Consider the following 103,338-nt stretch of genomic DNA (forward strand, 5'->3'; position numbering starts at 1 on the left):
ATTCTTCATCACTGGCAGTTTTAAAATCAAGATTTAATGTTTTTCTAAAAGGTCTGCTCTGGGAATTATTTTGGGGTTGTTTTCTGGCCTGTGTGATATAGGAGAACTGCCTAAATGGTCCCTTCTGGCCTTAGAATCTATTAATCATCTAATTTTTTATCAGTTGAATCCCATCTCAGCTTTTTCATTATTTTACCTGGGATTGACGTTAGGCTAACTGGCCTGTAGTTACCCAGGTCATCCAACTTGCCTTGTTTTAAATATCGGCACAACACGAGCACTCTTCCAGTCTTCTGGAATTTCCCTGCACTTATTCCCCACTGTAGTTATTTGCAGGGGTATCAAATGCGGGTATCCATTTAAGCACCTGATTATGCCCAGCTAAAGCCAAGGTGAAATTATGGCTGAGAGAATGTCAGTTTTTCTTTTAGATGTGTCTTACATATTTCTAGTTTTTCCACACATATTCTAAGTGTGTCGATTGAGAGAGTGAAAAATGCATTAACTGACAATTAGACTCTTTCACCATTCAGTTCCCTAGAAGATAAGGAACTGCACAGTAAAATGTAGCCCTCTTCCCCTGTTCTATGGATGAATCACAAAAGAAATCTGTTGCCCGGAAAGAAAGAAGTGTGCATTTCTCAACTTCATCTAGGGAAGAAGCAGTAAATATTTCCTCTTGGCCCAGCCTGTCCCTAGAGGTGTTTCCTCTTGACAAAACCCAAAGCAAACTCTGTGAGTGCCAGCCCTGAGATCAGTGCAGCTGCTATAAAAGACCAAGTCACTGAGCGACCCTCACCAGCTGAGCAGAGATGGCAGGTGAGCTGCTGTTACTTTTTACTCTCTTTTTTATGGCTTTGACATTTGTAATAAGATAGGCAGTGTGTTTCTCAGGGAGGGCATGAAAAGCCATGTGTGGTAAGGAAGAGTCAGAAATGGGCAGGAGTGGGGCTGTAGGAGCCCTGGCCCTCCTTCGTTCCCTTTGGGTGAGGGAAATTCATAAAGAAATGGGAAGAAAAGGAGTTCCTTCTCCCACCCCTTCCCCTGTTCCAACCCCATCCCTTTCAGGAGGAAACATTGGGATACTTTACAGTAAAGGACTGTCAGGAATAGAAAACACAGTTGTTGAGAGAAAAGTGCAAGAAACTTTCCATTATAGAAATGGGGGCTAACCTGCCTCTCCCAACCCCCAGCATTATGGATCCTCATCATTTCTCTTACTTAGAGATTGACTTAAACCTTGAAACAGGACGTTCAATAACTCTTCTAAAATATATGTTAGCACTAACTGCTCTAACAGTGGATGTTCTTTTATCCACACAAATCTTCAGTCCTTTTTTCAATCTCACTAAATTATTGCCCTCAGTGACATTCTGTAGCAGTGAGTTCCCCAGTCTAATTACACGCTATGTGAAAAAGCATTTCTTTTTATGACAGTTTGGAATTTTCCACTGAAATTTCCTCGAATGGCCCCTTTTTTCTTGTAGTGTGAGAAAGGCAGAATAGAAGCTCCTGATCTCCCTTCTCTAGGCAGCTCTTTATTATATATGGAACTAGTAGTGCCAACAACATTTAAGTTTGCCCCAAAAGTCCCATTTTAAGACCCAGTTTTAGTGACTTACAACCTTGCCAAACTTTAACTTTTTGGCTGAAATTTTCCTTGATGAGTATTTGTCAGTTTCAGAAAAATGGTTTAGCCATTTCTCAGAATGAGATTAGGGAAAAATAAGTTTAGCCCCATTAAAAAAATTTCTTACAATAGTTTAATTGAGAAGTTCTAGCACCTCCATGCTTTAATGCTATGTTCTCTGAAAAAACGGGTCCTACGTATCACAAAATTGGGCACCTAAAATTAGTGGATTCTTTTGATTTAACTTCTCCGTGCTTGACTTCTCCATCTGTAAAACGGGGATAATAACGCCCTCAGATCCCAGGGTGTTGTGAAAGTAGATCAGTTAATTGTGAAGTGCTGAGAAACTATAGCAATAAGCAGCATACAACATCTCAGGAGGAAATTAATAATTGTGTTTTCAGATCAGGTTTTGAATAGTGTGCAGTAAATAAGGCCTGGGGCCACACACTGGACAGCGAGAGTAAGAGAAAATATTGAGTAAGTGTTCTTTCAGTGAACATGGTCTGTCCTGTGCAAGGAATAAGGCAGGGGTCCTGTAGACAATAACTTTATCTCAATGCATATGCAGAAGAGGACGCAAGGATGTACGGATTAACTCTGGTATTTCCTAACTTTTGAACAGTTGACTTCACTGAACAGTGATCTTTTAATGTAGCTTGTGTCTGGAATTGTAAATATTTTTATCATCTCTCCTATTATTTATTTCATCCTTGTCTTCCCCCTTCCAGTCAGGCTTGTCCCTTCCTATAATCTTTACGGTCTCTTAAACACCTTCATGTATGTCCTCCCCCAATTTACCTCCACTCATGCCAACTTGTCCTCCACCCAGCTCAGCATCCTTAGCCAACTCTCCTTGACCCTTTCCAACCCAGTGCCTTCTGCTGAAAATCCCCTCCAAGCTCAACTCCCCAATTGAGAACTTCTCCTACCTAACCTCCCCAAGTCCAGAACCCTCCCTCCTGTCCTGACCTGACTCCAGGCTGACAAACCCCCTTCCCCCTTGACCCCCAGACACACACTCCCCATAAGCACCTCAGGCTCAGAACCAGTCCCCTGCTCAGAACTCCTCCCACCTGGCCCCCAGCTCTAAAAACTCCCTTTCTACCAAACGTCCCATCCCCAGAGCACTAAACTCTGGGGTGTTAGTACCGTTGTACAAGGCACTGGTGAGACCTCATCTGGAATACTGTGTGCAGTTCTGGTCTCCCATGTTTAAGAAGGATGAATTCAAACTGGAACAGGTACAGAGAAAGGCTACTGGGATGATCCGAGGAATGGAAAACCTGTCTTATGAAAGGAGACTCAAGGAGCTTGGCTTGTTTAGCCTAACCAAAACAAGGTTGAGGGGAGGTATGATTGCTCTCTATAAATATATCAGAGGGATAAATACCGGAGAGGGAGAGGATTTATTTAAGCTCAGTACCAATGAGGACACAAGAACAAATGGATATAGACTGGCCATCGGGAAGTTTAGACTTGAAATTAGATGAAGGTTTCTAACCATCAGAGGAGTGAAGTTCTGGAATAGCCTTCCAAGGGAAGCAGTGGGGGCAAAAGACCTATCTAGCTTCAAGATTAAACTTGATAAGTTTATGGAGGAGATGGTCTGATGGGATAACATGATTTTGGCAATTAATTGATCTTTCATTATTCATGGTAAATAGGCCCAATGGCCTGTGATGGGATGTTAGAGGGGGTGGTATCTGAGTTACTACAGAGAATTCTTTCCTGGGTATCTGGTTGGTGAATCTTGCCCACATGCTCAGGGTTCAGCTGATCGCCATATTTGGGGTCGGGAAGGAATTTTCCTCCACGCCCCATTGGCAGAGGCCCTGGGTTTTTTGCCTTCCTGTGTAGCATGGGGCACGGGCCACTTGCTGGAGGATTCTCTGCACCTTGAAGTCTTTAAACCATGATTTGAGGACTTCTATAGCTCAGACATAAGCAAGAGGTTTATTGCAGGAGTGGGTGAGATTCTGTGGCCTGTGCTGTGCAGGAGGTCAGATTAGATGATCATAATGGTCCCTTCTGACCTTAATATCTATGAAACTCTTGCCTTCCATTTGACCTCCAAGCTCCCAAGTCAGAAATCCTCCTCCCATGTCAGAAGCTTGACAACCTCAAGCAGTCAAAAATCATGAGTCAGGCTCCAAAACCCCCCCTTGAGATCAGGATAAAAATAGTGAGGGTTTTTGTTAAAAAAAATTGTAGGTTTTATTTGTTTTCTGAACATTTATGGTGAACTCCCCATTTTCAAGCTTTTCTCTGAGTCATAGAAGGGACCACTCAATCAAGTCTGACCTCCTGAACCTCACAGGCCAGTAATCCCCACCCAATTACCCCTGTATTGAGGCCAGGAAATTGGCTTGGACTAAAGTATTGCAACCCTCAGGAGGCTAAACTATTGTGAGCCCCAGGCAGAGGACAGGAGGGACAAGGTGCACCAGTGCGTGAGGCTCCTGCAGTGGCAGGGAACTGGTTTAGTGAAATATGCCCAGATGATCTTAGCAAGTCTCCATCCTGGAGAAGAAGGGGAAAAAAACAAAACCAAAAGTTATTGCCAATCTCATCTGGGGGAAAATCCTTTACCCCACCAATCTTAGTCTCACCTGCAAACTTTATCAGCAGCAAATCCATGTTTCTTTTCAGAACACTGATACAAATATTCAGTAAACAGAGCTGTGGAAGTTGATCTCTTTCAGTGTGTGGATGACATCCGTGGGCCCTTTACCTCCTGTAATTATTGCTAGTAACCCAGGTGTATTTGTGTTTCTCTCCAGGGATCACCCTCTTCGGATTCTTGGTGACCCTGAGCCTGAGCCAGGCATCTGGATCTTCCATAAATGGTACTGTCCCCTTTCTTCTGCTGCTGGTGTTCTGCATTAGGGGTGTAATGCTTTGTGGTGGGATCCAAAGGGAAACTCATTGTGGGCCCCCACCCAGACTATAGGGGTTTGCAGTGTTCCCTCTCCCACCCAAAACAAAACCTATGCCTGGGAAGTATGCATTCACCATGAATATCCAAGGACTTCAGAGGACCTGATTGTTATCCCCTTTCTAGAGATGGGGAAACTGAGGCACACAGAGAGGGTAGATGCCTCCCTCCAGGGCAGAAAGAGTCACATACAGGAGAGCCAAGAACAGAACCCAGGTCTTCTAATGCAAAGTCTGCTAGTTTCCGAGTCCAGGACCGTGCTGACTCACTAGTGTCCTTTTTAGTAAAGCAAAATGGATTGGCAGTATAATCAAGAGAGGCCCCGCTTCCTAAATGGGTTGCTTTTGCACCCACACCCCTCCCTCAGGTTTTTCTTTTGGCATTTGTTTGGGAAAGTTTTGGCAAAAACAAGGCAGCTCATTTTTGACAATAAATAAAATCTCTGATTCCAGACTTATTCTCTTGCAAAAATTCAGTTCTCAGCTCATGGAGGCACTAGAGCTCTTCAAGGAAATGGCTGGAAAAAACACTGGTTTTGTCATAGAAACAGCTAAACTGTTTTGCTTCAACTTGCCAAAAATATTCTGCCTGAGGCAGAAAGGACTCCTGGAAAGTTCCAGCCCCTGAAAGATTAAAGATTGGCCAAGTGATAACAACAGAAAACAGGGTGTTATAAATGGGAAGTCCTGGGCAACTTCAATAATAAGGGTCACCACCAATGTCCTCTATAATTAGACCTCAGCTGTAAAGATTTATGTGCACATAGTAAGAGAACCAAAAAAGAACCACTGTGGCTAATCAACAAAGTTGAAGCAGTGAGAGGCAAAAAGACATCCTTTAAAAAATGGAAGTTAAATCCTAGTGACGAAAATAGAAAGGAGCATAAGGTCTGGCAAGTGAAGTGTAAACATATAATTAGGAAGTCCAAAAAAGAATTTGAAGAACACCTAGCCAAAGACTCAAAAAGTAATAGCAATTTTTTTTTAAAAGTACATCAGAAGCAGGAAGTCTGCTAAACCACCCGTGGGGCCACTGGATGATCGAGGTACAAAAGGAGCACTAAAGGATGACAAAAGATGTGGAGAAACTCAATGAATTCTTTGCATTGGTCTTCACAGTTGAGGATGTGTGGGAGATTCCCAAACCTGAGCCATTCCTTTTAGGTGACAAATCTGAGGAACTGTCCCAGATTGAGGTGTCATTAGGTGGTTTTGGTACAAATTGATAAACTAAACAGTAATAAGTCACCAGGACCAGATGGTATTCACCCAAGAGTTCTGAAGGAACTCAAATGTGAAATTGCAGGACTAGTAACTGTGTTATGTAACCTATCATTTAAATCAGCTTCTGTACCAAATAATTGGAGGATAGCTAATGTGATGCCAATTTTTATAAAGGGCTCCATAGGTGACCCCGGAAATTACAGGCCAATAAACCTGATTTCGGTACCAGGCAAACTGGTTGAAACTATAGTAAAGAACAAAATTGTCAGACACATAAACATAATTTGTTGGGGAAAAGTCAACATGGTTTTCATAAATGGAAACCACGCCTCACCAATATACTGGGATTCTCTGAGGGGATCAACAAGCATGTGGACAAGGGGGATCCCGTGGATATAATGTATTTAGATTTTCAGAAAGCTTTTGACAAGATCCCTCACCAAAGGCTCGTAAGCAAAGTAAGCTGTCACGGGAAAAGAGGAAAGGTCCTCTCATGGATTGGTAACGGGTTAAAAGATAGCAAACAAACAAAGGGTATGAATAAATGGTCAGTTCTCAGAATGGACAGAGGTAAATAGTGGTGCTCCTCAGGGGTCGGTACTGGGACCAGTCCTATTCAACATATTCATAAATGATCTGGAAAAAGGGGTAAACAGTAAGGTGGCAAAATTTGCGGATGATACCAAACTACTCAAGATAGTTAAGTCCCAGGCAGACTGCAAAGAGCTACAAAAAGATTTCTCAAGACTGGGTGACTGGGCAACAAAATGGCAGATGAAATTCAATGTTGATGAATGCAAAGTAATGCATACTGGAAAACAATCCCAACTATACATATAAAATAATGGGGTCTAAATTAGCTGTTATGACTCAAGAGAGATCTTGGAGTCAGTGTGGATAGTTCTCTAAAAACATCCACTCAATGTGCAGTGGCAGTCAAAAAAGCAAACAGAATGTTGGGAATCATTAAGAAAGGGATAGATAAAAAGACAGAAAATATCATATTGCCTCTTCCAATCCATAAATCCATGGTATGTCCACATCTTGAATACTGCAGGAAGAGGTAGTCATCCCATCTCAAAAACGCTATATTGGAATCAGAAAAGGTTCAGAAAAGGGCAACAAAATGATTTGGGGTATGGAATGGCTGCTGTATGAGGAGAGATTAATAAGACTGGGACTTTTCAGCTTGCAAAAGAGACGACTAAGGGGGGATATGATTGAGGTCTATAAAATCATGACTGGTGTGGAGAAAGTAAATAAGGAAGTGTTATTTACTCCTTCTGATAACACAAGAACTAGGGGTCACCAAATGAAATAAATAGGCATCAGGTTTAAAACAAACAGAAGGAAGTATTTTTTTCCCAACACAAAGCACAGTCAACCTGTGGAACTTCTTGCCAGAGGATGTTGTGAAGGCCAAGACCATAACAGGGTTAAACAGGTCCATCAATGGCTTTTAGCTAGGATGGGCAAGGATGGCGTCCGTAGTCTGTTTGCCAGAGGCTGGGAATGGGCGATAAGGAATGAATCACTTGATGATTACCTGTCCTGTTCATTCCCTCTGGGGCACCTTGTATTGGCCAGTGTCAGAAGACTGAATACTGGGTTAGATGGACCTTTGGTCTGACCCAGCATTGCCATTCTTATGTTCATAACTGTTTATGCACTGAAAAAAATTCATGGACTCCTGCTAGGATTAAAAGCTCTATAGAAATGACTGAGTGACCAAATATTGCTCAGTAGACTTCTGGGGGATGTACAGACTCTGCATACAGTTTTGATTCAAATTATTTCAGCATATAAAATATAATGAATCAAAAGGCCCCCAATGTATGTCTTCTTCCAATAAGCCGGCAACTAATAATGACCACAACATAATTTAATGGTTTAATAGTCAAAGGTAAATAAGGTACAAAAAACTATCAGTGACACTAAATGTAGAAAAGGGGATTTCAATACAATAAGGAAGCTCTTTGGAAAAGCCCTAATGCCAAGAGCAAAGAAAGTAACACCCTTAGATTTAGCTACCTAAGAAAACAGTAGTTGTCTTATGCAATCTGCTGAGCAAAAAGGGAACCAGGAAGAGAAAAGTAAATGGCAAAGTTCAAGTCTTCAAGAGGTTATCTGAGCCAGAGAGAAAGTCTTTGGGATTTGGAAATCCAGCCCCAGCCAAGCCAACTAACAAGAACATACTCTACAGCAATCAATATGTAAGAGGGAAATGAGGAGGGCTAGGATGGATTTTGTAAAGTAAATAGATGAAGGTATAAACACAAACAAGAAATTCTCTAGAAGAAGCAGGAAGTCCACTAAAGAATCAGTGGGTCCGCGGACTTACCAGGGGGTTAAATAGAGCAGTTAAAATTGAGAAGGACATTGTTGAAAAACTAAATTATTTCTTTAATCAGCCTTGTATATTCATAGATTCCAAGGCCAGAAGCAACCAGTGTGATCATCTAGTATGACCTCCCATGTTCCACAGGCCACAGAACTTCCCCAAAATAATTCCTAGGGCATATTTTTAGAGAATCATCAGCTCTTGCTTTAAAAATTGTCAGTGATGGTGTGGTGTTTAGATGCTGCTTGTAATTATTAGAACTGGGAGCACTGGCTGTTGGGAGTCTGAAAGGACGGGAAACAGGAAGGAGTGGGGAGGAAGTTGAGGAGGGAAGTGTGCAGCAGCAGCTTGGTAAAGAGGTTTCCACTTTAAAAATAAAGTTCTGTTGAAGTTTGTTAGTACCTTGCCTGGTTGTTACAACATTTTGGCAGTGAGGATGGATCTTCTGCCTCTGAACCCACCCGCACGCTTTCTGCAAAGCCCAGGTGAGCCTCCAGTTGCTTTTACTGCCTGGATCCATATGTTTGAGACTTATCTGCTTGCAATCACTGCTACAGATATTTATGAAGTAAGAAAGCATGCTCTGCTAATCCACTGCCTTGGAGCAGAAGGTCAGCTTATATTTTTACACTTTCCCCCTTGCAGATGATAAATATGAGACTGCACTCACTGCATTAAAGAATTTTCTGTGCAAAAAGTGAATGTAGTAGCTAATCGCTACAGATTTTGCCAGCGTGAGCAGAAAACAGGGGAGACTATAATGCAGTATATTGCTTCCCTGAGGAGTCTGATTGTAACTTGTGACTTTGGGAATATGGCAGATGAGATGATTAGAGACCAGCTCATTGAGAAAACAACCATGCTTCATGTTAGAGAATGCTTACTTCTAGAACCACAATTTACACTAGAAAAAGCAATAACCATTGCTACTCAGATTGAATCATCTACAGCTAAATCCAAAATAATGAGCATGGATACAGGAGACACAGTCCAAGCTGTGACTCCTTTGCAGAAAAGTTCACTATCGCTGCAGACAAATGATTACAAGAGGAAAACTAATGGAAAAACCACCGAATCAGCAAATTCAAAATACAGTAAAAGCATGCTTTCGCTGTGGATCCCCACAACACCTTGCAAGCTACACAGGATATCTGGCAAAAGTAGCTCAGTGCAATCATTGCAAAAAGATTGAACTGGCTGCTGCAACATACTTTAGGAAAATGCCCAATCAACAGGTGCATCCAGTTACAATACCAGATGTTACTGTGCTGAGTGTGGACAAAATCACTACTGCACATATTTCAGAACAAATAAAGTGCACTGTAAACTTTTCCGCCATACCCCCAGGCAAATCACACTCTATTCAGAGAATGTTGGACACTGGCTCAGCAGTATCTACACTACCTGATTCCATCTATTTGCATTACTTTAAAGATGTGCCTCTTACTGAACCCAAACTTCACTTGGTGTGCTCTTTGAAAAACCATATTCCAGTACATGGCTGCCTGCCAGCAATAGTTGCTTTTGGTGATTGCTGTGTAACTGCAGAGTTCTACATTGTCCACAAAGGCACTCCTATCCTTGGCAGAGATTTATTGGCATGCATCAGATGATATGAGCTGTAGGTCACCAAAGCTTATGCTGAAATAAATTTGTTAGTCTCTAAGGTGCCACAAGTACTCCTTTTCTTTTTTTTAAATCTCACGGTAGTTAATGGACTAATTGATCTCTCTCAGCAAAGCACCTTTGTGGTACACACACCAGTTTCAGCTGAGATTCAATGCCAGGTTGAGGAGAAACTTGGCTGAGCTTATGGATTTCTGCATAAAGTTAAAATGCGGAACAATGTGATGCCTGTACGGACAGAAGTTATGGTGCTTACCATTTTCAGTCAGGGAAGCTGTTTCAGAGGAATTTAGCAAACTTGTTCAGAGGGACATTATTGAAGAGATTGACTCCTTTGGAATGGGTTTCACTTATAGTAGTGATGCAGAAGAAGTGTGGAGGCATTCGCCTTTTTGTGGACTTAAGGGAGCCAAATAAAGCTATTGTGATTGACAGCCACACTCTTCGTCACATAGAAGAAGTATTTGCAGAACTCCGTGGAGCAAAGATGTTTTCTACTCTTGATTTGCAGAGCGCATACCACCAGGTTATGTTGCATGAAGATAGCAGAGGCCTCACAGCATTTATTACACGAGGGACTATTTCGTTTTAAACGTGTTCTATACGGTCTCGCATCTGCCCCAAGTGCCTTTCAAAAAATGATGTCATTGATTCTGAAGAATAAACATGGAGTTCAGTGCTATCTGGATGATATTATTATGTTTGGAAATATTTCTGAGGAGCATGACAATAACCCGCAGACTGTACTAAACAGCATCAGCAAAGCAGACATCAAGCTCAATAGGTCCAAATGCAAATTTAGACAAACTGAACTCTCCTTTCTGGGGCATACAATTTCACAGGCTGGACTAAAACCTGATCCAGATCATATCCTGGCAATTTCAAATGCTCCTCCAACAGATTTGCAAACCTTACGTTCCTTCTTGGGTCTTACCTGCTGGTATGCAAAATTCATTCCCAATTATGCTTCTGTCATTGAACCGTTATAAGAATTACTATGGAGAAGTTCAACTTTAGTGTGGACAACAGATGCAGAAGCTAGTTTTGAAATGGTGAAAGACTTGATTGTACATAGTCCAGTAGTTGCACTATTCAGTCCTGCATTGCCCACAGTTGTAACTACTGATGCTTCTGATTATGGACTTGTGGCTGTCCTAACACAGAGGGGACTGTTGCATTTGCTTCAAGGACACTAAGTAATGCTGAGAGGAAATATTCTACAGTCAAAAAAGAAGCCCTTGCTTGTGTCTGGGCTACTGAAAAATGGAGAACTTACCTGTGGCACCACACATTCAAGTTGCGCACAGACCACAGCCCTTTGACGACGTTGCTCACCACGAAAGGACTGGGAAGAGCGGGATATCGTATTGCTAGATGGTGTGCAAGACTACTCTTTCATTTATGAACTGGAATATAAACCTGGAAACCAAAATGTGGTCGCTGATTGTCTCTCGCCTGCCTTTGCCTTCACCAGATGGTCCACTGGAGGATGAGGATGTAGTAGTTGCGCTTATTACAAGCATTCTAACTGCAGTTACAAAAGAACAATTTCAAGCTGCTTGTTCAGCATGTCCAATTCCACAAAAACTATGGGGATTTCTCAAAAAGAGGTGGCACAGTCACCCTAAAAACCTTGACCCAGTTTTGTTGCCTTATTTTAGAGTTCGGGATGAACTTTCTTTGCTTGATGGCTGTGTGCTATGAGGTACACACCGGCTACTTGTGCCTGAAGAATTACAGTCAAAACTCATACACCTGGCACGAAACTCAAGGAATTGTCAGAACCAAACAATGACTACGGGATCTGTATTGGTGGCCAGGGATAGACTCTCAAACTGAAGGGCTCATAAAATCCTGTGTCACTTGCCAAATGCATGATAAGACAGCCTGTTCCTCTTCCTGAATCTGCATGGGGAAAAAGTGGCGATTGACATTGTAGGACCTTTTGATACTGCTCCAAGTGACTGCCGTTATGCCATCACTTTAATAGACTATTTCAGTAAGTGGCCTGAGGTAACATTTACATCGGAAATCACTTCTGCTACAGTAATTAAGTTCCTCTCTTCAGTTTTTAGCAGGGAAGGTAACCCCAAGGAACTGCAAAAAGAAAAGGAGGACTTGTGGCACCTTAGAGACTAACAAATTTATTTGAGCATAAGCTTTTGTGAGCTACAGCTCACTTCATCGGATGCATGCAGTGGAAAATACAGTGGGGACATTTATATACACAGAGAACATGAAACAATGGGTATACCATACACACTGTAACAAGAGTGATCAGGTAAGGGGAGCTATTACCAGCAGAAGAGCTGGGGGTGGGGGGGGGGGGGGAGAAAGACGGGGACCTTTTGTAGTGATAATCAAGGTGGACCATTTCCAGCAGTTGACAAGAACGTGTGAGGAACAGTCGGGGTGGAAATAAACATGGGGAAATAGGCTTGAATAAAGACTGGGAGTGGGTGGGTCATTACACAAAGTAAAACTAAGTTAATTGTATCCAGTTTGCAAATTAATTCCAATTCAGCTGTCTCTCGTTGGAGTCTGCTTTTGAAGAATTGCCACTTTTAGGTCTGTAATCGAGTGACCAAAGAGATTGAAGTGTTCTCTGACTGGTTTTTGAATGTTATAATTCTTGACGTCTGATTTGTGTCCATTTATTCTTTTTACGTAGAGACTGTCCAGTTTGGCCAATGTACATGGCAGAGGGGCATTGCTGGCACATGATGGCATATATCACATTGGTAGATGTGCAGGTGAATGAGCCTCTGATAGCGTGGCTGATGTGATTAGGCCCTATGAAGGTCTCCCCTGAATAGATACGCGGACATAGTTGACCATGGGCTTTGTTGCAAGGTTAGGTTCCTGGGTTAGTGGTTTTGTTGTGTGGATGCTGGTGAGTATTTGCTTCAGGTTGGGGGGCCATCTGTAACCAAGGACTGGCCTGTCTCCCAAGATCTGTGAGAGTGATGGGTCATCCTTCAGGATAGGTTATAGATCCTTGATGATGCGTTGGAGAGGTTTTAGTTGGGTGCTGAAGGTGATGGCTAGTGGCGTTCTGTTATTTTCTTTGTTGGCCTGTCCTGTAGTAGGTGACTTCTGGGTACTCTTCTGGCTCTGTTGATCTGTTTCTTCATTTCAGCAGGTGGGTATTGTAGTTGTAAGAATGCTTGATAGAGATCTTGTAGGTGTTTGTCTGAGGGGTTGGAGCAAATGCGGTTGTATCGTAGAGCTTGGTTGTACACAGTGGATTGCGTGGTGTGGTCTGGATGAAAGCTGGAGGTATGTAGGTAGGCATAGTGGTCAGTAGGTTTCTGGTATAGGGTGGTGTTTATGTGACCATTGCTTATGAGCACTGTAGTGTCCAGGAAGTGGATCTCTTGTGTGGACTGGTCCAGGCTGAGGTTGATGGTGGGATGGAAACAAAACCCATTGCCAACTGTATCTGCTTTTTTTTTTTTAACCACAGCGGTATATTGGGCAAAGGGTTTCATTCAGCTGTTTATAATGAAGCTTAGGTCACTTTCTTGAGTTGATTCCATTAATTTAGAACCTTGTATGGTGTATGAGTATTATTCATTGTTTAACACTGAATTTCATCTGCCATTCTGTTGCCCATTCACTTAGCTTGGATAGATTTGTCTGAAGTATCTCAATCTTCCAGTGCTTGACTAACCTGAATAACTTTGTGTCATCTGCATATAAATTTGTCAACTATGTCTGATTGCTGCTGCAATATTGTGTCCAGTCCTGGGGTCCACAATTCAAGAAGAATGTTGATAAATTGAAGAGGTCAAAGAAGAGTCATGAGAATGACAAAGGGATGAGAAAATCTGTCTTATGAGGAGAGGCTCAAGAAGTTCAATCTATTTAATTTAACAAATAGAAGGTTAAGAGGTGACTTGATTACATCTGAAATTATCTACATGGGGAACAAATAATAAATAATGGGCTCTTCAATCTAGCAGAGAAAGGTGTAACATGATCCAATTCCTGGAAGCTGAAGCTAGACAAATTCAGACTGGATATAAGGCATAAGTTCTTTACAGTTAGAGTAATTAACAACTTAGCAAGGGTCACTGTGGATTCTTCATCTGTTGTAACAACCAGGCAAGGTACTAACAAACTTCAACAGAACTTTATTTTTAAAGTGGAAACCTCTTTACCAAGCTGCTGCTGCATCCTTGGTAGCTCTCACTCCCCTCTTCAACTTCTCCCTCCTAGTGGAACCCATCAACAGCTCCACTGGGTGCAGAGGAGCTGCAGGGAGGGGTAAGGATTTAGGCAGAGGAGCTGCAGGGTAATGGTGGGAAAGATGGTCTGTTCTTTGTCTGGTCTGGCAGGGAGCTGCAGCACAGGGGGAGGGCTGAGGTTTGTGCCACCTCTACTGGTGTGGGGGTGTTTGCTCCATGTGCTCCTGCCCGCTCTGGGCTGTGATGGCAACTCCCACTTGGCCAAGGGATCCCTGGGTAGCAGGGCTGGACATGGGGCAGAGAGGGAGGGAAGCAAGGCTTGATAGGTTCTAGTGCGCCCATTGAATTGGGAGACTAGATCTCTTAATTTCTAGCTTCAAACTTGTAAATTTTCCTTTATTCAAAATGGCCACAACCTCCTGTTCCTAGCAATGGGCCTCAGACAAGAGGGCAGCTGTTCACACTGGCTTTGCCTGTGGAACAGAGACTGACCCTAGTAACAATGAGCATCAATTCTCAGTTTTCAGTGGGACTGCAGCTAGGCTGTCTGCAGGGAAGGTCACTACCTCTCTATAGCAGAGGGCTGGACAGCAACCTATGAGGAGATGGGAACATGGCACACAGGAGGGAGGCTGCAACAGAGCAGGGAAAGAAAGGGAGAGAGAGGGATACATAAGCAGTAAGAAAATATGGGAGCAGGTAGATTTGGGTTGTGCATTTGGGAAAGGAACCCGGGGGAGCATGAAAAGGAGACTAAGTGGGGAGGGAGGGAGTGAGTGAGAGTAGCTGGTGACTGGAGAGGAACTGAATAATGGTCTGTACAGGTAGTGCTTCTACCCATAAGTAGTGCTGCATCTCTAGCTCAGTGCTGAAATGTGGTCTGTTTTGATGTTATGCTACTGTATCTGATTGGGGGGCAAGGGGGTGGGAGAGGTGGCGAGGAGGAAGTGAAGTCCTGCCAGTGTGTGCTGGGGTTGGTACTTGCAGTGTTCCAATAAATCCTTTGATTCATATAAGAGTATCACAACTAGGTGGCAGCAGCTTTAAGAAGTCAAAAGCACTTTTGCTTCAGAACAAAGGTACTGGTCACAAAAAGAGGAGACAGGAACCTGTGAGCATCTGAGAAACTTTGAGCTGTTGCACTCTGAATGAATGGCCTGCTGAGCCAGCAGCACAGACCTGGCACTGTTTCTGGATTGCGACACCAAAGCATTTTACTAGCAGCTTCCAGTGTGGATCATGGATCTTACAGACTGTTATGCAAACACTGAAATGCCTGGCAAGCCAGGAGGTGGAGGGGGAACCCCCACACAGTTATTGGTGTGTATTGAGGAGACTGGTTGGTTGGTAGGGCTTTCCCTGTGTCGGTGTCTGTGGGAAATGGCTCGAATGAGGCAGAACCAGCTGTACTGCCTGCAGAGTTGGCAATGCAGAGAAGGTCTTACGCTCAGTGGTGAGCCATGAGAATACTCCATGACAAGTCAGTTTATAAATGGTTTAAGAAGGGAACTTCCTAACCTGCTGGGGGAGAAGGATAACATACTGGATAAATCCGTGGATCAGACTAGATGCAGAATTATAAATGTGAAAGCAGAAGCCTGGGTTTTTTTAAGCTCTGAACTGTCAATTCATAGAATATCAGGGTTGGAAGGGACGTCAGGAGGTCATCTAGTCCAACCCCCTGCTCAAAGCAGGGCCAACCCCACCTAAATCATCCCAGCCAGGGCTTTGTCAAGCCGGGCCTTAAAAAACCTTTAAAGAAGGAGATTCCACCACCTCCCTAGGTAGCCTATTCCAATGCTTCACCACCCTCCTTGTGAAAACGTTCCCAGCCCTCAGATGACTTGTGTATACCAGATGCAGCTCTTCAAATAGATTGCTAGGGAAGTGGCTACAAAATTGGAGAAGGCCCCAGTGCAAGCTATTCACAGGTGTCCTGTAGGTCAGATGAGAGTTTCCTAAGGGACTCCCAGGCCAGAAGACATTTGCAGGTGATGTGGAGGCAAAGGACTTTGTAAATAGAATTGCTCAAGCAGAGGAAAGCCAGATCAGGCAAACTAAAAGCTGCTGATGCAGTAGTGCCACCGTCAGGAAATATTAGAACTGCTGAGGTGAAGAGCTACCTGGATACCTATTACAAGTCTACCTGGTGTCAGACTGCACCAGAGGAGTATGAATTCTAGTGCACATTAGTGTTTTGCACACTAAATGGCTTCTGTGGATGCTGCTGGTGCGCACTAGTAGTTCCCTAGTGGGTTAATGTAATCCCATTTCAAACAGGACTCCATTGCCAGCTTGGCTTAACAGAACAATCTTCCATGAGTTTAAACACAAGAAGGAAGCTTACAAGAAGTGGAAGCTTGGACAGATGATTAGGTAGGAGTATAAAAATATTGCTTGAGCGCACAGGGGTGTTATCAAGAAGGCCAAAGTACAATTGAAGTTGCAGCTAGCAAGGGATGTGAAGGGCAACAAGAAGGGTTTCTACAGATATGTTAGCAACAAGATGATCAGGGAAAGTGTGGGACCCTTACTGAATGGGGGAGGCAGTCTAGTGACAGATGATGCGAAAAAAAGCTGAAGTTCTCAATGCTTTTTTCCCTCAGTCTTCACAGACAAGGGAAGCTCCCAGACTGCTGCACTTGGGATCACAGTATGGGGAGGAGGTTAGCAGCCCTCAATGGTGAAAGAACAGGTTAAGAACTATTTAGAAAAGCTGGACATGCACAAGTCCATGGGTCTGGATCTCATGCATCTGAGGGTGCTGAGTGAGTTGGCTGATGTGATTGCAGAGCCATTGGTGGTTATCTCTGAAAACTCGTGGCAATTGGGGGAGGTCCTGGATGATTGGAAAAGGCAAATAAAGTGCCCATCTTTAAAAAAGGGAAGAAGGAGAATCTGGGGAACTACAGACTGGTCAGCCTCATCTCAGTCCCAGGAAAGATCATGGAGCAGGTCCTCTAGGAATCCATTTTGAAGCACTTGGAAGAGAGGAAGGTGGTCAGGCCACAGGTCTTGTTGTGGGAACAGAGAGGCTTGAGAAACCAAATGCAGACGCAGTCAGCTTCAGTTGAGAGCTGAAGAATGGCTGGCTATCCAAAAGTTGCTACCTATTAAGTTTCTTCCTGGAATACATCCTGGTCCTCTTGAGGACCAAGAGCTCTATGCTTCATAAAGTGTAAGGCCAGAAGGGACTATTAGATCATTTAGTGTGACCTCACCTATATGAGCAGGCCATTCAATTTCACCCAGGTACCCCTCAGTTTAACTTTGCTTCATGTCTCCCTTTCTTCAGCTCTTAGATCCATAGCATGGAAAAGGTTCAATTATAGAGGAACAACTTTCTCAAAGCCAAGACTGGGGTTTTGATTAAGTGCCTAAAGGTTAATCCAGCAAGTTTACTGCATGAAGGAGAAGAAATGTGCTCCTTTCACTTTGGGTCTGTGCAGTGAGCTGGTGGGAAGGAGTTGTCCTCATGTCCTGCTCTTTCCTCTCTTTGGACTAGATATCTTGGAGACACTGCCAGATCCATTCTTTCTGAGCAGCACTGATGAAGCCAAGGAGCTGGTGGATGCTGCATACAAGTACGAACGGGACAGGTCAGTTCACCTTATGTTATCCATACTAGGGGTACAATTTTACCAAAAACATGGGAACATGATACCATTATTTGGGGAGTTTCTTTTGTACAAATATGTATTTATTATGGCAACATAATAGTTCAGGGTTCTGAATTTTTTTCCTAGCATGGATCACACCACATGCACTAATCTCTTCCCTCCACAATGGCATGGAACACCTCCTCTCCCATTTGTGATCACACAGTACTGCTATGGCAACTTCAATTGCTTATGATGCAAAGTGATATTTGGACAGTACACATATTTTAAGCTTTTTAATGTAGCTCAGCCAGTGGAAATAAGGAGAGCCAGCACCACATGACTAGACCGCTCTGTGAGGACGACCAGCAGCCAGGGATCATCGCTCATCACAGTCACTACAGTGATTCTATAGGGAAGGGTTTACCTGTTTATAGTCTCAATATCAACTCTGTTCAATCATTCTGGAAAAATATGAGGGCCTCTCTCTATGGGAAATATGGCATGTTTGGTCTGTAGCAGGGGAGAATTTTGGAGGAAAGCTTGAGATTATTGGAGAAAGCACTTCTCAGAAATAGTTAATGGTTAAAAGGGAGGCTTCCGCCTTCTGCTCCCCACCCAGCCATTTTGTGAGGGTTGTCCTGCTTTGCTTTTGTTAAAATGCCTTAAAAATCAAGATGAAAAATTTCAAGTCAGGTCAAAACAAGACATTGTTTCAACATTTCTGAAACAGTTATATTTTTATCAACACTGTTATGGGAGAGGGATAGCTCAATGGTTTGAGCATTGGCCTGCTAAACCCAGGGTTGTGAGTTCAGTCCCTGAGGGGGCCACTTAGGGATCTGGGGCAAAAATAAGGGATGGTACTTAGTCCTGCTGTGAAGGCAGGGGACTGGACTTGACCTTTCAAGGTCCCTTCCAGTTCTATGAGAGGAGTTTATCAAATAATGTTCTAATATGGAGATATACCTAACAAATAGATTTTAGTTAAATGAAGCCTTTTTTTGGTGAATGAATTAAACATTTTTTGCCTGGCTCTAGTATTGACTGTCCTATTCATCACAAGCTGGTATTAACTCTGATATTCAAATTGTCATTATTAGGCATTAATCTGGTTATTCCAATATTATTAATTTTTGCAGAAATATCCAGCTGATATATTTATCTGCTCTGGCTGGACATTCCATTTGTTTGGAAGGATGGAATAAGGTGGATAGTGCTGCATATTTATACAGGTGTTGGTTTAGTGATGTCCAAACAGAAAGATAATGTGCAGAATAGAGTTCCTCCTGGATCTTCCTTGCTCCTGGTCACACAGACTGCATTACTTGCTACTGTTGCTTTAGTCCGCCTCTGGCTGGCAATGAGACTCTTCATTCCTTCCCACTGTGATACTTGCTACTACCATCACCAGATTAGACTATTGTAGCTTCCTCTACCTGGACTTGAAGGTGAAAGTGTCATAGAAACTCCAACTTCTACAACACTTAGTACGAAAGGCAGGTAACTATTTCATGTATGTCCAGTCCCAGCCTGCAGTAGGATGTTAACCCAGGGCATTTTGAAACAAAAAAAATGTAGACTTCTTAAAAAGTGAAGAAGACTTTGACAGCCCCAGATGATCTCTATGAAATGTTTCAGTGGTAGCTGTGTTAGTCTGTATCAGCTAAAAAACTGAGGTGTCCTTGTGGCACCTTAGCAACTAACAAATTTATTTGGGCATGAGCTTTCGTGGGCTAAAACCTACTTCATCAGATGCATGAAGTAAAAGATACAGGAGCAGGTATAAATACGTGAAAGGATGTGGGTTGCTTTACCAAGTGTTAGGTCAGTCTAACAAGATAAATCAATTAACAGCAGAATATCAAAGGAGGAGAAATAACTTTTGAAGTGGTAAGAGAGTGGCCTATTACAGACAGTTGACACCAACTAAAACCTCTCCAGCGCATCAAGGATCTACAACCAATCCTGAAGGACGATCCCTTACTCACAGACCTTGGGAGACAGGCCAGTCCTTACTTACAGATAGCCCCCCCAACCTGAAGCAAATACTCACCAGCAACTACACAACAAATACACCAACCCAGGGACCAAACACTGCTGCAAACCCTGGTGCCAACTCTGTCCACATATCTATTCAAGCGACACCATTATAGGACCTAACCACATCAGCCACATCATCTGGGGCTTGTTCACCTGCACATCTACCAATGGTGATATATGCCATCATGTGCCAGCAATGCCCCTCTGCCATGTACATTGGCCAAACGCAAAATAAATGGACATAAATCTGACATCAGGAATCATAACAGTCAAAAACCAGTTGGAGAACACTCCAGTGTCTCTGGGCACTCAATAACAGACCTCAAAGTGGCAATTCAACAACAACAACAACAAAACTTCAAAAACAGACTCCAATGTGAAGCTGCAGAACTGGAATTAATTTGCAGACTAGATACCATCAGATTAGGCCTGAATAAAGACTGGGAGTGGTTGGGTCATTACAAAATGTAAATACTAATTTCTCCCTACAGTTACTCACACCTTCTTGTCAACTGTAAAGTCTAGGAATAGGTCTATGCTGGAATAAAAAAAAACACCACACAAAAAAAAAAACACACAAAAAACCCACAAACCTATGGCACCAAGACTCGGAGCCTGGGTCAGCTCACGGGGCACAGGCAGCGGGGCCAAAAATAGTGTAAATGTTGGGGCTCAGGCTGGAGCCCCACCTCTGAGACCCTCCCCGCCTCCTCCCCCCCCCCATAGGATCTCAGAGCCGAGACTTAATAGTCTACACTGATATTTTTAGCCCCACAGACTGAGCGCTGTGAGACTGAGTCAGCTGACCTGGGCCAGGTGCAGCCATGCCATGGGTCTTCGATTGCACAAGTATAACACCTATACATAGCTTGGGGCATCCCCCTATTCTTTGGGCTATTGGGCCCTACCTCACAACCTTCTCTCCCCATTTCCACAAGTACCTTTGTGGCCTCAAGCCACTCTTCGGTGTTCTTCCTCCCCAGTATAGTCCTACGTGACCACTCGGAGGTCCAGGCCTTCAGGACTGGGACTGGTCTCTTGGTCCAACATATCTCTTTCTAGGCAGTCCAAGAAAGTTCTCTGGCCATCAACTACCTCTCTATGAGTGCGATCATATCATCATAAGAGGAGGGGTCATTTTGGCCAACCCATGGCCTCACAGGTCTGATGGAAGTCCTCTCACGAACCTGTCCAACACTAAAAATTCTATAATCCTCTCTGTGCTGTGGGTCTTGGGATGCAGCCACTTCTGCGTTACATGGATCAGGTCAAAGAATTGTGACCTTGGTGCTTTGCTTTCCAAGTACCGCCACTCGTGGAACCTCTGAGCCCTTATAGCTGTCGTCACCTTGGATCTTGCCAGGATGTCAGCTTTCAACTGCTGGTAGTCTGAAGCAGCTTTTGCTGCCATGTCATAGTAGGCCTTCTGGGCCTCCCCACACAGGAAAGAGGGGAGGATAGTGGCCCACTGGTCTCAGGGCCAGGCCTCACATAGGGCTGATCTTTCGTATGCAAGAAGGTATGCCTTCACGACATCCTCCACCATCATCTTTTGTAGGTAAATCCTGGCTCTTAGGGATTATGTCCTGTTGTGGCCACATGTCAGAGAAGCCAGGGCCTTCAGCAGGTTCACCACCTCATGGTGGCTTGGTCCTGGGCTGCCTGGCTCATCAGTTGTTGATTTGTCTTCTGCTGTAGCCGTACCGACTCCTGTTGGGCAGCCATCTGGACACTGGTAGCCTCTTGTTGCACTGCTGTGACGTGCACCACTACCTTCATTATGTTGTCCATTTTGAATGTGATTTACTTTGTCCCCAGAATAGTTTGCTGTGCCAAGTTCCCACTTTAACACCATGTGTAGCAGAGCACCTTCTATATCTCAGCAGGCTCAGTGGTTCCCCCTCTGGTGGTGGGGGCCTGGAATAAGTCAGCCGCACTCTGGATGGGGTTTACTCTCCCACCTGGGGGCTTATTCCCCAATAATTTTCCAGGCAGGCCTTGGGGCAGGTCCAGGGAGCATCCCTCCGCAAACAAAGAAAATAAAAGACACCAATTTCCACACTAAACAAAGGGGAATAACTCCCTACCCTCACTCTGAGGGTGGTTGGTCTAATAATTGGCCCTGGGGTGCCAGTCCTTGCCCTAAGCAGGCAAACTGTTACATAGCTTCCCCATAGGGAAGAGAACAGTGCTCTACCCTAGAGCAGCTTTTCTTCTGCTGCCACTAGCCCTGCAGCAGCTCAGCTCCATCCCCTCTCTCACCGGCGGAGGGGTTTTTAAACATCTCAGGCAGTGGTGGATTAGCTACTGGGGAAAAGGGACCCATGCCCAGGGGCTCCGGCCAATTGGGGGGCCCCTGGGAAAATGGGCACCCTGTGCCCGACCCTGCTCCCCTAGCACTCCTGCTGGGGAGCAGAGTTGGGGGCTTGCACTGCTTCGCCTACCTGGTGCTCCTGTCAGGGTGCAGGGGCTTGCCCCCCTTGGCACTCCTGATGGGAAGCAGGGGAAGCCTCTGAATCCCAACTCTGCTCCCTGGCAGGGCTGCAGGTGGAAGAGGCAGGGAGGGGCCCCCACTTGCTCTGGCCCAGGGCCCCAAAACACCCTAATCCACCTCTTATCTCAGGCAGCCCTTTGTTGGACTCAGGGGTTAGTTGGACTAACCCCTTCTCAGTTAAAAGGAAAAGGGCCTTTACCATTCTAGGGCTAATCTACTGGCCTTCTACCACTTCTTGCGGGTGTGGAGCTGCTGGGTCAGACACCCCCGCCCCCATCCCCCCACTACCTTGCCAGCTGGTGGGCTCCCAGGTTGCTGCTGCTGCTCCTCCTCGGGGGCAGGGTGGCACCTGCTGGCCTGCTTCCCAGAGCAGGAGTGAGGGACCCTACCCCTGCTTCTGCTGCCACCACCTGAGGGGTCCCTCATGGCTGGTTGCCAGACTGACTGTTGCTGGTGCTGCTGCCTCGGAGCCTGCTGGTGCCTTGAGGAGGTGGAAGGAGACCTCTGTTGCTAGGAGAACACGCAGGAGCCCTGCAGGACACCATGGAAGGGGCCTCCAGAAGGCCTGAGTAACATTTCAACTTTGCTCTTGTGGTGGGGAAAAACTATTGCTGTAGGGAGACAGGAAGGGAGGTGTGGAGCCTACCCCCTGGTCCATCTGTCCCCGCTACTCCCCCCCCCGCTCCTTACTCTGGGACTCAGCTGCCGATCTTGCCCCTTTTTCCACTACCTGGGCCTGCAGCAGCAGCCTGTTCGAACTGAGTTACAAGTGCACGTGAGCGCAAGTGCCACCCCCCTCCCTTGCACTGCTTCCTCTCCCCTGCAGCCTTTGGCTGGTGAACTCCCACCTTCTGCCTTGCTCACCAGCTTTCCTGCTGCAGCCTGCCCCTTTTCCCATTGCTACCTGCCCCGCCCACCCCTTGCTACCCTTTGTGCCCTGGACCCTTAGTAGCTGCAGTTTGTTTTCCTGCCCCACCCTTGGAGTTTTGCTTGTTTGCCTGCCCCGCCCCAGTCCCTTGGTGATTGTTAGCTTGCCTGCCCTGCCCACAGCCTGTTTCCAGCCTGTTTGTTTTTCCCCCTCTCCCTGCGTGGTACCCTGGTCAGTCCCCTTGCTCCATGCATCCATGTCCCGACCCCCGCCCCCCATGCTTGTGCCCCTCTCCCTTTTCAGTTGAGCCCTAGTATCCATCACACTCCCACTGACATTATAGTCTTTCCAGGGCATGGACCCCCTGGCCACACCTGCGCCTAGGAGCTGGGCATGCTGGCCACTTTTAGGAGCTGCCCAGGGAGCCTGCCTTAGCCCCGCTGTGCTGTGGGCCACACTTCTGGCCTATTAAAATCTCCCAGATTGCTTTTAATAATCACTGGTTGGGAATTCTACCCGAGAGAAGGGTGCAGAAACACCCAGGGTTCTCAGGTGACTGCATAAACACATACCTAGGAGATGATACAGACTCCCTCCTCAGACAAGGGGGGAATGACAGGATAAAGGAAGAGGATGTTTTGTTTGAACTAGCAGGTACAGGATAATAATTAAAAGCATGTGGAATGTAATACAACTTGTTGGTGTTGGGACAAAAGTCAGGCTGGAAAACTGTAAGAGCTGCCTCCTCCTTCCCTCTCCCCCCTTCCTCTGACCGCTGTCCCCGCTCTTACTTTCGGAGTGCCTTTGGGTTCGTCTGCCTGCCTGGCCGCAGAAGGCACCTTGTTTGTGGCTTCCGGGTCCATTGAGGCAACAGCCGGTGTTGAGCCGCTGGGTGCGCCCCATCCTGATGTATGGCAGCTGCTTTCCCTACCGGTTGGGGGCCCAACTGCAAACATCTCCTTCCCTGATACCATGGCTGCAGGTGCTGTGTCTGCTATGGCACCTGAGCCTGGCATCACCAAGGGCCCCCTCCCATTCTTGTTCCCTCAACCTCTGTGCCCAGTCAAGAGGTGCCACACCCCAGCAGCTTGGCTGCCAGGGTCCCTGATCCCAGCTCTGCCCCCATCCCCAATTCTGCCTCTGATCCTGTCACCTTTTGTGAGTGCCTGTCTCAGAGCATGTGCCTGCACTCTCTCTCTGTTTGTGATGGATCTTTGGTGACTCAGCCCTCCGACCAAGTCACACAGTCTGTATGGGAGATAAAAATTAAACAGGGGGCCTATCCACAGTGCCCTCTGTAAGGTCCCTCAATTTGCAGCCCCATCCTTGGGCTCCCTCCTCAATCAGTGCAACAGGGCCTATCACAGTGCATGGGTTTGAACTGTCTCTAAAGTTGTCCCTGGTGTGGGGCCATATCCCCCTGAAGACTCTTTGCCTCTCTGGGCCTTTCTGATAGAGTTCATTTCCCCTTCTGGGGTGTATCAATGTCCAGGCCACTTTCCCAGGGGCTGCTGGGGGACCCAGGCCCACCCTCTACTCCAGGTCCCAGCCTGGGGGCCCTATAGATAGCAGCCATCTGCCACATCCCCTTAAATAAACAGCATTGCTTCTACAGTTTCCTGAGCCACTTCCCTGAAGCCCCAGTTCATCCTTCGCCCTTACCTCAGGTCTTTGTCCTGACTGAGTCCCCGTAGCCAGCCACAAATTCCTCCACATCCCCCTGGCCTCTGTCCAGGGTCCTGTAACTGCCTCCACCAGCCAGGCACCATCCACACTCCCCCAGCTCCAGCAAGGAGCTGACCTCACACTGGCCCTGCAGCTCTTCTTATACCAGCCTGCTGAGCCCTGAATGGCTGCTTCCCACACAGCTGCTCTAGGCAGCTTGGAGGACCTCTCTACTGTCTTTTTCTGGGGCGGGGTGTGGCAGGGCCACAAGGCCTCTGGATCTAGTCACATACCCCGTCACATACCTCCCCCCTCAGACAAGACTGAGGTGGTGCTCTTGAGGGTAATGTCTCTGCTTACCCAGTCCTTTGCCTCAGTTCAGCAGGGTCTTCTCCCAGCCAGACTTTTCTGTTTGAAGAGTTCCTTTGCCTGTGCCCCCCTAGTCAGGGCTCTCCCTCCTTGGCCTCTCTTACCCAGGAAGCTTTAGTAGCCCTTGCTCTGGTTTCTCAGTCCTGCTTCTAGGCCTCTCTGCCTGGAGAGATTTGGGAGTCTTTCACCCTAGTGGATCAGAATCTTCTCCCTCAGGCCTATCTACCCGGAGAGCTATTTATGGTAATAAGAAAAGGAGTACTTGTGGCACCTTAGAGACTAACCAATTTATTTGAGCATAAGCTTTCATGAGCTACAGCTCACTTCATCGGATGCATCCGATGCTTATGCTCAAATAAATTGATTAGTCTCTAAGGTGCCACAAGTACTCCTTTTCTTTTTGCGAATACAGACTAACACGGTTGTTACTCTGAAACCTGTCATTTATGGTAATGTGACAGGTTTCCTTCAGGGTGCCACCTGGACCTGGGGTACCACTGAGCCTGACTGACCCACCAGCCTGAGCTCCCTTTACACTGTACTGCTGTGACAGGCCCTTAAGCCTTGCTGGTTTTTTTCTAGATCCAGCTTCTGTTGCTGGTTTTTCTTCGGTGTTCTGCTCAAGGAGAGGGTTTCTTTCTCCTGCTCCTGTACCTCCATTTCCGTACTTTCCAATTGGTCTCTATAGTAGGCAGAACATTACCTCTCCAGAACATGCAGATGCCCAACACCTTGTCTGTCTGTCTTTTAGGCTGGAGACTTCTTCCTCCAGGTCTCGGTTCAGCTCACCTCCTTCACAGGGCTCCTGCCCATCATCCCCTGTGTACCCAGTGTTTCATCCCCTAGGCAGACACATTTTGCTTTCCTTGGCCAACTCTACATTCAGCCACCAGTGTCAGCTTCACCTTCTCAAGGTTGGCCATCTCCTGCTTGGTCTGTCCCAGCTGTTTGGCCAGCTCTTTCACCACTTGAAAACATGTCCATTTCATTCCCTCCATCTGGGTCTCACTAGACTTCATCCTGATATTTAGTTTATGCCAGACAGCATTTATCTTGTTCTGCAGGTTTTAGGGGTGCCTGGTGTCCAACCAAGAGTCCTGGCTATCAGTCATTTTCTGAGCTCCCAGGCCTTGTGAAATAGATTTCCTTCTGTCTCCAACACCTCCCGTCAGGGAACCCTGCTATCCCTCAGGGCCTCTCACTGGGCTTTTCTCCACCAGAATTATTTCAGGCCCTGGTCCTGTGACACATTAGATAGATTCCCCATGTTCTCTTTCCTCAGGATGGAGACTGAGTCTTGCCCTCAGCAGAAGAGTTGTTCAAGCCCCCCAGACTGCTTTCCCATTTCTACTATGTGGGCCCAGTCCTGCTTCCTTGTCTAGCCCAGTTTTGCCAGTTACCGGGAGGCCTAGGTCTATGATAATACTAGTACTGCTTTCCAGAGTTCAAGTTTTTCTCAGGGCAATAACTTCTTATGTGGCCCATTTTCCCACAACAGAAACAAATTGCCCCTGGGGCAGCCTCCCAAGCACTAAACTAAGTTATGATGGTCCTCTGTTCTACCTTCACTATAGCCTGGGCCTCCCCCATTCCTGGCCAGGTGTCTTGGTCAGCCTGGCCTTCACTGGTCTCGGTGGCCCTCAAGGCAACTTGGCTGGCCTTACAACCATGGCCTGGATCAGGGTGAAACCATTTTGCCTGACCCACTTGCCCATAATACCTGCAGCACCATGGTGGAGCATTATGGCTTTTTCCTTTGTGGCATCTGTGACGGCTGGTCCTGAGTGGACACTGTCATGGCTGACAGGCTCCCTGCCAAGCTTGAGATTGGTGATCCTGGAGTTGCTGCTGCTGGGTAGCTTGCTGGAGCTTTGTAGCTCCTGCTGCTGCTGGCCTAGAACTCTTATTAGAAGAGCTCCTTGCTCCCCTTGCTTGCAGAGGCTAGTTCAAATATCCCATTTCTGGTACCATATGTAATGGGATGCTTCCAATTCTCATGAATGCCCCGTCTCTGCATGTGCCTGCTCTCTCTTTCTCTGTTTGTGGTGGATCTTTGGTGACTCAGCCCTCCGGCTGAGTCACACAGTCTGTATGTGAGATAAAAATCAACCCCCTTCTGGGTTAGGCCCCCTGTTGGATGTATATCTCAGCGCCCTCTGTAAGGACCTTTGGGCTCGCTCCTCAGTCAATCCAGAAGGCCTATCACAGTACCCTGCTTCTAACTGTCTCAGTCCCTTCTGGGGTCTCTGAAATTGTCCCTGCTCTTCTAGCAGTCTTGACCCTGGCGTGGGTCCATGTGCCCCAGGGCTTCCTCCCTGGAGGCTCTTTGCCTCTCTGGGCCTTTCTGGCCCCAGATCTTCAGCTAGGCCACTAATAGAGTTCAGTACCCCTTCTGGGGTGTATCAAAGTCCATGCCAGTTTCCCAGGGGCTGGTGGGAGCGACCTGGCCCTCCTCTACTATGGGTCTCAGCCCAGCGACCCTATCGATAGCATATATATATATATATATATATATATGACCCTATCGATAGCATCCGTCCACCGTGCTAAACTGTGTTGCTGCTACAGTTCCCCGGGCCACTTCCCTGCAGCCCCAATTCATCCTTCCCCCAATTCATCTCTGTCCCACCTTTCCATATCTCATTGGTACCTACACATACCACGACCACTAGCTCCTCCCCAGCACTACCTATAAGGCTATCTAGACGTCTCATGAGATCCACTGCCTTCACTACACTAGCAGGCAATTCACAGACCCAGCCACTTCATATAAATTAGCATGATTCTGTATAAGAAGAAGCATAACACAAAGTTGAATTGTTTACAGAAATTAGCAAATGTTTGCCAAGCAGGGGTTACAGACTGGAATGGTGTGTCCCTTACAGCGATGACCTGGGAACCCTGAGGCTGCTGGTCAGAGTGCAGGAAAGGTCAGTGTGGAGCTGGCTGCTGCAGCTCTGCTCCTCAGTTGTTTTGGGCCTGGACTTAATTCCCACATAGCAGTGCAGGTCTCATTTCAGAGGGCTGGGCTGTGGACAGCAGTGACTGGTGCACCACTTCGGGGGTCCTTTTTTTCCAGAGCAAAAGAGACCATAGGGGAAATGGATGTCAGGCCCTCAGATTTCCTGAAACATTTAAAGGAGCCAGTGGCAGGAACCAGGTCTGCAATCCGAGCTGCTGATTACATGGAAACCACCCTGAGCCTCCTGAAGAAGAAGCTGCTTCGGATCGTGAAAGGAAAGTTTAATATCACAGGTACTGTGCACATAAGACTGTAAATGGCTAATTAGCAGGAAACCTGTCAATGTGTAACATGCATGACTTTTGGAAGACACTTTTGAACAAGCTAGAAGTAGTAACAAGGAAGTCCTATAAGAACTAGCTTCTAAGCTAGTACCTGTAAACAAGCTTAGAGCTTGGCACAGCAGAAAAAAAGCATAACAAACTTAGACTGCTGTGTGGAAGGGGAAACTGAGGCACCCCACCTTGTGGCATTGGTGGCTAAATGCCAAGACACCTACACTCGAAAAGATATTAATATCTACATTGTGTTAACAATGCTGTACACTAAAAGGCTTTCAGGCAACTTGGAAAAAGAAACCCAGGACTTTGTAAAAGCATCTGTGAATAACAAAAAATTCTGGTAACTCTGGGAAGTTAGACAACCAAGACCTAAAGAGGATTTTAGGCACACTGTCTTTGCATTAGTCAGTGACCAACCCTCAAGGGGAGGGGGGAAGGTGTGACCCTATGCCCCATATTCTTCATAGAGATATTGTTATGATATGAATATGACATAACTAAAATGTGTTCTATGCAAGATGGGACATGTGAGGTATCATTGGAAAGGTTATAATTTACTGAATATGATTATCCTATTTGTATACATGTATCATTTCTATATCTGAAGTTAGGAATATGGACTATGTATCAAATACAAAAGTGTTTTCGCCTGGGGACTGCCCACCAAACAAAATGCAATCAGTCTGGCTGGTTAGCCAATGGGCCATTAGGGAGAACAATAGGACTTTGAAGATGCTAATCTCCCACCTTCCTGGGAAGTCTTCTGGAGGATTTATGGCTGCTTTGACACGGCAGGGTCATGTTATCATGTCACCTGGTACTGGACTCCATCTTGGACTGCTAGTATTTTTCCACAAAGAGGGTGGGGATCAAACTGGGAAACGAAGGATTTCTGCCATATGTAAATCCTATTTAAGGCAGGGAAATGAGTTAATCAGGGTCGGTTCTTCACTGAATCCCTGTCCAAGATGACTGCTGAAAACATCTACAATTGAATTGGGAAAGAAAGGACTGGACCCAGGCTAGAAGGTCTCTGGTCTGTGAAAGTAATATCTGGCATTCTAAGATGCCAAGCAAGAGCAGTTTGTCTTCAAGAATCTCTGAAACCTGCTTAAAAAAACATTTAGGGTGAGAAATTACTACTTGTAGCCAGTTTCTTTAGTGTATTAAGTTTAGTTTTGTGTATTGGCTTTATTTGCTCAGTAATCTATAAGGGATAGCAAACAGATCAAAGCAATCACTTAAAATCTGTCTTTTGTAGTTAATAAACTTGTTTTGTTTTCTTTAAACCAGTTTGTGCAATCCATAACTGGGAGGCAAAAAGCTGTGCATATCTGCCTTCACGCTGAGGGAGGGGGCAATTTTCATGAGCTTACTCTGTACAGATTTCTGTGCAGTGCAAGACAATACAATGTTGGGTTTACACTCCAGAGGGGGTGTGCACTTGAGTGCTGGGCAATTACTGAGCTGAGTCGTCCCACGCAGAGCTGATCTCAGTGTCTGTGTCTTTCTGCAGCTGGATGTGGCTCTACCTGCATGTTGCTGGAGAAAGCTTGAAAGCCTGGCTCAGCAGGGCAGTGTAAGGGAACCCAGGCTGGTGGAACTGGCAGGCTCAGTGATACCACAATACATCAGGTGGCACTCCGGACGGGGGATAACCCATCACACCGGCCTCGCCTTCTCCTCCTGCCCCATCCTTTAATTCTCCCATTGCTTTGTCCCTACCTAGTCCCCTTGACCTAGCCTCAAATTATGTCACCATAGTAATTGAAAACACCATACATTTTAAACCCCCCAAAAGGAACTTTATATCATCAGTATTTGAATCAGGCAGGTATACTAAATGTAGGGATTTTGTCATTAGCACTTTTGAATCAGTCCTGATACCTGTCCTCCACTTCAGATGCTCTAAAACTGCTGAGAGATGAAGGTTGCAAACAATATGATTCCTAGAACATGAAGCACTGAGTGTGTTCCTGAATATGAAGCTGGCCTTTATTCTGCAGGAAAACTGGTGTATTCTGTTGGTATAAACTAGAAAGAGTTTTAAAAGGAGATGCTATTTGTTTGTAGAGCTTTCCTGCTGAGGGAGCCATGAAATGGATCTATTGGAGGCTGCTCCAGAAATTATGACAGAAATGACATCACTCTGATTGGCTTCTCTTGCAGATGTACTAAGTAGGAAGCAGAAGGAAATTATTTCCAAGGCAACTGGTTGCGACTATCAGATCCGTTCCATTAGGTGCCCGAGGAGTAGCATTTACCGGACCATTACTGGAGAATGCAACAACAGGTAAAGCATTGATTTTTTCATGTGTAATAGAGGGTCTTCAGCGTATATAGTGTCCAGTATAGACACATGAATGTTATCGGTATAACATCATTCCAGCAAGCAGAAACAATTGTATTAGTAGTTATTTGTATTGTGTTAACACTGAGGGGTCCAAGAGAGGTGCTGTACAAACACATAACAAAGAGACTTTAATCTGGAGGAGTGTAGCAGGCTTCGCTCAGGGACCTATTGGTCAAACTGTGGACAGTCTCTCCAAGACTTGAGGCTGGTCTTCCAGGCAGCCCTGGCGCCCAGCAGCCAAGCCACCATTCATCACCCCCTCCCTGGCCCTGGAATCCTCCGATATCTCTCAGGAGGCCAGGGGAAGAGGGAAGGATAGGGGGATCCGGGCCCTTCCTCGCCACCGAATCCCAGTGAAGGGCCCAACGGAGAGAGGCGAGGGATGGTTCTGACTGCCATTCTGGATCAGCCTTCCCTGTATCACTTCCTACCTTCTTGTTTCCCTTCAGTTTGGGGCATGGCCCAGCCTTCTGCTTCCACAGTGTTGGTAGTTCCGGGCTTCAGCTGTGGGTGGACAGGGATGCTTCCTAGCTCACCCTTGGAATCCAGTTGTCCCCTCTTAGTCAGGGGAAAGGGGATCCCAGCCAATCCCTGTCCTTCCCCTGTAGATTGCTCTGCCTCAGTAGCTGCAGCCTGTCTGACTTCTTGTAGTCAGTGTCTCCTGCACACACCCCTCTGGAGGGAGGGATAGCTCAATGGTTTGAGCATTGGCCTGCTAAACCCAGGGTTGTAAGTTCAATCCTCAAGGGGGCCATTTAGGGATCTGGGCAAAAATTGGCGATTGGCCCTGCTTTGAGCAGGGGGTTGTAGTAGATGATCTGCTGAGGTCCCTTCCATACTGCAGTTTCCACAGTATGCATCCGATGAAGTGAGCTGTAGCTCACGAAAGCTCATGCTCAAATAAATTGGTTAGTCTCTAAGGTGCCACAAGTACTCCTTTTCTTTTTGCGAACACAGACTAACACGGCTGTTACTCTGAAACCTTCCAACACTGATGTTCTATGATTCTCTGCCAGAACTCCCTTTTAAGCAGGTCTTCCATAGCAAGCATGCCCGGTAGCTGCTGAGGAGCAGGGCTTTCTTGGCCCAATACTGTTCCACCATTCCTTTTACCATGGTGTGAGGTCTGTAAACCCCATCACAAGGAGGTTTGGAATTTCTTTAAGTCAAAGGTGCAAAAATTATCTGGATTTTGCATTCCAAGCAAAGGGCAAAGCTTGTAGGGAAGAGCTCCACACGTAACTCGATGAATAACCACCTCAAAGTGATACTAAAACTAAGATGACAGTATACAAGAAATCATAGAAATGTAGACCTGGAAGGGAGCTCAAAAGATCATCGAGTACATCCCGTCTGTGCTGGGGCAAGGCCAAATAAACCTTGACCATCCCTGACAGGGGTTTGTCCAACTTGTTCTTAAACCCCCGCCATTGATGGTGTGACAGAGTCCCCAGGGTGCAACCAGGACTGTGGGACCACTGAGCCCTCTGTCCCACCAACCTGGGGCATCCCTTTCACACTGTGATGCTGATGTCAAGCAAGAAACCTCTGACAGGCACCGCACTTAACAGACATCCACAGGCAGGGACACATCCAGCTGTATTACATGAATGATCTCCCAGCCACTCATGAACCATCTGTAGGGAGGCTCCAGCCAATTTCTCCCAGCTCCCCAGTCTTACACCCCAGAACTCTTCCATCTTGCAATAGTCAGAAGCCTGACCAGTGTAAGTTCATTATCCAGTTTGGCCCTCCCTCAATGTGGAATGGATACACACTAGCCTTTGTAAACTGAGCACACATGGGGGAAAAATGGTGGGTGCTGAGCACCCACTGGCAGCGCCCCTATCAGCTCCCCCGCCAGCGTCTCCCACCTGCTGGCAGCCCAGTGGATCAGCGCCTCTCCCTCCCTCCCAACTCCTCCTGTCCACCGCAATCAGCTGTTTCACAGCATGCAGGAAGCTGGGAAGGAGGGGGAGGAGTGAGGACACGGTGCGCTTGGGGGAGGGGGCGGAACTGGGTGGGAAGAGGCAGGGTGGGGGTGGAGCAGGGGTGGGGCCTTGGGGGAGGAGGTGGAATGGGGGCGGGGCCTGGGGCAGAGGCGGGGCTTGGGCACCCCCTGGCCCTTTGAAAAGTTGGCACCTGTGGCTGAGATTTCCCAAGCACTTCAACCAAAACACATTGTTTTAGGTAAAATATAAACACATTTATTAAGTACAAAAAATAGATTTTAAGTGATTATAAGTAGCAGGCATAGAGATCAGAGTTGGTTACTTGAGAAAGAAAAATAAATTTGCAGTCTAATTTCTAAAAACTAAGCAGGATTTGAATCAGTGTCTCACCCTGACAGATGATACAAGCAGGTTACAGATCCTCCATACACAAACTGGTAATATATTTTATTGGACCCACATGGCTACAACACTGCAAACAAAGGCAGATCATGTCAGACTAATCTGAAATCTCTCTTTCATAAAATGGATGATTTCCTACATAAGTGAAATGCAGTAGATCTAATTTATCTGGACTTCAGTAAAATATTAGACACAGTACCACATGGGAAACTATTAACATAGATTTCAGAGTAGCAGCCGTGTTAGTCTGTATCCACAAAAAGAAGAGGAGGACTTGTGGCACCTTAGAGACTAACAAATTTATTTGAGCATAAGCTTTCATGAGCTACAGCTCACTTCATCGGATGCATTCAGTGGAAAATACAGTGGGGAGATTTATATACATAGAAAACATGAAACAATGGGTGTTACCATACACACTGTAACGAGAGTGATCACTTAAGGTGAGCTATTACCAGCAGGAGAGCGGGGGCGGGGGGGGGGACCTTTTGTAGTGATAATCAAGGTTGGCCATTTCCAGCAGTTGACAAGAACGTCTGAGGAACAGTGGGGTGTGGGGGGAATAAAAAAGGGGAAATAGTTTTACTTTGTGTAATGACCCATCCACTCCAAGTCTCTATTCAAGCCTAAGTTAATTGTATCCAGATTGCAAATTAATTCCAATTCTGCAGTCTCTCATTGGAGTCTGTTTTTGATATAGAGAAGATGGGGATTGGTACAGGAATTGAGAGGTGGGTAAGGAACTGGCTGAAAGGGAGATGACAATGGGTTGTGCTGAAAGGGAAACTATCAGTCTGGAGGGCGGTTGCCAGTGGAGTTCCTCAAGGATCAGCCTTGGGAACGAGCTTATTCAATATTTTCATTAATGACCTTGACACAAAAAAGTAGAAGTGCCTGAATGACATTTGCGGATGACACAAAGTTTGGTGGCATCTTCTATACAGAGGAGGATTGGAATATTACACAGGAAGCACTGGATGATCTGGAGGACTGAAGTAATAGCAGTGGGATGAAATGTAATGTAATGGTACAAAGGGCAAGGTCATGCACTCAGGGACTAACAACAAGAATTTCTGCTGTAAGTTGTGGGTTGGTCAGTTGGAAATGACAGAGGAGGAGAAAGACCTGGATGTTTTACTCAGTCACAAGAAATCTGAGCCACCAATGTGATGCAGTTGTAGAAAAAGAGAAAGGAGATCCTAGGCTGCATTGGATACGTCTTCCAGGGGTGTGACTACACTGCAAGAACTACAGCGACACAACTGCAGCGCTGCAGCAGTGCCACCTTAGCACTATAGTGCAGACACTTACTACAGCAGTGGAGGGTGTTTTTCCATCAGTGTAGTAAATACTCCATTCAAGAGGCAGTAGCTAAGTCGATGGAATTTTCCAAAGCACCTAAACTAGTTACTCACCTGACTCCTATTGAAAGTTAGGTGTCTAAACACCTTTGGAAGTCTAACCCTTAAGTTCTGAAATACCTTTGTCACTTTTGAAAATGGAATTTAAGGCCCGATTTTCAAAGGTCTTGAAGCATCTAAAGGTGCAGATAGGTGCCTAGTGGGATTTCCCAAACCACCTCAGTGCCTAGTGCCCATTGAGAAAAATCCCACTAGGTGCCTGTCTGCCTCTTTAGGCACCCAACTACCATTAGGAATCTGGCCCCTAGTGACGGATGTAGCCATCAGGACTAGCACCCGGCTCTAACTACTCTCTGTCATGGACAAATATTATCTCACACAGGAGTTTTTTCTCATTAAAATGTCCTGAGCATTCTGCAGTTTTGTGTATTGTAAAAATACACCAATCTATGGTCCTTTCAGGTACATGGTTAATGGTGACATGTTCATTTTAGGTGTATTACATGATTTCAGTGGGAGTTAGGGTCCAGATTTTCAAAGGATTTAGGTGCCTAATTATGCAGATAGGTGTCCAGTGGGGCACCTAAATCCTGTTGGGAGCTCTAAACCTCTGGCTCCTAGAGCTGTGGGGGAGGTGAGCAGGAAGAGCATAGGGCAGTGGTGGGCAACCTGTGGCCCATGGGCCACATGTGGCCTGTCATAAATATAAAGGGAAGGGTAAACCCCTTTAAAATCCCTCCTGGCCAGAGGAAAAATCCTCTCACCTGTAAAGGGTTAAGAAGCTAAAGGTAACCTCGCTGGCACCTGACCAAAATGACCAATGAGGAGACAAGATACTTTCAAAAGCTGGGAGGAGGGAGAGAAACAAAGGGTCTGTGTCTGTCTGTATGCTGCTTTTGCCGGAGATAGACCAGGAATGGAGTCTTAGAACTTTAGTAAGTAATCTAGCTAGGTATGTGTTAGATTATGATTTGTTTAAATGGCTGAGAAAAGAACTGTGCTGAATAGAATGACTATTCCTGTCTGTCTGTCCTTTTTGTAACTTAAGGTTTTGCCTAGAGGGATTCTCTATGTTTTGAATCTAATTACCCTGTAAGGCATCTACCATCCTGATTTTACAGAGGTGATTTCTTTACTTCTATTAAAAGTCTTCTTGTAAGAAAACTGAATGCTTTTTCATTGTTCTCAGATCCAAGGGTTTGGGTCTGTGGTCACCCATGAAAATTGGTGAGGATTTTTACCAAACCTTCCCCAGGAAGTGGGGTGCAAGGGTTGGGAGGATTTTGGGGGAAAGACGTGTCCAAACTACGTTTCCCAGTAAACCCAGTTAGAGTTTGGTGGTGGCAGTGGAGATCCAGGGACAAAGAATAAAATTAATTTGTACCTTGGGGAAGTTTTAACCTAAGCTGGTGAAAGTAAGCTTAGGAGGTTTTCATGCAGGTCCCCACATCTGTACCCTAGAGTTCAGAGTGGGGGAGGAACCTTGACATGGCCCATCAAGGTAATCCACTGGCAGGCCACCAGACAGTTTGTTTACATTTGCATGGCCGCCTGCAGCTCCCAGTGGCTGTGGTTTGCTGTTCCCGGCCAATTGGAGCTGCAGGAACGTGCTGGCTGCTGCTTCCCGCAGCTCCTATTGGCCAGGAATGGCAAACCGTGGCCACTGGGAGCTGCGAGCAGCCATGCAAATGTAAACAAACTGTCTGGCGGCCTGCCAGCGGATTACTCTGATGGCCTGCATGTGGCCTGCGGGCCGCAGGTTGCCCACCACTGGCATAGGGGCTCTTTGCCTCACCTGCAGCAAGGCTGGAAGGCTCTTGTCAATTTCACAGGCAGCCAGGAAGCCAAAAAATTGCCTTTCAGCTCTCCCAAAAGAGAAAGTTTCTTTAAATCCCTTCCCTTGAAAAAAATAATGTTTTTGATATTTTGTCTTGACTTGGGATGAAAACGTTTCTAAAAACACACATTTTTCCATGGGAATGGATTCCCATTTTTGGATCAGCTCTCGTTGTGAGCACAGGTATATTGAGGGTTGTGAGGCACTCATACTGCCATGATGGAGACCATATAAGTAGCTTAGGTTTAAATTCTGAATTACAAATGTGAGTATAACAACAATGTGAGGATTCGTCCTTTTACCTCAGTATTAACCACAGCCTGCGCTAAGAGACTTTGAGTCTTTGCCTCGGAGCGTTGTCTGTCCACAATATAGCTGTTGCCTCTGAACCCGAAAATGATTCCTTTCTATCGTTCGAGCAATTCAACTTAGGTTCCCGGGAGAAAAAGAAATTCTGCTTCTCTGCAGGGCGTGTCCTTTCTGAAATAGTTTACTTGTTTGTTTTTCTTCCCAATGTTCCAGGAAGCATTCTTATTTTGGAGCTTCCAATCACGGATATGCCCGATGGCTCCCGGCGGAGTATGAGGATGGAGTGTCTCTTCCCAGAGGATTAATTGAAGGAAAACTTTACAATGGATTTCCGCTCCCACTGGTACGAGTCTGTGAGGTCGTTTGATTCCTGGTTTAATCAATGACTCCCATATTTCAGACCTGTCCATGGCTGGGGGAAGTGCTCCCTGGGTAGAGGCCCAGGCCAGGCTACTGCCCCATTTAAGTCTATGCTGAGGGCACAAGTGAGGCTTAAGCAGTACATATGTCTTGTGCTGGGCTGTGTTGCTTCGAGCGCTCCACACACCTTCGTACCTTGGCAGGTGCTGCATGTGCAGGGAATTCATGCACTCCGAATAGCATTCCTGTTACCCTCCTGTGGAGAAGAAAGCACTCATTGGATCAACATTTTCCGGGGGTTGCTCAACCCCAGCTCTGCCCCAGGCCCCATCCCAAGTCCACCCCTTCCCCCAAGGCCCCATCCTGTCTCTTCCCGCCCCTTCCGCCCCTCCCTTGAGCTCCCCACCCTGACTCTGCTCCCTCCCCCCAGCACCTCCTGCATGCCGTTGAAGAGCTGGTTGTGGGGGATGGGAGGTGCTGGGGGGTGGGGGAGGAGCAGCCACGAATGAGTGCTGAGCACCCACTGCTTTTTTCCGGAGGGTGCTCCAGCCCTGGAGCATCCACAGAGTCAGCACCTGGGCTTGCACTCTGCATGGGGTGAATTTCACCCCAAATGGATATGCCAGTTCTGTGCCCTGGGCATTGGTGTCTGTAAGGTGGGGTTACTCCTGCATCTCCACCTTCCTAAGGTGCTTTGAGACCCATTGAGGCCTGAGAATGGTGTCAATGCATTGCATCACTAGCAAGCATTCTCATTCTCTCCTTCAAACAGTTTATGTTCTTGCTTTCATACTCAGAGATCCTGGGTTCAAACCCTTCAGACTCCCTGACATTCTACTTCTGTCAAGCAAATAACCCGCTGGCAACATGTGTGTCATGCCCAGTCCAGAAGTCCATCCACATAGAGGACCTGAGGAAGGAATCTGTGTAGCTTGAAAGCTTGTCTCACTCACCAACTGACGGTCTAATAAAAGATATTCCCTCACCCACCTTGTCTCTCTCATAGACTGGGGCTGACATGGCTACAACAACACTGCATACACACAGAGGACAATAGCCTACTACCGCTCTAAGCTAAAGGAGCAACTCCTTCAGCTGAAGAATAAGAGATCTATGTTCAAACCCTGCTGCTAACCCAAGCTCCTGGGTTACTGCAGCTGCACATGATGGAATTGTGTTTCTTCAGGGTCTTTAAATTCTAGGAAACTCTATACCAGAAAATATTGTTAAAAGAAGGTTGCAAAGTTGAGCCCTCAAAAGTGAGGGAATGCCAGAATCACAGTCGCCAGCTTCTTTCACGCCCCAGTGGTGCTCAAACCACCACTCTGCTCCACCCGAGGCCCTGCCCCCACCCCACCTCTTCCTGCCCCCACTCCACTCCTGTCCCACCTCTTCCTGCCCAGTTCCACCCCGTCCCCCGAGTGTGCCCTGTCCCCGCTCCCCCCCACCCGAGTGTCTCCTGTAAGCCATGAAATAGCTGATGGTGGATGGGAGGCGCTGAGGGGAAGTGGGGGGAGCTGATTGGAGCACCCATGGAGTCGGTGCCTATAGCCAGAATGAACCCAGCACTCCCACTCCTTCTGGGTCATCCAGCTTGCACTCTCTCCCACTGCTCTGACCCTCAGCTCTGTGGAGAAGTCGAGGGGAGAGCATCCACAGTACCACAATGGCAGAAGCGCTTCCCTTCCTCACAGAGGGGAGAGATCTGCTCACAAAGGGCGTCTTTCATGTGCAGATGGGGGGTGATGATCTCAGTCTGGCGTCAACACACGTGACTGAATACACGCAGGGAGCAGATTGGTTGAGTAGGGAAGTTCCATTTTAAGAGTCACTGTTCAGAGTAAAACCAGACTGTAACGCTTTCCTCCTCTTCCTCCTCACCATCACGGTGTACTGTGGTTGTGCCTAGGACCCCAGTCATCAGTCAGAACCCCATTGTGCTAGGCACTGTGCAAACAGAACAAACATCTTCCAATCTAAATATAAGACGAGGCAAAAGGTGGACACAGACAGACAGATGGGGAGCACAATGCAACATCACAGGGCAGCATGATGGATAGGGTCTCGGCTCACCAGCTGCCTAAACACTACCTAGTTTTTTGTAGGAATGATGGCAAAGGAGAGTTTGAAGAGGGCTTTTGACGGAGGATAGTGAAGTGGCTTTGCAGGTGTTTTACAGGGAGCTTCTCCCAGTCGCTGAATGGCAGCAAGGGAGAAAGCACAAAGCTGCTTCTTTAAAGATTCCAGTGGGCGACGAAGGCTGCATCATTGGCAGTTCATTGAACTTCATCACTGATGTTCAGAAATTGACTTTCAGCATAACAAAGTGTTGTGTCTGATACTTTCCTGAGGTCTACCCCTAAAGTTACAGCACTTCCCCTATGGAGCTAAACACGTTCACTGTGTCTCAATCATAAATGTTTTTGTTTTGATTCTGTGCAGGTTCGAAAAGTGTCAAATGAAATAATTCACACAGCCAATGAGAATGTCACTGAAGACCAGGAGCGCTCTCTCATCTTCATGCAGTGGGGTCAGTGGGTTGATCACGATTTGGACTTAGCCCCTTTCACAACTACAAAAATCGACCATAAAGAAGTTCATTGTGAGACCAGTTGCACCTTTGAGCCACCTTGCTTCCCAATTAAGGTACAACTACAACCTTGAGTCTTTTCCTCCCTTGCAGGAGCAGCCCCTGGTCTCTAAGACTAGAATAGTCTTTAAAAAAAAGTCAGAAAAACTTTATGGTGAAAAAATAGGGAGATCAAAGATGTGAATTCTTCAAAGAGCCTAAAGCACCTAGCACACTGTATATTACAAGGGGAGCTGGTAGTAAGCAGGGGTTCTGGAACATTTTATATAGTGGGGGTGCTGAAAGCCATTGAACCAAACTGTAAAGCCTGTATATAACGGAATCCATTTCAAGCCAGTTCATGAAGCAGCACCTATAGTTCCAACACCTATGGTAGTAACCTCTATATTTAGGTTGCCTAGCACATTCTTGTCCATGGGGATTGGTGTCCAAACCTGGCAGTACAGCCTAGTGGGAAGATTCTGCAGTCACAACAGGCCAGCAGTGAGAGTCTGCGGGGTGTGAAGTAGGGGAACCTGGGCCCTCCCTGCTCCATCGGAGGCCCTGTGACTGGCAGGTCAGATACACAGCCTGGGGCAGACCCCCCTAAGCCTGCTCCCTGGGTCATTTCCTACCCCAGCCTCTGCCCCTCCAAAGTCACAGCAGAGTCTGCTTATGGACTCACTGAATAGGGTTTCTCCCTGGCAGTGATCCGAAGATTCTTCTCCATCAATCGCAGCCCACTGCTCCCGGTCTCCCCAGGGCCCTCCAGCAGCTCAGCAGATGGGTCTGGTCCAAGTGGTGGGAGCTCCTGTAGCCTCTCTGTAGGAGCTAACTACGTAGAACTGCTCCCTTGCTTTATCTACCCTGACACAACTGGGCTGCTCCCTTTTGAGCTCTGCCTCCATTGTGAGCAGGCCCCGCAGGTGCAGCTGGCCTGGGCCTTCTGGGCTACTCATTAACCCTTGGTTCCCCAGTATGGGGCATGTACACCCCATCACAATTCCATCATAAAATACTCTTGCAAGCTTTTGTGAGAAGCTCTACTAGCTCCATTGTTTGCAGTTGGCTTTTGAAATTTGGCACAGCGAAAGCTCTGGAGCCAGAGAAGTGCCTGTTCATTGCCCTGTGTAATTCTGTTCACGTTTTGCTGAGATACAATAAATAGTTGAAAAAATGGCCATTTCCCCTCTGTCACTTTCATTCTTCAGAAAAATGTTGGTAGCCTGCTGAAAAATTAACTGAACAGCACATTCGAAGGCGGGGCCCACACTGCTGCCAAAGAAACAGTAGCCACCGTACTGCGAATGTCTATCAGCTGAAAAAGGGTATTGTGGGGAGAGACAGACTGGGATGCTGCACCCACCACCTTCCCCAAGGCAAAGAAGACAGGGAATTACTTGCACAAAAACTACATTAAAGGAACACTATTTAGACTGCAAAGTCAAGCAATCCAAAGTTTAAAAATACCAGAATTCAGGTTGTCCATGCAGCCTTTACTCTGTCCCCTGGCACATAGTGATCATGCTACAGTCTTTTATTATGTGATAAAATACTATTTTTTCTAGGATTCGTTTAGTGCACAGAATGGACACACAAAAGGCAGAGTTAAGAGGAGCCATAAAATTTGTCATTTCCTAACTTTTGAGTGCTTGACTTTGTGATCTAAATAATATTCTTTAAACATAGTTGGGTTTTTTGTTTAATTGGGTTGTTTGAGAGTAGGGTTGTATGTAATATTTTTATAAATCAGGAAAAGAACTCGGGCATCACTGTGGACATTTCAATGAAAACCTCTGCTCCATATGCAGCTGTGGTCAAAAAAGGAAACATGATGTTACGATGCATAAAGAATGGGATGGAGAAAATGACAGAAAAAATATAAGGGCCGTATATAAATCAATAGACTTTGGAACTTACTGATACTAGATGATGAATGTAGCAAGATACAAAGAGGGATATGCATAACAAGAGCACCCAGAGTTAGAATAGTTAATGCTAATACAATTTTTGACAAGGTTCTAAAAATCCTACTTCAGATTTTAAACTGATCTTTTACTGTTAGGGATTAGAATGAGACCTTCATGGGGGCAGATTATCTCATGACTGCCTACTGCAGGGTTCATGGCACCTTGCTCTGAATCATCTGCTATTGAACACTGTCAGAGACAGGTCATTAGATTAGATGTACCATGAGTCTGGTCCAATCTGTGAATTCCCCTGTTGCTATTTTCATACATAATAAGAATAGATAATGCCTTTGGAACATTTGTAGATTCATCGATTCTAAGGCCAGGGGATTGTGATCATCTAGTCTGACCTCCTATATAACATAGGCCATAGATCTTCCCTAGAATAATTCTGTTTGAACTAGGGAATATCTTTTTAAAAAATCCAATCTTTATCAACACATCGACACTTTAAATTGGGAGTAATTCTCTTTTGTTTTCTACAGATTCCCCCTCATGATCCACGAATTAAGAACCCAAATACTTGTATGCCATTCGTCCGTACAGCTCCAGTGTGCAATGCCAGAACATTTGTGCGAGAGCAGATCAATGCAATCACCTCATTCTTGGATGCCAGCATGGTGTATGGCAGTGAAGTACCTCTAGCTAAGAGTCTTAGGAATCAGACAAACCAGCTTGGTTTGATGGCGCTGAACCAGAACTTTACGGATGCAGGGTTGGGATTACTGCCCTTTGAGAACAAATCCCAAAGCCTCTGTTTATTCACAAACAAGATCATGAATATCCCCTGTTTTAAAGCAGGTTAGTCATGTGCCTGGAGCACAATTAATTTTCTGAAGTGAGCTGCAGAGAAACTTTGCAGTCCCTGAGACAAACATAATGAGACATCAGAAACTATTGTGTAAAAGTATTGTGTAAGAAAAATGGGGGGAACCATGAAAATGACAAAACTGAAAATGGAAACGGAAATGTTTTAAGCCAAAAACATTATTTTCATTTTAAAATGTCATTACAAAACTAAATGAAAAGTTCTAGTCAAAAGAAAAATCCCCACAGAAAACCCATCATTTTTTGGTGAAAAAATTTCAAACGGTCATTTTCCCATGAAAATTTTTGAGTTTTTCAATCAGTTTTTGTAATTTCCTAGTTTGTTTTTTTCAACAGACAAACAAAACAACTGTAACACCTCTTCTTGCACATCATCAACAGCAGGGTTTGTTCCAGGGTCTGGAACCTTTTGTACTTCAGCATAGACTAGTACCAGTGACATGGAAGAGCGACTGCACTATGTGGAAGCAATAGTAAGCCATTTTTCTCTAAAACAATGGACTAGATATGCAGAAACAGTCTATTTTACTCACGCTGATAGGTTTGGCAAATTCTTTCTAAGAAGTAATGTGGCTAAGAGGATGAGACTCGAGTGGATGAGAAACCTGGGTTCTGTTCCCTGCTCTGTGAGGATGATGTTATGAAACCTCTGTTCTTTTTTCTGTGAAAGGGGAGGTCTGACACCTGAGTCTTTGTTTAGTAGTAAGAATTATGAAGTGCATAAAATTATTAATGCCGGTTAATAGGAGAAGTGAGGTTAGACTCTATGGCGGTAGGCAAAGGTACCTATCCCTCAGCTGAAGGATTAGAGGGAAGAAGAGATCACCTTGGAGATTCAAGGCTGCATATCTGCTTTAAGAATGGCCATACTGGGTCAAACCAAAGGTCCATCTAGCCCAGTATCATGTCTTCCAACAGTGGCCAATGCCAGGTGTCCAGAGGGAATGAACAGAACAGATAATCATCAAGTGATCTATCCCCTGTTGCCATTTCCACCTTCTGGCAAACAGAGGCTAGGGACACCATCCCTGCACATCCTGGCTAATAGCCATTGAAGGACTTATCCTCCATGAATTTATCTAGCTCTTTTTTAAATCCTTTTATAGTCTTGGACTTCACAACATCCTCTGGCAAGGAGTTCCACAGGTTGACTGTGCATTGTGTGAAAAAATACTTCCTTTCATTTATTTTAAATCTGCTGCCTATTAATTTCATTTGGTGACCCCTAGTTATTCTGTTATCAGAAGGAGTAAATAACACTTCCTTAATTACTTTTTCTACACCGTCATGATTTTATAGACCTCAATCATATCCCCCTTTATTCGTCTTTTTTCCAAGCTGAAAAGTCCCAGTCTTATTAATCTCTCCTGATATGGCAGCCGTTTCATACCCCTAATCATTTTTGTTGCTCTTTTCTGAACCTTTCTAATTCCAATATATCTTTATTGAGAAGGGGCAGCCACATATGCATGCAGTATTCAAGATGTGGGCGTACCAGGGATTTATATAGAGGCAATATATTTTCTGTCTTATTAGTGTGACAAATTGCCGGCACTGCTGTGATGGGTCTCGCACTTTCTCTTCTTGGGGGACGTTCAGGGCACCGCTTCTTGCCCCTGAACTGGGGTATTAAATGCCCCACTAGTGTCCTAGAGGAGGGGAGTGGAGAGAGGCCTGCCCTCTACTCTGGGTCCCAGCCCAGGGACCCTAGGGATAGCGGTAAACTGCTTGAACTAGCGGTTCCTTCCCCTGGGCTACTTCCCTCTCCTGCCCTTCAGCTTCTGGGGCTTCCTGCCCTCCCTCTGCACAAACCAGGTGTCCCTTTCATAGAATCATAGAATCATAGAATATCAGGGTTGGAAGGGACCTCAGGAGGTCATCTAGTCCAACCCCCTGCTCAAAGCAGGACCAATCCCCAACTAAATCATCCCAGCCAGGGCTTTATCAAGCCTGACCTTAAAAACTTCTAAGGAAGGAGATTCCACCATCTCCCTAGGTAACGCATTCCAGTGTTTCACCACCCTCCTAGTGAAAACGTTTTTCCTAATATCCAAACTAAACCTCCCCAACTGCAACTTGACACCATTACTCCTTGTTCAGTCATCTGCTACCACTGAGAACAGTCTAGAGCCATCCTCTTTGGAAGCCCCTTTCACGTAGTTGAAAGCAGCTATCAAATCCCCCCTCATTCTTCTCTTCCGCAGACTAAACAATCCCAGTTCCCTCAGCCTCTTCTCATAAGTCATGTGTTCCAGTCCCCTAATCATTTTTGTTGCCCTCCGCTGGACGTTTTCCAATTTTTCCACATCCTTCTTGTAGTGTGGGGCCCAAAACTGGACACAGTACTCCAGATGAGGCCTCACCAATGTCGAATAGAGAGGAACGATCACGTCCCTCAATCTGCTGGCAATGCCCCTACTTATACATCCCAAAATGCCATTGGCCTTCTTGGCAACAAGGGCACACTGTTGACTCATATCCAGCTTCTCGTCCACTGTAACCCCTAGGTCCTTTTCTGCAGAACTGCTGCCGAGCCACTCGGTCCCTAGTCTATAGCGGTGCATTGGATTCTTCCCTCCTAAGTACAGGACTCTGCACTTGTCCTTGTTGAACCTCATCAGATTTCTTTTGGCCCAATCCTCCAATTTGTCTAGGTCCCTCTGGATCCTATCCCTACCCTCCAGGGTATCTACCTCTCCTCCCAGTTTAGTGTCATCTGCAAACTTGCTGAGGGTGCAATCCACACCATCCTCCAGATCATTTATGAAGATATTGAACAAAACCGGCCCCAGGACCGACCCTTGGGGCACTCCACTTGATACTGCCTGCCAACTAGACATGGAGCCATTGATCACTACCCATTGAGCCCAACAATCTAGCCAACTTTCTACCCACCTTATAGTCCATTCATCTAGCCCATACTTCTTTAACTTGCTGGCAAGAATACTGTGGGAGACCGTGCCAAAAGCTTTGCTAAAGTCAAGGAACAATATGTCCACTGCTTTCCTCTCATCCACAGAGCCAGTTATCTCGTCATAGAAGGCAATTAGATTAGTCAGGCATGACTTGCCCTTGATGAATCCATGCTGACTGTTCCTGATCACTTTCCTCTCCTCTAAGTGTTTCAGAATTGATTCCTTGAGGACCTGCTCCATGATTTTTCCAGGGACTGAGGTGAAGCTGACTGGCCTGTAGCTCCCAGGATCCTCCTTCTTCCCTTTTTTAAAGATGGGCACTACATGAGCCTTTTTCCAGTCGTCCGGGACTTACCCCGATCACCATGAGTTTTCAAAGATAATGGCCAATGGCTCTGCAATCACATCCGCCAACTCCTTTAGCACTCTTGGATGCAGTGCATCCGGCCCATGGACTTGTGCTCGTCCAGCTTTTCTAAATCGTCCCGAACCACTTCTTTCTCCACAGAGGGCAGGTCACCTCCTCCCCATACTGTGCTGCCCAGTGCAGTAGTCTGGGAGCTGACCTTGTTCGTGAAGACAGAGGCAAAAAAAGCATTGAGTACATTAGCTTTTTCCACATTCTCTGTCACCAGGTTGCCTCCCTCATTCAGTAAGGGGCCCACACTTTCCTTGACTTTCTTCTTGTTGCTAACATACCTGAAGAAACCCTTCTTGTTTCTCTTAACATCTCTTGCTAGCTGCAACTCCAGGTGTGATTTGGCCTTCCTGATTTCACTCCTGAATGCCTGAGCAATATTTTTATACTCTTCCCTGGTCATTTGTCCAATCTTCCACTTTTTGTAATCTTCCTTTTTTGTGTTTAAGATCAGCAAGGATTTCACTGTTAAGCCAAGCTGGTCGCCGGCCATATTTACTATTCTTTCTACACATTGGGATGGTTTGTCCCTGTAACCTCAATAAGGATTCTTTAAAATACAGCCAGCTCTCCTGGACTCCTTTCCCCCTCATGTTATTCTCCCAGGGGATCCTGCCCATCAGTTCCCTGAGGGAGTCAAAGTCTGCTTATCTGAAGTCCAGGGTCTGTATTCTGCTCCTCTCCTTTCTTCCCTGTGTCAGGATCCTGAACTCGACCATCTCATGGTCCCTGCCTCCCAGGTTCCCATTCACTTTTGCTTCCCCTACTAATTCTTCCCAGTTTGTGAGCAGCAGGTCAGGAAGAGCTCTGCTCCTAGTTGGTTCCTCCAGCACTTGCACCAGGAAATTGTCCCCTACACTTGCCAAAAACTTCCTGGATTGTCTGTGCACCGCTGTATTGCTCTCCCAGTAGATATCAGGGTGATTGAAGTCTCCCATGAGAACCAGGGCCTGCGATCTAGTAACTTCTGTGAGTTGCCGGAAGAAAGCTTCGTCCACCTCATCCCCCTGGTCCGGTGGTCTCTAGCAGACTCCCACCACGACATCACCCTTGTTGCTCACACTTCTAAACTTAATCCAGAGACACTCAGGTTTTTCTGCAGTTTCATACCGGAGCTCTGAGCAGTCATACTGCTCCCTTACATACAATGCAACTGCCCCACTTTTTCTGCCCTGCCTGTCCTTCCTCAACAGTTTATGACATTACTCCAGTCATGTTACAGTACTCCAGTCATGTGAGTTATCCCACCAAGTCTCTGTTATTCCAATCACATCATAATTCCTTGACTGTGCCAGGACTTCCAGTTCTCCCTGCTTGTTTCCCAGGCTTCTTGCATTTGTGTATAGGCACTTGAGATAACTCGCTGATCGTCCCTCTTTCTCAGTATGAGGCAGGAGCCCTCCCCCTCACACGCTCCTGCTCATGCTTCCTCCCGGTATCCCACTTCCCCACTTACCTCAGGGCTTTGGTCTCCTTCCCCCGGTGAACCTAGTTTTAAAGCCCTCCTCACTAGGTTAGCCAGCCTGCTTGCGAAGATGCTCTTCCCTCTCTTCGTTAGGTGGAGCCCGTCTCTGCCTAGCACTCCTCCTTCTTGGAACACCATCCCATGATCAAAGAATCCAAAGCCTTCTCTCCGACACCACCTGCATAGCCATTCATTGACTTCCACGATTCGACGGTCTCTACCCAGGCCTTTTCCTTCCACGGGGAGGATGGACGAGTAGACCACTTGCACCTCAATCTCCTTTATCCTTCTTCCCAGAGCCACGTAGTCTGCAGTGATCCACTCAAGGTCATTCTTGGCAGTATCATTGGTGCCCATGTGGAGAAGCAGGAAGGGGTAGCGATCTGAGGACTTGATGACTCTTGTTAGTCTCTCCGTCACATCCTGAATCCTAGCTCCTGGCAAGCAGCAGACTTCCTGGTTTTCCCGGTCGGGGCGGCAGATAGATGACTCAGTCCCCCCTCGGGTCTTGGTCTTCTTACCCCACCTCAGCACTTCTCCAAACTCTCCTCTGCTTCCCTTCAAACTGCTCTCTGCTCCAGCACCAAACCACTCTGCTTCAACTCCTCCTTCTGTCTGATTGAAGCAGCGGTTTTTATCAGGTGACTGGCTTCAGGTGCTCTAATTGGCTTCTGGAGTTTTAATTGGCTTCAGATGCTTTAATTAATCTATAGCAAACTTTCTTTCCTCTACGGGGAATGAGACTCCCTTCTAACACTCTCCTGCTGCCCTCTGGCCATGCTGTATCACATACCTCCCCCTCCCCCGCTCAACACCATGGGGTTGGGCTACTTGACTAGAGGCAGTGCTGTCGTGATAGGCCACCAGCGTTGCCGTGTTGGCTTCCGGCCCTGTGCTGTACCCGGAAATGGAAGGGCTGCAGGGATAGGAACCACCTAGTCACTCTTGCATTCTTCTCCTTGTTTCTGTGCATCCACTGGAGTGGGGCGTGGTCTGTCACAAGGGTAAACCGCCGCCCCAGTAGGTAGTAGCGGAGAGTCTCCATAGCCTATTTTACCGCCAGCCATTCCTTTTCAACGACAGCATACTTTTGTTCCCTGGGGAGGAGTTTCCAGCTGAGGTACAAGATCGGGTGTTCCTCCTCCTCTACCATCTGCGAGAGGATGGCTCCTAGCCCTGCCTCCGTGGCATCTGTTTGTAGGATGAATTCCTTCTCGAAGTCTGGGGCTATGAGTACTGGATAGCAGCAAAGGGCTGTCCTTAAATTTGCAAATGCTACTTCTGCCGCATCAGTCCACTTTACTATCTCGAGGCCCCAAGCCTTTATCAAATCCGTCAATGGCCCTGCTCTTGTGACGAAATGAGGGATGAATCTCCGATAGTATCCTACTATCCCTAGAAATGCTCTGACCTGCTTTTTGCGGACTGGTCGAGGCCAACCTTGTATTGCCTCCACTTTGTTCCATTGGGGTTTCACCAGATCTCTCCCTACTACATACCCGAGGTATCTGGCCTCAGCTAGTCCTATCATGCACTTGAGAGGGTTGGCAGTGAGGCTGGCCTTCCGCAGGGCATCTAGCACTGCTTCTACTTTTTCTAGGTGTGTTTACCAGTCAGGGCTATGGATGACTATGTCGTCTACATAGGTGGCGGCATACTTGGCATGGGGTCACAGCAATTTGTCCATAAGTCATTGGAATGTTGCAGGGGCCTCATGGAGTCCAAAAGGGAGGACAGTGTATTGGAACAGGCCTTCGGGTGTAGAGAAGGCAGTCTTTTCCTTGGCATTCTCAGCCAGGGGAATTTTCCAATATCCTTTGGTCAGGTCCAGAGTGGTTAGGTATCAGGCCTTGCCTAACTGATCAACTAGCTTGTCAATGTGTGGTATTGGATTGGCATCAAATTGGGATACTTCATTCAACTTCTGGAAGTCATTGCAAAACCTCAGGGTGCCGTCAGGCTTGGGGACTAGGACAATGAGGCTGGACCACTGGCTGTGGGATTCTTCAATAACCCCGAGTTCCAGCATCTTCTTCACTTCTGTCCTAATTTCTTCCCTTTTAGCTTCTGGTATTCGGTGCGGTCTTATCGTCACCCTTACTCCGGGACTGGAGACAATATGATGTTGGACCAGTGTCGTACGGCCCGGCTGTGTACAGAACACATCCTGGTTCCATTGGATCATATCAATGACCTCTGTTCATTGTTCTGGAGTTAACTCAGGAGATATCTTCACCTGCTCCTGTGGGTCATCTGTCTGGGGTGGAGCTCCCCAAATGACCGGGCACGTCTCTCGGTCACGCCAGGGTTTCAGTAAGTTGATGTGGTAGATTTGCTCTGGCCTTTGGCGGTCTGGTTGTCTGACCTTATAGTTCACCTCCCCAATGGCTTCCACTATCTCATATGATCCATGCCAGCCGGCTAGGAGTTTGCTTTCTGCTGTCGGCACTAGCACCATCACCCGTTCCCCCTGCTGAAATCTCTGTACTTTCGCCCCACGGTTGTAATATGTCCGCTGGGCCTCTTGTGCTTTTTCCAAATGTTCTCGTACTATAGGGGTTACTCCAGTTATTCGCTCTCTCATCTGTGTCACGTGCTCAATGACATTCTTTCCTGGGTTGCGTTGTTCATCCCAATCTTCCTTGGCAATATCTAACATTCCGCCTGGGTGACGTCCGTATAGTAGTTCAAAGGGAGAGAAACCAGTGGATGCCTGGGGGACTTCCCATATAGCAAACATTAGATATGGTAGAAGGATATCCCAATCTTTTCCGTCCTGTGCTACCACCTTCCGGATCATACTTTTAAGGGTACGGTTAAACCACTCGACCAGTCCATCTGTTTGTGGATGGTAGACTGAAGTCCATATGGCCTGGATGCGAAGTAGGGTACATAAGTATTTTAATTAATTTTGACATGAAAGGGGTTCCTTGGTCTGTCAGGATCTCCTTAGGGTTGCCCACTCTGGAGTAGTTCTTTTGCTATTGCCTTGGATGTGGGGTTTCTTAAAGGAATGGCTTCTGGATACCACGTGGCATAGTCAAGGATGACTAGTACATTTTGGTGGCCCCATGCCAATCTTTCCAGTGGGCCCACTATGTCCATGGCTATCCTCTCGAAAGGGACTTCAATAATAGGCAAAGGTACTAATGGGGCTCGCAAGTGAGGTTGGGGGCTATGCAACTGGCATTCAGGGCAGGAGGCACAATAGTGCTGGACCTCTGCATGTAGTCCTGGCCAATAAAACCTTCTTAGGACTCTATCCAGTATCTTGTCTACTCCTAGATGTCCCTGTACTTTTGGCCTGGGTTAGTTGGTCTTGCCCCGCCAAATTCCCTGAGACCAGCGTGACAGCACTCCTGGAATCTACGAATGCTATGGTCTCAGTACCATTCATTTTTGCTAATCTTGTATACCCATGCGAGGTCATTGCGACCCCTAGCAGGCCGATTAGGCCACATTGCTCCCCATGATCCCCTAGATTACATTGCATAGGCTCTTCCCTGTTGGGGCATTGGGCTGCTATATGCCCCAATTCCCCACACTCATAACACCGCTCCCTTATTCCAGTTGCCGCCCTCTGCCTGGGGCTATTTGGCTGGCCCCTCAGCCCTCTCTTCCCAACCCCCCAGGTCCCTTCTTGGACTCGGGCCATTCCTCAGTGTCTTTCCTCCCAGTTATGGTTCTCCTGGAGTTCTCAACAGTCTGGGGCCTTGGGTTTGGGACTGGCTTCCTGTTTTGCTGTGTCTGGAACAGTTCGCGGGCTGCCAGCTGTCTTTCCACGAGGGAGAACAACTCATCATAAGTGAAGGGGTCATTCTGGCCAACCCAAGCCCGGAGGCCTGGTGGTAGCCCCCTCCTATACCGGTCCAGTACCAGGAGCTCCATCATCTTCTCAGAGCTGAGGGCCTCAGGGCGCAGCCATTTCCAGGTCAGGTGGATCAGGTCAAACAATTGCGATTAGGGTGTCTTGTCCTCCGTATACTGCCACTCATGGAACCTCTGGGCTCGCAATGCTGTCGTTACTCCAGATCTGGCCAGGATCTCTGCCTTCAGCTGGGAGTAATCTGCTGCAGTCTCCGCGGCCATATCATAGTAGACCTTCTGGGCCTCCCCACAGAGGAACGGGACAAGGATACCAGACTCATAGACTCATAGATAGACTCATAGATATTAAGGTCAGAAGGGACCATTATGATCATCTAGTCCAACCTTCTGCATAATGCAGGCCACAGAATCTCACCCACCCACTCCTGCAATAAACCTCTCGCTTATGTCTGAGCTATGGAAGTCCTCAAATCATGGTTTAAAGACTTCAAGGTGCAGAGAATCCTCCAGCAAGTGACCCGTGCCCCATGCTACAGAGGAAGGCGAAAAACCCCCAGGGCCTCTGCTGATCTGCCCTGGAGGAAAATTCCTTCTTGACCCTAAATATGACGATCAGCTGAAACCCTGAGCATGTGGGCAAGATTCACCAGCCAGATACCCAGGAAAGAATTCTCTGTAGTAACTCAGATCCCACCCCATCTAACATCCCATCACAGGCCATTGGGCCCATTTACCATGAATAGTTAAAGATCAATTAATTGCCAAAATCATGTTATCCCATCATACCATCTCCTCCATAAACTTATCGCGTTTAATCTTGAAGCAAGATAGGTCTTTTGCCCCCACTGCTTCCCTTGGAAGGCTATTCCAGAACTTCACTCCTCTGATGGTTAGAAACCTTCTTCTAATTTCAAGTCTAAACTTCCTGATGGCCAGTTTATATCCATTTGTTCTTGTGTCCACATTGGTACTGAGCTTAAATAATTCCTCTCCCTCTCCGGTATTTATCCCTCTGATATATTTATAGAGAACAATCATATCTCCCCTCAACCTTGTTTTTGTTAGGCTAAACAAGACAAGCTCCTTGAGTCTCCTTTCATAAGACAGGTTTTCCATTCCTCGGATCATCCTAGTAGCCCTTCTCTGTACCTGTTCCAGTTTGAATTCATCCTTCTTAAACATGGGAGACCAGAACTGCACACAGTATTCCAGATGAGGATTCACCAGTGCCTTGTATAATGGTACTAACACCTCCTTATCTCTACTGGAAATACCTCGCCTGATGCATCCCAAGACCGCATTAGCTTTTTTCATGGCCATATCACATTGGCGGCTTATAGTCACCCTGTGATCAACCAATACTCCAAGGTCCTTCTCCTCCTCCGTTACTTCTAATTGATGCGTCCCCAGCTTATAACTAAAATTCTCATGATTAATCCCTAAATGCATGACCTTACACTTCTCATTATTAAATTTCATCCTATTACTATTACTCCAGTTTACAAAGTCATCCAGATCCTCCTGTATGATATCCCGGTCTCTCTCTAAATTGGCAATACCTCCCAGCTTTGTATCATCCGCAGACTTTATTAGCACACTCCCACTTTTTGTGCTGAGGTCGGTAATAAAAAGATTGGTCCCAAAACCAATCCTTGAGGAACTCCACTGGTAACCTCCCTCCAGTCTGACAGTTCACCTTTTAGTATGACCCGCTGTAGTCTCCCTTTTAACCAATTCCTTACCCACCTTTCAATTTTCATATTGATCCCCATCTTTTCCAATTTAACTAATAATTCCCCATGTGGCACCGTATCAAATGCCTTACTAAAATCTAGGTAAATTAGATCCACTGCATTTCCTTTGTCTAAAAAATCTGTTACTTTCTCAAAGAAGGAGATCAGGCTGGGTTGGCAGGATCTACCTTTTGTAAAACCATCTTGTATTTTGTCCCATTTACCATTGACCTCAATGTCCTTAACTACTTTCTCCTTCAAAATTTTTTCCAAGACCTTGCATACTACAGACGTCAAACTAACAGGCCTGTAGTTACCCAGATCACTTTTTTTCCCTTTCTTAAAATAGAAACTATGTTAGCAATTCTCCAGTCATATGGTACAACCCCTGAGTTTACAGATTCATTAAAAATTCTTGCTAATGGGCTTGCAATTTCATGTGCCAATTCCTTTAATATTCTTGGATGAAGATTATCTGGGGCCCCCGATTTAGTCCCATTAAGCTGTTCGAGTTTCGCTTCTACTTCAGATATGGTAATATCTACCTCCATATCCTCATTCACATTTGTCATGCTACCATTATCCCTAAGATCCTCATTAGCTTTATTAGCTGAGGCAAAGTATTTGCTTAGATATTGGGCCACTGATCTTGGGGCCAGGCCTCCCGCAGGGCTGGTCTTTGAAAAGCCAGGAGGTATGCCTCCACATCATCCTCCCGTGTCGTTTTCTGTAGGCAGTGGCTGGCCCGTATGGTCCAGGTCTCATCGCAGTTGCAGTTCAGCTCCATAAGGGCCTTCATCTGGTTCACCAGCTGTTGCAGCAGGGCTGCGGTGGCTTGTATTAGGGCCTTGACCACATTGTCCATCTTAGGGATGGGAGGGTTTTGGCTAACCCTGGTTTACGTCCCCAGCACGTAGATCCCACTGCTAACACCACGTGTGGCAAATTGCCGGCACTACTATGATGGGTCTCGCGCTTTCTCTTCTTGTGTGTGGGGGTTTCAGGGCACCATTTCTTGCCCCTGAACTGGGGTATTAACTGCCCCTCTAGTGTCCTAAAGGAGGGGAGTGGAGAGGGAGGCACCCAGGCCTGCCCTATACTCTGGGTCCCAGCCCAGGGGCCCTAGGGATAGCGGTAAACCACTTGAACTAGCGGTTCCTTCCCCTGGGCTACTTCCCTCTCCTGCCCTTCAGCTTGTGGGGCTTCCTGCCCTCCCTCTGCACAAACCAGGTGTCCCTTTACCTAGAGTCTTGGTCTTCTTAGCCCACCTCAGCACTTCTCCAAACTCTCCTCTGCTTCCCTCCAAACTGCTTTCTGCTCCAGTACCAAACCACTCTGCTTCAACTCCTCCTCCTGTCTGATTGAAGCAGGGGGTTTTTATTAGGTGACTGGCTTCCGGTGCTTTAATTGGCTTCCGGTGCTTTAATTGGTTTCAGGTGCGTTAATTAATCTATAGCAACCTCTCTTACCTCTACAGGGAATAAGTCTCCCTTCTAACACTCTCCTGCTGCCCTCTGGCCATGCTGTATCACATAATCTATCCCTTTCTTAATGGTGCCCAACATTCTGTTGGCTTTTTTGCCTGCCGCTGCACATTGAGTGGATATTTTCAGAGAATCCTTTTGTAGCTTTTTACAGTCTGCCTGGGACTTAACTATCTTGAGTAGTTTGGTATCATCTGCAAATTTTGCCACCTCACTGTTTACCCCTTTTTTCAGATCATTTATGAATATGTTGAATAGGACTGGTCCCAGTACATACCCCTGGGGTACACCACTATTTACGTCTCTTCATTCTGAAAACTGATCATTTATCCATACCCTTTGCTTCCTATCTTTTAACCAGTTACCAGTCCATGAGAGGACCTTCCCTCTTATCCCATGACTGCTTACTTTGCTTAATAGCCTTTGGTGAGGGACCTTGTCAAAGGCTTTCTGAAAATCTAAATACACTATATCCACTGGATCCCCCTTGTCCACATGCTTGTTGACCCCCTGAAAGAATTCTAGTAGATTGGTGAGTCATGATTTCCCTTTACAAAAACCATGTTGACTCTTCCCCAACAAATTATGTTCATCTATGTGTCTGACAATTTTGTTCTTTTTAAAAATTGGCGTCACATTAGCTATCCTCCAGTCATTTGATATAGAAGCTGATTTTAATGACAGGTTACAGACTACAGTTAGTAGGCCTGCAATTTCACATTTGAGTTCCTTCAGAACTCTTGGGTGAATACCATCTGGTCCTGGTGACTTATTACTGTTTAGTTAACCAATTTGTTCCTCCTCTAATGACACCTCAATCTGGGACAGTTCCTCAGATTTGTCACCTAAAAGGAACGGCTCAGGTTTGGGAATCTCCCTCACCTCCTGAACCATGAAGACTGATGCAAAGAATTCATTGAGTTTCTCCGCAATGACCTTATCATCCTTGAGTGCTCCTTAGCATGTTGATCGTCCAGTGGCCCCACTGGTTGTTTAGCAGGCTTCCTGCTTCTGATGTACTTGCTGTTACTTTTTGAGTCTTTGGCTAGCTGTTCTTCACATTCTTTTTTGTCCTTCCCAATTATATTTTTAAACAACACTTGCCAGAGTTTATGCTCCTTTCTATTTTCCTCACTAGGATTTAACTTCCACTTTTTAAGAGGATGCCTTTTTGCCTCTCACTGCTTCTTTTACTTTGTTGATTAGCCACGGTGGCTCTTTTTTGCTTCTCTTACTATGTTTTTTAATGTGGGGTATACATGTAAGTTGAGCCTCTATTATGGTGTCTTTAAAAAGTTTCCATACAGGTTGCAGGGATTTCACTTGTGGCACTGTACCTTTTAATTTCTATTTAACTAACCTCCTCATTTTTGTGTAGTTCCCGTTTCTGAAATTAAATGCTACGGTGTTGGGCCACTGTGGTGTTTTCCCCACCACAGGGATGTTAAATTTAATTATATTATGGTCACTATTACCAAGCAGTCCAGCTATATGCACGTCTTGGACCTGATCCTGTGCTCCACTTAGGACTAAATCAAGAATTGACTCTTCTCTTGTGGGTTCCAGGTCTAGCTGCTCCAAGAAACAGTCATTTAAGATGTCAAGAAACTTTATCTCTGCATCCCGTCATGAGGTGATATGTACCCAGTCAATATGGGGATAGTTGAAATCCCCCATTATTATTGAGTTTTTTATTTTAATAGCCTCTCTAATCTCCCTGAGCATTTCACAATCATCATCACTATCCTGGTCAGGTGGTCGGTAGTATATCCCTACTGCTATACTCTTATTATTCAAGCATGGAATTACTATGCATAGAGATTCCATGGTACAGTTTTGTTCATTTTAGATTTTTACTTCATTTAGAACAATTGAAACACTGTCATCATCTAGAGTCTGACCTCCTGCATAACACAGAACTTCCCTGAAATTATTCAGTTTGAATAGAGCATATTGTGATGTGTTCCCCCCGGGGTGTCACCTGGAACTGGGGTATCACTGAGCCATCTGACTCATCACCCAGGGTTCCCTCTCAGCACTGTGCTGCTGTGACAAGCTGTAGACCCGCTCCTGGTCCTAGACTGCCAGCAGCATTTACACAGGCAGGGACACACCCAGCTGCAGTTACTAGCTGTGACCAGTCACTGCTGGAACCAACAATGGAGAGGCTACAGCCAAGATACCCCCAGCTTCCCAGCCTAGGACCCCAGAGCTGTACTGTCCCGCTTTGGTCAAAACCTCAATCAGTATGAATTTATTACTTAGTTCGCCCCTCCCTTAATGTGGAGAGGAATATGCAACAAGCCTGTGTTAACCGAACTGAGATTTTTTCCCCAGACCCTGCACTCAAAGGCACACTGATTTAGATAAAGCAAAAAACCAAGTTTATTAAAAGAAGATAGATTTTAAGTGATAGCAAACAGATCAAACAGATTACCTAGCAAATAAAAAACCCCACAAACTAAGCCTAAAATACTAGAGAGATTGGATATGAATTAGCAATTTTTCACCCTGGCTGCTGATACAAGCAGTCCACCAGGTTTCCATACACAGGCTAGAAATCCTTCTCTCCGTTCAGTCTTTGTTTCTCAGATGTTTCCAGGAGTTCTCTTATGTGGGGCATGAGGCCACTAGATATCACACCCCACCTTAGATAGTTTTAACATATGATGGGAACCCTTTGTTCCAAAAATAGTTCCCAGCCCAGTTTGTGGAAAAATACAGGTACCCAAAATGGAGTCCAGTATCATGTGGTCTGGTCACATGCCCTTGCTGAGTCATAGCAGCCATTACTTACAGGCCTGCTGAAGCGATACAGAATCTTTGTAGAATTTTTCTGCCTGCCTCTAACAAATCTTCGCATGTGCGAACTGAGATCTGGGTGGTTTTTATGGGGATGGCAAAATTACATCCCTCACACTAGGGCCCTGTTTCTCAAATGCGGCCACTGTTGCCGCATGCGGATACCGGGGGTTTCCCTGCGGCTCAGGCAGGTTCCTGGGCAGTGGGGGCAGGAAGCATCTGCTCCCTTCCCTTCCTTCCTGTTGCTCCTGCATGTGCCGCCTCTCTGGAGACACAGGTGGGACACACAAGGCTTAAGGAGCAAGGTGAGCAGTTGGGGTGGGGGGAGGAGGCGAGTGGTGAGGCAAGTGGCTGGCAGGGTGGCCTGGCGGGGGAGTAAGCAGGCAAGCAGCGAGCCAGCAGCAGAGTGAGGAGGCAGGTGGGGGGTGGGTCTGGCTGCGAGTGGGGGAGTGAGGAGGCGAGCAATGAGCCACCAGCGAGTGGGGGTTCTCGTGGCAGGCACGGGGGTGTCTGTGGCAGGGGAGCGAGGAGGCAAGCGGTGGGTGGGGGAGGATAAGAGGAGGCGAGCGGCGGGTGGGGAACTGAGGAGGGACGCAGGAGGCAAGTGGCAGGCGGGGGAGTGAGGAGGTAAGCGGCGGGCATATGGGCAGCAGGTGGATTCCCCCCTTTGGGGAGGCTCGTCCCTGACTCCACCGCTTCCGCCTGCCCCCTCCCCCCAGCAGCCAGAGCCCCAAGACCGCTGCCCTTCTGTGGCTGGAGCCACAAGACCCCAACCTGGAGAAGCCCCGAGTGTGTCCCCCTCAACTGGAGGAGCCCCAAGAACCTACACACACACACACACACCTGCCCGGAGAAGCCCTGGGCCAGCCACAGGCATGCCTCACCTCCCCAACCCTCCCCAGACCCAAGCTGCCCAGAGATGTTTTTCATTATTATTTGGACTTCTATTATGTCAAAGCATTTTTAAATTTACTTCAGAATTGTTGTACAGACAACCACTTTTATCCAAAAAGCAAAAGAAACAATAATAAAAAGACAAGAACGTGCAAAATACCTTATTTGAGTTTCTATTTTGTTAGGCCCAGTAAAGAATAGAGATAATTGTGTATTATTTTTATTATTGAGTTTGCAAAAAAAACCCCAAAACCTTATGTCAGGGTTCCCTCCCCACTCTGAACGCTAGCGTACAGATGTGGGGACCCACATGAAAGACCCCCTAAGCTTATTCTTACCAGCTTAGGTTAAACACTTTCCCAAGGCACAAATTTCGCCTTGTCTTTGAACAGTATGCTGCCACCACCAAGTGATTTAGACAAAGCACAGGGAAAGGACCACTTGGAGTTCCTATTTCCCCAAAATATCCCCCCAAGCCCTAACACCCCCTTTCCTGGGGATGCTTGAGAATAAACAAGATGAGCACAAACCAGCCTTGGATTTTTAAGACCCAAAAAACCCAATCAGATTCTTAAAAAACAGAACTTTATAAGAAGAACAAAAAAAGATAAGAGATCAACTCTGTAAGATCAGAGTGGAAGATAATCTTACAGGCAGTCAGATTCAAAACATAGAGAATCCCTCTAGGCAAAACCTTAAGTTACAAAAGACACAAAAACAGGAATGCACATTTCCTCCAGCATAGCGAATTTCAAAAGCCAAAACAAAGAAAACCTAACGTATTTTCTAGCTAGATTACTTACTAACTAGATTACTTACTAACTTTACAGGAGTTGGAGGGCTTGCATCCTTGATCTATGCCCGGCAAAGGTATCACACACACACAGACAAAGCCTCCCCGGCCGCCCCCCCCCAGATTTGAAAGTATCTTATCCCCCCATTGGTCATTTCTAGGTCAGGTGCCAGCCAGGTTACCCAAGCTTCTTAACTCTTTACAGGGAAGAGGATTTTATAGTACTGTATCAGAGCTTCTTAACCCTTTCCCTTTATATTTATGACACCTTACATTAATAAATTACAATGATTTGGATGTATATATGTGTATATTACTTTATTATCTTTAGGAAAAGTAAATAATTTTAGGAAAAAAGTGTTCGTGCAGCCACCAGAAAGAGTTGGTGGCCGTACTCTGAGGCCACCGAAAAATTTGTTGCAAGAACCTGTGCACAAGGGCCAAATTTCCAGTCCCTGCTCCACAGCATGGAGGTGCTAGAGATCCTCAACAAAACAGTTGTAAGAACATTTTAACATGGTCAAAATAATATTAATTCCCTAGCTCCATTCTTGGAATTGAAAGCAGCTCAACTTACAATGCAGGAGTCTAATATGGCAAATTAAAAACAGTTCCTCAGCTGAATAAAATATAAAATTATACTGTATTTTTATAATTTAGGTGATGCACGAGCAACTGAAAATCTGGGACTAACAGCTATACACACACTCTTTGTGCGGGAGCACAATCGCTTGGCTATCGAGTTGAAGAAATTAAATCCATGCTGGGATGGAGAGAAGCTCTACCAGGAGGCTCGAAAAATCATAGGTGCCATGACCCAGGTACTAGCTGCAATATTGGTGTTGCTTCCATTCACTTGTGGATTAAAACATTTTTTGCTCAGATTTAGACATGATTTTTCCCCTCCAGAATTGCCTGTGCAGGTTCCTACACACCAAGCTCGCTTAATCCTGTAGCCACTGGGGCTATGTGTGTAGCAGCCTGCAGATCTAAATGTTTTAGGCACCCTGTGTGCTGCAAGCCCCTCTGCCTTATCAGTCATTCACAGCTCAGTTTTAGTGGCTTAGTGTTGTACAAATGGAAATAATTTCTGTGACAGATATTTAACCGCATGCGGTATCTTTGGGGACCAATGTAATCAATCTAGGAATAGTTTCAGTATGATTGTGTTCTACTCCATTGGGGTAGTTACTACAGCTCCTCCAGGAATTAAAAACAGTGTGGGGATGATTAATGTGAGTTGCTAAGACAACTCCGTGGGGTGGATTGCATTTCTTGGCTCAGACTGGGTTTTCCAGAGACAGGGAAAGAACTTGGGCTATAGAATGGTTGAGTTTAAACACACTCGAGGTCCTCATTTTGATTCAGGAATCAGACAGGACCTTTGGTCCTAAGGGGACCCCACTGCCATCTGAAGGGTTGGAAGAGACGTTAGCCTACCAGACTCCCCATGTGGAAGTTGGGTGATTTCTGGCGTGTTTAGTTTGTGTGTAACAAGTTTTATTGTTTTTATATATTGTCTCTGTGATGCTTTTATCCTAAGAATAAATGTACTCTGCTGAGAAAGAGCTGTGTGGTAGTTGGTAACTACTGGCTCGTGCCAGTTATTGCCCTTAGAGAGAAAGCACAGCCCAGGCTGACTGGCTTGGAGAGGATATCACGGTGGGTGGCAGGAGGCTGTGCAGCCTTAAAACCCCAGAGATGCGGGTCTCTGTCCAAGGCAGCAGTTCTGCGGAAAAGGACCTAGGGGTGACAGTGGACGAGAAGCTGGATATGAGTCAGCAGTGTGCCCTTGTTGCCAAGAAGGCCAATGGCATTTTGGGATGTATAAGTAGGGGCATAGCGAGCAGATCGAGGGACGTGATCGTTCCCCTCTATTCGACACTGGTGAGGCCTCATCTGGAGTACTGTGTCCAGTTTTGGGCCCCACACTACAAGAAGGATGTGGATAAATTGGAGAGAGTCCAGCGAAGGGCAACAAAAATGATTAGGGGTCTAGAGCACATGACTTATGAGGAGAGGCTGAGGGAGCTGGGATTGTTTAGTCTGCAGAAGAGAAGAATGAGGGGGGATTTGATAGCTGCTTTCAACTACCTGAAAGGGGGTTCCAAAGAGGATGGCTCTAGACTGTTCTCAATGGTAGCAGATGACAGAACGAGGAGTAATGGTCTCAAGTTGCAATGGGGGAGGTTTAGATTGGATATTAGGAAAAACTTTTTCACTAAGAGGGTGGTGAAACACTGGAATGCGTTACCTAGGGAGGTGGTAGAATCTCCTTCCTTAGAGGTTTTTAAGGTCAGGCTTGACAAAGCCCTGGCTGGGATGATTTAACTGGGACTTGGTCCTGCTTCGAGCAGGGGGTTGGACTAGATGACCTTCTGGGGTCCCTTCCAACCCTGATATTCTATGATTCTATGATTCTAATATGACAACTGGGAGCCTAAAACTTTACGTAGGAGGGGAGAATACATGTGCAGTTACCCTGAAACTGTGACAATAACAAAAGGAGACCTAAAGAGTTAATTTTTGTCCCTGACATGGCCATATTAGGCTGCATTAGTAGGAGCATTGCCAGCAGATCGAGGGAAGTGATTATTCCCCTCTATTCGGCACTGGTGAGGCTACGTCTGGAGTATTGTGTCCAGTTTTGGGCCCCCCACTACAGAAGGGATGTTGACAAATTGGAGAGAGTCCAGCAGAGGGCATCAAAAATGATTAGGGAGCTGGGGTACATGACTTATAAGAAGAAGTTAAGGGAACTGGGCTTATTTAGTCTGCAGAAGAGAAGAGTGAGGGGGATTTGATAGCAGCCTTCAATTACCTGAAGGGGGGGTTCCAAAGAGGATGGCGCTTAGCTGTTCTCAGTGGTGGCAGATGATGGAACAAAGAACAATTGTCTCCCTCAATGGGGGAGGTCTAGGTTGGATATTAGGAAAAACTATTTCACTAGGAGGGTGGTGAAGCACTGGAATGGGTTCCCTAGGGAGGTGGTGGAATCTCCATCCTTAGAGGTTTTTAAGGCCCGGCTTGACAGACCCCTGGCTGGGATGATTTAGTTGGGGTTGGTCCCGCTTTCAGCAGGGAGTTGGACTAGATGACCTCTTCTGTGATCTCCCTTCTGTGATTTCCCTACCACATGTGGTCTGAAAGCAGCTTTTCCTCCAAGGGCTTTCCTGGCTGCAAGGTGCAGGGTTACTCTGCCAGGCAATTTATGGTGCCTTTGAACCTGGGAGCACATGGCCTGTGCGGATTCAAACATCACCTAACCCTGAATCTTCTCATGCCTACCCTTCTAAAAAGGAAGGCGATGAAAGAGCAAAAACACCATATTCTCCTTCTCCTAAACTGTCCAAGAAAACAGTGGAAAAACCTCTGCCTGCCAAAAGTATCAACAATCTGCCTCCCTCAGGAACAGTACTGAACTGAGAAGAAGGAGAGGAACAGGTTTTGGGGTAACTGCACCTGTAGTCCCCCTCTGTCATCCTTCAAAGCCATCTACTTAAGGTTGACTCCAAGATCTCATTCCTGAGTGGTAACAGCTAATTTAGACCACATCATTTTGGTCTAATGGGATTATGTTTTCTAATGGACATTTCTTTGCACTTATCAAAACTGAATTTCGTCTGCAGTTTTGTTGCCCAGTCACCCAATTTTGTGAGAGCCCTTTGTAACTCCTCACATTCTGCTTTGGACTTAACTATCTTGAGTAATTTTGTATCATCTACAAACTTTGCCACCTCACTTTTTACCTCTTTTTCCAGGTCATTTATGAATATGTTGAACAGCACTGGTCCCAGTAGAGAGCTGTTTCCCTCTCTCCATTCGGAAAACTGACCATTTATTCCTACCCTTTGTTTCCTGTGTTTTAACCACTTACTGATCCATGAGAGGACCTTCAGTCTTATCCCATGACAGCTTACTTTGCTTAAGAACCTTTGGAGAAGGACCTTGTCAAAGGCTTTCTGAAAGTCCAAATATATTATATCCACTGAAACACCCTTCTCCACATGTTTTTTGACCCCCTAAAAGAATGCTACCATGGAGATCCTTGACTTTAATCTCTTACCAAGGCTCTTGGGGAGCTTTACAGGATAAGGAGATCCAGCTGGGGAGGAAAGTTCATATCTCAGCCATGCTGTCTGTGAGTGAAGTTCAGCCCTGTGCAGAGGCCAACACAAGGCACAGGCACTATCCAAGCCCTTCAGGTAGCTGGGCCTTTCTAGTCACCCTTCCGAATATCAGCGCACTGGCTTTTCTCTGGTCCTCTGGACCATCAACATCAGTGGCTCAGAGAGCTCCCCGGCCAATTCTTTTAATTCTGTTGGGGGAAAGTTTTCCAGTCCTGCAGATTTAAAACATTTAACTTCAGCAGTTGCTGTTTAGCATGCTCCCTACTTATTATTGGAATAGAAAGCATTTAATGATCACTGCAAGTTATGAATACGTCCTCCTGCTCCTTTCAAAACACAGAACAGAAATATTTATTGAAGACTTCTGCCTCTTCTGCATCATTACACACAATTTTGCCATCCATACCTAGTAACAGAACAAAGCCATTGCTTGAATTGCTTTTGTGTCTCATATATTTAAAATTTCCTTCTTTTATCTTCCTGGCTGTTTCATTGATGTCTTGCATTTTGACACAGAATTTTTGACCAATCCTATTGATAATGTTAGAAAGTGATTGTTTTTTTCCTTTAGAAAGAGTGTATATGAGCTTCTAACTCAGTCTGTACTCCCTTCCAGGTAGTAACATACAGAGACTACTTGCCACTTCTGCTTGGAGATGAGACTGAGAAGGAAATACCATGCTATGGGGGCTATGATGAGTCTGTGGATCCCACCGTGGCAAATGTATTTTCCTTGGCTTTTCGGTTTGGTCATAGTTCAATACAGCCTTTTGTGACCCGTTTAGATGATCATTTCCAACCTTTGGGTCCACATTTCCGGGTCCCTCTTCACCTCACATTCAGTGCTTCCTGGAGGGTTGTAATGGAAGGTAAGCATGCTTTGCCAGGCCCTGCCTGCAGTCCTGCTTTGCCAGCAAGGCAGAGATTCAACAATGTACTTAAGCAGATGAGTTCACTGGGACTTAAGCACATGCTTCAAGTTAACCACATGCTTAAGTAAATTCCTGAATCAGAACCTAAAGCTCGTTACATCTGATCATTTGTTTCTATTCATCAGGACATGTTTTCAGTTTATAAATCATTTCCTCAATTCCAGCAAATAAGCAATTTTCATCAAAGTGTAATTATCTGGGCAAATGGATGGAATCATAGAACAGGAAGGATCTTGAGACATCATCTAGTCCAGACCCCTCATGGGAGGACGAAGTATTATCTATTATTTGTATAGATTATTATTAGGGCTGTCAATTAATCATAGAATCTCAGGGTTGGAAGGGACCTCAGGAGGTCATCTAGTCCAACCCCCTGCTTAAAGCAGGACTGATCCCCAATTAAATCATCCAATTTTTTGTTCTTCTTGACCCAGATCCCTAAATGGCCCCCTCAAGGATTGAACTCACAAGCCTGGGTTTAGCAGGCCAATGCTGAAACCACCGAGCTATCCCACTCACATGTTGCTGAGGAAGGTGAAACACTCCCTCCCCCAAGGTTGCTGTCAATCTGACTGGGGGAAATTCCTTCCCAACCACATGTATGGTGATCAGTTAAACGCTGAGCTCGTCAGCAAGAATCCGCCAGCCAAACTCCTCAAAGGGAAAGCCTTAGAGAGAGAACCTCTATGGCCACGGAGCCTGGATGAGATGCCAGACTTTGTGCTATGGATGTTCCAGGGCCAAGATTTAGATCTAATGCAGAAAACCAAATGCTGCAGTCCTTATGAAATCAAGGGTATTACTCCAGACATGTTTAAGTGTAAAAAAATTTGGCCCCTTATGGCTTTCATTGACTCATTTGGGAGCATTACGCACAGTTGCATGTCTAACCAATTACAAATACGAAAGTAAGTTGAGGGAGTGGGAATAGTTAGGGTTAGAATGACTGGGAACAGCCCACACCATATTTGCTAGCTCCACCCCCTGGTGTGGCCATTACTGTCTTCTTCTGTGCATGTAAAAATCTGTCTGAGACCTTCTGTGCACTAAACGCTCCTTCCCATTAATAAAGCAACAGAAAAATTGTTCCCACCAATGCCAAGAAGTCTGGAACAATTTGGCTGCCTTGTATATTTTAGAAGAAAATGCAATTTCTAATAGCTGACAGAAAGGCTGTTACCATTTCTGATGTTTGAAAAGCCAATATTTCGATATCGTCCACTTTGGATATTTGAATACCCTAGCACAGCCAGGCAAACACTCTTCACATTCTCAAATGCCAACGTATGAAGGGGGAATGGAAAACAAAAGCCAACTATTCCACTGTCAAAAGATAGAACACTTGGTGAAAAGGGGCTTTAAATAGTACCATTAATGGATTGAAGGAGGAATCTTCATCAACGACCGATCACAATAAATAAAATAAATGGGCCATAGACACTACCAAATTCTTGCAATAAGTATAATAATAATTATTATCACTTACGTAGTGCTGTCACATCCAATCGCTTTATGGCCAGGATTTTCAAAAATTGACAATTGGTTTTGCCCAAATTGAGAAAGCTTAAAGAGGCCTGATTTTCAGAGTGTGAGTGCTCACGTTCTTGAAAATCTGTGCTTAACCCACTAAGGCAAACAATGTACCTTAGTGGCGCACCACTGAGCTGGGCCTCAGGAGAACTGGGTTCTAGTGCCACCTGGGTCACAGTCATGGTGGGTGACCTTTGCTCCATCAAAGCACCTCTCTGTGCTAGAGTTTCTCCATCTGTAAAATGGGGATCATGACACTGACCTTCTTTGTAAAGCACTCTGTGATCTATACAGGAGGTAGGTATTATTGTAAGGTAGTTTGTCTCCTGAATACCTATGTGAGGGAGGGAGGTATTATTATGGGAACAGAGGCAGAAAGATCCAGTGACTTGTCCAAAGTCACAGAGAAGTTAGTAGCAAAACTGGGGTTAGAACACAGGAGTATGTGGCTTTGAGTCCTCTGTTTGTACTAATTAATTGCAGTTGACTCAATCAATTGTTTTAACGCAAAACAAATTAAAAAATAATCGCAATTAATTGCAGTTTTAATCACACTGCTATACAATAATAGAATACCAATTTAAAGTTGCTATAAATATTTTTGAGGTTTTTCTATATTTTCAGACATATTGATTTCAATTACCACACAGAATATAAAGTGTACAGTGCTCACTTTATATTATTATTTTTATTACAAATATTTGGACTGTAAAAAAGATAAAAGAAATAGTGTTTGTCAATTCATCTCATACAATGTAGTGCAATCTCTTTATTGTGAAAGTGCAACATACAAATGTAGAATTATTATTTTTTTAGGGCTGTCAATTAATCGCAGTTAATGTAAGCGATTAATGTAAAATAAATTAACACATTATTTTTAATGAGTGTTAATCACATACTTCTCTTTTGACCCTTTTCACTTACTGTACTTCATCACTTGGCCGACATTGGCACAGTTCTCATGATCTGGAGTGATTCAATATCAGAAAAAATTAATGGTGCAAAGCACCAAAAGTTCAGGTCTTTTGAATGGGTCTTTATTTTTAAAAAACTTCTGGGTGGTTCTCTGGATAAAAAGGTGGTCATCTGTAGTTATTGCAAGGCTGAGTTCCAATACCATGGAAGTACTTCAAGTCTTCAGTGCCAGGTACACGCTAAACATGCTTTCACCTCAAGTTCTTGTGCTCCAGATAACCTACTGACAGCAAATGAATCCCTCCAGCCACGACAGAATATGCTTAAAGAGTTTCAGGATCGCTAGAAGCCCCTGGATCAAACAAAATACAACAGCTTAATCAATGCTATTGCAAAGTGGATAGCTATGGACTGCAGACTGTTCAACATTGTAAATGACAGAAGGTTAAAAGATGTTATTCAAATTGCATCTTCCAATCAGTCATACACCTTGCCCTCCTGAGGAACTATTGTATCACAATTACATGACCTATATCACGAGAAAACTATAAAGTTGGAGCTTCTGAAAAATGCGCTAACTGTTGCTTTGACTGGTGATCACTGGACATCCCTGTGCAATCACAGCTATCCTGGAGTCACAATCACCTGATTGATGCTCCATGGACATTGCAGTCCTTTGCTTTAACAGTAACGCAGAGAGACATTATGCTGAAGCATGTGCAGAGCACTTCTTGGATGTTGCCAAAAAATGAAATATTCAAGAAAAGGTTACAACAATTTTGTACTGACAATGCATGTAATATGATAGCAGCAGACAGTCATTTGCCTTTTGAACATATGACATGCATCGCTCATGGTCTGCAGCAATCAATTACAGTAGCACTCAGTGATGGTGGTTTTGAAAACATGCTGTCAAAATGTAGAAAACTTGTGGGCCATTTCATCTGATCAGGTTCAATAAGGATAAGTGCAGGGTCCTGCACTTAGGATGGAAGAATCCAATGCATCGCTACAGACTAGGGACCGAATGGCTAGGCAGCAGTTCTGCGGAAAAGGACCTAGGGGTGACAGTGGACGAGAAGCTGGATATGAGTCAGCAGTGTGCCCTTGTTGCCAAGAAGGCCAATGGCATTTTGGGATGTATAAGTAGGGGCATAGCGAGCAGATCGAGGGACGTGATCGTTCCTCTCTATTCGACACTGGTGAGGCCTCATCTGGAGTACTGTGTCCAGTTTTGGGCCCCACACTACAAGAAGGATGTGGATAAATTGGAGAGAGTCCAGCGAAGGGCAACAAAAATGATTAGGGGTCTAGAGCACATGACTTATGAGGAGAGGCTGAGGGAGCTGGGATTGTTTAGTCTGCAGAAGAGAAGAATGAGGGGGGATTTGATAGCTGCTTTCAACTACCTGAAAGGGGGTTCCAAAGAGGATGGCTCTAGACTGTTCTCAATGGTAGCAGATGACAGAACGAGGAGTAATGGTCTCAAGTTGCAATGGGGGAGGTTTAGATTGGATATTAGGAAAAACTTTTTCACTAAGAGGGTGGTGAAACACTGGAATGCGTTACCTAGGGAGGTGGTAGAATCTCCTTCCTTAGAGGTTTTTAAGGTCAGGCTTGACAAAGCCCTGGCTGGGATGATTTAACTGGGAATTGGTCCTGCTTCGAGCAGGGGGTTGGACTAGATGACCTTCTGGGGTCCCTTCCAACCCTGATATTCTATGATTCTATGATTCTATGAAACACAGTACAGAGCTAGAAATAAAACAAGCGGCAAATGGACAGAAACAAGAACCTCTTGTACAAGACATTTCAACCAGATGGAACTCCACATTGGGTATGGTTCAGTGTCTGTGTAACCCAGACACCTTCTGCGTGTGGTGTTCTGTCCCATCTAGTGGCACTGAGACCACTTAGAGAGAGAGATAAAATGTGTCTGCTATACAGCCTTGGCTAATAGCCAGGTGGCTTTTAGCTCATGTGGTAGAGGCTCATGTACTAAGCTCCAGAGGTCCCTGGTTTGATCCTGCCCACTGACGACTGGGGTCTGTCGGCATTACATGAGCTTTGAAATAAAGTCACTATCACAGCCACATTAGATCTTCAAAAGCACAGCCTATCAGTGCCAACAGGAAAGGATTTAAAAAACTGCAAAAGCTAGAAACACTACTTGAGCCCTGCTGGTTTGTGAGTGAATTCCTTGGGGGAGAATTGTATGTCTCCTGCTCTGTGGTTTTACTCACATTCTGCTATATATTTTGTGTTATGGCACTCTCAGATGACGACCCAGCATATGTTGTTTGGTTTAAGAACACTTTCACTGCAGATTTGACAAAGCACAAAGAAGGTACCAATATGAGATTTCTAAAGATAGTTACAGCACTCGACCCAAGGTTTAAGAATCTGAAGTGCCTTCCAAAATCTGAGAGGGACGAAGTATGGAACATGCTGTCAGAAGTCTTAAAAGAGCAACACTTCAGTGTGGAAACTACAGAACCTGAACCTCCAAAAAAGAAAAACAACCTTCTAACATGCATCGGTCCACGCTGCTTTGGATCATTATCAAGCAGAACCCGTCATCAGCACATCCTCTGGAATGGTGGTCAAAGCATGAAGGGGCATGCGAATGTTTAGCATATCTGGCATGTAAATATCTTGCAACGCCAGTTACAACAGTGCCATGCGAATGCCTGTTCTCACTTTCAGGTGACATTCTAAGTAAGAGTTATCTTCCGTAAATGTTAACAAACTTGTTTGTCTTAGCGATTGGCTGAACAAGAAGTAGTACTGAGTGGATTTGTAGGCTCTAAAGTTTGACATTGTTTTATTTCTGAGTGCAGTTATGTAAAAAATAATAATTCTACATTTGTAAGCTGCATTTTCACGATAAAGAGATTGTACTACAATACTTATATGAGGTGAACTGAAAAATACTATTTATTTTGTTTATAATTTTTACAGTGCAAATATTTGTAATAAAAATAATTATATTTTGTTGTAATGGAAATCAAAATATTTGAAAACGTAGAAAACATCAAAATATTTAAATAAATAGTATTCTGTTATTGTTTAACAGTGCAATTAAAACTGCAATTAATCACCTTTTTTAATCTCATGATTAATCACAATTAATTTTTTAATCACTTGACAGTCCTAATTATTAGAGATTATTATTACTATAGAGGGCTATATTTATTATAGCCATCTTATAGACTTGGGGCTGCGAGACCTTCTTCTTTGATAGAGGTTTTCCAGGATGACATTTACAATTGTCCTCCCCACAGCTAGAGCGTCTCATAACCAGGGAAGGGAGATGAGCCAAAGACTCTGTGAAGTCCAATAGGGACTTCACAATGCTAATCTAATTCACCTGGAAGGTACTAAGTTAGTATGGTGATGGATAATGGCAGAGAACTGTAAAATGGACAAACAATGGACAGCAGATGAGCCATGAGCTTCAATCTAAACATGGCACCACAAATAGCCAGTGCAAGTTTGAGCTGCATGTGCAGATGGAACAGCTCATGGAAAACAAGGGTAACAGTCCCTGTTCGATTGTGACTACACTTGGAATGCTGCATTCAGCTCTGGGCACCAGAAGAAAAAACAAATTGAAGGACATTAAAAAAAGCAACAAAAATGACTCTAGGACTCTAGTATGCAGCGTTGTTACAGCGATTTTGGTCCCAGGATATTAGCGAGACAAAGTGGGTGAGGTAATATCTTTTATTGGACCAACTTCTGTTGGTGAGAGAGACAAGGTTTTGTGCTACTCTACCTGAGGAAGAGCTCTGTGTAGCTCGAAAGCTGGTCTCTCTCACCAACAGATGTTCGTCCAATGAAAGATATTACCTCACCCACCTAGTCTCTCTGGGATTCTAGGAAAGATTTTAAAAGCTGTCAGTAACTTTCACTGTGTTGAGTAAATGAAACCTTGCAATACCACTTAAACTATGAAACTAGCAGTGGGCATCTGCAAAAGAACTTTCTGATAATTGTATCCTTAAAGACCTGGAACGTGAGCTGAGGCTAAATTGTGTCTTACTCCTGCTGCAGGGCTAGTTTAATCTTCTGCTTTGAATGTTCTGCCTCTCATCAGTGTAGATATAATTCCCAGTTACAATGCAACATAACTTTTAATAGCTGTTCTATTAATTCTAATCAGCCACCATTTTAAAATGGTGCTTTTGGTGATAGCCCGCTTAGTTTATAAAATTTATACAATGTACTGTTTTCATATTAAATATGCCTTAAATCAAGGACCCAAAATCACTTTCCAAACATGAAGTAAGTCTCATGACCTTCAGAAATGGGAATTATCTCTATTTTACAGCTCCAGAGACTGAGATGCAGAGGCCTAGAGCCAGATTTTCAAAGGTCTTTAGGTATCTAAAGATGCACCTAAGTGCCCATTGAGAAAATCCCATTGGACTCCTATCTGTGTCCTTAGCTGGCACCTAGCTACTTTTAGGAATCTGGCCTCTAGTGATGGTAAAAATTTTGGTGACAATCAGTAAAAAGCAAAAATTGTAAAATCCAGGAAATTTTCAATAAAAAATCAGTACAAACTGAAAACAAATGGCCTTATCTAGATTACGAACAAATATCTCAAACAGGAGATTTTTCCCCCCAAAGAAGATTGCCTGAGTTTATCAATAGCATTCTGCTATACTTTAAAAATACACAATTCTATAGCTCATTTCACTCACATTTAGTGGTGACACTTTCATTTTATTTGTAGACCATCAGAGGGGTAGCCGTGTTAGTCTGGATGTGTAAAAGCGGCAAAGAGTCCTGTGGCACCTGATAGGTTAACAGACGTATTGGAGCATAAACTTTCGTGGGTGAATGAATACCCACTTCGTCGGATGCATGTAGTGGAAATTTCCAGAGGCAGGTATAAATATGCAAGCAAGAATCAGGCTAGGGATAACTAGGTTAGTTCATGTTTTATATGTATTTCAAGCTAATTGGATATATATACAATGGGACAGAGTGCAGCCACTTTAGAACTGACCGCCCTACCTTTCAACTTACTATGACTCATTCAGCAGAATCTTAAACCAAATTAGCCAAAGTATGACATGGGTGAACTCACTACTTGTGAATAAGTAAATAGTCATTGGAGCCAGGGCTTGACCATGGCTCTTTCACATGGTAGACACAGGCCCTAGCCACCAGGCTATCGAGTCAACATCTCTCGCTCTCTGTCTCTGGCCCAATGAATTGCTTAATACCAAATGGAACAGCTTCGACAGGAGTGACTGGGACACCCCCACCCTCAGATTAACCAATAGCCTGGCAGCTAGGGCTCTTACCTGGGATGTAGGAGAGCCGAGTTCAAGGCTTTGTGCCAAATCAAGCAGAGGGGGATTTGGAAACCGCTCTTCCCTTGCTAACTGGGGAGCATGAACTTCAGCCAGTCTAATTCCCACTCTCCTTATTGCTGACTGTCTTCTGCACAGGACCCAAATGGGACCAAGCCTGGTAGGGGAACACCTAGCTTATAAATCCTGCTGGGATTTAGGTGTGCGCTAGGGTGCTGAGCAGCTCAGTGGCATCAGGATTTTGGAGGCTTTGTGCATGCCCAGTGGTGGACATGTAGGCAGCTATGGAATTTAGGTGTCTACAGAGTTAGGCAGCAGTGGAGCAGGGGTTTTAAGGATCTTATGGCGTGGAAATTGGGGGCCTAAGTCCCTTAGTGGGTCTAGCCTGAGGCACCGCTATAAACTCAGCGTTATAAGAACTGTATAGCTTTTCAGAAATTAAACAACAGCTAATGACCAACAGCCCTGTGCTCAAAATATCCTGAATATCAAAATCGCATTACTAGCAGCCCACATCACCCACAAGCAAATGGAGAGGCTGAGAGAGCTTTAGACAGACAGCCAAGAAAATCCATTCCTTGTCCTTCTGAGTTACACATCAACACCAGTCATGGTTACTGGATATAGTCCAGCCCAAATCCTGATGGGAAGACAGCTCAGAACTACTGTTCCAGCTTTGGAAAAGAACCTATTTCCAAAGTGGCCAGATATGAAGAGAATAGACAAATCAGATAAAACGGCTAAAAGAGCTTTTGAACACTTTTAGGATAGACATCACTCAGAGAGCTGCTAGGTCTAGAACCTGAGGAACATGTTCATATCAAATTGGGAACTCGATAATACAGCTTAGCACTGCATTACAACACTGACAGAAGGATTGTTCAGTGTGTTTCAGGAGGTGTAATTAAGAGTAATGTCGTAAAGCTGAGAAAAGGAAAATTTAAGCTGAATATCAGGAAAAAGTTCCTGAGAGTAAGGAATTCTACACTGGCCAACTCTTCCAAGGGAGCCAGCGGATTACAACAAAACCATTGGGGAGGACATTTTAAAACTATACAGAACAAAAGGAACTGTAAAACAAAGCCCTTCTCTATGAGGAGGGCCTGGCAAGGATAAAGTAGAGCTTGGTGAAATTTTTCATTTGAAACATTTTTTTTCAATGAATGGGGGCCTTTTTTGTCAAAATGGAACTTTTCACAGCAACTCCCCACTTTCAACAACATTTTGAATTCTTGTTGAAAACTTGAACACCAAAACATTTCAGCTGACAACCATATATTTTTCACTTTTTGCCACTGTTGGCCTCAAAATTTTGATTTTCATGTTTTTGATGAAAACCTAAAAACTTTTGAAGACAAATTTCAATGAAATTTTTCCCAGGAACAAAACACACATTGCCCAGCCAGCTCTACCTGCGAGGCCTTTTCCAGCTCCTGTTTTATTGCTGTGAGGTAGAAACACAAAGATCCATTTTTCCTGAAGGAGAAGCCTTCCCGGTTCTTCCTATGCAGTTTGTTTACTAAAACTGCTTGGCTTCCTTTGAGCAGCTCATGTTGTTATCAGCCAACAGGCCTCTGCATCTGCAGACATTCTTAAAAACTACTCTGGTTCCTTAGGGGGAACATGGTGCTAGGAAGAACCTTCCCAACCATCAGAGCAGGAAGGATCTCAGGTGACCCCTGAGGAGCAAAGTGAGCACTGGGGCTAACCTTCTGTTGCACAAAATGTAGCCTACAAGGTGGAATGTATTACAGACTGTTCTGTTTCTTTCCGGACTTGACCTTCATTGCAGGTGGCATTGACCCGCTTCTCCGTGGTCTGCTGGTTGACCATGCAAAACTAATGAAACAGAACCAAATGATGATTGAGGAGCTCCAGGAGCGGCTTTTTGAACAGGTAGAAATAATTGGACTGGATCTAGCAGCCTTAAACCTGCAACGGGGAAGAGATCATGGTCTTCCAGGTAATTAAGCATAAGACTGCATCCCACAGGTAGTAATAGTGTTCTTTCTGCGTTGTTTGCAGTTGCTTCCACAATGTGCTAGGCTCTTCCAGACAACCAAGGAAGGACAGAGGAGAAGGCGGAGTAGAGGAGAAGGGGGGTAATACAACATTGAAAAAGAAAGATAACCAGGGAGGGGCAGAACTGTGCAGAGACTTAGAGAAGGTGGACAGAGGCTTAGATCTAATGTCAGAACTGATGAGAGCCCGGGGAGGGATGTGATCATGGATGGAGAAGGAAGGTGGCTCTATTGCTGGATTCTGGATGGGCCAGAGGGAAAGGGAGTGTCCGGGTGGCCAGAGGGAGGCTGGTGCAGCAGTCAGGACCTGGACAAGAGATTTGGTGTGGAATGGAAAGAAAAGAAGGGATCTTGGAGATGCTGAGGAGGAAGCAGCAGAGTTTGGAAATGACCTGGATGGGCAGCAAGGGAGAGGGCAGAGTCAGAAATAGCCCCTGCGGTGCAGGCCCGAGTGATGGGGCTGCGGGCTATCGATGGTGGTGCAGAAGAGGGAAGGTTTGGGAGGGAAGGGAAGGTGTTTGGGTTTGGCTGTGTCCCGGGTAAGATGATGCAGGACACCTGAAGAGAGATGTCAGAGAGCCAGGCTGAGAGGCGGGATTGGACGGCAGGAGACAGGCGAGGCATGGAGAGAGCTGTGTGAGCCATCAGTGTGCAGATGAGAGCTGAGTCCTGTGAGGCTGTCCAGGGAGCGAAGGGAGATGAACCAAAGGCAGAGCCCTGGGAACACCCCGAGAGGGACAGGGGGCAGCCCCACCAAGAGGGCTCGTGGTAAAAGGGGTAGGAGAGGACAGAGTCTCAGCACCCAACATGGAGAAGATGTCCAGGAGAGTTTCTGCTGTAACTGCCTCAAACTCTGACAAAGATTTGTGGGTCATGGTGGACAATCAGCTGAACGTGAGATCCCTGTGCAATGCCATGGCCAAAAGAGTTAATGAGATCCTAGGAGAAATAAACAGGGGAATCTTGAGTAGCAACAGAGAGGTTATTTTACCTCTGAATCTGGCACTGGTGCGACTACTGCTGGAATACTGTGTGCAGTGCTGGTGCCCACAATTCAAGAAGGATGTTGATAACCTGGAGAAAGTTCAGAAAAGAGCCATAAGAATGATTGAAGGATTGGAAAACATGCCTTATAGTGAGAGAGGCAAGGAGCTCAATCTGTTTAGTTTGACGCTGAGAAGGTTAATGGTTGATTTGATTAGTCTGTAAGTACCACATGGGGAACATAAATTTGATAATTGGCTCTTTAAATGGGCAGAGAGAGGTACAACAAGACCCAGTGTCTGGAAGCTGAAGCTAGACAAATTTGGATTTGAAATAAGGCATAAATTTTTCAGTGATGGTAATCAATCACTGGTGCAATTTGACCAAGGGTTGTGGTGGATTCTCCATCATTGGCAACTTTTAAATCCAGGTTGGATGGATTTTTTAAACGATACACTCGTTCAAAAGAAATTCTTTTGGGGAAGTTTCTGGCCTGTGCTCTACAAGAGGTCAGACTAGATGATCAGGGGTCCCTTCTGACCTTGGAGTCCATGAAAACAATTTTTCCTAGCAGGAATAGTATCTGGACTTCACTTTTTGGTAGAAATTGCTCAAACTTTCAAAACCAAAACAATGTCCTTTGGCAGATTCTGAACCTTGGATTATTATTGTTATTTGTTTTACCATAGAACCTAGGAGCTCAAGTACTGGAGCAGCACCTCACTGTGCTAGGCCCTGTACAAACACAGAACAAAAAGACAGAGGAAGAATCTAAGTATAAGATGAGACAATAGATGGCTACAGACATACCTCCAGGGAAGCACAAGGAAACAGCTAGACAGTATTGATCAGCCCGCCAGGCAGTGGGTCTCAAAACAGCAGCAGCCTAACTGTTGGCAAGCTTGTGTAGGCATCACACACAGGAGAGTTTGAAGGAGGATAATGAGGTCGCTTTGAGAATGTTGACAGGGAGCTCCTCCCATGTGCAAGGGACAGCATGAGAGAAAGCTCAAAGGTGCTTGCTTGAAAATTTAACAAGTGGGCAATGGAGGCTGCCATTGGCCAGTCAGGTAGGCACTGACACTTAGAATCATAGAATCATAGAATCATAGAATATCAGGGTTGGAAGGGACCCCAGAAGGTCATCTAGTCCAACCCCCTGCTCAAAGCAGGACCAAGTCCCAGTTAAATCATCCCAGCCAGGGCTTTGTCAAGCCTGACCTTAAAAACCTCTAAGGAAGGAGATTCTACCACCTCCCTAGGTAACGCATTCCAGTGTTTCACCACCCTCTTAGTGAAAAAGTTTTTCCTAATATCCAATCTAAACCTCCCCCATTGCAACTTGAGACCATTACTCCTCGTTCTGTCATCTGCTACCATTGAGAACAGTCTAGAGCCATCCTCTTTGGAACCCCCTTTCAGGTAGTTGAAAGCAGCTATCAAATCCCCCCTCATTCTTCTCTTCTGCAGACTAAACAATCCCAGCTCCCTCAGCCTCTCCTCATAAGTCATGTGCTCTAGACCCCTAATCATTTTTGTTGCCCTTCGCTGGACTCTTTCCAATTTATCCACATCCTTCTTGTAGTGTGGGGCCCAAAACTGGACACAGTACTCCAGATGAGGCCTCACCAGTGTCGAATAGAGGGGAACGATCACGTCCCTCGATCTGCTCGCTATGCCCCTACTTATACATCCCAAAATGCCATTGGCCTTCTTGGCAACAAGGGCACACTGCTGACTCATATCCAGCTTCTCGTCTACTGTCACCCCTAGGTCCTTTTCCGCAGAACTGCTGCCTAGCCATTCGGTCCCTAGTCTGTAGCGGTGCATTGGATTCTTCCATCCTAAGTGCAGGACCCTGCACTTATCCTTATTGAACCTCATCAGATTTCTTTTGGCCCAATCCTCCAATTTGTCTAGGTCCTTCTGTATCCTGTCCCTCCCCTCCAGCGTATCTACCACTCCTCCCAGTTTAGTATCATCCGCAAATTTGCTGAGAGTGCAATCCACACCATCCTCCAGATCATTTATGAAGATATTGAACAAAACGGGCCCCAGGACCGACCCCTGGGGCATTCCACTTGACACCGGCTGCCAACTAGACATGGAGCCATTGATCACTACCCATTGAGCCCGACAATCTAGCCAGCTTTCTACCCACCTTATAGTGCATTCATCCAGCCCATACTTCCTTAACTTGCTGACAAGAATGCTGTGGGAGACCGTGTCAAAAGCTTTGCTAAAGTCAAGAAACAATACATCCACTGCTTTCCCTTCATCCACAGAACCAGTAATCTCATCATAAAAGGCGATTAGATTAGTCAGGCATGACCTTCCCTTGGTGAATCCATGCTGACTGTTCCTGATCACTTTCCTCTCCTCTAAGTGCTTCAGGATTGATTCTTTGAGGACCTGCTCCATGATTTTTCCAGGGACTGAGGTGAGGCTGACTGGCCTGTAGTTCCCAGGATCCTCCTTCTTCCCTTTTTTAAAGATGGGCACTACATTAGCCTTTTTCCAGTCATCCGGGACTTCCCCCGTTCGCCACGAGTTTTCAAAGATAATGGCCAAGGGCTCTGCAATCACAGCCGCCAATTCCTTCAGCACTCTCGGATGCAATTCGTCCAGCCCCATGGACTTGTGCACGTCCAGCTTTTCTAAATAGTCCCTAACCACCTCTATCTCTACAGAGGGCTGGCCATCTCTTCCCCATTTTGTGATGCCCAGCACAGCAGTCTGGGAGCTGACCTTGTTAGTGAAAACAGAGGCAAAAAAAGCATTGAGTACATTAGCTTTTTCCACATCCTCTGTCACTAGGTTGCCTCCCTCATTCAGTAAGGGGCCCACACTTTCCTTGGCTTTCTTCTTGTTGCCAACATACCTGAAGAAACCCTTCTTGTTACTCTTGACATCTCTTGCTAGCTGCAGCTCCAGGTGCGATTTGGCCCTCCTGATATCTTTCCTACATGCCCGAGCAATATTTTTAGATGGTGCCTGAGAGATGATAGGCAGGGTGAGGCCTTGATGATAGGCGTAAATGGCCTTGAAAGTGAATACAAGCAGCTTGTGTTTGATGCATTAGAGAAGTGGGAGACAGTGGAGGGATCTAAAGAGAGGAATGACGTGGTTAAAGCAATTGGCTAGGAAAATTATCCTTGCAGAAGTATTCTGGATCGTTATGAGTGGAGCAAGATTGCATTTGTCAAGGCCAGAGAAGAGACTGCTGCAGTAGTTGAGATGCAAGATGAGTAGGACACTGAACTTTCTAAGTCAGCTTTAACTCCCACTCCCATTTGTGAAGACAGTACTGTGTTAATTCAGTGTCTGATTCTAGATGACACATCAACATCAGCTGAAATACGTTTTAAAATCCTGGACAAGGCAAATGTTACTAGTGGGCAATGGCAAAGCGGGCTGCCCGTGGGGAATGGACTACAAATGGGGCGATGCTAGCACAGATGGCAGTACTGACTGCTCTGCTCTGGTTCTGCAGGGTATAACGCCTGGAGGCAATTCTGTGGGCTTTCACAGCCTCGCAACTTAGCTGAACTCTCTGAAGTGCTGAGAAATCGTAAGCTAGCCAAGAAGTTCATGGACCTGTACGGGACACCAGACAATATTGACATCTGGATTGGGGCTATGGCAGAGCCGTTTGTTCCCAATGGCAGAGTGGGACCTCTCCTGGCTTGCATCATTGGATCTCAGTTCAGGAAATTGCGAGATGGGGACAGGTAGGCTGACTGGAAAGTGAATCTCCACTTCCATTTTATTTACAAAAGAACAAACGGCAGTCGGTGTCATGTGCTGTTCCATTCCCTCGCCGATGAGCTTGCTTGGTGTTCCAAGCTCCACAGCTCAATACCGGAGTTTCATTCACAGTTATTAAAGGGGCGCCCTTGTGGGAAGGGCAGTTGATTAACCCCTACGTGGCCAGGCAGCTCCAATCACTGGTGCATGGATGGTCTTTAGAGGGCTCTGAAGAAAGGTGAAACACCCCCTTAAATCTCCTTTAAAGGTGATCATTTCTGGGGTCGTTATCCTGTGTTTATGAATCCAGCCTGCTTCAAACCAACATGAAAAATGCAAACACTATGTCAATTTTGATTTCTGTTTTGTGTATTGCCACTTTAAAAACATTTCTTACAAATGAAGGTTTAATTTGACTGTTATTGTTGCAGCAGAGTTTTCCTTTTAACAACAGTGTCACCACCATTCTCCCATAACTGATGACATTCAGAAACACTACGTTAAAAGCAAGTTTTGTAGTTTGCAAAGTTGAGCACTCAGAAGCACTCAGAAATGAGGCTGCCTGCAATCTTAATTCGGCACCCTTGTGCGTATGCATTTTGACCGTCTTTTTAATTACATGATCACATGTTGTCGGGGTGCTGGGAAAAACAATGTCAGTCAGTACACAGGATGGACAGTGCTCCAGGAATGAGGCAGCTGTTCAATATTTCTTTATATCCCTCTTGTTCAGCGTGTGGCCCCTGCCGTGTTCACCTCACATCGTCCAAACCTTGCAGTGAATACAGAATTAGTCATTTCTTCATGGGCAGTTCCATGGCACTTACCGTAGTACCACCGATATATTTTCACAACACCTCAGGGAGGTAGGAAGGTGTTATGGGCCCCATTTTACAGATGGGCACAGAGCTAGTCACTTCATAACTTACAAGCCAAGCCTTTGTTCCTCCTGCTAAATTTCACATCCATACCACAAACCCTTGGGAGCACTAGAGCTCTTCAAGGAAATGGCAGGAAAAATTGGCTAATGTGGGCAAAACTACCTCTTTCCCTCACCTTGTTCTCAAGGGGAGCCAAACCGTTTTTGCTGAAACACAGCAGAAAAATCCAGCTTGAGGCAGAGACCAAGTCTGGTGATTCTCAGCCTGCAGGGTTCAAGTCTGGCAAAGTAACAAGTGATAAACCAGAGGGACCTGAGCTGGGCCAGCTTCCTCCCCTCCCTCCTTCATCCCTTCTGCCACAGGCTTGATGGTGGGGGGATAAATGATTGTCGTCCTGCCTGAGAGTTGGGGCGGAAGTGTCCCATTTCTCCCTCCCCTCAGATGAACCTTATACTAGCATGTATAGCATTGCAGAGAGACAGGGTCCCAGAAAGGCCCCCACTATCATGCGGTTCAAGCTAGTTTACCCCCCACACATGCCTGCCCCCTCTCCAGTAGCAGGAGCCGCGCTAACGCATGGCAAGGATTCCCCCTTCCTCATGGAGCGTGGGGAGTGCTTAGGCAGCAGCAACCCTGAGATCTGCTCCACCATACACCAGCCTCACAGACCAAGGAGGAGAGGCATCTCCTAGAGCGCAGCACTCCAGCCCTCTGGACTGTGCCCTTCACTAGCTGTAGCACTGCCTGCAGGTGCTCACCAGCCCAGTCAGGTCATGGCCCCAGCTCCAACGGGAGCAAAGAGCCCTCTGGGCCTGTCAGTAAAATCAGCTAATGCCTCCCTGAAACAGGGCGAGTTCCTGGAATACACTAGTCTGTCTTCTGCGCAGTGCTTGGATGGCGTGCACAATGAGTGGAAAAAGATACAAATGTGGTCAAGCAGAGTAACTGCCCACCAGCCTGAAAAGGGTTAAAGAGAGCCTTTGGGCCCAGCTAGCCCTGCCCTGTTATACCTGCAGCCAATGCCAGGCTTGGAGGGGAGAGGAAAGGAGGGAGCCTGGCTCAGTTTGGCGAAAAGGCAAGAGCTAGCTGCCTCCCTACCCGAGGGAAGGAGCACTGCCCTGCCAGCCGAGGCAGTCACCAGGAACCCAGCACCGTCTTCCTGGCCAAAGGAAATAGAGAAAGAGGCCTAGGCGCACCCGGCCTGAGAGGAACCCGGGTGACCAAAGCACAGAGACCTTGTAGGGGTTCTGACCCTGGCAAATTTATAGCTGCTGCACCTGGAGGAAACTGGGACTGCAGCAGGATGCTGCCCAGGGTCCACGAGGGGCCCTTACTGGTGACAAGCCATCACAGGAACCTGGTCTGTAGGGGCCAAGCCCCAAACTGAAGGGGCAGCAGTAGGAAGTAGCCCAGGGCAGTGGATGTAGGCTCCCCGTTGGGAGGTCCTCTACTCAGGGGTTGACTTAAACGGGGCCCTGGGCTGGGATCTGGTGGAATGGGAGGGTCCAGATCCCCCTATCTGCCCACCTTAAAGACCGAGGCACCTCGATCACAGAAACAGAGAGCAGGAAGTTAAGTCCTCCAACCACTAGGTCGACTGGCCTCCCAAACCCCCTTTGCCGTTTTGGTGGAGAATGTGGGCAGATACCCTAATCCCTGCCAAAGGGAATAGAAACACACAAGCCAACCAACCCTCAAGCAATCCCCATCCCCACCTCCCTCCTCACTGCATGGAGATGAAAGAGCTGCTAGAATGGGTGGCTGAACAAAACACACACCGGCAGCAGGAACTACTTCAGCAGATGGGCAAACAGCAGCAGCAGCTGAGCTGTGAGTTAGCGACCTAGCAGCAGCAGCTGGTCGTCCAAAGGTGGCTACAATACTATGGCCGTGTAGTCCAGTAGAACCAGTGAACCCCACCCCAGCTGTGATTGCCACTGCTGTCAGACTCACCAAGGTGGGACCTGATGAGGATCCTGTGGCCTTCTTTGAAACCTTTGAGGAGGTGGCCATGGTAGCCAGCTCACTATTCTAGCCAATTTATTCCAGGGTTCTCAACCATTGCAGATCCTCTTACGCAGGTGCTCCACTCCATTGCATGCCCCTGTCCACCCTGTCTTAAAGTCTGAAGCACCTCGACCACACAAGCAGGGAGTCAAGTCCTCCAACCACTAGGTTGACTGGCCCCCCAAGCCCACTGTTACAACAAAGAACTGGGCAGCTACCTCATTCATACAGCACCGTGCGTTGAGTGAGCCAGGGGTTGTTTGTGGACTAAACAGTATGTGAACATTCAGTTAAGGTCTCTAACACAGCCCACACGCACAAGAGGGCAGAGTTAAGATTGCGCAGGCAACCTAAATTCAGGGATTTCCTAACCTTTGCATAGATCTATAGATGTTAAGGCCAGAAGAGACCATGGTGATCATCATCTGAGCTCCTGCACAGCACAGGCCAGAGAACAGCTGTGACTCCTGCGGAAGCTTTTTATCCCATGACTTTGCAATCTAAAATTCTTTTCATTTTCAGTAGAATTTATCTGTATAAAATCTTCACAGTCTTTCTCTGGAAATCTTGAAGGCAGTTTGGCTATAGGAGATTTATTCACATTAGAAATACACTTTTTTTAAACTACCAGGTGAAATTGTGGCCCACTGCAGCTGGTGGGAGTTTTGCTGCTGACTACAATGAGTCCCAGATTTCACACCCCATCACTTCTATTTCCTTTTCACAGGCAAGGCTACTTTCCATATCCATGGAGACAAAACAAAATCATGACCCCCCAGAACTAAATTAATTCCCAAGAAGGATAAACCCAGGCTGTAACACTGCTGCTTTTCTGCTTCTTTGTAGGTTCTGGTGGGAGAATCCCGGGGTTTTCACTCCACAGCAGCGCCGTGCCCTGAGCAGCAGTTCATTGCCACGGGTTCTCTGTGATAACACTCGCATTAGAGAGGTGCCCAGGGACGTGTTCAGGGTCAACCGCTATCCTGAGGACTTTGTGAACTGCAGAATGATCGACCATCTTGACTTGTCACCTTGGAGACAACGCAGTAACTAGGGAGTGGAAGGTACAGAATGGACACCGTGCCCAGAGAAACACACGCAACTGGGCCCATGTGAAGACTTCCCCTCCCCAGCACTCCCTGGCCTTTCCTCCCCAGATCAACCCCAATCTCCAAACAAACTCACTCTTCCAGCCACCCTTCCTCAAACAGATCCTTCCTCCCAATCCCCCACCTTGATCTTCCTATCTGCCCCAGAGGCTCCTGCTTGTCTTCACTATAACATGAGGGAATGTTAGCACCGCTTGGCGGAGTTGTGTTAACCAACGCACTGGCGAATACACCCACTGCAAAGTTGGTTTTAACACCACGTTAGTTAACACAACTAGTTTAGGGCCATGTTCTGTCAAGCCCTGATTTTCTAGTGAACACAAACCCATTGACTCTCTTGTCCCTATGGCTCTGTCACTGCCTGGCCCCGGTACCAATGACCCAGCCTTCACAGACCGTCACTGAAGACAGTGGGAGGCTTTCCATTTACTCCAGTGGGAGTTGGACTGGGAACCCTAGATCCCTGGCTGTGGATCATATTCTGACAGCTGATCATATTCTGACTGTACTCATAGTTATCTTCTTAAGAGAGATTCATCCACTCTAGAAATGGGAAGGATCTGTTAGGCCCCATGCAGGCCCTGTCCCTGCGGCCAGTGCAGGATTGTTCCCTGTAGTGTTTCTCTAGTGTCATAGCCAGGCTCCCAAGAGGTGGGGTTTCCACGCTTTCCCTTGGTACACAGCCTCCTAGACCTCACTGCTGGGATGATATTTCTGAAATTGTGTCTAGTGTTCTATTCAGGCACTTACACGGTGTTCATCCCCATAGTATCGACCAAGCTCCCACGAGTTACAGATGAAAATGTGCTCCCCCTTTCTGGCCTCAAGGGGATTGAAATGATTTTAACGTCATTTGGAAGGTTTCTCAGGTCCAGGATGGACTTTCTGGAGAGAACCAGCCCTACCCCACAACAGCTTGCTCAGGAGCAAGGACTTGGGTCTTCCACATCCCAAGTAAGTGCTCTAACCACTAGGCTATAGAGTCACTCTCTTTCAATGACTCCTGTTGGAGCTGTTCCATTTTATATTGAAAAAATTACATGTTTATTGCTCCAGAGAGGCTGATTCTATTGCCTGGTGGTCAGGGTACTCACCTGGGATGTGCAAGATCCAAGCGCCTACTGCAGATCGGGAATGTGAACCTGGGGTGTTTTCATCCCACGTGAGAGTGCCTTAACAATCAGGCTATTGGATATCCTGGGGTGGGCTGGTGCTTGTACTCATATTTGGGTGTGGGGGATTTTGAAAGGTCTCAATTTTGTTTTGAATTGGAACCAAACAATTAGAGACCTCATTTTTCCCCAAACTGGAAGTGCTGTTTCTGGCCAGCCCTAGTGTTCCAGTGGAACTCAGGTGCCGGAGGACCCCTGGCTGCAGCAGGGTGACTGATCTCTCAGGGAGCCAGGACCAGTGCCATGCAGGGTCTTGAAAAATCCAGACAGCACCCCATGGAACTGGGCTCTGAATTGAATGGGGAGCCAGTGCAGAGAACGGCATGCTGGGGTGATGTGTTCCCAGTGTCCTGTGTTGCAGAGCAACCACGTTGCTGTGTTTTGAACAAGCTGTTTTTCCTCAGGGCTTGGTCTTCCCTCCTAGATACAAGGAATTGCAATACCCAGCTTAAGTGTTACAGTGCGCAGATCACTGTGGCCAGGTCTGCCTTTTCTAACACCGGGCACAATCGGGCCAGCCACAGACCGCAGGGAGGTTTTTTCTTTGTTGCTGTTGCTACATAAATCTAAGAGGACCCCAGGCTGTGGACCAGAGTGGCAGTCTGAGGGCAGATGGCTGGGATTGTGATAGAGGAGGAGTGCTTTTCCTTTCCCACATTTCTCACATCAGTCTTATCCTGGTTCAGCTTCAGCCAGCTGCTCTTCATGCAGGAGCTGAGCTCGGAAGGCAGTGAGAAACTGTCACGGGGCAAGTGCACCCTGTCCCCCTCTGGGGTGGGGGAAAGGGCATTATAGCCCTACGGCTAAGTCCTCCTGAGCACCCTTAGCCTCTGGGTGGTATGGCCTAATGGCCAGGGTCAACAGGGTTGCCCTCTCTCGCAGGGCCATGCAGCCTAACAGTCAGAGGGGGATGGGCCACCGCTAAAGGGAGGTGGTGGGCAGGGTAGGGGGACCCAAACCCTCCTTACTCCGCCAGGTCCCAGCCCAGGGCCCTGTCAGCAGCGAGTGTACTCACCACTGGCTCAGCAGAGATCCAACCAAAACACGCTGAGTTAGTGCCCAGTCCTACAACTGGATCAATGTCTAGTTCCCCTGGGGTGCTTCCTACTGTATCTTCCAGTGGCGCGGTCTCTGGATTTCCTGGGTCTCCAGGGTCTCTGACCTGTAAAGCTCCCAGCAGTTCCGACATCTCCTGGGTGTCCATGGGTAACCTTGTAATTCCTTTGTCCAGTAGATTAAAGGGCCCCCTAATATCAGATTGAAAAGAAGCTGGATAATGCAATTGTGTCTTACAGTGCCAGTGATATACCTTTTATTCCAACAGTAACTAGGCAGATGTGAAACTACACCTGCTAAAGAGAAATTTCTTTAAATCCGCAAGACCAGAGAATTTGCATCCAAGAGTTCCAAAAGAATTGCCCAAGAAGTATTCTGAGCCATTGATCTTAATTTTTAACAAATATTAGAAAGAATGGGAAAGTCCCAGAGGACTGGGGAAAAAGCTAATATTCTGCCAATATCCTAAAAAGGCTAAAGGGGATAACCTGGGTAATTACAGGTGCTGAATGTTCAACACCAAAAACTGCTTCACTCAGAGGCAGAATACACAATATTTCAGGGGAAATTTCGTGTCCAGGACAATCCCAGCCACCCAGGAGCCTTCTCTGCTTTATTGACACCTTTCCCATTTCACCCCACAGAACAAGCATCCAGTGACTCCTTATGATGGAAGCTGAGATTTCCTTGGAGGGCTGGATTCAGGATGCTGCTGGCAAGGATTCTTCACTCCTTTCAGTCTAACCCCCCACTGACTTTTGCTGGCTGGAATGCATGGCCTAGCTGCTGCCATTTTGCCTGTGTTTGTGTTGATTTTCTTCCATTTGCAAAAACTTCCAACCCTGTAATTAGCTTGCAAGTGGCCATTGCTAAAAGAACTAGGATTAGATAATAACACTAGCTAAAGAAGTCCAGATTGAATTGAAGCCCATGAGTGCAGATTTACAAGTTAGTGATTGTAGGCTGCCTACTGGCACCTATTTTTGTGATTCTTCAATTTCTTTATAATACAGATGATTGATTCTCTTTCTGGTTTCTCTGAATGGTGAATGGGCAAGTTGTACACATTTAAGATATTATCTCAATAAAGCCTGATTTATGCAAAAGTGTATTTGGGTACCATCACCTCCCATTTCTGATTATTGTCAGTACATTGGAACAAATATACTGTTAACCAAATAGCACTATCTATCCGATGAAGTGAGCTGTAGCTCACGAAAGCTCATGCTCAAATAAATTGGTTAGTCTCTAAGGTGCCACAAGTCCTCCTTTTCTTTTTGCGAATACAGACTAACACGGCTGTTACTCTGAAACCTAGCAGACTATATACGTCTCTAGCACCCCTCAGGGAAAGGGCCACTACTCCTGTCTCAGAGTCCAGGGCACTGCCCCCCAGCTGTTTTGTTCAAGGCGTCAGCCCCCTTTTGTGCCAACCAAAAGTCAGCATGCTTCTGCAGCCCGCAAAAAGCATAGTCTGAGACCTTTGGGAAGCCAAAGAAAGAGAAAAGACCTGGCACTTCTCCTTTCTGAGAGAGCTTAGGGGGACAAGGCTCTCAAACCTTTTCCCCGTTCTGCAATCCCTGCTTCCAGGGGCCAAAGGGCTCTGAGTTGCAGTCCTGCTCCTTCAGAGTGCCACCCTGCACTGAGCAGGGATCCTCCCTTTTAGGGACCCACCCATCTCCGGGCTTGACATGTCTCACAGGTACAGCAACAACTCCGTAACCCTCTAAAAAGTTGTTCTGAATTGACCAAAATGTTTCAGTTGACTCAAAATTATTTTTTCTATTTTCTGATTTTGGGGTGTTTTTCACTCCTTTTAATGCTTTTCATTTTTGTGTTGGATAGCTGTCATCCAATTTTTTTATAGCTGTTTTGGGGTTCTTGCGTGATCTCCATGCAGGTTTTCTGATTTTTTCCTTCCAGTGTGTATGAACATGTGATAATTTCTTGTCTGAGGTGGCCCCTTCTGAATGAGTGAGGAGCAGGAGATGGCTCTTTTTTTTAGAAAAGACAGAGCGGGACCTGATAACAATCTTCAAATGTGTTTAAGGGTGTTATAAAGAGAATGGTGATCAATTGTTCACCATATCCACTGAAGATAGGACAAGAATTAATGGGCCTAATCTGCAGCAATGGAAATTTAAGATAGATATTAAGAAAAAAGTTCTAACTACAAGGATAATTAAGTTCTGGAATAAGCTTCCAAGGGAGATTTGGAATCCCTTTCACTGGAGGTTTTTTAAGAACGGGTTAGACAGACACTTGTCAGGGATGGTCTAAACATATTTTGTCCTGCCTCAGCAAAGGGGGCTGGACTAGATGACTTCTCCATGTCCCTTCCAGCCGTATATTTCTATGTTTCTATGTTGTATGCATCTAGTTTACCAATGCAGTCCAGTTTGCTCTGTAACAGTGACTTGTCTTCATCATTATTTATCACCTGACCAATCTCTGTGTCATTGCAGAACTTTACTAGCAATGACCTTATACTTTCTTCCACATCACTGATAAAAGATTTAATACCTTCAGGCCTAGTACTGAGCCCTGTGGGACCCAACTAGAAATGCATGCACTCATTAATGATTCTTTATTAAAACTATGTTTTGGGATCTATCAGTTAGCCAGCTTTTAAGTCACTGAATATATGCCATATAGACTTTGTGTAGTGCTAGTTTTTATTCAGAATGTCATGTGGTTCTACTGGAAATGCCTTACAGAGACCAAGTATATTATAGCAACACAGTTATCTCTATCAACCAGACGTTGATAACTGTTGACGAGGACAAGAATTTCTTTTTCCCTGGAGGCACAATCAGAATTTGCTGTGCTAACTCATCTGATTTGATATTCAATGGGTCAGAGAGGATTACCTGTTGCTAGGTTAGACAAAAACCTGTTTGTGGGGCTGGAGCATTAAGAGAGACTCTTCTGCTGTAGGCGATGTGCACAGGCCACAAGCATCATAGTGATGTCCTTCAGATTCCACGGGTAACACGAAGAACTCACATTCATTTTCCTGAAGAACATGCCTTTGTTCCTAGTCACTGAGAACCCGTCTTCAAGTACCTTCCATACTACGCAGTACGCCATCCAGGTATCACTGGATTCCTGGCACACCGTGCAGGATTCTGCCCAGGGATATGTAGCAGGAGCAGGTGAAATGGCAAATGGTGTGAATGAAAGCAGTAGCAGGGACCTTTGGGTGTGTCTGTTATTCCGTACTGCTGCACCAACATCTTGCACCAGTACCGGTAGCTGATGCATGTGCCAAGTGTCTCAGTCAAATGCTGTCCACAGCCAGCGAGGGAAAACATCCCTCTGTGTGTTGGATACACCTACCTACTTCGTCTTGTCAGTCATCTAGACCAGACGTTTCAGCACAGCTGGAGCCAGAATTGTCCTAGTGCTTCCTGGTATCTCAGCTGTGAATTCATGGCAGTCTGTAAGAATCAGCTTTACCTCATCAGAGCTGGCCTGCCTTGTCTGTCCCTTGGAGCACTAGCAGCTTTTGCTACGTTTCCTGCAATGACTCAGGCAGGAGGAGCCGCTTCCCTTCGGGTTGGTTCTACCATCACAGCGGCTGCTCTTAAATACACTCTAGCCCAGTCAGGGGGCAAGAATGAAAAGACAGCAGAACCTTGTCCTTCTGCCTGGGGTAATTCAGATGGACTCAACCCCGCCCCCCCCATACTCCTCCAAGTCCCAATCATTCCAAGAGCTGCCGCTTGTTCCACACCCTCTGGTCCCTTCCTCGCAGGTGTGAACAAGAGGGGCTAGAATGTGGCCAACTAAACAAACTTACCAGAGACATCAACTATCTCTTGCCTTTTGTGCCCTTCCTGTGGAAAAGATGGGACAGTGACTGTGCTGCTCACTGTTTGGGCACATGCTTGACGTTACCTTGCAATTCAGTGGAGTTCTTGTGCTGCTTCTGATCCCATTGAAATGTCTGCCTTCACAATTCACTGGGCTATCAAATACCTCTCTGTAAGCAGGCACAGCTAGGCCCTCCTCATCCCTACGCAGCAGTGGTGTGTCACCTAATGTGTTCAGGGCTAAGGTTGCAACCAACTTCCATAAAGCCCTATTCCATCCCTACATTATTAATTACTATATTATTGTATCTAACTATTTCGTTATGTCTGGTTTGGGGTTCAGGCTTGCTGCCATTGATTTCAGTGGGAGCAGGAGCAGGCTGAGCATGTGTGTGTGTGAGTGTCTGTAGGTTTTCAAAAAGGAGTTAAGAAGGATTTTTAATATATCTATCAAATTGGGGGCAGTACCTTATCATCATACCTATATTTAAGAAAGGGCAAAAAAATGATCCAGGCAACTACAGACCCATTCATCTGAACTCACTAGAATGCAAGGCTTTAAAACAAATTTTGAAGAAAAGAATGATTAAAGACATGGAGGTAAATGAAAAATGCAACATGGATTTACCAAAGGTAGATCATGCCAGACTAACCAGATACCTTTCTTTGATAAAATAACTGATTTCTTAGACAAGGGAAATTCAGCAGATCTAATCTATCTGAACTTCAATGAGGCATCTGACATAGTAGCACACGTGAGTAGTTAAGTTGGAGAATATGGAGATTAATACAAGAACTAGAAGGTGGATAATGAACTGTGCAATGGGAGATCACAACAGGCTGTACTGAAGGGAGAACTGTTGGGCTGGAGGAAGGTTAATAATGGAGCTTCTCAAAGATCAGTCTTGGGACCATTATATTTTCAAAAAGTAGGAGTGAGCTAATGAAACTTGCTGATAGCAACAAATTTAGGAGATATTGTCAATGTAGAGAATGATTCTTGTATTATACAGGAAGAATTGGATGACCTAGAGGACTGCAGTAATAGGAATGGGTTGAAAAGTTGATAGTACAACGTGAAGGGTCATGCATTCAGGGACTAGTAACAAGAATTTCTGCTACAGAATCATAGAATATCAGGGTTGGAAGGGACCTCAGGAGGTCATCTAGTCCAACCCCCTGCTCAAAGCAGGACCAATCCCCAATTAAATCATCCCAGCCAGGGCTTTGTCAAGCCTGACCTGAAAAACTTCTAAGGAAGGAGATTCCACCACCTCCCTAGGTAACGCATTCCAGTGTTTCACCACTCTCCTAGTGAAAAAGTTTTTCCTAATATCCAACCTAGACCTCCCCCACTGCAACTTGAGACCATTACTCCTCGTTCTGTCATCTCCTACCACTGAGAACAGTCTAGATCCATCCTCTTTGGAACCCCCTTTCAGGTAGTTGAAAGCAGCTATCAAATCCCCCCTCATTCTTCTCTTCCACAGGCTAAACAATCACAGTTCCCTCAGCCTCTCCTCATAAGTCATGTGTTCCAGTCCCCTAATCATTTTTGTTGCCCTCCGCTGGACTCTTTCCAATTCTTCCACATCCTTCTTGTAGTGTGGGGCCCAAAACTGGACACAGTACTCCAGATGAGGCCTCACCAATGTTAAATAGAGGGGAATGATCACGTCCCTCAATCTGCTGGCAATGCCCGTACGTATACATCCCAAAATGCCATTGGTCTTCTTGGCAACAAGGGCACACTGTTGACTCATATCCAGCTTCTAGTCCACTGTAGCCCCTAGGTCCTTTTCTGCAGAACTGCTGCCTAGCCATTCGGTCCCTAGTCTGTAGCGGTGCGTGGGATTCTTCCATCCTAAGTGCAGGACTCTGCACTTGTCCTTGTTGAACCTCATCAGACTTCTTTTGGCCCAATCCTCTAATATGTCTAGGGCCCTCTGTATCCTATCCCTACCCTCCAGCATATCTACCTCTCCTCCCAGTTTAGTGTCATCTGCAAACTTACTGAGGGTGCAATCCACACCATCCTCCAGATCATTAATGAAGATATTGAACAAAACCAGCCCGAGGACCGACCCTTGGGGCACTCCACTTGATACCGGCTGCCAACTAGAGATGGAGCCATTGATCACTACCCGTTGAGCCCGACAATCTAGCCAGCTTTCTATTCACCTGAAAGTCCATTCATCCATCCCATACTTCTTTAACTTGCTGGCAAGAATACTGTGGGAGACCGTGTCAAAAGCTTTGCTAAAGTCAAGGAACAATATGTCCACTGCTTTCCCCTCATCCACAGAGCCAGTTATCTCATCATAGAAAGCAATTAGATTAGTCAGGCATGACTTGCCCTTGGTGAATCCATGCTGACTGTTCCTGATCACTTTCCTCTCCTCTAAGGATTCAGAATTGATTCCTTGAGGACCTGCTCCATGATTTTTCCAGGGACTGAGGTGAGGCTGACTGGCCTGTAGTTCCCAGGATCCTCCTTCTTCCCTTTTTTAAAGATGGGCACTACATTAGCCTTTTTCCAGTCGTCCGGGACCTCCCCGATCGCCATGAGTTTTCAAAGATAATGGCCAATGGCTCTGCAATCACATCCGCCAACTCCTTTAGCACTCTCGGATGCAACGCATCCGGCCCCATGGACTATAAAGTGGGGTCTTATCAGTTGGACATGACAGAGGAGGAGAAAGACCTGGGTATATTAGTTCATTGCAAGATGACTATGAGCCACACATATGATGCAGCCATATAAAGGCAAATGTAACTCTAGGATGCATCAGGCAAGGTATTTCCAGTAAAGACAGAGAAGCATTAATGTCATTGTGCCATAGTTTGTGCAGGCTGTGCTCGTTGCACATCCCAGGGGCTACTTGCATCCTTCTGTTCCCCCTTGCAAGCTTACTGTGTGCCACCCTCCCATCCCCTTCTATTTCAGGGACTCCCTGCAACTTCCCTCAGTCTCCCCCCTGCCAGGGATTCTGTGTGTCCCCTCATTCCTCCTTCTCGCATACCGGGGGTCCACCATTCTCCCCGCCACCATGCAAGCAGCCCTGTGTGCATGTGTGCACCCCCATTCTCACTTCCCTCCATGTCCTCCAATCCCCCTTCCTCCCACCAAGGGTTCTGGGTGCCCCATTTCCTCTCCCCTCCTACCAGGTGTCACAGTTTCAGGGTAACTGCCCCTGTGACCCTCCAGCATGGTATGCTCAAGGAATGTCCTCTTAGGCATTTAGATATCATGGCTCTCTGGGCAGGGACCCACATTGCTCTTCCTAGTGACCAGGGGTTTAGGCTTGTAGTACCCAGGCACTTCACTGTGTTGATTCCAGTGGATCTGACTCAAGCACAGCCTCTGTGCTTTGCTTTCTCTCCAGGGCTATGAAGAGCGTGTGCCAGAGGTTACCAGTAACCAAACCACTTGTAAGAAAGACAGGGCATAGAATAAACCTTAATTAAGCAACTGCTTAACTGATTACCCATTCAATCTGGCTTAGGGTTCTTTTAATTTTGATTGCTTAATTAAAGAAAAGGATTTGGGAATTGAATTTAGTTTTATAAAGTTGTATTAACTATACTGAACCACAGCAACCAGTGGTATAGGACTGAGAAGGCAAAGATAGTGTAACCCATGTTAATGAGTCTGAGGAAAAAGGGAGTCAAGCTTGTTGCTGGGTAGCTAAGAGAAGGGGGAATAGTGCAGTGTGCTCACCTCACCACGGGTGTTGAGCCTTGTGGGTTGGGTGAATGCTGGGGGATGGAAGTCTGCTAAGCCAATTGGAGGGGGGAGGAGAGGAGGGGAGTGTGGGCGATCCCCTGACTGTCTCCCTCTGTCTGAGGGGAGCACGGGCCATCCCCTGACTGTCTCTCCCTGCCTGAGGGAGTACAGGCAATCTCTCCTTGTAAATAAAGTGTACATTTGTTGTTGGTTTATCCATTACAGAGGTTTCAGAAGAGTATATGTACAAGGTATCAGGCTAGTCATAGGAGTAAGTACTGGGTCAGGGATCATTGAAATCACATAGGCATGTATGGTAGGGTTCCTGTCTCCCTGAAATAGTCAGGTGAAGGCACCACCAGATTGTAACTAAGAACCCAAGAAATTGAAACTCACTGCAGCCAAACCAGAGGGACATTGGGTAAGGGTTCCTATTGATGATTAGTTGTTCTTAGAAGTATGTCGACCTGTGAAACCCCCTTAGATTCTTGGAGGAACCCCTGGGATTTTGAAAAGAAAAAACTCCTCCCTATTAACCCCTATGTTAGTCTGCATGGGTAGAAGACCAGTCCTAGACTGGTGTGAAGGGGATTAAATAGACCCACAACAGGCAGTGGTGGTGGCAGGCTTTAGTAAGAGTACCTCCAGAGCACAAATTGTATAGGCTTTGGCTACAGTAAGGGCCTTTGGAAATGGTACTTTTCATGGCAGAACCGATCAGGAGAAAGAACAGAAATGGTATGCCTTATGTTCTGGGTCCATGAGTGTGATGTGCAGATGATACCTTGTGAAATCATTGTGGCTGAAGAGGGGAGGCAATGGACTCTACAAACTGTGGGCCCAGTGCCCATTATGCCCCCTACTTCACAGGATGAGTCATCTGATTTTCAAGGAGAAATTCAACACTTGCTCCAGAGAATGGGAAATAGGGAAGAAGATTTAAGGGCATTGTATAGTCCCGCCCCATCTTCCCACCCTCTGACAGAAGTTTAGTTCCTGAAGGCCATTACCCAGACCATGGGACAATTGGTAGGCCTGGAAGCAAGAACCGGCAGTTATCAGAGACTAAGAACTTTTTCAGGGATAAAACCTACTGTGATGGGTTCAGACACAGAGATCCCCTTGGGACTGTCACCTTATGTGCTGAAATGATTTCTGAACCCGCTTTCCCTGCCAGCTTGGGACTCCAGAATCCTGCCTTGTTGAGTCAGACATTCTAGCCTGCTGCAACACAGAGCCAGGATCTGGACCATGCTCCCAAAGCTGCAGACTTAACTGAAAACTCCTCAGCAGGTTACCTGCCTCCAGCACCCAGACACCCAGTTCCCAATGGAATCCAAACCCCAAATAAATCTGTTTTACTCTGTATAAAGCTTATACAGGGTAAATAAATAAATTGTCCACCCTTTATAACACTGATAGAGAGATATGCACAGCTGTTTGCCCCCACCCAGGTATTAATCACTTACTCTAGGTTTATTAATAAACAAAAGTGATTTTATTAAGTATAAAAAGTAGGATTTAAGTGGTTTCAAGTATTAACAAACAGAACAAAGTAAGTCAACAAGCAAAATAAAGCAAGAACATGCAAGTCTAAGCCTAATACTTTAAGAAACTGATTACAGGTAATATCTCACCCTCAGAGATGCTCCAATAAGCTACTTTCACAGACAAGACTCCTTCCTAGTCTGGGCCCAATCCTTTCCCCTGGTACAGTCCTTGTTAGTTGCAGCAGGCATCTCAGGTGGTAAGCAGGAGTTTTATCATGACTGGCTTCCACTTTTGTCCTGTTCCACCTGCTTTTATAGCTTTGGCACAAGGCAGAAAACTTTTGTCTGTGCTTGTCCCCACCCCCACCTCATCAATGGAAAAGTACAAGGATTAAGATGGATTCCAATATCATGTGACATGGTCACATGTCCCTGTAAAACCCCTAGTCTCCATTCTTCCTGGGTTGGCCCACACATACACAGGAAGGCTTGCAGATAAATAAACCATTTACAACCAATTGTCCTAGTTAGAATCATAGAATCATAGAATCATAGAATATCAGGGTTGGAAGGGACCCCAGAAGGTCATCTAGTCCAACCCCCTGCTCGAAGCAGGACCAAGTCCCAGTTAAATCATCCCAGCCAGGGCTTTGTCAAGCCTGACCTTAAAAACCTCTAAGGAAGGAGATTCTACCACCTTCCTAGGTAACGCATTCCAGTGTTTCACCACCCTCTTAGTGAAAATTTTTTTCCTAATATCCAATCTAAACCTCCCCCATTGCAACTTGAGACCATTACTCCTCGTTCTGTCATCTGCTACCATTGAGAACAGTCTAGAGCCATCCTCTTTGGAACCCCCTTTCAGGTAGTTGAAAGCAGCTATCAAATCCCCCCTCATTCTTCTCTTCTGCAGACTAAACAATCCCAGCTCCCTCAGCCTCTCCTCATAAGTCATGTGCTCTAGACCCCTAATCATTTTTGTTGCCCTTCGCTGGACTCTCTCCAATTTATCCACATCCTTCTTGTAGTGTGGGGCCCAAAACTGGACACAGTACTCCAGATGAGGCCTCACCAGTGTCGAATAGAGGGGAACGATCACGTCCCTCGATCTGCTCGCTATGCCCCTACTTATACATCCCAAAATGCCATTGGCCTTCTTGGCAACAAGGGCACACTGCTGACTCATATCCAGCTTCTCGTCCACTGTCACCCCTAGGTCCTTTTCTGCAGAACTGCTGCCTAGCCATTCGGTCCCTAGTCTGTAGCGGTGCATTGGATTCTTCCATCCTAAGTGCGGGACCCTGCACTTATCCTTATTGAACCTCATCAGATTTCTTTTGGCCCAATCCTCCAATTTGTCTAGGTCCTTCTGTATCCTATCCCTCCCCTCCAGCGTATCTACCACTCCTCCCAGTTTAGTATCATCCGCAAATTTGCTGAGAGTGCAATCCACACCATCCTCCAGATCATTTATGAAGATATTGAACAAAACGGGCCCCAGGACCGACCCCTGGGGCACTCCACTTGACACCGGCTGCCAACTAGACATGGAGCCATTGATCACTACCCGTTGAGCCCGACAATCTAGCCAGCTTTCTACCCACCTTATAGTGCATTCATCCAGCCCATACTTCCTTAACTTGCTGACAAGAATACTGTGGGAGACCGTGTCAAAAGCTTTGCTAAAGTCAAGAAACAATACATCCACTGCTTTCCCTTCATCCACAGAACCAGTAATCTCATCATAAAAGGCGATTAGATTAGTCAGGCATGACCTTCCCTTGGTGAATCCATGCTGACTGTTCCTGATCACTTTGCTCTCATGTAAGTGCTTCAGGATTGATTCTTTGAGGACCTGCTCCATGATTTTCCGGGGACTGAGGTGAGGCTGACTGGCCTGTAGTTCCCAGGATCCTCCTTCTTCCCTTTTTTAAAGATTGGCACTACATTAGCATTTTTCCAGTCATCCGGGACTTCCCCCGTTCGCCACGGGGAGCCATCAAGATTCTAAACCACTGTCATAAATATAAAGGGAAGGGTAACTGTATAGGTCTCTGTGCAGTGCAAGACAATACAATGTTGGGTTTACACTCCAGAGGTGGTGTGCACTTGAGTGCTGGCCAACTCTGTAGCTGAAGCCTTCCCATGCAGAGCTGATTTCAGTGTCTGTGTCTATCTGCATGTGGGTGTGTCCCTACCTGTGTGTGCTAGAGGAGGTTTGAGGGCCTGGCTCAGCAGGGCAGTGTAAGGGAGCCCAGGCTGGTGGAACAGGTGGGCTCAGTGGTACCCCAGTACATCAGGTGGCACCCCAGAGAGGGGGACAACCCATCACAGCGTCTACACTTAAATGTGTCTCCTGCCGACATAAGTGCCCCTTTATGCTAACATAATAATACTCCCTCCCTGAGTGGCTTATAATCATGGTCAGTGTACTTATGGCAATATAGTGTAAGCGTAGTCACCGCATTACTTATGTCAACTGTAACTGTCCTCCAGCAACTATCCCACAGTGCCTCACACTGACTGCTCTGGTCACCATTGTGAACTCTGCTGCCCAGGGATCACAGATCCTCCTTTGAGCAGGGGGTTGGACTAGATGACCTCCTGAGGTCCCTTCCAACCTTGATATTCTATGATTCTATGATTCTATGAAACTGGAAGACCCTCTCCCCTTTAAAGCCTTGACAATTTTTGAAATTCCTTTTTCTGAGTGCCCTGCTTGGTGAACACTCCATATTTGAGTTTAATTGCCCAACTGACCATGCCAGCTGCACTCTCCAGATGCACTCCTGCCTGGAGTAGGCAGGCGATATTAGATCTCCTGGGCTTATGTGGAAAAGAGGCTGTGCAGGCACAGCTCCAATCCAGCTGTAGAAACGTTGACATCTACGAGCAGATTGCTCAGGGGATGCAGGAGAAGAGCTACAACAGGGACCAACAGTAGTGCTGTGTGAATGCCAAGGAACTACGACAGGCATACCAGAAGGCCAGGGAACCCAAGAACCGAGCCAGTGCAGAATCACAGACCTGCTGCTTTTACAAAGAGCTGTGTGCTGTTGCCAGATAGGTGCGTTGTGTGCTCTCTCCGTATGCTGTCCCAGCCCTGTTCAGATAGTTGGTCCAGAAGACCTTACAAGAATGACCACTGGCATGGTTCGGTGACAAAGGCACTCCGCCACATTTATTGCTCTGAAGACACTAGCGCCCTGGCTCCATGGTTACAGGTACACTAACACATAAGTGTCCAGTGGCAAGGAATGGCTCAGTCAGCAGCGAGAATTCCTGCTGTCCCCAAGGGATGCACAAAGGGTTACGATGAGGCACTCCAATATTTATAGACTGAGACAAACAACTCTTGTGCCACTTTATGTGTTTCATGACATCTTCTTTTTACCTTCCCTTGTATCATGCTCCACGTGTCTCGGGCATATTCATTACTTCTGTCAAACCCTCTTATCTGGTCTTAGGACAGGATAGCCCTGGGCTAATCTTTTGGAGTATGTTCTATTATTCTATACCCAGAAACTGTTGCTTCTTAGAAGTGCTGGTGTCTTAGCAATGCTAGCAGTAGCTTTGCCAAGGTCATATAGTCATCTTGTAAATAGCTACTTTAATACATGGCCTAACTTTGGTTCACAGACTCTGGTTCAGGCCTCAGAGCCTGCACCAGGCCCAGTGCGCCATCCTCTTTCTTTCTCCTACACATGCTTGGTGTATGTATGAATTCAGTTTGTCGGGCTGTCAAAATTTACAAAGTCGGGGGAAGTCTAACCCATGTTAATGGGTCTGACGAAAAAAAGAGCTGAGCTTGTTGCTGGGTAGATGAGAGATGGGGAAGACTGCAGTGTACTCACCTTGCCAAGGGGGTTGAGCTTTGTGATTGGGTGAACCCTGGGGGAAGGAAGGCTGACTAAGCCAATCAGAGAGATGCTGAGAGGAGGACAGCTGTGCCTGACGGGGTGCGGGAGATCCCCTGCCTGTCTCCCCCTGCCTGAGGCGAGTGCAGGTTATCCCCTGATTGTCTCTGTTTTTCCTACATTTCTTTAGACACAGTTATATTGGTATGAAAGTGCTTGTTCCAGTTGAGGAAGTGAAATAAACTATACGGCACCTTTATATCTTTATAACTGTGTTTACTCTAGGGCTTTAACAGGAGTAAGTATGTTGACAAAGAATCACAGCCATGACCAACACAGGTATTCCAGGAACACTTTCAAGTGTAGAGCAACTGGAAAATATTTTTCCAGACCTCAAACTATTTTTGTGGCTCTTCTCTGCACACTTTTTCAAGATCCTTAGATTTGAGATGTAAGTTTAAGTAGTAAAATATAAGCAGGCTCCCACCACAGGGGCGTGGGACTAAGAAGTAGGTATCATTGAAGTGTATATAAGTAAGATGAGGCTGTAATACTAGGCCTACAGATGCTAGGTCTGTAAGATATGTAGCCTGACCATAGAAGGTCTCAGGCCTGAAACAGGCTGTCATGATTTGTTGACTGAGAGATAACACTGTACCAGTAAATGTAAGATTACAGAGGGACATACCAGGGGTACACTCCAGATTAGTGGGGGGCTGTGTCACCCCTGCCCTGCAATGTTGGGTGCCTTACAATGCCTTGCTGTATTAGCTTCCCCTCTGGGACACTCACAAACAACCTACAAGTATGCAAGCCACACCCTGAGTGTCTGTGTGTAACTGAGACCTGCCAGCTACACCCTGGCTCTCATCAGCCTGGGTTATATTTCAGGGTGACCCCCCGAAAACACCTGCAGTCCTGGATCTTCCCCCAGAAATGTATGTCCAGCCCTCTCCTGGACAGCACATATATATTTATTCCATTATTCCTTTAAGGGAATAATAGGCCAGCTTATTATTTTAAATAGCGCACCCAGACACTCAAATTTAAACACATTGGAGTAGATAAAACAATAAAACAAGTTTATTACCTATAAAGAGAGAGATTTTAAGTGAATATGAGGATACAAGAGGGGAAGCCTCCTGATTCATACTGAGAAAGCAGGGCAATCGGCTAGCTATCTCAGGTGCATGTGAACGAACGCAAGAAGCCTGGGAAACAAGCAGGAAGAATTGGAAGTCCTGGCACAATCAAGGAACTATGATGTGATTGGAATATCAGAAACTTGGTGGGGCAGTTCACATGATTGGAGCACTGTCATGGACGGTGTCAGGGTTCCTTCCCCACTCTGAACTCTAGGGTACAGATGTGGGGGCCTGCATGAAAGACCCCCTAAGCTTATTCTTACCAGCTTAGGTTAAAACTTCCCCAAGGCACAGATTCCTTTCTTGCCTTGCAATCGCTGCCACCACCAAGTGATTTAACAAACAATCAGGGAAAGCTCCACTTGGAGTCCTATTCTCCCAAAATAGTCCCCCAAGCCTACACCCCCTTTCCTGGGAAAGGCTTGAGCATGTATCCTCACCAATTGGTTACAAAGGGACTACAGACCCAAACCCCGGGGTCTTAGAACAATGGAAAAATCAGTCAGGTTCTTAAAAAGAAGGATTTTATTTAAAGAGAAAAAGGTAAAAGAATCACCTCTGTAAACTTAGGCTGGTAGTTAACCTACAGAGTAGCAGAAAATTCAAAGAGCACAGAGGAACCCCCTCTAGCCTTAGTTTCAAAGTTACAACAAAACAGGGATAAACCTCCCTCTAGCAAAGGGAAAATTCACAAGTTGAGAAAACAAAGATAAACTAATATGCTTTGCCTGGCTGTTACTTAAAAGTTTGAAATATGAGAGACTTGTTTAGAAAGATTTGGAGAACATGGATTGATGTCCTGTCCCTCTTAGTCCCAAGAGCCAACGGCCACAGAAACAAAGAAGCCAAAACAAAACCTTTCCCCTCCACCAGATATGAAAGTATCTTTTGTCCCCATTGGTTCCTTTGGTCAGATGCCAACCAGCTTACTTGAGCTTCTTAACCCCTTACAGGTCAGGAGGAATTTAGGCTACCCCATGGTTATGACAGATGGGTATGAACTGTTCAGGAAGGACAGGTATGGGAGGAAAGGTGGAGGAGTTGCATTGTATGTAAGAGAGCAGAATGCTTGCTCAGAGCTCCAGTATGAAACTGGAGAAAAGCCTGTTGAAAGTCTTTGTGTTAAGTTTAGAGGCGAAAGCAACAAGGGTGATGTTTTGGTGGGCATGTGCTATAGACCACAGGATCAGAAGGATGAGGTAGACGAGGCTTTCTTCGGACAACTAACTGAAGTTTCCAGATCACAGGCCCTGGTTCTAATTGGGGACTTCAATCATCCTGACATCTGCTGGGAGAGCAATACAGCAGTGCACAGACAATCCAGGAAGTTTTTGGAGAGAGTTGGGGACAACTATCTGGTACAAGTGCTGGAGGAACAAAGTGCTCCTCTTGATCTGCTGCTTACAAACAGGGAAGAATTGGTGGGGGAAGTAGAAGTGGGTGGTAACCTAGGCAGCAGTGACCATGAGATGGTTGAGTTCAGGATCCTGACAAAAGGAAGAAAGGAGAGTAGGAAAATACGGACCCTGGACTTCAGAAAAGCAGATTGACACTCCCTTAGGGAACTGATGGACAGGATCCCCTGGGAGGCTAATATGAGGGGGAAAGGAGTCCAGGACAGCTGGACTTAAAGAAGTCCTTATTGAGAGTGCAGGAATAAACCATCCGATATGCAGAAAGAATAGCAAATATGGCAGGAGAAGTGAAATCTTCGGTAAGCTTAAACTCAAAAAGGAAGTTTACAAGAAGTGGAAATTTGGACAGATGATTAGGGAGGAGTATAAAAATATTGCTAGAGCATGCAGAGGTGTAATCAGGAAGGCCAAGGCACGATTGAAGTTGCAGCTAGAAAGGGATGTGAAGGGTAACAAGAAGGGTTTCTACAGGTATGTTAGCAACAAGAAGGTGGACAGGGAATGTGTGGGACCCTTAGTGAATGGGGGAGGCAACAGAGTGACAGATGATGTGGAAAAAGCTGAAGTACTCAGTGCTTTTTTTGCCATGGTCTTCACAGACAAGGGCATCTCCCAGACTGCTGCACTGGGCAACACAGTATGGGGAGGAAGTGAGCAGCCCTCAGTGGTGAAAGAAAAGGTTATGGACGATTTAGAAAAGCTGGACGTACACAAGTCCATGGGTCCAGATCTAATGCATCCATCAGTGCTGAGGAAGTTGGCTGATGTGATTGCAGAGACAATGGCCATTATCTCTGAGAACTCGTGGTGATCGTGGGAGATTCTGGATGATTGGAAAAAGACAAATATAGTGCCCATATTTTAAAAAGGGAAGAAAGAGAACCCGGGGAACTACACACTGGTCAGCCTCACGTTAGTCCTGGGAAAAATCATGGAGCAGGTTCTCAAGGACTCCATTTTGAAACACTTGGAGCTGAGGAAGGTGATCGGGAACAGTCAACATAGATTCACCAAGGGCAAGCCATGCCATACCAACCTGATTGCCTTCTATGATGAGATAACTGGCTCTGTGGATATGGGGAAAGTGATGGATGTGATATATCTTGACTTTAGCAAAGCTTTTGATACGGTCTCCCCCAGTATTCTTGCCAGCAAGTTAAAGAAGTATGGATAAAGTGGATAGAAAGCTGGCTAGATTGTCGGGATGAAAGGGTAGTGATCAATGGCTCGATGTCTAGTTGGCAGCTGGTATCAAGTGGAGTGCCCCAGGGGTTGGTTCTGGACCAGTTTTGTTCAACATCTTTATTAATGATCTGAATGATGGCATGAATTGCACTCTCAGCAAGTTCGCAGATGACACTAAGATGTGGGGAGATGTAGAGACCCTGGAGGGTAGGGATAGGATACAGAGTGACCTAGACAAATTGGAGGATTGGGCCAAAGGATATCTGATGAGGTTCATCAAGGACAAGTGCAGAGTCCTGCACTAAGGACGAAAGAATCCCATGCAGTGCTATAGGCTGGGGACCGACTGGCTTAGTGGAAGTTCTGCAGAAAAGGACTTGGGGATTACAGTGGACCAGAAGCAGTGTGCCCTTCTTGTGAAGAAGGCCAATGGAATATTGGGCTGTATTAGTAGGAGCATTTCCAGCAGATGGAGGGATGTGATCATTCCCCTCTATTTGGCATTGGTGAGGCCTGTACTGTGTCCAGTTTTGGACCCCACACTACAAGAAGGATGTGGAAAAATTGGAAAGAATCCAGCGGAGGGCAACAAAAATGATTAGGGGACTGGAACACATGACTTATGAGGAGAGGCTGAGGGAACTGGGATTGTTTAGTCTGCGGAAGAGAAGAATGAGGGGGGATTTGATAGCTGCTTTCAACTACCTGAAAGGGGGTTCCAAAGAGGATGGATCTAGACTGTTCTTAATGGTACCAGATAACAGAACAAGGAGCAATGGTCTCAAGTTGCAGTGGGGGAAGTTTAAGTTGGATATTAGGAAAAACTTTTTCACTAGGAGGATGGTGAAGCACTGGAATGGGTTATCTAACGAGGTGGTGGAATCTCCTTCCCTAGAGGTTTTTAAGGTCAGGCTTGACAAAGCCCTGGCTGGGATGATTTAGTTGCGGTTAGTCCTGCTTTGAGGAGGGGGTTGGACTAGATGACCTCCTGAGGTCCCTTCCAACCCTGATATTCTATAATTCTATTCTATGATTCTATGATTATTCCTCTCTATTCCTCTCTATTCGGCACTGGACTCTTTCCAATTTTTCCACATCCTTCTTGTAGAGTGGGGCCCAAAACTGGACACAGTACTCCAGATGAGGCCTCACCAATGTCGAATAGAGGGGAATGATCACATCCCTTGATATGCTGGCAATGCCCCTACTTATACATCCCAAAATGCCATTGGCCTTCTTGGCAACAAGGGCACACTGTTGACTCATATCCAGCTTCTAGTCCACTGTAACCCCTAGGTCCTTTTCTGCAGAACTGCTGCCTAGCCATTTAGTCCCTAGTCTGTAGCGGTGCATGGGATTCTTCCATCCTAAGTGCAGGACTCTGCACTTGTCCTTGTTGAACCTCATCAGACTTCTTTTGGCCCAATCCTCTAATATGTCTAGGGCCCTCTGTATCCTATCCCGACCCTCCAGCATATCTACCTCTCCTCCCAGTTTAATGTCATCTGCAAACTTGCTGAGAGTGCAATCCACACCATCCTCCAGATCATTTATGAAGATATTGAACAAAACCAGCCAGAGGACCGACCCTTGGGGCACTCCACTTGATACCGGCTGCCAACTAGAGATGGAGCCATTGATCACTACCCATTGAGCCCGACAATCTAGCCAACTTTCTATCCACCTTATAGTCCATTCATCCAGCCCATACTTCTTTAACTTGCTGGCAAGAATACTGTGGGAGACCGTGTCAAAAGCTTTGCTAAAGTCAAGGAACAACACGTCCACCGCTTTCCCCTCATCCACAGAGCCAGTTATCTCGTCATAGAAAGCAATTAGATTAGTCAGGCATGACTTGCCCTTGGTGAATCCATGCTGACTGTTTCTGATCACTTTCCTCTCCTCTAAGAGCTTCAGAATTGATTCCTTGAGGACCTGCTCCATGATTTTTCCAGGGACTGAGGTGAGGCTGACTGGCCTGTATTTCCCAGGATCCTCCTTCTTCCCTTTTTTAAAGATGGGCACTACATTAGCCTTTCTCCAGTCGTCCGGGACTTCCCCGGATCGCCATGAGTTTTCAAAGATAATGGCCAATGGCTCTGCAATCACATCCGCCAACTCCTTTAGCACTCTTGGATGCAGCGCATCTGGCCCCATGGACTTGTGCTCGTCCAGCTTTTCTAAATAGTCCCGAACCACTTCTTTCTCCACAGAGGGCTGGTCATCTCCTCCTCCTGGTCACCTCCACCGCTGTCCTATCTCTTAGCCCAGGTGACTGTAAAACCAATGTTATATTAATCCAGACATTAATAAGGCTACACTGGTCTGTAA

General features: G+C 46.0%; 1 protein-coding gene across 1 annotated transcript; it reads left to right on the top strand.

The window, feature by feature from the left end:
* Positions 1-468: 468 nt before the first annotated feature.
* On the top strand, positions 469-85,481 carry LOC102941880 (myeloperoxidase). The gene is made up of 14 exons (XM_037880828.2): positions 469-819; positions 4,414-4,479; positions 17,454-17,547; positions 28,066-28,241; positions 30,459-30,582; positions 36,717-36,846; positions 39,306-39,509; positions 41,888-42,203; positions 59,223-59,383; positions 63,309-63,561; positions 73,189-73,359; positions 77,895-78,132; positions 81,883-82,100; positions 85,018-85,481. Exons 1-13 carry the CDS (start codon positions 813-815, stop codon positions 82,088-82,090), a joined length of 2,148 nt encoding a protein of 715 aa, XP_037736756.2. The 5' UTR covers positions 469-812; the 3' UTR covers positions 82,091-82,100; positions 85,018-85,481.
* Positions 85,482-103,338: the final 17,857 nt, after the last annotated feature.

The sequence above is a fragment of the Chelonia mydas genome, chromosome 17 (assembly GCF_015237465.2).
Source record: "Chelonia mydas isolate rCheMyd1 chromosome 17, rCheMyd1.pri.v2, whole genome shotgun sequence".
Lineage (NCBI taxonomy): Eukaryota > Metazoa > Chordata > Testudines > Cheloniidae > Chelonia > Chelonia mydas.

What these genes read in the sequence shown, in the direction of transcription:
- LOC102941880 (XM_037880828.2), top strand. An exon ending in TACAAGTACGAACGGGACAG is followed by an intron (nt 17,548 to 28,065) that starts GTCAGTTCACCT and finishes CTTTTTTTCCAG; the next exon opens with AGCAAAAGAGACCATAGGGG. An exon ending in CTGGAGGGTTGTAATGGAAG is followed by an intron (nt 63,562 to 73,188) that starts GTAAGCATGCTT and finishes CCTTCATTGCAG; the next exon opens with GTGGCATTGACCCGCTTCTC.